Below are 144,179 nucleotides of genomic sequence, written 5' to 3' on the forward strand. Positions count from 1 at the left end.
AGAGAAATGCAAAGTAAAATCCACAATGGGATACCACTACACACCCACCAGAATGACTAAAATGAAAAACACTGACAGCACTAGGTATGCATGTCGGTGTGTGGAGTATGTGGACACTGTGAGGCACTGCCTGGATCTCCTTTCCTTTTTTTTTTTTCTTTTATTTTTTGTTTATTTATTTATTTTCTTATTAGTCATCCATTTTATACACCTCAGTGTATACATGTCAATCCCAATCTCCCAATTCATCACACTACAACCCCAAACCCCTGCCGCTTTCCCCCCCTTGGTGTTCATACGTTTGTTCTCTACTTCTGTGTCTCAATTTCTGCTCTGCAAACTGGTTCATCTGTACCATTTTCTAGATTCTACATATATGCATTAATATACGATATTTGTTTTTCTCTTTCTGACATACTTCACTCTTTATGACAGTCTCTAGATCCATCCACACCTCTACAAATGACCAAATTTCATTCCTTTTTATGGCTGAGTAATATTCCATTGAATATATGTACCACATCTTCTGTATCCATTCGTCTGTCAATGGACATTTAGGTTGCTTCCATGACCTGGCTATTGTAAATGGTGCTGCAATGAACATTGGGGTGCATGTGTCTTTTTGAATTATGGTTTTCTCTGGGTATATGCCAGTGGGATTGCTGGGTCATATGGTAATTCTATTTTTAGTTATTTAAGGAACCTCTATACTGTTCTCCATAGTGGCTGTATCAATTTACATTCCCACCAACAGTGCAAGAGGGTTCCCTTTTCTCCACACCCTCTCCAGCATTTGTTGTTTGTAGATTTTCTGATGATACCCATTCTAACTGGTGTGAGATGGTACCTCATTGTAGTTTTGATTTGTATTTCTCTAGTAATTAGTGATGTTGAGCAGCTTTTAATGTGCATCTTGGCCATCTGTATGTCTTCTATGGAGAAATGTCTATTTAGGTCTTCCGACCATTTTTGGATTGGGTTGTTTGTTTTTTTAATATTGAGCTGCATGAGCTGTTTATATATTTTGGAGATTAATCCTTTGTCCAATGATTCATTTGCAAATATTTTCTCCCATTCTGAGAGTTGTCTTTTCATCTTGTTTATGGTTTCCTGTGCTGTACAAAAGCTTTTAAGTTTCATTAGGTCCCATTTGTTTAGTTTTGTTTTTATTTCCATTACTCTAGGAGGTGGATCAAAAAATATCTTGCTGTGATTTATGACAAAGAGTGTTCTTCCTATGTTTTCCTCTATGAGTTTTATAGTGCCCAGTCTTACATTTAGGCCTCTAATCCATTTTGAGTTTATTTTTGTGTATGGTGTTAGGGAGTGTTCTATTTTCATTCTTTTACATATAGCTGTCCAGTTTTCCCAGCACCACTTATTTAAGAGACTGTCTTTTCTCCATTGTATATCCTTGCCTCCCTTGTCATAGATTAGTTGGTCATAGGTGTGTGGGTTTATCTCTGGGCTTTCTACCCTGTTCCATTGATCTATATTTCTGTTTTTGTGCCAGTACCATATTGTCTTGGTTACTGTAGCTTTGTAGTATAGTCTGAAGTCAGGGAGTCTGATTCCTCCAGCTCCATTTTTTTCCCTCAAGACTGCATTGGCTATTTGGGGTCTTTTGTGTCTCCATACAAATGTTAAGATTTTTTGTTCTAGTTCTATAAAAAATGCCACTGGTAATTTGATAGGGATTGCATTGAATCTGTAGATTGCTTTGGGTAGTATAGTCATTTTCACAATATTGATTCTTCCAATGCAAGAACATGGACTATCTCTCCATCTGTTTGCGTCATCTTTGATTTCTTTCATCAGTGTCTTATAGTTTTCTGAGCATAGGTCTTTTATATCCTTAGGTAGGTTTATTCCTAGGTATTTTATTCTTTTTTTGCAATGATAAATGGGATTGTTTCCTTAATTTCTCTTTCTGATCATTCGTTGTTAATATATAGGAATGCAAGAGATTTCTGTGCATTAATTTTGTATCCTGCAACTTTACCAAATTCATTGGTTAGCTCTAGTAGTTTTCTGGTGGCATCTTTAGGGTTCTCTATATATAGTATTATGTCATCTGCAAACAGTGACAGTTTTACTTCTTCTTTTCCAATTTGTATTCCTTTTATTTCTTTTTCTTCTCTGATTGCTGTGGCAACGACTTCCAAAGCTATGTTGAATAATAGTGGTGAGAGTGGACATCCTTGTTTTGTCCAGATCTTAGAGGAAATACTTTCAGTTTTTCACCATTGAGACTGATGTTTGCTGTCAGTTTGTCATATATGGCCTTTATTATGTTGAGGTAGGTTCCCTCTATGCCCACTTTCTGGAGAGTTTTTAACATAAAGTTGTTGAATTTGTCAAAAGCCTTTTCTGCATCTATTGAGATGATTGTATGGTTTTTATTCTACAATTTGTTAATATGGTGTATTACATTGATTGATTTGCCTGTATTGAAGAATCCTTGCAACTCTGGGATAAATCCCACTTGATCATGGTGTATGATCCTTTTAATGTGTTGTTGGATTCTGTTTGCTAGTATTTTTTGAGGATTTTTGCCTCTATATTCATCAGTGATATTGGTCTGTAATTTTCTTTTTTTGTAGTATCTTTGTCTGGTTTTTGTATCAGGGTGAGGGTGGTCTCATACAATGAGTTTGGGAGTGTTCGTTCCTCTGCAATTTTTGGGAAGAGTTTGAGAAGGATGGGTGTTAGCTCTTCTCTAAATGTTTGGTAGAATTCACCTTTGAAGATATGTGGTACTAGACTTTTGTTTGTTGGAAGATTTTTAATCACAGTTTCAATTTCATTACTGGTGATTGGTCTGTTCATATTTTCTATTTCTTCCTGGTTCAGTCTTCAAAGGTTATACCTTTCTAAGACTTTGTCCATTTCTTCCAGGTTGTCCATTTTATTGGCATAGAGTTGCTTGTAGTCGTCTCTTAGGATGCTTTGTATTTCTGTGGTGTCTGTTGTAACTTCTCCTTTTTCATTTCTAATTTTATTGATTTGAGTCCTCTCCCTCTTTTTCTTGATGAGTCTGGCTAAAGGTTTATCAATTTTGTTTATCTTCTCAAAGAACCAGCTTTTAGTTTTATTGCTCTTTGCTACTGTTTTCTTTGTTTCTATTTCATTTATTTCTTCTCTGATTTTTATGATTTCTTTCCTTCTACTAACTTTAGGTTTTGTTTGCTCTTCTTTCCTTTAGGTGTAAGGTTAGATTGTTTATTTGAGATTTTTCTAGTTTCTTGAGGTAAGATCATATTGCTCTAAACTTCCCTCTTAGAACTGCTTTTGCTGCATCCCATAGGTTTTGGATCATTGTGTTTTCATTGTCATTTTTCTCTAGGTATTTTTTGATTTCCTCTTTGATTTCTTTAGTGTTCTCTTGGTTATTTAGTAACATATTGTTTAGCCTCCATGTGTTTGTGTTTTTTACGTTTTTTTTCCTGTAATTGATTTCTAATCTCATAGCATTGTTGTCAGAAAAGATGCTTGATATGATTTCAATTTTTTTAAATTTACTGAGGCTTGATTTGTGGCCCAAGATGTGATCTATCCTGGAGAATATTCCATGCGCACTTGAGAAGAAAGTGTAATCTGCTGTTTTTGGATGGAATGTCCTATAAATATCAATTAAATCTATCTGGTCTATTGTGTCATTTAAAGCTTCTGTTTCCTTATTTATTTTCTGTTTGGATGATCTGTCCATTGACGTAACTGAGGTGTTAAAGTCCCCCACTATTTTTGTGTTACTGTTGATTTCCTCTTTTAGAGCTGTTAGCAGTTGCCTTATGTATTGAAGTGTTCCTATATTGGGTGCATATATATTTATAATTGTTATATCTTCTTCTTGGGCTGATCCATTATCATTACATAGTGTCCTTCATTGTCTCTTGTAACATTCTTCATTTTAAAGTCTATTTTATCTGATATGAATATTGCTACTCCAGCTTTCTTTTGATTTCCATTTGCATGGAATATCTTTTTCCATCCTCTCACTTTCAGTCTGTATGTGTCCCTAGGTCTGAAGTGCATCTCTTGTAAACAGCATATATATGGGTCTTGTTTTTGTATACATTCAGCAAGCCTGTGTCTTTTGGTTGGAGCATTTAATCCATTCATATTTAAGGTAATTATCAATATGTGTGTTCCATTACCAGTTTCTTAATTTTGGGGGGTTTGTTTTTGTAGGTCCTTTTCTTCTCCTGTGTTTCCCACTTCAAGAAGTTCATTTAGCATTTGTTGTAGAGCTGGTTTGGTGGTGCTGAATTCTCTTAGCTTTTGCTTGTCTGTAAAGCTTTTGATTTCTCCATCGAATCTGAATGAGATCCTTGCTGGGAAGGATAATCTTGGTTGTAGGTTCTGCCCTTTCATCACTTTAAGTATATCATGCCACTCCCTTCTGGCTTGTAGAATTTCTGCTGAGAAATCAGCTGTTAACCTTATGGGAGTTCCCTTGTATGTTATTTGTTGTTTTTCCCTTGCTGCTTTCAATAATTTTTCTTTGTCTTTAATTTTTGCCAGTTTGATTACTATGTGTCTCGGCGTGTTTCTCCTTGGTTTTATCCTGTATGGGACTCTCTGTGCTTCCTGGACTTGGGTGGCTATTTCCTTTCTCATGTTAGGGAAGTTTTCGACTATAATCTCTTCAAATATTTTCTCAGATACTTTCTCTCTCTCTTCTCCTTCTGGGACCCCTATAATGTGAATGTTGTTGGGTTTAATGTTGTCCCAGAGGTCTCTTAGGCTGTCTTCATTTCCTTTCATTCTTTTTTCTTTATTCTGTTCTGCAGCAGTGAATTCCACCATTCTTTCTTCCAGGTCACTTAACTGTTCTTCTGCCTCAGTTATTCTGCTATTGATTCCTTCTAGTGTATTTTTTCATTCCAGTTATTGTATTGTTCATTGCTGTTTGTTTGTTCTTTAATTCTTCCAGGTCTTTGTTAAACATTTCTTGCATCTTCTTGATCTTTGCCTCCATTCTTTTGCTGAGGTCCTGGATCATCTTCACTATCATTATTCTGAATTCCTTTTCTGGAAGATTGCCTATCTCCATTTCATTTAGTTTTTTTTCTGGGGGGTTTTATTTTGTTCCTTCATCTGGTACCTAGCCCTCTGCCTTTTCATATTGTCTATCTTTCTGTGAATGTGGTTTTCGTTCCACAGGCTGCAGGATTGTAGTTCTTCTTGCTTCTGCTGTCTGCCCTCTCTCTCTTCTACTTCTTATAAGGCAACCAATTCTATTAGGCAAGGACTTCCATCCTTATGACCTCATTTAATCTTAGTTACCTCCTAAAAGCCCCATCTCTAAACACAGTCACATTAGGAGTTGGGGCTTCAACATAGGAACTTGCAGAGGACACAGTTCAGTCCAAAGCAAAAAGTAAGCAGCCCTTCCCTCTTCTCTGCATGGAACTTTCAATTTAGCCACCAGAGAACCTGCAATGCATGAAACAATAACAGTGAGTAAGGAAGGTAGAATCCAAAGCTCAGAAAGAGGAAGGTTGGAGTACTCAAAGAAGACTTTCTAAACCTAAGACTCTCTTGGGACCTTCAAGCCTGCTTGCAGATTTTCTAAACCTTGAATTCAATCAGGATTCCCTTGCTCAATGGCTTCCATTGCTCTAAAGAAAACGTCCAGACTCTTTTATCACTGCCTTCCAACCCCCCAGTTCTACCTCCTAGCCTCTTCTCTTGCTGCCCTCTGATGCAATCCCACTGAGCTGCTTTCAGTCCCAAGTAACCCTCCTTCACCTTTAGGACTGTACCCATGCAGTTCTCTCTACCTGGAAGACATCCACCCAACATCTCACATCTCATCCTCTTACCTCAGTTTGTACCTGCCAGCTCCCCTCATCCTTGAGGTCTCAATTTAGAGGACGCTTCCTCAGAAAACCTCAGAGAGAATGGCATCATGAACCTCAAACACCTGTCATCATCTGCATTTGGTAATGGAATACCATCAAATATTCTGCCAGTGTTCAAATTCCCCTAATCATCTCATAAATAATTTTAATAGTTTATTTGTATGAATCAAGATTCAAAGTTCACACTTTGCAAATAATAAAGTTATTCCACTGAATTATTACATATATAATATTTATCTATTGCCCATCCCTTACCACATTGGTTGAACCACAAATTATTATCTGCCCCTGAACACACCCCCCCAGGCCACCTACCTGGGATGCAAAATTCCAGTTCACATTCATATCTACAGAGCTAACCCCTAACCACAAACTACTACTGACATTGTCCCCACAAAGCTAACTCACCCAAATTAAGAGACAGTCCAGATATATCTCCAATATGTCATTTTCAGCACAACCTGACCTCACTGTAGGGTTCTTCAAGAACTAGAAAATTGACAATATGCTCTAAAGGAAAAGAAAGGAAAGGATGTGTGATGCTCCAGTTGGCAGCTCTAGGTTCTACCAGCACAGGCTTTGAGGACATTTACATATCAGAAATTTTATAATAAGCCAGAGGAAATGTTTGTGCAATGCACCCCATGAGACTTACTGTGCCAAAAGCTGAATCTAAGTTTAGGTGGATTCCAAGATTTTTCCCCTCCCAAAATCCTCTAAAAATAGCTTCTCCATTACTTAGGAAATCTGTCTTGCTCCTGAACACAAATATGCTTTGATTTGATTCCAACATAAAAAGGCATTACTGACCAAAAGAAAAACAGAGCTCTTATTGAGGGACATGGATGGGTAAGGAACTATCTAAACTATTTACTATTTATTGTCCTTGTGTTTTAGAATGTACAGAATGCTCCCCTCCCCCCATTTCTGTGTTCTACATTGAAAACACAGTGGAGAGGGGGCTTTGCCAATGAAATTTGGTGAGCGTAGGAGGAGGGAGGTACAGGCAGTGTACCAAGTCCAGCTTGGTACACAGAACGTGCTAGAGAGAGAAATGCTGAAAAACAGAGAGAATAGGGGAGGATTTATATTTCCATGTTGGCAGTTGATCACATTCAGTCTTATTCAGTGAAGCTGCTTCAGTGGCTGTTGCTATGGGAACCAGACATGATTAAGTAGTTTATTGGATGCAGCTTCCATGGACTGATGTTCTAAAGCTGGGTCAGGGTTTCACCCTCACTTTAGGTGTTCCAAAGGTACCAAACTATTTTCTTCCAACAGGTGTGTTTATTTCACTATCAATGTACACCCAAAACGTCTGAGATAAAATGGCTAAAATTCATGAACCTAACATTTGTAGGATTTTGGTTATTTTGTCAGGAATAAAATAATTTAGTGTATTTGCCAGAAGGAGGCTGTAATTGTAAATTTTATGTGTGTGCACGCTGAATTTTGCATCACAATGTAAAAGGGATCATCTCACTTTGTAAGATCACTAACGCCATCACTGATTTGCAGTATTTCTCTTTCCGGACTGTGCTGGTTCAGAAAAACATACATCACTGTAGTGACATTGTAGTTACCTTTCCAAGATCTTCACATCCCTCATTTGTTTAAACCGGCCAGTTCTCTGGTGGAGTCTGGCCAGACATCTCGTCTCCCCAACCACCTAATGAGGTGTAGCAACATTGCTTTCCTCCTCATATTCAGCCCCCTTAGTTACTCACATGACACACATGGATAGGCAGCTGACAGATACTGTGTATCCGGGATTCTTTCCAGAAACACTCTACAGCAGTCAGTGTGTGGAAATCAGCACAGACCGAACAGTAGCAAATAGCTGGGAGCTGGGGCAGTGCTTTCTAAAAGGCTGCGTGCAGACCTGGGCTTTGCTGCTTAGAAGCTGGGTGACTTGCTTCCTTTGCCACAACTGCTTCAGGATTACTGGGAGGCACTGCCCAGATTCCTCTTCAGACCAAAAGGACTCCCAGCTGCTGGAAGTGTTGTCAGCTAACAGCCGGGGCCCTCTCCAGAAATTGCTGTCTCCTAAAAAGAGCCAACTCCTCAGGGCCATGCTTCCTTCCTGGGTATCTCACAAACAATATCTGGTTCACGGGAGGGCAAGGGGGAGAAAGGGTGGCATGAAAGCCCGGGCCCCTCACTCCCACTCACCTTGCTCCAACTCCAGATCCCTCTGAAGGTTCACCCATCTAGCACTGATGATACTAGAACCTTTCTCATAAAGATGTTTTGGAGAATACATTATCAGTGTATCCAGCACATCAGAAGTACACCATGGATATTAGCGATTCACATGGCTTTCAAAATCCTTGGCTGATTTACATAATGGAAGGCATTGCATTTCCCTTAAGCATGGGTTCCTCAGAGGTACAAAGTCTTTATTGGACAATATCTGGGACTGTCCTTCAACCTGTAGTTTGAAGTTTGATCCAGAGCTGAGATTTTCGATTTGTAAGCAGTGTTATTTTTAAAAACTGAAATCTCATGTGGAAACCATAGATATGTATACACATAATAATAATAATAAATAAAAAGTATAGGGCACTTGCTACGTGCCAGGTACCATGATTAGCACTTTACTTTTAGGATATATGTGCATGCTTGTGCAATAATGAATTCACTGAAACTTCCCGACAGCCCTGTGATGTATACACTACTGTCATCTCTTGTACTTCTTGCAAAACCTCTCCAGTGCATTCACAATAGTGCAAACGATGGTGGAATTTGATGACTATGACTATTTTCTCTGAATAATGGATACTTTGAATGCAGCTTTGGGTCACAAGATTTTTTTTAAAAAGCAGTAAATAGAATATATGTAGCACAAATAATCTAAAGTAATAACTACACACACACACACACAAACATATTCATTCAAAGCTTTAGCTGTGTAGCTGAGAACAGTTGTTGAGAAATGCAACCGTTCTTTCATATTCCAAATAGTCCTGAGAAAGCAATTTGAAAGGCGAAGGGGCAGGAAGATTAAGGAAAGGAATGTATACTACTTTATACAAAAACATGAAATTTTATGTTCATCGGAGAGGGAATTACAGGGTGTGTTAGGAAAATGGTTTACTTCCTCCTTTTGGGTTTAGACTGTAGGGAAAATTAATGTCTGTCATTGGGAGACTGTGTATTTGTGTTTGTGTGTGTATGAGCTTTCAGGTCCCTGATGGGCAGCTAGGAAATTAAGAGACTTTATCTGCAACTACACTGGTAAGGAGATTGGAGTTCAAGGTTAGGACTTAGGGATCCATGGCCATTCTGGACTCTTCAAAGAGACCTAGAATACCAAAACCTCCAAGAACTGAGCTGACACTCATGCCCCAAAGATGTTGACCCAGGCCAAATAAATCATCCGCTGGACCATGTACCACTCAGGGAAGAACACTGACGATGACCCAAAAATAAGTCCTAGGGGCAGGGCCTGGGGTTTTGAACAAGCAGAAGAGCTATGCATGGCAGCAAAAGAGAATTTTTTACAAAAAGTAGAATATGAGTTGGTGGGGCGGATTTAAGAACTTGGGTGTGCCAACAAGAAATCCCAGTGAAGAATTAAACTTTTCGGAAAGTTTTCCCTTGAGCTAGAGGAAAATTCTTAGCCTCATTATAAATGGCTTCCTTCTTAGGTGGTCTAAATTTTCCTCAACAGTGTAATAAAATCTGATATACCTACAAACCTTGAGAGTTGTAGTGATATGGGGGCACAAGATGTGGGGGAGAGATGGAAAAAGCCTGTGGTGGTCAAAGGCAGAGAAAAGAAGAGCAGGCCTCTCAGACCTAGCGGGCTGCCGGGCTCCAATGATCTGGATGCCAGGAACTTCTTGAGGATCCTAAAACAAAAGTGGTTGCACTTAAGGGTCCAAAACACTGACCTTGAGTTATAAGTGGGTTTGGTTAAACTTTTTTTTTAGCAGAGAGTAATTAAGAGTCCATTCTAAACACTGCTCTACAGAACTGAAAATATTTGTTCAATATTTCCTGTGGTGGAAATGCGAAATGATTTTAGCAGTTGATCATAGAAGTTGTGGGAACTGTGTATTTCTTAAAGAGAGAAATTTACTACACATGGGCCCAACATCACTATCTGGAAGTGTTCTTTATGTACCAGTTCCATGAAATCCAAGTGTATTTTTTGATAGATGTTGCTGCGTGGCTGGACGTTTAGGTAGCAAGAAAGGGAAGTGATGTGGGATAGGAAGCCAAGAGCTACAACTTCAGCCCACCACCAGCCAGCAGGGTACTCTCAGGCACATCTCCTTGGCCTCTTGGAGCCTCAGATTTCTCTTTAAAATGAGTTTTGCAAATTCCACCATTAGAGATTCATTATTTTGGCCTAAAGTGTTTCTTCCTGCTAAAATACACATACTCCTATGAGTGTTGCCAGAAACCACAATCAGGTATTTACGTAAAGTGAATTTATTCAAGAACAGGTTTTGGAAAGGGTTACTGACGTGGAGAAAGAGCCCAGAAAGGGGAGAACGGTCAAGCCAACATACATTTTTCATTAGAACTAATCAGCTAAGAGGGAAAAAAAAATGAAGAGTTTTGACAGTGTTGCCTTGTCAAGGTAAGAGGGAATACATGTCACCACAGTAAGAGCTGAGTTTTACTAAATATTTGTCCCACTGAAAAGCAATTGCTAGCTGTGCTGGTTAAAACCCCGGAATACAAAATTATCATCCTTGGGTTTCTTCCTGGGTTGTGGTGTGATTGCCAGTTATGCTTCAGAGTAGGAAAATTAATTCCTTTCTTTCAGATTTCCCCTCTAAATTGTATGTCTGATGATCATTTTCTAATTAAGTCATTTATTGAGAATGTAAGAAAGTTCTACAGTGTTTTATCAACTCCAAAGTAAAAGATTGGTCAATAATTTTTTTTTTTTTAAATGAGAGGACTTCCCTGGTGGTGCAGTGGTTAAGAATTCGCCCTCCAATGCAGGGGACATGGGGTCAATCCCTGGTCCAGGAAGATCCCATATGCCACGGAACAACTAGGCCCTTGTGCCACAGCTACTGAGCCTGCATTCTAGAGCCTGTGAGCCACAACTACTGAGCCTGTGCACCACAACTGCTGAAGCCCGTGCACTTTAGAGCCCACGTGCCACAACTACTGAGCCCGCATGCTGCAACTACTGAAGCCTGTGCCCCAGACACCGTGCTCTGCAACAAGAGAAGCCACCGCAGTGAGAAGCCCGCACACTGCAACAAAGAGTAGCCCCTGCTCGCCGCAGCTAGAGAAAAGCCCATGCACAGCAATGAAGACTCAGTGCAGCCAAAAAAAAAAAAAAAAAAAAGAGCATTGAGGATGTAATCCCTTAGGTCTCTTCCAGCTCTGAAATATTTTGGTTGTGTGTCGTGCCTTACTTCCTGAAAGTGGAGGTGTTTGAAGGAGGCCATGCCCACAGGACCCAGTTAAAGGAAAAGGCACCAAGCTCAGGGCTGGTCAATTTGGCTGACTTATCGAGAGCAGAAATGCACCCTCTCTGCATTTTTTGAGCAATAAAAGGAGAGCTATGTCTTATAGTTAGTAGCATCTCATAATTTCTTCCAGAAGTTCAGCAGACACTGTGAATTAGAGATGGAACTGATGTAATTTTCTACATAGAAGTTAAGCTGGGCAACTCAATGCAGGGCTCAGTACAAACAACTCCCTTTAGAAGCAGCCAAGAATATGGTCTTAACAGATAAAGCACGCTTGGATTGTTTAGGACAATCTCTTAGATCCTTATAGTTAAAAAACCAAACAAAACTGCTTCTCTTGATATCATATAAATTTTTTAATTGAGTCTTGAATAGAGACTCTATTAAACTGTCAGGAGAAAATATAAAAGTATTTTAGCTCTAAAATAAGCTTTATCCCTCATAGAAACAAATGTGAACAACTGAGCATATTTCCTCCTCATAGTTTCCTCAGGAACAGATGAACCTGGGATCTTTGACCCTGTGGTATCTGGTGACTCACTCTTTATATTCAAAAAACATTTTAGTTGTCTGAAGAAGATTTTCCAATACAGGTCTATTCCCTGCAAAGTAGATTTCTTCCCAGAGAATTTTATCTATCCACTCACTGTTTTATGGTTTATTTTGAAGGACTTGAAACAGTTTTGGTTCCTTGGGGGATGATTTGAATTCACTTAACAGAATACAGGCCCCTTTGTGAGCTAAAATTTCAGGATCTGTAATTCAGTAAAAGTGATTTATGGCTTTTATGAATGTTGGAAAGTAGGAGCTTCAGTGGATTAAATTCCATTGAAAACTTGCTGGTGATTTGTGATTTATTAACAAAATAAAAGAGAAGCTGTTTAAGGTATTAGAACAGAATTCAAATTCCTGGGTAAGTTTTAGCCAAGTAAATGACAACTTCAATTGCACAATTATTAGGAGATCTATTTTCAGCTCAGTGTATATGATGACACAAAGTTTTGCCATAGACATAAAAGTGAGAAGTTTTACTCTAAAGGCTATAGTTTCTTAATGTTGATATTTTCTATGAATGTAAGGATTTTAAAGTGCCAAGATCTAATCTGGAGTTTTGTTCATGTGCTCATACAGAAGAATTTGAGTTCAAACCTTCTTTTCCTACTCCATCAAGACAATGTCCATCTCATGGGATTCTGGTCTTAGAGGAGGAAAAAAGAGAACAATAATAAACTCCAATGAGAAACACAGGAAATGAGATGTCGTGAGAAAATCCTTCCAGTCCCTGCATGTTAGGTTGGCTGCAGCTGTGTCACAGAGGGCCACGACCACAGCAAAACAGGAACTGTTTTGCTAAACACTTTCCACTGAAGAGGTCCCAAGAATGTCCTTACTTTTGGTTTCAGATGTGGAGTCACTTTATCCATTTTCAGATATGGGTGCTATTGTGTGGGCTTGGTCACATCCAGCAGGATCCCCAGTTAGGAGAGAAGTAGTTCATTGTTTATGTGGCCTCTGATTTGTTTCAAATCTAGCAAGTTGCATAAAAGTCTTCCAATGTCCTCCTTTTGGAAAAATTGGGCTGGCATTATAACTATGGGAATAACTGTGATGGTGGAAAGGAAAAAGCTGCTAAAAAGAGAATAAAGGGAACAAAGAGGCAGACTTCAGGTAGGATAGTCAGGGGAAGCCTCTCTGAGTGGACAATATTCAGTTAACACCTAAAGGAAGAGAAAGCCAGAATAAGAAAAGTATGGGAAGAGCTTCTAGGAAGAAAAGACAGCATATGCAAAGGTCCTGAGGCTGGACAGGCTGGTGTAATGAGCCAAAGAGAGAGTGGTTTGAAATAAGCTTGGGAAGGTGGGTGGGAGCCAGGTCCTGTAGCAGATTGGAGGGCACTGCAAGTTTATATTTAATTCTGGGTGTAGTAGGAATCCATTGAGGGAGGTTAAATAGACCATGACATGAACAAATTTTTATTTCAAGATGCACCTATTGTCTATGTAGAGAATGGGTTGGATAGGGCAAGGAGATTGGGTGGTAATGAAGGACAGGTTGATAAAATCAACAGCACTTCCGGTGAACCGAATATAGAGAGCGAGGAGAAGGATGAATCAAGATACACTGAAGTTTCTCACCAGGGTGTCTAAATGAGAGATGATGCCATTTACAAGACAGGTAAGGCTTAGGTTGGGGCAACAAGTTGGGAGGTGAGGAACCAAAAGCACCAGGAGATACATTGTGATGTCTCTGAAATTCTCTAGTGGAAATACCAAGAAGGCAGTTGGATATAGGAATCTTGAGTCCCAGGAAGAGATCATGGCTGGAGATATTAATGTTGGCATCTAGATGGTATTGGAGCCATGGTACTGGATAAGATTATGCACAAAGAGCTCAGAAAAACAAGAGAAATGATCAGGAATTCCAAAATTTAGAGACTGGATATTGGAAAAAGAACTTACATAGATGGCAATGAGATGGGAAACAAGGAGAAAATAATATCCTAGAAACCAGGAGGAGAGTATTTCCAGAAACAGTAGGGGGTCAACTGGGTTACGCTGATTAGAGATCAGGAAGTACAAAAACAGAAAAATGTTCACCAAATTGGGCAACAAGTGGGTCGTTGTTAACCACAACGAAAGCAGGTTCGATGAAATGGTGGGGGCAAAAGCCAGGCCAGAGGGAATGGGGGAGGTGAAGAAGTAGAAACAGCATGTAGAGGGCATTTTTCCAAGAAATTTGGCTCTGTTGAAAGTAGTTTAAAAACTCTGCTTCCCTACATATTATGAAAGAACAAAGCTCTAAGGTTCTTGCCACATTACAATCTGCTTTTCCCTTCCTGTTTTGATTGCACAGTTCTCTTTGCTTCAATTTTCAATTAGCACTAACTGGAAAATCACCTCCTTTCACCACAGCATGAAACCTGGACATTATTGTCCTGTAAAGTAACTACTAATTACACTGGCAAAAGTAAACTTCCTGAAAGACTGTGTCCTTGCTGAATAAAGATGTCATTTAGGCAACCCTGATTTCTTGTTAGAAACTTAAAATATCTTTCTGTCTCAGAAAACCAATTAATTATTCAGAAGAAATATTCCCCTTACAGTGCAGCCAAGAAATTGAAAATGACCTTTTAAGGGCATGGAGCAGTTTGTCTCCTGTTGTTGGTGCAGGAATAACTTTGGAAGAGAAGAAATTGGTCATTCTTCTAGCTTCTGTTCAACAAGATGTGTCAGGGACTATAAGCGCTCAAGACTCCCTACCCCATTCCCAGCTCCAGGACCCAATTATTACTTGACTTTTCCGTAAAATGCTCTTGGTTCCAATATTACATACCTCCTTTGTCTCTTCTTTTCTCCTTTGAACCTTATCTTTTCCTTTGCTTAACTGAGCTCAGTTTCTAAGATGACCCCAAATGATACCCCACCTCCTAGTATTCATACTTGTGTGTAGTCTCCTCCCTCACTAATAAGGCTGACCTCTGTGACCAATAGTATATTATGGGAACAACAGAGGATGACTTCCAAGGTTAGGTCACAAAAAACATTGTGGCCTCCACCTTCCTCTCTCTTGGACTGCTTACTCGGGGAGAAGGCAGCCACCACGTAATGAGAACAGTAAAGCAATTCATGGAGAGGTCCCCATTGGGAGGATCTAAAAGTTCCTGCCTATAAGCAGAGCTATTCGAATGTGTCATCTTGGAAATGGATCTTTCAGCCCCAGCCAAGCCTTCAGAAGACTACAGCCCCATACAACATCTTGCTGCAGCCTCCTATGAGACCTGGAGTCAGAACCACTTAGCTAAGCTGCTTCTAAGTTATCCACCCACAAAACTGTGGTATAAAATTGTTTCACAACACTAAGTTTTGAGTTTACATAGGAATAGATAACAAACGCATCACTGAAACTGAATGACTGACAAGAGTTCCACAACCTTCCAGAAAAGTTTACATATTCTAAAGAGGATAGTTTAAAACCCAAATCTACAATTGATAATTTTCAGACAACAGAAAAAGTGCAATGAAAGATTCAAGGCAAGGAAAAAGGAGAGAAGATAATTTTCTGGGCATATGTATGTTTTGGTAAGTAGGAGAGGGCAGAAGATACTAATATATAGTTAAGTAGGTCCTGATAACCTGCTTTTAGATCAAACCTCTTCTAAACCTGTACTTCTTGTCAGAGCTTCTTTCCTTCCTTCCTTTTAAAAAAATATTTCATTGAAGTAGATTATCATGGTATATTAAACATAGTCTTTTCTAGGGAAGCCAGCCACCATGTAAGGTGTCTGACTACCCTTAGACCACCATGCTGGGAGGAAGCTCAAGCTATCTATCTGGAGAAGTATTTGAAAAGAGAGAGGTGCCTGAGCTGTTCAGTCATCCCAGCTAAGGTGCCAGACACGTGAGTACAGAAGCCATCTTGGATATCTGGTCCACTCAGCCTTTCAGCCAACTCCAGCCCCAGCTGCCAACTAACTGCAACTGCATGAGAAAGTCTGAGCAAGAACCTCCCAGCTGAGCCCAGTCAGCTGACAGAACTAGAGAGATAACAAAATGGTTGTTTTAAGCCACCAAATTTTGGAATGGTTTGTTCTGCAGCAAAAATAATTAGAACACTGAAAGAGGAAATTGATCAGAGAACACTAGGAATGCCTGTTTATGCTGGTGATCATTAGTTTATAATGATGCCATTTGTCTGGCTGTGTTACTTTCTCTAGCTCAGCTTCTTAGTTTCAGGAAGAGGGAATGGATAGTAGCACTTATGCAAGATGATGATGATAATGATGGTAAAGATGATGATGATTTAGTGGCTAAAACAACAATTTATTATTATCTTCTAGAATTTTGGGCCTGATGTGCTTAGCAGGGCAGTTCTTACTTGGAGTGTCTCAGATGGTGGCAGTCAGAGGGCTTCTTTTTCTACCCAGTCTCTCCACATGGCTAGCTTGGGCTTCCTCACAGCATAGTGTTTCAGGGTACTCAGATTTCTTACATAGCAGCTAGCATCCCTCAGAGCAAACATTCTATGAGACACAGGCAGAAGCTGCAAGGCTTTGCAAGATTATTATTTTGCCAATGGCATGAAGAGACATTAAACACTGAAGGAGTGATAAATAGGCATATAACAAGACTCGGTTGATTTTAAAAGGAGAAAAGGAATCCAGAAAATGGAGCTGTGGTGCCCAAAGACTTGTCGTCTAGAGCCAGTGTTGCCCAAAGAATTAAGTTATTAAAAAAAAAAAGTACAAACTGCTATATTTTAAAAAATAAATAAAACTGTGCTGAAAGTAAAAAAAAAAAAAATTTAATAAATAAAATAAAATCTTACAAGATTTACAGGAAAAAAAAAGCGCTAGTCACAGACCATTAGCATTTCTCTTCTGAACTCTTGGTCACCTTGTTTCATCCACACTTCTGTCTCTTCTATTATAGTTACTTGGGCACTTGAGTTATCCCAGCTATGAAATGGTGACATCCAATAGGACAAGGGCCGTCTTATTCTTTTGAACATCATAGTAGCTTCATGCCCTATGCTTTAAACAGGTCTTCAACAAAAGTTTGTAGTGCTGCTAGGTATTTGGTCTTTAAGAAGAAACATCAACATCCTCTTATTAATATTTATCTTGATCATGAAGCAGAGTGCTGGAAGCTTTCAAAACAACTAAAGATATGCTTTCCATCACTGTCGTTGGTCACTATGATGACTTTTCTTGGTCAGGTTAACCTCCTCAGTCTTGAGGTGGCTCTTGACTTTGGTGCAGGCTTTTAATGGAAAATACTTCAGACTCGGATGTTAAGTATACCATTTAATAATGAAAATGCTTATTCTTCAGGGAGGTAGGGAAAGGCAGGATGATTTTTATCAATATGAGCCTTTGGCAGAGCCTCTGGCTGGCAAAAGGATGGCACCTGAGAGGTTAGAGAAGGAGTTTTGGAGCTAAGTGTCCCTAGGCTTATCAATGGATGGTTTCTACTGGATAGTCAAGAATAAGGGGGTTTATTATCAGAACATGCAGGGACATGCTATTGAGAGAGTCCATAGGACCGAAGTTTATTTTCTTGACTTGTACTACCCACTATTTTGAGGGTGTTCCACTTGGAGAACAAAGTGTGAGACTTATTGTCTGGCGTTTCTGTAGAAGCGGTCTCAGTGTTGGCAAATAAGTTACAAACTCCACAACAGCCACTCCCAAATGATTAAAACAGGCCTAAACCCATCCTATCTGTCAAGTAGCTACAATTTCACAAAACAAAAGTGAGAAAAGTAAATGCAGACCAACCCCAAGATTTCATCCCATGACTGTGTTGACTGGGCATAAAATAAGTACTACAGATGCCTACAGAGCTGGGTTTTTAATCTCACTAAATACCCAGAAACTCAGAAAAGATTTGGAGCAGAAACAATCAAATGTAAATACGCTACCACATCCACCAAGAGCTTAGGGGTAGGGAAAACTGGCTTTCATTTCACTAAAAAGGTAAAAGACAAAAGTTATTTTCTACATACCTTGAAAAAAGTTTTTATAGATAACTTATCTTGAAAACCAAATCAACCATAATTCTATAATCTCAGATAAAATAAATGTGTAGGATATTTTGTGAATCTCTCATTCAACTCGGAAAACTTTGTTTTTTGTCATTTAAAGAACACTTTAAAGAGGTACCAATGTGTCTCTTCCATATGTAGTTTTTAGTAGCTTTTAATCCTTTTGTTATTGAAAAAAGTGGCATTGTGAAATTAAAACAGGTAGATTTTTATAGTGTGGGGAAGGAAAAATAGTTTTCCCTCTACCCTTCTACATTCTTGGCTGAGACATCCCCTATAATAAAAGAGAGATTAAGGGGAGAAAAACAGATTTAATTTAACTTTGTATATAGGGGGAGCCCAAAGATTAGAGACCTTCCGACAGTCAGGCTATTGAGGTTTACATGTCATCCTGAGCTACGGAGAAGGAAGTAGGGGTCTGGGACTTCAAAAGGGAAGAAAACAATTCACAGAAATATGGGAAGAGCAAATGTTTGGTAAACCACCATGCCATGCATTTAAGTCTATTTTTAAATTTTTTCTTCCAGTTTTATTGAGATATATTTGACATGCAGCACTGTATAAGTTTAAGGTGGACAGCATAATGATTTGCCACACATACATCATGAATTGATTATCACAATAAGTTTAGTGAACACCCATTATCTCATATAGATAAAAAATTAATGAAATAAAATTTTCCTGTGATGAGAACTCTTAGAATTCACTCTCTTAACTTTCATATATAACGTAAAGCAGTGTTAATTATATTTTCATGATGTACATTATATCCCTAGTACTTATTTATCTTCTAACTGGAAGTTTGTATCTTTGACTGCCTTCATCCAATTCCCTCTCCCCCCAACCCCACCTCTGGTAACCACAAAGCTGATCTCTTTTTCTATGAGTTTGTTTGTTTTTGAAGTATAATTGACCTAAAACATTATGTTACACAACATAGTGATTTGGTATTTCTATACATTTCAAACTGATGACCACTGTAAGTCTAGTTACATCTGTTACTATACAAAGATCTTACACAATTATTGATGATATTCCCCATACTGTACATTTCATACTTGTGACTTACTTATTTTGCAACTTGAATTTTGTACCCTTAATCTCCCTCACCTATTTCTTTCTTCTCCTCTCACCCCTTTCGTCTGGCAACCTCCTGTTTGAATTCTGTATCTATAACTATGTTTCTATTTTGTTTTATTTTTTATATTCCACATGTAAGTGACACTCATACATTATTTGTCTTTCCCTGTCTGACTTATTTCACTTAGCATAATACCTTCTAGGTCCATCCATATTGTCACAAATGGCAAGACTTCATTCTTTTTTTTTTTTTTTTTTTTTTTTAAACGAAAAATTGTTGGGTTTTATTATTTTCTTGTTTCTTCTTTTTTTAATTTTTATTTATTTATTTATGGCTGTGTTGGGTCTTCGTTTCTGTGCGAGGGCTTTCTCTAGTTGCGGCAAGTGGGGGCCACTCTTCATCGCGGTGCACGGGCCTCTCACTATCGCGGCCTCTCTTGTTGCAGAGCAGAGGCTTCAGACGTGCAGGCTCAGTAATTGTGGCTCACGGGCTTAGTTGCTCCGCGGCATGTGGGATCTTCCCAGACCAGGGCTCGAACCCGTGTCCCCTGCATTGGCAGGCAGACTCTCAACCACTGCGCCACCAGGGAAGCCCAAGACTTCATTCTTTTTCATGTCTGAGTAATATTCCTCTGTCTGTGTGTGTGTGTGTGTGTGTATCACATCTTCTTTATCCATTCATCTGTTGATAGGCACTTAGGTTGCTTCCATATCTTGCCTATTATGAATAATGCTGCAATGAGCTATCTTTTCTAATTTTCATTTTCTTCAGATAAATACCCAGGAGTGGAATTGATGGATCATTATGGTAGTTCTAGTTTTAATTTTTTGAAGAATCTCCATACTGTTTCCCATAGTGGCTGCACTAATTTATATTCCCACCAACAGTGCATGAGGGTACCCTTTTCTCCATATCCTTGCAAACACTTGTTATCTCTTGTCTTTTTGATAATAGCCATTCTGACAGGTGTGAGATGATATCCCATAGTGACTTTGATTTTCATTTCCTTGAATACAAGGAAAATAAGTGATGTTGAGCATCTTTCCATATGCCTGTAAGTTTTCTTTGGAAAAAATGTCTATTCAGATCCTCTGCTCATTTTTTAATCAGGTTGGTTGTTTTTTCAATTAATTTTTTTGTTTTTTAATTTGTATGAGTTCTTACATATTTTGAATATTAACCACTAATCAAACATAAAGTTTGCAAATATCTTCTCCCATTCAGTAGGCACCCTCTCCATCTTGTTTAGTTTCCTTAGCTGTGCAAAGGCTTTCCAGTTTGATGTAGTCCCATTTGTTTATCTTTGCTTTGTTTCTCTTGCCTGAGGAGACATATCCAAAAACTATTACTAAGACCAATGTCAAAGAGTGTTCTTCCTGTGTCTTCTTCTAGAAGTTTTATTGTTTCAGGTCTTATATTTAAGTATTTAATCCATTTCAAATTTATTTTTGTGCATGGTGTGAGAGATTAGCCCAGTTTGATTCTTTTTCATGTAGCTGTCCAGTTTTCCCAACAACATTTACTGAACAAGATGTCTTTTCCCCATTGTATATTCTTGCCTCCTTTGTCATAGATTAATTGCCCAAATAAGTGTGAGTCCATTTCTGGGCTCTCTATTCTGTTCCATTCATCTATGTATCTGTTTTTGTGCCAGTACCATACTCTTTTAGTTGCTGTAGCTTTGTAGTATGGTTCCAAGTTGGGGAGCATGATATCTCCAGCTTTCTTCTTTTTTCTCAAGATTGTTTGGCTATTCTGGATCTTTTGTATTTCCATACAAATTTTAAATTATTTGTTCTAGTTCTGTGAAAAATGCCATTTGTATTTTGATAGGAATTGCATTGAATCTGTAGATTGCCTTGGGTAGTGTGTTCATTTTGACAATATTAATTCTTTCATTCCATGAGCACAGTATATCTTTCCAACTGTTTGTGTCATCTTCAATTTCTTTCATCAGTGTCTTAGAGTTTTCTGAGTAGAGGTCTTTTACCTCCTTAGTTAGATTTATTCCTAGGTATTTTATTCTTTTTGATGTGATTGTAAATGGAATTATTTTCTTTATTTCTCTTTCTGATAGTTCATTGTTAGTGTACAGAAATGAAACAGTCAGGATCTAATAAAAGAAAAAATGCAACAGATTTCTGTGTATTAATTTTGTGTCTTGCAACTTTACCAAATTTAATGATGAGTTCTAGTAGTTATTTGGTGGCATTTTTAGGGTTTTTTATGTGTAGTATAATGTCATCTGCAAATAGTCACAGTTTTACTTCTTCCTTTCCAATTTTGATTCCTTTTGTTTATTTTTCTTGTCTGCAGTGGCTAGAACTTCCAATACTATGTTGAATAAAAGTGGTGAGAATGGGCATCCTTGTGTTTTTCCTGATCTTAGAGGAAATGCTTTTAGCTTTTCAACATTGAGTATGATGTTGGCTCTGGGCTTATCATATATGGCCTTTATTGTGTTGAGGCATGTTTCCTCTATATCCACTTTCTTGAGGGTTTTTATCATAAATGGATGTTGAATTTTGTCAAAAGTTTTTGTGCATCTATTGAGATGATCATATGGTTTTTATTCTTCAATTTGTTAATGTGGCATATCACATTGATTGGCAGTTATTAAACTATCTTTGCATTGGGTAGCATATATCTTTCCAAATTAGTGTTTTGATTATACATATTTAATGCAAATAGCTATCCTTTTTAGCAACTGAGATTGTAAATAGGAGGACATTTTCCCCAAATAACCAAGATGTATGGGATCTGCAAGCTCATATCAAAGATTTGTGTAGGTAAAAATGACATGGTATAATTTAGTTCACCTTAATTTCTACTTGACTTGGGAAATTTATAGAATTTATCTCTGAATTTGTGACTTCTGCATCCAGTTTTTACAATCTTTTTTTTTTTTGGTTGGGGAGGGAGAGCACACAACCCACTTGCTTCCAACATCTTTGATGGGTTGTAAATATTATTTTCTCTGCTTACTAGCTATAGAAATAACATAAGAAGTTAGGTGATTTATCTAAGTTCTCCACAAATGTAATGTGGGAAAAAGTAAATGAAATTGGAAGCAAAGATATTGAATACAGTCCTGATATTTGTTATTTACCTCCTGTGCAAATATTTTCCCACATTTTGTTTGCTTTCATGAGTCATTATGCTAAGGTGACTGCATAACAGTGGGGTGTGAATTATCAGTTAGCCTCTGCCTGCAGGGAGGCAATTTAAACCCAGTATTGCAGCACCAGGTCATGTGCAGTGACTAATTGTTTTGTTTAAGAAATGACCCTATGATTTTAGGTGCATGTAATTTTTGATGACTTGTCTTGGTTTCGCCTTCAAGTTCGGTTAGTGTTCTACCATCTATTGATAGAACTCCTGAAAATATATGAACTAACCCAAGAACATCAGATGAGAGATGGATCACAGATGCCAAAGGCCTACAGAATGATGTATTCTTTGAGCATTGATCCACTGTGTCTAGACTGTGGTGAGCCTTGCTGATCAAAGAGTACTTGCTACTCAAAGAGACTGGTAACATCAGCATCCCGTGGGAGCTTGTTAGAAATTCAGAATCTCAGACCCCAGACCTGCTGAATTAGAATCTGCACTTTAACAAGATCCCCAGTGATTCAAGGGTAAGTTAAAGTTTGAGAGGCACTGCTCTAGGTCCTAGATTCTAGGGCATTCCATAATTATATTTCATTTCTGCAAATTATCCAAGTGACCCATGACAACCCTCTCTCTCTCCCTTCTACCCACTTCTCTTTTTTTCTCTCCATCTCTTCCTCTTCTACCTCTTTCTCTTCCATCTTCTTTTCCTTCTCTTCCTTCTTCTCTTCCTCCTCCCTCTTCTCCTCCTCCCTCTCTTTCTCTCTCTTTCCCTTGCCATCCCCATCCTCTTTCTCCTCTTTCTCTCATCTATAGAATATATGCTAGGAAAATAGAGACTTTTAACTCACGCATACATATGCATATTCACAAAACCAAATAACTCAGCTTACATGGAATATGAATCTGTAAAGGAGCTGAGACTGGGTCTTGGAACAGTGGTGAAGAATGTGGGGTTATAGTTCTTACCACTGAGTTTGAGATGCTCTCTCTTCAGGGCAACAGAGTGAGGAAGGAGAATGACAGGTGGAAGCCAGAAGGTGTGGGGTTTGCCTCCCTTCTTTCCCAGCCCTGAGGTAGAAAAAAAGTGGGCTTCAGGCTGGACTCTTACAACTAGCCTCCTGTTTGCATTTCCTGAGACAGGAGATAGGTGGGCTCCAGGTAAGGCATTTACAATCAGCCTCCTGTTTGCTCTCTGAAATGCAAGTAACAACAGAAATAGGGTAAATAGCCAGCCTTTGTCTCCTATGGACACCTTAAGATAGCAGTCATGGCAAGAACAAAGAGGGGCAAAACCTTGTTTGAATAAAGGATCAAGGGATCTCTACTTCCCCCCTCCTTGAGGCAAGGGAGACACTACACATGCACAGAAAGGCTCCTTGGGGGTCAAAAGTCAGGGAACAATGCCAGGCCGTAGTGAGTCTTGCTTCCTCCAGAAGCCTTCATGTCAAGATCCATCTTGGCTGAGAGGTGCGTGTGCACCTAAGGGGAGGGTCCTGAGACAAATTAGCGGGGGGGTGGGTGGGGTGGGGGGGCAACAAAATGATTGGCCAGAAGGAAGACAAAGACCCAGAAAAGTGCCTCTTTATAAAGGATTTAAACTTCCTAAAGACACAACTCTCTCTCTCTCTCTCAGGGTTAGCCCGTGCGTCTTTCCGCATGTACACTGCTTTTCCAATAAACTTTTTACTTTTCTCATTACCTTCTGCCTCTTCGCCTGAATTCTTTCCCGACAAGCCAGGCAAGAACTGGGGGTTTAGGCCCTGGCCGGTGGCCTCCGTTGTCTAGCAGTTAGGACTCCCTGTCCAGGAACTAAGATCTTGCTTCCAGCTACTGCTCACTGCTGCTTTCTGCAAGCTGCCGCTTATTGCTGCGTGAGTCCAAAATCAGCCTGAGGTCGGTCACTGAGGTCTCATCACTTACTCAGGCTTTTGAAGAGGAGGCTAGACATTGTGACTCTGCCCCCCTTGCTTTCTTTTGTTACCATTTTATTTTGAAATAATTTCAAACTTAAGGAAAATTGCAAAAATGATGCAAAGGACTCCTATACATCCTTTATTCAGATTCACTATTTTTAACATTTTGCCATATTTGCACGCTCTCTCTCTTTCCACACACATACACATATATGCAAATTATTATTATCTGAACCATTTGTTAGCAGGCTGAATCCATCATGCCGCTTACCCTTTTATTTATTTATTTATTTATTTTTGGCTGTATTGGGTCTTCGTTTCTGTGCGAGGGCTTTCTCCAGTTGCGGCGAGTGGGGGCCACTCTTCATCGCGGCGCGCGGGCCTCTCACTGTCGCGGCTTCTCCGTTGCCGAGCACAGGCTCCAGACGCGCAAGCTCAGCAGTTGTGGCTCAGGGCTTAGTTGCCCCGCGGCATGTGGGATCCTCCCAGACCAGGGCTCGAACCCATGTCCCCTGCATTGGCAGGCAGATTCTCAACCCCTGCGCCACCAGGGAAGCCCCTCTTACCCTTTTATACTTCAGTGTATATTTCCTAAGAACAAGGAGACTCTCTTCAATTTGGCTTAAATAGAATTTTTCATTTCTTTCCTACATGGACTGATTAATTTTTTTGTCAACATTACATATGGGAGCCCCACAAAGATATGAGACTCAAAGAAGTGACCAGAGCAGGACTACCTTTTAGACAAAGAAACAACAAATTTGTGAAGAATTGACAAGACAAAGGGGTTTGGGCTTGGATAGTAAATCGGTGAAGAAGTAACAATTTTTTTAATATAGGCTTTCAGCCCTAAATTCCCTATCTCTGCTGATAAGGGTGCCATCTACCCTCCTGATAGAGGGAAGGTGCCTTTCACAGGGGAGATTCATCTCTTGCTTTCAGGGGGACAAAGAAGGGTCAGAGTGTCCTCCTTGTACCACCGTTTCTCAAGTACCTTTAATTCAAAATAAAGTGGCATATTTTGGGGTGCATATACTATTATATTTGCATGATGGAAATACTGTATAATGTCCTCAGTTATGCATCTCATCCCAACTCAACATTCAGTCATGTTGCACAGGTAGCTGAAAAATGGCCATGGTGAGAGTATTTGTACCATGGAAACTGGCAAACACTACAAATCGGAATTTTTTTTGGAGAGCCAACTGTTAAAGCACTGACTTATATATTCTTTATTGGCTTTTCTCCCTCCCCTGTCCCCTTCCCCCTCCCTCACAATACTTTCTGAGATCACCTTGCAAATAAGCCATTCGCACACAATTCTTTGTCTCAGAGTAATGCAAACTAAAACAATAGGAAAGAAAAATCAGGTGATTCCAAGCTGACATTGCTGTTGGAACAATGAGCTATAGTCAGGGAGGCTGGCCTCTTAGCACAGAGCTGGCCACTGAATATCCACCCTTATAGATGAGTGCAGTTTCTAAGCAACAAAGAATTGTCGTGAGTCCCATAGTTACTGCAAGGGAACCTGAAGTAACTCTCAGCCCGGTGAAAATTTATATGAAATGAGACATTTTGGGGGAAAGAAGCTGATGTGGAATTCATCAGAGAAAGGAATTGAATCTCCTACTCAGCAAAGCTTGTGGATGTTGTGTGTGTGCACCTCACAGGCTTCAGTGTGCTTTAGGTCAGTGCTTATCAGACTTCTAGAAATTTTGATCTAACAAAGTAAATTTTATTTTATTTATTTATTCTTTTAAAGCCCTATCCTGGAAATTCAACTGTGGAGACTCCCATCCTCTTTTCACTATTATTTAGGTGTTTTTCTTTTTAATTAATTAATTTATTTATTTTTGGCTGTGTTGGGTCTTCGTTTCTGTGCGAGGGCTTTCTCTAGTTGCGGCGAGCGGGGGCCACTCTTCATCGCGGTGCGCGGGCCTCTCACTATCGCGGCCTCTTGTTGCGGAGCACAGGCTCCAGACGCGCAGGCTCAGTAGTTGTGGCTCACGGGCCCAGTTGCTCCGCGGCATGTGGGATCTTCCCAGATCAGGGCTCGAACCCGTGTCCCCTGCATTGGCAGACAGATTCTCAACCACTGCGCCACCAGGGAAGCCCCCAAAGTAAATTTTAAAAAATTCTGGATCTAGACATAGGATTGCCAGTTTTACACTTTGCCCCAAAGAGAACTTTATAAAATGAAACAAACGCCTGTTTTTTCAAAGGATGTTTTAACCTTTAAAAAGTAGAAATAAATGTCATTCATCATAGGATATGTTTTTATGAGATAAACTTGGCTTCATGAAGAACTAATGACATTTCCTTTGCATTTCTCACTTTTCTTGTGGCTGGTAAACATGTCTTTAGGAATCATTACCCATTCCACATGGACTTTGGAGCAATCTCTCTTCTCATCAAGGTTCTGATGGTTTACAGTATAGAAAAAGAAAGTCTCTCAAGTGAACAAAAACAAAGGAGGGGGGACTTCCCTGGTGGCGCAGTGGTTAAGAATCCGCCTGCCAATGCAGGAGACACACGTTCAAGCCCTGGTCCGGGAAGATCCCACATGCCACGGAGCAACTAAGCCCGTGAGCCACAACTACTGACCCCGCGTTCCACAACTACTGAAGCCCACATGCCTAGAGCCTGTGCTCTACAACAAGAGAAGCCACTGCAATGGGAAGCACGTGCACTGCAATGAACAGTAGCCCCCGCTCCCTGCAACTAGAGAAAGCCAGCGTGCAGCAACGAAGACCCAACACAGCCAAAAATAAATAAGTAAATTTAAAAAGAACAAAACCAAAACCAAAGGAGGGAATTAATGAGTTAATGGAAGGGATGCAGTGGAGGCCATACTGTCCATCTTTCAGAGATTGTTCCCTTTGTTTCCCTCTTTATATCTGTTCTGCCTGTGTCTTCCTCTTCCCATTGCCTTCCCCTGTTGACTCATCTCGACTTGGCCTGGTTATTTACAAACTCCTGGCCTATAGAGCATTCACTGAGGAATTCCTTCTTTTTTTTAAATAAATTTATTTATTTATTTATTTATTTATTTATTTATTTTTGGCTGTTTTGGGTCTTTGTCTCTGTGTGGGGGCTCTCCCCAGCCACGGCGAGCGGGGGCCACTCTTCATCACCGTGTGTGGGCCTCTCATTATCGCGGCCTCTCCCATTGTGGAGCACAGGCTCCAGACGAGCAGGCTCAGTAGTTGTGGCTCACAGGCCCAGTCGCTCCGCTGCATGTGGGATCCTCCCAGACCAGGGCTCGAACCCATGTCCCCTGCATTGGCAGGCAGATTCCCAACCACTGCGCCACCAGGGAAGCCCAGGACTTCCTTCTTAGTATCTGTTATTGGATAAACTGTGTCCCACAGAAAGATATGTTCCAGTCCAATCCCTGTATCTCTGAACATGACCTTATTTGGAAATAGGGGCTTTGCAGATACAACCAAGCTAAGATGAGGTCATTAGGGTGGGAAATCCAATATGACTGATGTCCTTAGAAGAGGAGAAGAAACACAGAGATAGATGCACACAGAGGGAAGACAATGTAAAGACAGACACACAGGGTTAGGATGATGGCAGCAGAGATTGGAGTAATGCATCTACAAGTTAAAGAATGCCAAGGATTGGGACTTCCCTGGTGGTCCAGTGGCTAAGACTCCATGCTCCCACTGCAGGGGGCCTGGGTTTGATCCCTGGTCAGGGAAGTAAATCCCACATGCCACAACTAAAGATCCCATATGCCGCAACTGAAAAAAAAAAGATCCCGCATGCCGCATCTAAAGATCCTGCATGCCTCAATGAAGATCCAGCACGTGGCAATGAAGATCTCACGTGCTACAACTAAGACCCGACACAGCCAAAAAAAAAAAAAGAAAAGAAAAGAATGACAAGGATTGCTGGCAACACCAGAAGCTAAGAGAAAGTCATGGAACAGATTCTCTCCTAGTGCCTTTAGAGGGAGCATGGCTTTGCTGGCACCTTGATTTTGCCCTTCTGACCTCCAGAACTGTGACAGAATAAATGGTTTTTTTTCCCAATAATTATTTATTTATTTATTTATTTTTGGCTGTGTTGGGTCTTCGTTTCTGTGCGAGGGCTTTCTCCAGTTGCGGCAAGCGGGGGCCACTCTTCATCGCGGTGCGCAGGCCTCTCACTATCGTGGCCTCTCTTGTTGTGGAGCACAGGCTCCAGACGCGCAGGCTCAGTAATTGCGGCTCACGGGCCTAGTTGCTCCGCGGCATGTGGGATCTTCCCAGACCAGGGCTCGAACCCGTGTCCCCTGCATTGGCAGGCAGATTCTCAACCACTGCGCCACCAGGCAAGCCCCATTTCTGTTGTTTTAAGTCACTAAGTTTGTGGTACTTTGTTACAGTAGACCTAGGAAACATGTGGCATCCTAACTGAAGTTGCTGAGAGAAGCTTCCCTCTGATTGGGTGCCTAACACTAGTCCAGTCAGAGGCCAGCCTAGCTTTGCCTCCCAGTCTAAGTAACTATGAGTGGGACACTTTGACCTACATGTCTAGTACAGGAAAGCTGGCAGGACCCATGGGAGAAAGGCCAGTGAAGGTGGCCATTGCTGGATGACATAGAGGGGGAAGCAGGACTTACCTTCATTAACCCCTTGGGTTGAAGTGTGAGTTTCAGGAGGGCACAGTGAACTCCAACAGAAAGTTTCCCATTTCTTCAGCCATAATAAAGTAGTCTCATTATTTTATTCTGGAGGAAAGGGAAGCTTTCTGGGGTCGAACACCAACCACTGAAATAATGTTGACCAATACTGCCTTATTTTGACAAAATATCTCAGTTTCTCCATGCCAGCCATTCTTGCAAGATATGGTTCTACAGAGGAAGAAACACTGGTTAATGAGCTAACTACTAACTACTCCAAGACACAAGTATGCCAAACAAAATGGGCTATTCATAAAATTATTAATCTGGGCCCTTTATGGTAGTAATAAACAGGATAGAGATTTAAAAAAAAACCAAAAAACCCACATCAACACCCAAAGATGTGTCTGGCATATTGTGTTTTCCTAATCAGATTGAAACAGCTGAAATGGGAAAAATCACTTTCTGGGGATTTTTTGCCGTTCTTGGAATTCCTTCACACTGAAGCTGGGAAAATAGGCCTCATGACTTGCAGATCCAAGTTATGAATCATTCCCCCTACATAAATAAATAAAACCTGAATTTGAGCCAGACCAGTAACTCCATTTTCTTTCAATTTGGGAGCTGTGGTGTGCTGGCAAATGCCCCAAAACCAGTTCTCCTGGGAGAAAGGCCCTGATTTGCAGCATTTGCTGGTTTCAGACTCCCACCACGACTGATTTCAAGTCACTAACCTGAAGACAGTGAACTTGAAGTTGGGAGATATGTACCACCTACACACAGCTAGCTCCTGCACAGGATTCCTTAGGGGTTTGTTTAATAGTTGTACCTGACATCTTTAGAGAACTTAAAATAATTTGTTTTCTTTCTTTTTTAAAAAAATTTATTTATTTATTTTGGCTGCGCCAGGTCTTAGTTGCGGCACACGGGATCTTTTAGTTGTGGCATGTGGACTCTTAGTTGTGGCATGCATGCAGGATCTAGTTCCCTGACCAGGGATTGAACCCAGGACCCCTGCATTGGGAGCGTGGAGTCTTACCCACTGGACCACCAGGGAACTCCTAGAATTTGTTTTCTTTATACCAGGTATCTCACATAAGAACTCCTTCACAGTTGTCATTCTTTTTAAATTCTTATACTTGATGAGGTAGATACTATCTTAGTTTTATAGGCTATAAAATTGAAAGCCTAAGAGAATGAGTGGTTTGTATAAAGTCAGGTAGTGGAGCTGAACTAGGCAAGTTATTTAACCTCAGTGGCTTTTGTTTCCTTTTCTGCAATGTGGGTTAATAATAGTACCTCAGACACGGTTGGGAGGATTTTCTAAGATGATGCATGTAAAATTCTTAGCACATTGCCTGCTGTGCAGTCATTCTCTATTTCAAATGCAATAAATATTCAGTGTGGAACGTTAAAAAGTACCAATATGCAAAAAAGAAGAAAATTTAAAATACTTCTCACTGTTAACAATCTTGGTGCAGAATTTTGGTTCTGGCTTATGAAGGGCAATCCAAGCATACAAAATACTTTTTCAATGATGAAACATTTGAGCAATTATTAAGTGCAATTCTGTTTGGATCATGATGGAAGCTTAAGTTGCATATGAATGTGTGCAAATTACTTCTAAAAATAAATTAGAGCAAGAACAATAATGTCATTGTCACTCTGAGTATGATATGATGTTCTCTCTGGAGTTGGAGTCCTAAGAAAGAACATGAAGCCAAGGTCCAGGGCATGTAATAACCATGGATGGGACATCCATGCGTGCACATGGTGGCTGTAAATTATATCCCTGGTGAATGCTGCAAGAAAGATGGGGAGAGAACTGAGTCAAACAGATTCACAGTTAAGGAGAGCTAATGTGTTTCTTCCAAACCGAGTCATTTGTAAGAGCTCCCTGGAGCACTGTGTTGGAAAGGATAGTGGAGCCTCTCCTCTGGGGGTGGGGGCGGAGGGGGTGCAGGGGGGCTGTGGGCTATTTTCAAATCACAGTTCTCTTCCTGATTTGACTGAGGATTTTCAGTGGATTTCAGGGGAAACAAGAAGTGATTTCTTTTTTGGCTGCACCGCAGCATCATGAGGAACTTCCTAACCAGGGATCTAACCCATGCCCACTGCAGTGGAAGTGTGGAGTCTTAACAACTGGACTGCCAGGGAAGTCCAGAAAGTGATACTTTTTTTTGTTCTGAAAATTTCACAATTTTTTTGTGTTCAAAACAAATTTCTTGGGACTTGCCTGGCGGTCCAGTGGTTAGGACTCTGTGCTCTCATTGCTGAGGGCATGGGTTCAATCCCTGTTTGGGGAACTAAGATCCCACAAGCCATGTGGTGTGGCCAAAAAACAAAACAAAACAAATTTCTTGTTTTATCTGTGTTACCATAATTTGTTTCTGTAATTCAGTAGAAGATGAGCTTGTAGTTTAGTTTGCTTGTTTATGTCTTTTCTATTGTTCTCAGGCATGGTTAAAAAATTAACACATATTCACATAGAATATTTGAAAAACTGAGAAACACACAAAAAAGCAACAACCTCACATATTTCCACTACCTTTTTGTGCATTCACTCAGCCTTTTAAAAGTAGTATACCAAAAATATATTTCTATAAACACATATATACATATATCAACAAATACTTTTATTAAAAAGTGGGCTCATACTATATAACCTACCACTTGCTTTTTTAACAACAATAGACTATGAGGGACTCCCCTGGTGGTGCAGTGGTTAAGAATCCACCTGCCAATGCACGGGACACTGTTTCGATCCCTGGTCCAGGAAGACCCCACATGCCGTGGAGCAACTAAGCCCGTGTGCCACAACTACTGAGCCTGTGCTCTAGAGCCTGCAAGCCACAATTACTGAAGCCCGCACACCTAGAGCCTGTGCTCCACAACAAGAGAAGCCACCGCAATGAGAAGCCCGCGCACCACAACAAAGAGTAGCCCCTGCTCGCCGCAACTAGAGAAAGCCCTCACGCAGCAACAAAGACCCAAATGCAGCCAAATAAATAAATAAATAAATAAACAAGAAAACCACAATAGACTGCAGACATCTTTTTAAGTGGGTACATAAGGAATAATCAAATTCTTTTCGTGGCTGTTTATTTCTCATGTAAATAAATGAGCATTGTTTATGTAACCATTGCCAAACATCCCATTGAGAGATGTTTACTTTGTTTCTACTTTTTAAATTTTTGTTTGTTTGTTTGTTTGTTTGTTTTTGTGGATTTGTGTGTGTGTGTGTGGCAATTTCAAGCTACGTTACATGAATACTCTTGGTATATCTTTATGTGCCTGTAAATATATATTTCTAGAAATATAAATTCTGGGTTGGTAGCTATGCACACAAATTTTTCACAGCTATGATTCAAATACTCTCCAAGAGTGTTATCAATGAACACCCTTAGCATTAATGTGCCAGATTATTCATTTTCTCACATCCTTCCAAAACTTGGTGTTATAAATTCTTACTTCTATTATTGATAAGTTCCTGTGGTTTCTCCTTGTTAAGGATTCTTGGAAACCCAGGAGGTTGAAGGCCACAGAACTAGATGTGGTGGAATGGATTGCTCTGTTGCCTGCTAGGAGAGTTTTGGCTTTAGAGTCAAAGAGGGCCATTCTGGGGTCTGGGCAGGAAGAGACTCATGCTTGCCCTTAGACCAAAGGATTACACAGAGTGTAAGCCTGTGGTGGCATAGTAAGATGGCAGACCCCTTCATTTTGGCTCAGGGCAGCATCCTTTCTACTAGAAACAAGATGAGGAGGGGTTGCATCTCTAAGAATAATTTAGTGCCAAATTTAAAAAGTCATGTGAGATTAAAGATGTGTGATTCTGCAATCCCTTCAAACTCTACTAAGGATTAGATGGCCCTTCAGGTGGCTGAGTCTAATTACAAGAAAGAGTGGGCTTTAGAAGTCAATTATTTATTTACTCAGGCAACAGAAGTTACCAAATCCATTTGATAGGCATCGTTCTAGACACTGGGCTTCCAAATAGAATAAGGTAAGATTCAGTAAATTCAAGGAGTTTACAAATTAGTTGGGTAGGGTGGGGGAGACTGAAAACCAAAAGCCATACCAATCAAGGTGTGGTTGACATTTGCCTATGCAAATTTACCCACATGAATTTTTGTCACACCCAAAAAAAAATAACTAAGATGAAAGCAGGAGGAAAGAAAAGGCTTGTAAGGAAAGGCTTCCAAGATAAGGTGCAGATAACTTGATGGCTTCTTGGAGCTAATTTTACAGTGGTTCAAGTTGGGGGTGATGGGCAGAGAAGAAGGCTTCTCTGGAGCAGATCTTCTCAAACTTTGTGTTCAGTGAACCCCTAGTAATCTTGTTAAAATGCAGATTCTGGTTCAGCAGGTCTGGGGTGGGGCCTCGAGACTCAGCAGTTCTAACATGCTCCCAGGAAACATCAGTGTTGCTGGTTCAAGGACCACACTTAGAATGGCAAATTTCTAGGCTGAGGTGACCCTAAATCCTTTGGTATAAGTGGGAGAGAAGGGGGTGGCTTGGATCAGAGATAAAGCTTTAGGGTTAGGTAGGATCCAGCTAATTGTGGAGAGCCATTGGGATACTAAAAAAGGAGTGCTTAATTGGGGGTGGTGGTGAAATCTAATCCAGAGAGGCAGAGTATAAGAATACATCTCCTACCCTTTCCCTTTCTTTGTCTTCTCCTCCCCCTCTTCCTCCTCATCTTGCATTTAAGTCATAAAAGTGGAGAATTACATGAAGCAAGCAAAGAGGAAGGCTTCTCTGTTTTGAAGACAGAAATTTCTGGCTATTACAGAATTCTTAGGTCTCTGAATTCCTTAACATTTCCAAGATGAGTTTTGGTCTCCTACAAAAGGAATTTTGGCTGTTTGCCTTATACAGTGGGTGCCTGCTTTGGCATTAATGTTACTGAACTCATATTTGGCTGTTCACTGCTTGAAAGCCAGTATGCAAGAGACAACTTGTCAAGAGACAAGTTTTGGTTGGAAAGGAAATTTTGCTTTATAGGGGGCTAGCAACCTGGGGAGAAGGCAGACTCATGTCCAAGAACCAACTCTGAAGATTCTGGTTGACCATGAAAGTTTCTTAAAGGGAGAAATGGGAAGTTAATCATTTGGGGAAGGTGTCAAGAGTCTTTGTTATCTTCCACTGTGTGCAGACTTTCTTCTGATTGGTTAGTGGTGAGGTAACAGGGTGATGTTCCAGGAATCTTGTGCTCAGCCTGAAGTTACCATCCTCCACCTGGGTGGGGCCCTTAGTTCCTACAGAAGGACTCAAAGATATATTGTTATGTATATTCCTTAAGGAGGAACCAGGACTCTGCCCCATCCCTGCACTATTGTTTCTTGATTGCCCTTCCTTTGTTCCTGCACTCCCTCCTTTAAATGGACACCAGACTTCCCTGGTGGTGCAGTGGTTAAGAATCTACCCGCCAATGCAGGGGACACAGGTTCAAGCCCTGGTCCAGGAAGATCCCACATGCCACTGAGCAACTAAGCCCGTGCACCACAACTACTGAGTCCATGTGCCACAACTACTGAAGCCCATGTGCCTAGAGCCCATGCTCTGCAACAAGAGAAGCCACCCCAATGACAAGCCCACACACCACAACAAAGAGTAGTCCCCGCTCACCGCAACTAGAGAAAGCCCGCATACAGCAATGAAGACCCAATGCAGCCATAAATAAATAAATAAATAAATAAGTAAATAAATAAATAAATAAAAGAAAGGGACATGGAAAGGATTTGTACCTGGGAGTGCCCCACAGGGTCCTGCTCAATTTCAATTATTCTATGATTTGAAACATGAATTGGTGACTTGACAGTAGATTCTCTGGACAGGGATCTGGGATCTAAAAAAAATAATCACTGATTTTAATAAGTTTTATGAGACCACGATGCCATTTTCTTAAAGAAACTTTCTGTAATAATCTCCCAACTGGGAACTTCTCTCCCCAAATCTAGTAAAATAAACATCTCTAAAACCAACTAATTAGTTGTATTTACTAATGCTCATTTCTGTAGTTGGCTGGGTAATAAAATAACTTGGGTGATGATTTCCATTTCTGATGGACTTTGGTTGACTCCACGCACCATAACTGAGTCCTCTAACCATGAATCATAGATATAATATTTGTGTTAAAGGTCATTTATTCAGGGCTTCCCTGGTGGCGCAGTGGTTGAGAATCTGCCTGCTAATGCAGGGGACACGGGTTCGAGCCCTGGTCTGGGAAGATCCCACATGCCACGGAGCAGCTGGGCCCGTGAGCCACAACTGCTGAGCCTGCGCGTCTGGAGCCTGTGCCCCGCAACAGGAGGGGCCGCGATAGTGAAAGGCCGGCGCACCGCGATGAAGAGCGGTCCCCGCACCGCGATGAAGAGTGGCCCCCACTTGCCGCAACTAGAGAAAGCCCTCACACGAACCGAAGACCCAACACAGCCAAAAAATAAATAAATAAATAAAGTAGCTATAAAAAATGATCTCTCTTTAAAAAAAAAAAAAAAAAAAGGTCATTTATTCAGATTTTTTAAAAAATGCCTGGTAGTTAACTAAATCTGGTGAAAAAAAAATGGCCTCAGAATTCTACCATCATTTTCATAGGTCCTTGGGGTTTTCTTCTTTTCCTTAAGGAAAATATTTTGATTATTTTTATTTTTCTTCTTATTTTTTGATTTATTTTTGATGTCTTAGCATTTTTATGTATAATCACATTAATTGATTGCATGGCCATGTTGATGAATTCCAAGAGGATGATCTCCACCCTCTCTCCATGCCCCGTGGGTTGGGATTTACATTTGTTCTTTTAGCAGGAAAATGCAGTAAGGAGCATATAGCTATGGCATCCGCCTATTTTCATAAAAGGAAAATAAGGATCTCTTTAACCCAGCAGGACTAGGATAATCAGTAGTTTGTTTTGTTGTCCTGGAACCCAGACTCCAGGCCTATCTGGGCCAGGCAGGACATATGACATGTCTGATTAGTACAGTGGGTTAGTAACAGGGAGTTGGCTCTGTGTTGGGTTAGGGTGCGCATTCAAAATTAAATTTTTAAAAATCACTATATATCTACAGTTGTGGGTCAAATATATCATATGACTAAATGTCATTAATGGTAACTGGACACGGTGATATGGGTGCAAGGGGAGGCCATGCTATGGAACATGTAGCAGTGAGTCCCTACTTCTCCAATGGGTACACGTGACATTGTTTATTATTAAACATTGACATCTGCATTGACAAACTACTTAATATTTTTTCCTGAACTTTTCAGTTATTCCTACAAGCATGTTTATACCTGCTATGTGCCAGGCACTATGCTGGGATCAATAATTCCTGCTCTTGAAGGCCTGATTACAGGAGGGCAAAACAGAAATGTAACAGATAAAAGCAATGAAGTGTTAGTTCTCAGGATTGTTTTCATTTTATAGGTAAAATAACAAAGGTATGGTGCGAGACAGCATAACAGAGAGTAGAATCACCACCTCTAAATCATTCACATAATAAAGGCACCACCAATGCCAAGAACCTCTGCCTTCCTGACTCCAGTTCCAGCATTCTTTGGCCTGTTGCCAGCCTGAAGTGAGCAGCTGGGCTTGTGAGCCTGGTGTGTGGTAGCAGTGCTGTTACTGTTATTTTGTTCAGAGTAAGAATATGCCCTGTGGGGCTTCCCTGGTGGCGCAGGGGTTGAGAATCTGCCTGCCAATGCAGGGGACACGGGTTCGAACCCTGGTCTGGGAAGATCCCACATGCCGCGGAGCAACTAGGCCTGTGAGCCACAACTACTGAGCCTGCGCATCTGGAGCCTGTGCTCTGCAACAAGAGAGGCCGCGATAGTGAGAGGCCCACGCACCGCGATGAAGAGTGGCCCCCGCTTGCCGCAACTAGAGAAAGCCCTCGCACAGAAACGAAGACCCAACACAGCCAAAAATAAATAAATAAATAGATAGATAAAAAAGTGAAATTCTTAAAAATAAATAAATAAATAAATAAATAAACTCAGTTGTATTAATTAAAAGAAAAAAAAAAAAAAAGAATATGCCCTGAAAACAGCAGCTCATTCTGTGGAGAGTCATCAATATTTTCACTAAAATGGTAAAATGATGATAGCCAGTCAAATGTGGAACAATTTGAGCAGTAAAGGGAACTCCTTTCGGGGATTCATTTTAGTGCCAAATGCACAAGACTGAGAGGCATTTGGAAAGACAAAAAATAGTAGTAAGTTGAACAGGCTGAAGACAAAATGTTCAGCGTTTTCTGATATAACTTTTTTTGTGTGTATTAAAAAAATTGAGGGACTTCCCTGGTGGCACAGTGGTTAGGAGTCTGCCTGCCAATGCAGGGGACGTGGGTTCAAGCCTTGGTCCACGAAGATCCCACATGCCGCGGAGGAATTAGGCCCGTGTGCCACAACTACTGAGTCCCACACGCCTAGAGCCCGTGCTCCGCAATGGGAGAGGCCACTGCAATGAGAAGCCCGCACACCGCAACAAAGACCCAACGCAGCCAGAAAATTAATAAATAATTTAAAAAAAAATTGAAATACAGTGTTAGTTCAGATGTAATACATAGTGACTTGACATTTGCATACATTATGAAATGATCACCATGATAAATCTAGTAACCATCATCCCCATACAAAGTTATTACAATATTATTGACCATATTCCTTATACTATACATTAATATCCCCATGGCATATTTATTTTATAACTTGAAGTTTGTACTTCTTAATTCCCTTCACCTATTTCATCCCCACCCTCCCCCCTTCTGAATCTATGAGTCTGTTTTTGTTTTTGTTTCCTTAGTTTTTTAGATTCCACATATAAGTGAAATCATACGGTATTTGTCTTTCTCTGTCTGACTTATTTCACTTAGCATAATACCCTCCAGGTCCATCCATGTTGCCGCAAATGGCAAGATTTCTTTTTTCTTTTTTTAAATGGCTGAGTAATATTCTGTTGTATGTATATATAGCACATCATCTTTATCTGTTCCTCTTTTTTAAAAATTTTATTTATTTACTTTTATTTTTGGCTGTGTTGGGTCTTCTTTGCTGTGCATGGGCTTCCTCTAGTTGTGGCGAGTGGGGGCTACTCTTCATTGCGGTGCACAAGCTTCTCATTGCAGTGGCTTCTCTTGTGAAGCATGGGCTCTACGTGTGCGGGCTTCAGTAGTTGTGGCATGTGGGCTCCATAGTTGTGGCTCACAGGCTCTAGAGCGCAGGCTCACTAGTTGTGGCACATGGGCTTAGTTGCTCCACGGCATGTGGGATCTTCCCGGGCCAGGGCTTGAACGTGTGTCTCCTGCATTGGCAGGCGGATTCTTAACCACTGTGTCACCAGGGAAGCCCCTATCTGTTCCTCTCTTGAAGAATGCTTAGGTTGCTTCCATATCTTGGCTATTGTAAATAATGCTGCTATGGACATAGGAGTGCATGTATCTTTTTGTTTTTTTTTGTTTGTTTGTTTGTTTTAATAAAGATTGTGGTGTGGGATGGAGTTTTTTTTTTTTTTTGGCTGTGTTGGGTCTTCATTTCTGTGTGAGGGCTTTCTCTAGTTGTGGCAAGTGGGGGCCACTCTTCTTCGCAGTGCGCGGGCCTCTCACTATCGTGGCCTCTCTTGTTGTGGAGCACAGGCTCCAGATGCGCAGGCTCAGTAGTTGTGGCTCACGGGCCTAGTTGCTCCGAGGCATGTGGGATCCTACCAGACCAGGGCTTGAACCCGTGTCCCCTGCACTAGCAGGCAGATTCCCAACCACTGCGCCACCAGGGAAGCCCACACGTATCTTTTTGAATTAGTATTTTTTGTTTTCTTCAGGTAAATACCTAGAAGTGGAATTGCTGGATCATACGGTAGTTCTATTTTTAATTTTTGAGGAACCTCCATACTGTTTTCCATCAATTTACATTCCCACCAATAGTGCACAATGGTTTCCCTTTTTCCATATCCTAGCCAAGACTTATCTCTTGTCTTTTTGATAATAGCCATTCTGACAGGTGTGATGCACTATCTCACTGTGGTTTTGCATTTCCCTGATGATTAGTGATGTTGAACATCTTTTCTTGTGTCTGTTGGCCATCTGTATGTGTTCTTTGGAAAAATGTCTAGTCATGTCCTCTTCCCGCTATTTAATCGGGTTGTTTGCTTGTTTTATTTTGATGTTGAGTAGTATGACTTCTTTAGGTATTTCAGATATTAACCCCTTATCAGATATATCATTTGCAAATATCTTCTCCCAGTCAGTAGGTGGCCTTTTTGTTTTGTTGGTAGTTTCCTTCACTGTGCAAAAACTCTTTAGTTTGATGTAGTCCTGTTTGTTTATTCTTGCTTTTGTTTCCCTTGCCTGAGGAGATAGATCAAAAAAATATTGCTAAGACATATGCCAGAGGTACTGCCTATTTTCTTCTAGGAGTTTTGTGGTTTCAATCTGATATAACTTTTGCTACTTAGTTTTACAAGGTATTAACTCCTAAAGAGTCCATAGGACAGAGGACTTCCAGAATTACAATTATGTTACACATGGCAATTTTTCTTTAGAGATTGCTTCATTATATCCAGTTTTATCAATATGCTAGTCATTTACAAACAGTATTCACTACTCTGGATGTTTCTGTAGCATGCTACAGTAGCTAAACATGAAAATTTGAACTAATCCTTGAATGGGGCTGCTGGTCCACAGATGACTTATTTATAGATGAAAAGTTAATTTAGTCAAAATTGAATGAAAGACTTTCCCAGTCATTCATGAAAAAATGGTTATTCTACTGCCCCTTTTTGTGGAGGATACTCTATATAGTAATTGACAAATCTTTCTAGATTATTCTTCCATTAAATTAAAAAAAAATTTTTGAAACTCTCCCTTTTTGATTACATACATTTAAAATATGGATAAGGGGCTTCCCTGGTGGCGCAGTGGTTGAGAATCTGCCTGCCAATGCAGGAGACACGGGTTCGAGCCCTGGTCTGGGAAGATCCCACATGCCGCGGAGCGGCTGGGCCCGTGCGCCACAACTACTGAGCCTGCGCGTCTGGAGCCTGTGCTCCGCAACAAGAGAGGCCGTGATAGTGAGAGGCCCGCGCACCGCGATGAAGAGTGGCCCCCGCTTGCCACAACTAGAGAAAGCCCTCGCACAGAAACGAAGACCCAACACAGCCAAAAATAAATAAGTAAATAAATAAAAAATAAAAATAAAGGAATTCCTTTAAAAAAAAAAAGTAAAACAAATATCCTTCTTTAAAAAAAAATAATAAAATAAAATAAAATATGGATAAGGAAAGCTAATGGGTAAATAACTGTATCTATCTAAACAATTAGCTTAATTGCCACAATTCTGTGAGTTAGGGTGGACATTACCTTATTTCATCCATTCTGCCGTCCCCTTTTTAAAATATAACCTCTGAAATCACTGATGGCCAGGCAGCAGCCCTGACATAGTTGTCATGCCTTAGACACACTTGAATGCGGTTGTTTTCCCTGAAGACCATTTGTAGATGGAGTAGGTGTCCAGGCTATTATCTGTAGACTTTTGTTGATAACTTCTCTTAGGATCAAAAATAACAATGGCATCAAAACTTGCCCAATGGCTATCAGTGGTTTATGTCCTAGAGATAATATCTGAGCACTTAGAAAAATGTTGTGTCACTAATGCTATTGGATAATATTGTTTAGAAAACAAGGGCATTACAATATTTTTTATGGTTGAACTATAAATGTGAAGAAGTTTGAAAAATACCTAAACCATTTATTTCACTTATATTTTCCTTCTCGTATATATGCACAAGAATAATATATAATAAAATTTATGTCTAAATAGGTATAAAAGAGCCAGGTAGTGGTTGTGGGCCAAGGTCTTTGTTGACAGTACCCAACTATCTTGTTGCAATGTGAAAGAAGCCACAGGCAAAAAAAAAAAAAAAAAAAAAAAGGTATAAAAGAACACTTTCAGTAAGTAAAATGAAACATTATAAAGTATAAGTATTTTGGCATAGTTTAAAGGGCAGCACTTTTTGATTCTTAGTATTGTCTTACAATCAACTTTTTAGGTTTGATGAAATTGGTAGTTCTTTCATAGAATAGAGGCACAGGGAAAGTCTAGGAGGGACACAGGCATTAGGTAGCAGCAGGTACTGTGTGCTGTGTGCTGGGTGCCTTCTCAAACTTCATTTGAAATAACCTATGGTACTTAAATTTCCACTTCATTGATGAAAAAACAGGTCAAAGAAGGCATTTTGAGCTTCCCATTTGAATCTTTCCCGCTACAGACATTTTGATCTAATGGTACAGTTGAGAGCTTGGAAAGTATACACCAGAAAAGCTGCAGCCAATTTGAAATTGGTTTAAAGGTTCACATTTGCAGCACTTAAATTTCTTTGGAAATCTTCAATTTCCTTGGTTTCCTCCATGTAGGGTTGATCTCATATGAAAGAAAAATTAACAGCAAAAACGAACTATAACAATTGTGTCACTTATATGATGAATAAGTGGCGCCTCCTATAACTTGGGAATTGCTCATGGACTCATGTAGAGGGAATGAAAGGCATGGACCTTACCTTCGAGGAACAGGGCCACCGGTGAGGTGAATGAACACAAAATTGATAGCCTTTTGAGTCTGTAAAAAGATTCTGACAGTACAGCAATTGTGAAGTATCTATCTCAGGAGAATTCTCATAGTATTTTCATGGGTTGATCAAGAGATAAGTACAAATGATCAGTCTTTTATCCAAGTCATAATGAGTATTTCTGGGAGAAGACTCAGCACAAAACAAAGATGTTTAAAATCGCCAAAGTAAAATGTGCTTTAAATGTTGTTGGAGGAACCAATACTTTGTGGCAAAAATATAGGCTTGCAAAACTAGACTTGGTAAAATCAGGGCCACAAAAGTAAACTCACAATGGTAGAAGCTATAGCTGGTTTAAAAAAAAGAAAATGATACCAACATAAAGCATTTTTTTTAGCAGTAAAATTTATATGAAAAAAACTGAACCCAATAAAAATAATTTCAATAAAATAAAAATGGAACAAACTAGCAACAACTTAACTCTACCTTCTAGAAAATTTAAGTAAGAAAGTAAATGGGCTTAAGAGAGTTTTCTCCAGAATAAAGCCTCAAAATTCATCAATAGTAGTAAAAGTTTTTCCAAAGACTTATATTTAATCACAGATAGTGAGGGGTAAGATTTACATTCAAGTCTGGGACCTAAGTCTAGAGGTTTTTCCACCAATGCCACTACCACCTTTAAAAAAATGAAGGTATAAAGTGAGATCATGCAGCTGATTTTAGACAAACGAGATAACATGTTTCATTATTTAATCAAATAAGATAATGTTAAATATTTTTAAATGAGGTAAGATCCAATTTAATCTCATTAAACATTTCTCGGAATAGTTATAACATTCCGCAGAGGTAGGAGGAAGGAATTTATTGTTTATATTTTACTCCACTATCTCAATCAGAACAGGGTATACATGATATAATCTAAAATATATTGCATTATTAAAGAGTTTTTAAGCAAGGCTGTGTAAAGTGGTAGCTCCAGGAGTCCCTTCTTCCCCTGCATGGGTCCAGGTTTCTCTGTTCTCATTTTTTCAATTATCCAGTGCTGCTGGCTTGTTTTATATCTTCTAGATATTCCTCAGTTTCTGGCCCACTGATAGCAACTTTCAAATATGTGTAATTCTTCTGCTATTTCAATAGGATTTTGGGAAGGAGCATGGATTAGATCATCAACTTGGACTATAAACATTAGGCAAATAATAGCTTGATTAAATGGTGATTATAGGAAAATAAAGATCTACTATAAACATTTAAAAGAAGCAAACTCATGTGAAAGAAATTCATCACTGAAGTGTGACTAACAGCAGAGGAATGAAATCAACTCCAAGCTCTTATGAAATGTACAACAGCAGACTTTATAGTAGTACATAATTGGGAGGAATTTTTAATTCCTTAAGAAATTTGGGATTAAAACGAGTGCCATCAAGAAACCATTGCATTCTGTGCCTCGCACAAAGCAGGCACTTAGTAATTATTTATTAACTGAATGGATAACAGACATGCTCTGGGATCTAATCCAAGCTCAAATATCAAATTCCGTCATGAACGATCCGATTTATAAAACTAGAAGCTGTCTAAAAGCTAGAGCTTATCTAACTCAAACGCCTTTTCAATAGGACCACAACTTGCTGCTCGAGCTATCTCTTAGAGTCCTTCAACATCTCTTTTTAAATTTTCAGTATCTCACTCGATTTAAATGAAATCTGATAACAATTTTCTATTACGGGTGAACCAGTGGTTAACCTTGATGCTGGAAAGTAACAGTTTAATTTGGGTGAGTAGCAAATGCTGATTAATTTTTTTGGAACCGTCAAAGGAGAGAACAACTCTTGCCTTTTTTTTTTTTTCTTGGTAGGGCCAATTTTTTTTTACCGGAAAATAAATGACTACAACTTTTGCAGAGAGGTTCTTTCTAGCTTCCAGAAAGCTTCCTTCAAACTTTACGTACAAATAACCTGGGGATGTTGTTAAACGCAATTCCACCAGACAGGTCTGAGAGGGTCGCGAGAGAGCAATTCTGATAGCCTTCAGGTGATACTGCCGGTCCGAACACCATGCTTTGCTTAGCAGAGGTATAAACTCTCAACCATCTTAGGTCACCTAATTCTCCTTAACGCTAAAGATTTGATCCAGGTGTGCTTGTTATTTTGTAACGAAAGAAAGTTTCCACAGAACATCAGGCCTGTTAATTTCCCTCGTTTTCCAATGGGAAAAAAACGCAGTTCAGGATCGCAGCTCCACCTTCCATCCTAGGTTGTCCTAAGACGGCTTAGGGGACCAAGGTAGGCGTCTATGAACCCAGGCCAGGTCTCTGCGGCGGCTCCCGGCCAGCAGAAAAACCCAGCGCCGGGTACCGCAGAGAGGCCCCACCACCCTCGGCCACGGACGCAGGCCCTTTCCAGGAACGCGCGGGCCCGCCCCCCGCACGCGGCCGCCCATTGGCCCGACGGCGCCGGGCGTGACGTCAGGCCCCGCCCCGCCACTTCTCCGGCCCCGCCCCGCGGAGTGGCCTGGCGGTTTGGTCTGGAGCAGCTGAAACCGGTTTGAGCGGAGCCGCTTCCTGCCGCTCGGCGCCGCGGTTGGCCGCCTGGGGGAGCGCTGGCGAGGCGCGGACGGCGGGCGCCCGGCACCTCGGCCCGCGGCACTGGCTCTCGGGTGCGGCGTCGGTGGCGGCGCGGACCGCGGACCCGGCAGGTGAGGCGGGAGGCCGGGGGGCCGGGCGCGCGGTGCGGGGGCTGTGGCGGCCGCTCACGTGGCGGCCGAGTTGTCAGGGCGACCCGGCTGGGGGACGCGGGCGGGGCGGGAGGCGAGGCATGGGCAGGGTCCCCCAGCCCGGGCGGGATCTGCCCGTCGGGGAAACAGCGGCCTGGACGTTCGCCCCGGTAAGTCGGTGGGTGACACATGTTTATTGTATTTATCCTTTGCTGCCGCGATTCCGCTGGGCTGCTGGTGCTTCGTTCCCCTCCGAAAATTTTGCAGCGTTTTCGATATACGAGAATGCATAAACCGTAGGACCACCATGAGTATTCAAAGAAACGAGTCTTACTCACCACCAGTCTCTGGCTTTATCCATAAGTAATTCATAGTGTTTTGACAACTGCTTATTTTCTGAAATTGCCTAACCAAGTAGTCTAGGGTGTGCTTGTATAATTCAGTTATTCCAAGAAACCGAAGCGCCTAAGTCTCTTAGGAAAAGGTTCCAGGAACAGTCATCAGTGCCCTTGATACAATTTTAAGACAGTTTCCCCTTCTTATAAAGCTCTACTTTTTCCAAAGCTCTTCAAATTGCCTTGATGACTTCTGGGAGAAAGCCTTCATCAGTTAGGTGCTTCATCGGCCCCCTCTTATCCCACTGCCCGGTTATAAAGGAAATTAGGCGTGAATTCAGCCACGAATTGTAGAGAAATCTTTCACCATTGAGGCAGCTGCCTAGTGTGTAACACATAGAGGAACTGATAGAACGAAGCAGGATGTTTGGACTTGATGTTTTCTTCATATTCTTCTTTAGCCCTTCCTATTTCTGCCCAGTTCCTATCCACTACTCCCCCCCCCCTTATGTATCTTGCTACGTTTCTGACAGTTGTGACTTAGCTAAGAAATAAATACAAACTATCAGTCCTTTTTCCAACTCCTAACATTCTGGGTACAAATAACACAAGATAAAACAAACAGGTAAAACTACACGGTGGTTCAGTGGTTCTCAACTTCACTAGGGAGAACCAATATTCTAGACAAAATAAGATTAGGAAAGTTCGACTCCAATAATGACCACAAAGGAAATCTCAGTGGCAGAGTGAGTAAAATTTGATATGTACAAAAAGTAAGTTGATGAATCAAATCTTTTTGTATAACTTAACCAGGAAAAATAAATGAAATGCATATGAAAATAATATCAAGATGAAATGGAAAAAATTTGGAATAGTTTTATGGCATTGTTTAGAAGGTGATTAAAGAATTAACCGGCCTAATGAAATCTCCAGAACTGCTTTCTTAATAAAAATCCATTAATGTCTGTGTACATTTGATTAAAATACTGGCTCAAAATATACTGGGGTCTGAATAGTGGGGTCATAATGATCCTCCAACAGGATGAGCAGGAATTAACTCAGGAAAATACAGGCATTTCATATAGTCAGTTAGGCTGTTGGAGCCTAGGAAAGAGCAAGGAGAATTGGAAACAGCTTTTTTCTTTGAAAAAGTATTTGAAGGAAAACAGTGAAATTTTTTTGGCTAGAAAAAAAACACATTTTAGCTGAAAATATCTGTGACTTCAGTTTAGCTCTAAAGTAAATGTTCCTGTACCTTTGTTTGCTTAAATCTCCCTTTTGTTCCCCAAGCTGGCAAACCAGTAAAGGAATGTGTTGGGATAGTTTATTTGACAAAAAGAATAGAGTAAAACTTATTTCAGGTAGTGTGAACTCTGAAATATTTTTTAAATGTAAATTACAATGTCATTTTGCAAATTACGTTGAGTCCTTAAAAAAGTTAAAGTAGTGTAAAATGCTACTCAAAGTCCCAGATGAGAATGCTGTTCAATGCTTATCTTCAAAAAGCACAAAGTGGAGGTTATGTTTAAAAACCAGACCAAACCAAAAACCTGTCTCAGAAAGTCTGTATGTGAGGTTATAGGTAAATTGGTTAAATTACATATGCAGTCAGCTCATGTATGTAAAAATGACTAGCATTTTTCATCTTATTCTTGTTGTATGTATATCTAGAAGACCTCCCCCATCCAAGTTGAGATTTTCTTTGCTTGTTTGGAAGAAGAGGAAGTGTTGGTTGTATAAATTTTTCATTCCACAACAGAACAGTATTTTACTTTGGTGGTAGCAGGGTGCCAAAATTGTACGCTTCAATTCTGCACCAGAATTTTGGCCCCTGTCCACGATCAAGTAAACTATTGTAGGAGCAGCTCTGCAGGCTCTTATTTGGTACGGTATTAAATTTGGGCAATGCGGGGAATGGAAATTAACCAGATTATATGATTTAAGGCAATCCAAGTTGGAGATGATGCTTTGTTGACACCTGGGGAGGTTGGGGGGGGGGTAATTTTGTGCTTGTGTATGTAGCTTTGGTGTAGTAAATACTGGATACTGCAGCTGGTTCCAGTCAAGTTACTATAGCCACTTTTACAAGCAACCTTAAGAATGAGAAGCTCAATTTTAATCAGTTGATTTCCTTTTCATTAAATTTACATGTTTCACATTTAACGCAGTAGAACTTTAGAGATAATTTTGTACTAGGTGTTGATTTTAATACATAGGAATAATTACATCTGATTTCCCTAAAATTGGTTAAAATAGTTACTTAAAATTGATCAACAAATAACTGAACACCAACTTTTAATTATGTAGATGAGATTGTTCTTAGTAACTGTGGCAGTAAACACTGGGTGAAAGTACAGGTTATATGTTGAGATGGTGGTGGGTTATTCAGCAATTTGCTGGATGATGGGGCTTTTTGCTATGTCTCAAAATTAATTCAGTAACTTAAAAAGCCAAGCTTTTTTGCTAGCCTTAAGGTTTCTTCTTGATATGATTGATATAGATAAATTAAATGTAAGATTGCAGTGCTTCAATGAATCATTTTATTTATTAGGAAAGGAAATAGTCTTATTATCTTAGGGTTATACTCAGATTCATATCAGATGTCATATTAAAAGAACTATTAAGATATTTGGGTTATATAGGTAAAAGGTGAGGTAACAATCTAGAACTAATTTTAGATTTGGAACATTCTTTGGCCATGCTACAACTGGATGTATATGCTTTAAATAGATCATGTTCACTCTTAGACACAGAAAGTAGATTAAGGTATCAAAGACAGGTGTTTTTTCCTCCAGTGTGGAATCTTGGGTTTTCTCACTGAAATGGTAGAGTCGCCAGATATGGAATTCTTTAGCCAAGTGACATGAAACCACATTGACTGGTGGTCTTGCTTAGTATATATACTGTATTTACATTTTGTAATTGATGTAGATGGGATGATGCATAGTTTATAGCTAACATTAGCTATAAACTATGATCTTCATTGCAGCCCCCCTGTGGTTAGATATTAGAGATTCCTCATCCTCAGCCCTCTTGATATTTGGAGCTGGACAATTATTTGTGGAGAGCTGTTCTGTGCATTGTATGGTGTTGAGCAGCACTCCTGGCTTCTACCCACTAGATGCCAGGAGCATCAGCCACAGTTGTGGCAACCAAAAATGTCTCCTGACATTGCCAAATATCCTTTAGAGGACAAAATTGCCTCCAGTGGCAACTGCTGCTATCGATCTATCTGCCTTGACTTGGAAGCGTGGTTAACTGTGGGTTTTAGTGTTCATTAAATGACCATTGCAGAGTTGTACATGTGTTCACAGGGAGGGGAACATAGCGAAAATGGAAGAAAGAATAGCAAGGAAAGGTACTTGAGGATTTTTTTTGAATAAAATAATGTGTAAATGAAGATAAGCAATTTCAGCTGGTAAATTAAAGGAAATGATGTAAAGACATCATTGGAATTATTTTAGGAACATTGATGGATTGGGGGTACAAAAGTTTTTTTGGAGGTGTTGGAGAAGTTATGTACAATATGATGTGGCCTTGTGTGGAGTACGTGTTCTTTCTATATTTAAATTCTACAAACTGCATGAGAATTGATGTACATTAAAATTTTTTAAAAATTTCCTATCTTGGGACTTCCCTGGTGGTCCAGTGGTTAGGACTCTGTGCTTCCACTGTAGGGGGCATGGGGTTCCATCCCTGGTTGGAGAACTAAGTTCCTGCGTGCCGCGGCCAAAAATAAATAAATAAATAAAATTAAAAAAAAATTTAAAATTTCCTATCTTTTCTTAAGTACTTAAATTAAGGGACAGTAAGGTGAATAGGTTGGTTAGGCTGGGAAAAACAGTGAAGAAATGAAAAGTAAGCTGGAGAGAAAATGTGGATAAGGAATAAAGGACATCAAAGACTTAGGGATTTAGATTTCTATAAGTAATGGAAGTGATTCCAAGCCAGGAATGTGAGGGATATTCTAATTGACATAAAATGTATTGTTGAGAAGCCAAAATATAAGTAGGAGACAGGGTTTTTAATGAAGTTTAAACTTAGAAAGAAAAGCATGTGTGTAAGAGCAATTAAAATCTACAGGGTTTGATAATGTTGGCTTGGCCAAAAAGTTCGTTCGGTTAAGGAATATGTTGTTCAATAAAGTTCTTGGTGAAAATGAAAAATGGCAGACTTCCTGCTGGCACAGTGGTTAAGAATCCGCCTGCCAATGCGGGGGACATGGGTTCGAGCCCTGGTCCAGGAAGATCCCACATGCCGCAGAGCAACTAAGCCTGTGTGCCACAACTACTGAAGCCCGCACGCCTAGAGCCTGTGCTCCGCAACAAGAGAAGCCACCGCAGTGAGAAGCCTGCACACCGCAGTGAAGAGTAGCCCCCGCTCCCAGCAACTAGAGAAAGCTCGCGCGCAGCAATGAAGACCCAATGCAGCCAAAAATGAATATATTAAAAAAAAAAAAGAAAAATGGCTACTTAAAACCGAACGAACTTTTTGGCCAACCCAAAAGATTGCAGAGTTGAGACTCTAAATTCAAGTCTGCAGAACTACAGTAATGATGGGCCTGTGGTTAATAAAGAGAAACTTGAAAAGAGTGATTTGTGAGGGGGAAGGGGTTTTTGTTATTGTTTTTTTTAAGCCATTGGTTAGGTCACTTAGAAGCAGGTTCTCAAACTTGTTTCAGAACGTAACTAGTTTGTTTCAGTGGGTGGTACTGAAGTTCTTTGGTTGTTTTCTTGTTATTAAAATTGGAACCTTCTTAATTAAAGTAGAAATGCTCTCTACAGCCAAGTTTTTTTCTGTCTCTAGTTGTTGGTGTGTGTGTTTCCCTCCACTGTAAACATGAGCCTGGTCAGGAAAGATAGGTTGAGTTCAGAACAGCCGCTTATTAGAGGAGAAGGTATATGACAAGATAATCTTGAATTCTTAAAAAAAGTTTGGGCACACTTGTTTTGCAGATTTTTCTGGTCCATACATTCTTACAGAATAGGTTTGTAACACTAGGTCCTAAAACTTGCTAGGTACTTCCTAAATAATTCAGTCTCTTTATATAAGATCTCTGAAATCTTTTGCTCACAGTTGAGATTCATTTTTGTTTTTGTGTTTTTTAACTTGTTTCTTGGTGGTAGCTATCTAGAGCTGATATTCATGTACTATAAATGACATCTTTTTCTTTCTAGCACGACATCCTAAAATAAATCCATCAGAATGACACCTTCTCAAGTTACCTTTGAAATAAGAGGAGCTCTTTTACCAGGTATTGTAAAACTTTACTTTTAAACATTTAAAAAAAATAAATAAATGAGCGTTTTTCTTATCTGGATTATCTTAAATATAGAGTTGTTACTAGAGTGAGCCTAATTATTAGATGAAAGTATCTTTAGGACATGCCTGATAACAGGAATGTGCTTGGAGCATAACAAATTCAAGAAAACAAAGTTTCCCAAACAGTAAATGTCTTAGTCTCATGTTTTCCAGGAAAGCTGTGAATTTTGCACAGGACAGATAATTGAACTGTGATTTTTTTTTTTTTTTTTTTTGGCTGTACTGTGCAGCTTGTGGTATCTTAGTTCCCTGACTAGGGACTGAACCTGGGCCCTCGTCAGTAAGAGCGTGCAGTCCTAACCACTGGACCGCCAGGGAATTCTCTGAGCTATGATTTTTAAGTCATGAAAATGAAGGAAATTTTTCTAGTGTTGAGAAGTTGGTGAAATATTTGGCGAAGGTAAATTTGTTCCTTACTTGTACATCTTTTTTTTTAAGCTTTATTGTATTTTCTGCTGTCTACTGAAGCAGTGTGAAATAATTTTAGTGTAAGGTAGCATGTCAAAACAGTATCACACCTTGCTACTTCCCTGGTGGTCCAGTGGTTAAGACTCCTCCCTTCTGCTGCAGGGGACACGGGTTCGATCCCTGGTTGGGGAACGAAGATCCCACATGCCGCACAGTGCGGCCCAAAAAACAAAAAAACCCCAAAAAACAGTATCACACCTGGGTTAAAAAATTCCTTGTTTAATACACTCTGGCTATGCTGGCCAGTTCCTCAAATCTTTTGCATTCCTTTCCTCCTTTAGGGGTTTCTCAAATTGTTTCCTTTGTTTAGATCTGTGCCCCCACCCGCCACCCCCCTAACTCTCCTTATCCCAACTTCCCGTATTCAACTAGGTTAAGGTCCCTGTGAAATTCAGGGTTCTTTTTTGTAGTACCTCTTATGAATTTTATGGAGTTATTTGAGTAATTTTTCTTGTGGACAGATTGTAAGCTCTATGAAAAAAAATGTGACTTTGTCTTATTCGTGCTGAATTCCTGTACCTAGCACAGTGCCTGGCTCAGAGCAGGGGTAAGTATGTGTTCGAACAATGAATGAATGATTCATTCTGTATGTCAAGCATCTTTGATACAGCATCCATCACAGCACCTGACGGTGTGTGTTTGTCCAAGTTCAGATTCTTAGCCAAGATGATTTTGTACAGCTCCACCTCTGGGCAAGATCCTGCAGATTGAAGATTGCTAGTCGATGGGGTTGCTCCCTTGGGTCTAGTACTCACCTCTTGTCCTGTGTGTAACCTCTTCTGTGGAGAGAAGACTGCAGACCTATATCATACTTTTGTGCATAGGCAGTTTAAGCTAGAAGGAGCTGGCCACATCAGGCAAATGTGGTGACCACAGAATTAGCCACAGAAGGGTCAGCTTGACAAGGTGGAACTCCTTCTCAAGGACTAGTGGCAGATGTGAATGTAGGTGAATCTGTAGGTGGGAAGGAAAGGAGGTAGGGGGACAGGGAGGGGTTGTTGGGGTGGATTCTCACCTCCCCTCCAGATCTCATGTCACCTTGATTTCCTCCCCAAAGCAAGGAGGAAGTGTTCTCTGCTGAAAGTGGAGAGACTGCAGAGAGAAGTGAAGTAAGAGGGAACAAGTAAAAAGAATATGTGGGGGTGCTATTTGCAGATTCCTTTAGTTAGCATTCAGGTCTTTATAATCTTCTATAAATGAAATCCAATTAAAGAAAGAGGTCTGTTCTGGTAAAAAGTTTCCCTTTTTTTCTCATAGAAGCCATATTCAAAGGCAATCAGCAGAAAGAGACATTGCAGGAGGGAATTGGTAAAATGCAGGAGCACTTATATAGAAGGAAAGTAACCACAGATTGTCCAAGTTTCACTTTTTCCATGTGGGATACATGTTCTTTGCAGAGCAGAGAATAGCTGCTATTTTGAATGGGGATAAGAAATAACTGACTCCATGAGAAAGGTTAATGAGAATCTCCTTTACAAAGGAAGTGTAACCGGCCTGAATCAGTGATTTGATGGTAATCTGTACTTTGAGCTGCATATGCTGTGCATATGCAGAGCAACATATATGATCTTGAGAATAAATATTTGTGCTTTGTATTTAGCAATAGTGTTTATCTTTTTTTTTTTTTTTTTAATCCGAAGAGGTAGTGATAACCTAAGTTAATTGCAAAAAAAAAATCTGGTTACTTTAAAGGATTGGTGAATATTTTAACATGAAATCTTTATACGTAACCACCGTATGCTTTTACAGACATGTGTTTAGAACCCTGAAAACTCCTGAATGACTACCACACTTGGGATTTTAGTTAAGTTTTAGACAGTCCAAACATATAAAATGCCATGCAGGTGGCTAAAGCCAATTAGAACTCTAGTCTTACTATAGTAGTGCCCAGAGCTTGGAAACCAAGCTACTCTCAGAGTGTGGAGGAGTTTGTCCTGAAGTTTGTTCATTTGGGCTCAGTTCCTTGTTTTTTCTTTATGGATTTTAGTTATAGTAATTCAGAATGTGTTGATATGTAAGTTAAAGATATCTGCATACTTATATTCAAGAAGATGTAGACTTTTGCTAAATATATGGAAATTAGCAAACATAGGTGATGGCTATATGTTGGTTTGTATGTTGATTGCAAGTGTTCAGATGAAGTGTGATAGTCTTTATTTTAGTAAGGAATACGAGATTTTTGGCTAGTTTTTCACTAGTCTTTGTTCTGGGGACTTTTTTTTCTTTGGTTGTTGTTACATTGCTCATGTCCCATTGATAATTTTCTTGATCTTTAGCTTCTTGGTAGCTACTGTTTGAGTTCCTGGAATATATCAGGTACTGGTTCTGTAGGATACTTATATGCTCCTTTAAATTGGAAGCTGCCTTGAAGGCAAGGACTGCCATTTGATCACCTTGTCTTCTTGGTGCTCATTATTGGCTCAGTAAGTAGTTGAAAAATGAAGAAAAGTCTGTCCCTATACATCCTTCCTTTTCTCTGCTTTTGGTTCTGTAGAGGTGGGTCAGGTTAATAACGCAGGTGCTAGTGTGAGTGGCACCTGGGTCCAAACCCGTTTCTCCGCTGAAGCTCTTCCATCTCCACAGAAAGGGACTCTGCATCCCATTAAATTAGTGCAGTTTCCTAAAACTAAAATGAGATGTTCCTACTTAACCCACTATAACTCGTTACGTTTCTTTAGGAGAGGTTTTTGCAATATGTGGAAGCTCTGATGCTTTGGGAAACTGGAATCCTCAAAATGCTGTGGCTCTTCTTACAGAGAACGAGACAGGTGAAAGGTAAGCATGGACATGTCATAATACTGAATAATTGTGACATTCAGATTATAAACTTGGGGGTTTCTAAGATACCTTGGTATATTTTTCTTTTAATTTTTATCAAACTTATCACATATGTATAAAGAATGAAATCATTTTACAAAGTTTGCTGTGAATAAACAAGTTCCTCTGTTTCTCAGTTTCCACCTCGCAAAAAGTCATTTTCAACTCTTGTCTGTTGGCTGGTTCTTTTGATGCTTAATACCGTATTTCTAAACAGGCTTATATTGTTATTTCTTATTTTAAAAAACTTTTTAAGGCATTTTTTGGCTTCTCAGTACTATTCTTGATAAAAGATCTAATTTTTGCTTTAGCCTATGAAATAATTTTCTTGAGACATATATTCTTTTAAAAGTAGCAGAGAGTGGAACACATCCTTAGAAATTTTAGCTAATGTAATGAAATGAGTTTACTACTGACATTAAATGCAGCACTAAACTTAGCATGGGTGTGTTGGTGCATTGGAGTGGGGAAAGGAGGATCTGGGTGCCAGTTTCAGTTCCGCAGTTAGCTGTGATCTTGGGCAGATCTTATATCTCTAAACCTTGGTTCCTTTATCTGCATGGTAAAGGCATTAGGATAGAATCAGTGTTGTCAACAAAGGTGGTCCTTCTCTGTGTGGATATTTTGAGGTGTTATGGATTGTCAAGATGTATGTGTGGGGGTAAAGGAAAGATGAGGAGATTCTAAATAGTATACAAGTACATGCAGTGCCCCCAGGGAGAAACATCAGATTAGATGATTATTAAGCAGTGCTACTAAAAATGTGGCCTGGGGACTCAGTGCTAGACAAAAAACATTTTTTTATCAGTGCACGATGTGAGAAATACAAAAATTGAGAGCAAGCATTTAGAAATGTTTATGGCAGTTTGACATTGCTGGGATACCCATGCATGTCATGGACTTACCTCATTGAACTGGGTACATCATAGACCAGAAGTATTGGTCACGGGACAAGTAGGGTAACACAAAGAAGTAAACAGAAACTGGTCCTTCACAGCAGACAGTTTGAGGAGCACTGATGGCAAAGCAGAGGGAAATAACAAGGAAAGTAAAACAATACCATAATGTAAACTCAGGAAAAGAAAACAAAAAACATACATAGAACACCTGTTTCTCTATTTGTCATTAGTGTGACACATTTTCTCAGCCAATTCTCTTCTGTTTTTATAAGTTAAGTTCTGTTGACAAATGATAATTGGGATCACAGGAAAACGAGATGTTTATTCTCTTCTAGTGGCTATTTTTTCCTTGATTTGTGGATTAGTCACTCCCGTCTGAAGTGAAACCTCATGTCTTTCTAAACTTGTTTACCTCTGCTCTGAACTCTTGAGCTGCCCTGTTACCTGTCTTAAGTCCATTCTAGCCAACCTGGTCAAAGTGATGTGAACAGAATGAGAACAGTTAACTTCTTAATTTTAAGGAAGCAGCCATTTTGACATTGCTGTACAATGAAGTATAATTGATTCATATATGGCAGATAAACAGTGCTTCACAAAGAGAAAGGAAGTAGATGACACAGGTGATATAAGTAGTTGATACAAGATGATACAAAAGGTAAACAAATCTGTTTGCCTGTAAACAACAGTCTTGTGGGTGTTTTTGGTTGGTTGGTTTGTTTTTGGCAGCGTGCTGGATCTTAGTTCCCGGACCAGGGATTGAACCCTTCCCCCTGCAGTGGAAGCTCAGAGTCCTAACCACTGGACCACCAGGGAATTACCCAGTTTTGTGTTTTAGAACTGTGTTTCTTTGGGATTTCAGTGTACTCTGCATTTAAGTCCTCTGTTCCTCCTTTTCAGAGTCTCTTAAGTCTCTCTGTACCTACAGGTTTGTGGTGACAAGAGCTCTGTTGGAATTTTTTTCTTACAAACAATTTGAAGGTTGTGGTGTTATTTCCTAATAATGCAGAAAATGTGGGTCACTTATGATTTTATTTGCCCTTCTTGAAGATTTTATGGTATTTTTGTGGGGAGGATATGAGGGCAATTCAAAATCAGACAGGTGCACTAAACCTTCTCACTGCCCCTCTTTCCTGGTTTTTCTTGAGTTTCATCAGGTTACGTTCATTCTTGACGTCACTGAACAGTTCTGGTTCATTTTTTTTTTAAGTAATTTTATTTATTTATTCATTCATTCATTCATGGCTGCATTGGGTATTTGTTGCTGCACTCGGGCTTTCTCTCTAGTTGCGCTGAGCCGGGGCTACTCTTTGTTGTGGTGCGGTGGCTTCTCTTGTTGTGGAGCGTGGGCTCTAGGCCCGTGGGCTCAGCACTTGTGGCTCGTGGGCTCTAGAGCGCAGGCTCAGTAATTGTGGCGCACAGGCTTAGTTGCTCCGCGGCACGTGGGATCTTCCCGGACCAGGGATCGAACCCGCGTCCCCTGCATTGGCAGGCGGATTCTTAACCACTGTTCCACCAGGGAAGTCCCTCTGGTTCATTTATAACTTTGCTATGTTTGCTTAGGGAAGTAAAGTAAAAAGACTCATTTTATTGCTCTCACCATCTTATCTTTTCGTTTGGTGGTTCTGAACCAGGGGAGCACATTGGAATCACTTTAAAAAATGATTTAAAAAGCACTTTAACTGGTTTAAAGCACTTTAAAAAAGGGGGCTTTTAAAAAAATGCCTAGACCCTGCTCCTGTAAGATTGATAAATAGTGCACGAGAGAGGGGCCTCAGCACATTTTTAAAGCTTCCCACTAATTCTTCTGTGCACATCTGGGGCTAGTTTCACATACTCTGGCTGGTTTTATTGGTGAAATAATACTGGAAATTTGCCTTTTTTTTTTTTTTTGGTAGCAGAGATGGGAAATAAATTTCATCTCAGAGTTGGTAGAATCTGCCTGGAGCCCTGTGTTGAAAAGGATTCTGAGGCTTATCAGGGAGAAGTAGTCAGGGCACATGTTCCGAGCATTTAGGCTGTCCTTGTTGTGCAGCAGTGTTTCTCAACCAATCACATATGTCCAATTTATCAAACTCCACGAGACCAAGCTGCACCCCAGATCTATGAAACCAGAGTTTCCCAGGGTGGAGCCAGGGCATATGTATTTTATTATTACCAGGTTAATCTGATTGTTGAAGCTAGGACCAGGGGTGACAGCTGGTTGTGGATATTTTGTTAGAAATCAGAATTGAGTCAGAGTGAGGATAACGCCCTGAGTCTGTCTTGGCAGAGCCAGGTGGGGAGCAGTGCTAGCCATCTGGTATCATGGAAGAATATTTGGAGCTGCCGTTTAGTCACTGAACTATTCATGCTGAATTAATGTTTGGGTAATGGTCTATGACATGGGCTCTTAAACTTGTGTTCATCATCAGAGTCACCTGGACGCTTGTTAAATTACAGAGTGCTTGGGCCCTCCCCCAGAGTTTCTAATTCAGTAGGTCTAGATGTGGCCTGAGATTTTTTTTTTTAATTTATTTTGGGCTGTATTAGGTTTTCGTTGCTGCATGCAGGCTTTCTTTAGTTGCGTTGAGCGGGAGCTACTCTTTGTTGCGGTGCGCAGGCTTCTTATTGCGGTGGCTTCTCTTGTTGTGGAGCACGGGCTCTAGGCGCGTGGGTTTCAGTAGTTGTGGCATGTGGGCTCTAGAGCGCAGGCTCAGTAGTTGTGGCACATGGACTTAGTTGTTTCGCGGCATGTGGGATCTTCCCGGACCAGGGCTCGAACCCATGTCCCCTGCATTGGTAGGCAGATTCTTAACCCCTGCGCAACCAGGGAAGCCCTGGCCTGAGATTTTGCATTTCTAACAAGCTCCCAGTTGATACTGATGGTCCTGGGACCACACTTTGAATATCATTGGCCTATGATTTGAAGCTAAAAATCAGTTATAATCATGAATTGTAGTGAATTCTTTCACTGTTGAGTCCAAGCTTTAGAATTAGCATTAGAATATGTAGAATGACATAGTTCAGAGGAAGACGTTGAGTAAGATACAAGTACAAGTAAGATGCAGACACTGATTGCTTGGCTAGGGAAATAGCCAGAGGCTGGGCAGGACAGAATAAGGGACGGTTGGGAACAGGCATTTAAGTTAGTGGCCTTGGCCTGAAAGCCTCTTAGCAGCCATGTAACATCCCTAGCTAAGTGGAAAGTTAGAGAAGATTCAGAGGTCTGCACTGCTTGCCTTTTCTGTTTGGAATACTACTTCTCCTGGTTCTTTGTATGGCTCATCATTTAGGTCTCAACTCAGACAGTTCTTTCTTGTTGAGGTCTCCCTCCAAAACTTGTTACCTCAGAAAGGTCAGCTAGCCCTTCCTATGTATGCTGTTTGCTTATATATTTGTCTATCCACATAAGCAAGCAATCTCCTTGAAGATGGAGCTCTTTCTGCCTTATTCATCACTGTGTTCCCAGTACCTGGTTCAGATAGGCCTGGAGTAAAATTTTGTGTAGGAATAAATAAATGGTATTGATCACAGACCTTACTTGAGGGGTTTTATGAATTAATGAAGACCTTATGCATTTTAGTTTGATACTGATGCTGCTGCTTTAATTCTTTTTTCTCACAGCATGTTATGGAAAGCAACCATTGTACTTAGTAGAGGAGTATCAGTTCAGTACCGCTACTTCAAAGGGTGCTTTTTAGAACCAAAGGTATGTTTTCTTTATCTAGTTTCCAGTTTCTTTAGAAGACTTCTTTCAAAAGCAACTAACTTAAGTTTGGAAACATTAAAAATAAAATGAGTTTGTTTAGATCAAATAAGGAAAAAAGAACTCTAGATTAATAATATTTTAGTACCAAAAAGAAAGGAAGTAGCCTCTTCAGAGGCAAATAGTGTGTGCAATGGAATTTTTAAAAGACTAATAGTAAGTATGTTCTGCAATATTCTTATCATGAAATTGGTTTTAATGATAAGTGTTCTTGATAGGTGTGCATTTTCTGTAACTTTTGTAAACTAGTTAGTAACCAGTAGTAAGGGTTTTTCTTTTTGTTTCATTTTTTTAATTCGTCTGTGGTATAGATATATTTAGAGGTGTATATAGCCAGCTTTAAGTAACTTTGAAAAAATTATTTCAACGCAGCCATCTCTTAGTGGCTGCATTAACTCCTATCAAAACTGAAGTCATTCCTTTTAGATTTTTTTCAGTGATAGTGTTGACAGACCAGGATCTTTTCTGAAGGCCTTTGGAATATCAGTTAGATCTAAATCTGCTTGCTCACAATGATTTATTTATTATTTTGGGAACGTTTTCATATTTAGAAAAAGAAAGTTGATTCTTTATTTTAAAGATACTTATTTGCTGAAAGGATTCTTTTCCTTCAGATTTTTACCTTTGAGCACACTTTGGGCTGCATGTGAACAAGGGCTTAGGGAGGAGTCTAGGAAGCAAACATGGATTAGATCTTTTTAAAAATTTATTTCCCTTTGGGGTCCTTGAATACTTGTTACATGTTAAAAAAAAAAATGCAAGCAGCCACTGTTATCTCAGTCTCTTAGCCACCATTATAAAAGAGAGAAAAACTGACAAACCCACTTCAGCTGTCTTTTGCACCTATTACGTTTCTTATTCCAAGAATATATTGTGAATATACTCAGTAATTAAAATTAAATTACATTACAGTTGATCATTATGTTGGCTTATCTTGACAATAGTCTCACTTTAATGACTAAGGAAAAGATCATTTATTTGGCATAGGGGTTGTGCATTGTGGCAAAGTTCTTTAGTATAAAGTGAACATTTGTGCATAGTTATGTAGATCATAGCACTCATGACTTTGAAAGCTTATTTGAGGATCCTGGTATGTGAAATTAACTAAATTTTACTTAAGGGGGCATCTGGACAAGAAAAATCATAATGAGTCTTTTGGGCCTAGTTTCCTAAAGTAAGACTGTTGTCAACACAGGTCAAATTAAGCCAACCTACAGTATTTTCTCTTTTCATTGAAAATGTAACCAAAAGCAGCAAATCCGTCCAAAATGCCTTTTCCAAAAAATTGGCACGAAGTCTGCTTACCGTAAGAAACAAGTTTTTCCCCTTGTAATACTTGCAAAAGTTTACAGTATGTGTTGGTGAGTGTGTTTCTTTAAGTAGGTGCTCTGTATCGTGTACACATGTACCGTGTGATGCAGGGGCTGCCATGGTAAGTATGTTTTTCATGGAATAGAGTAAATAGCCACATAAAATCCCATGCATATGGCTAGAGGTTTTTTTTTTTTCCCCACACGCCAGCTTAAAGTGACACTTCTTTTCTTTTTGAAGTTGGTGGCGCTTTTTAAATGAATCATAATTTTTAATAGAAGTAATTAGAAACTTTGTCTCAATTGTGCATTGTCAAATGAGAACTAATGTGCAAGGAATCTTAAATCGTGAAATGATGTAAATTATTGGAGTATATATCTTATGAATATAAAGAATGATTGGAAAGCAAAATAATTATGAAAGCATTGAAAAACTGAAATGGGTAATAAGGTTAATTTTACTGGGTCAAAAGTTTTAGGTTATCCAAGCAGTTGTAGAACCTAAGCTAAAAATCTTGTGATCTTGTCACTTGACCTTCAGAATTCAGCTTCCTCATCTATAAAATGAAGGGTTTGAACTATAGATTTCTTACATCCCTTCCATTGCTAAAATTTTTCTATAAATAAAATTTTACCATTCATAGTTTCTCTTCCGTAATTTGCTCTTTCTGTCATATTCCTTTTAGTTTAGAAGTTAAAGAGTCTTGAAGTCCTTTTTCTCTTAATTTCTCACAGCTGTATGTTCTTATACTTTGTAGAATTAGAATAAGGTGTTAATATATTAAATTCTAAAATAATTTTTTACAGGTGACAAATATTATCTTATTTAAACATAACAAACAAAGGTAGTAGATATTCCTGGAATGGAAACATTGCTGTGAGTCTGCAGATAACCCATTAATTTCACATCTTCACCAAAGATAATTTTTGAATTAATGTGTAATTTAAACATTTTTTAATCCATGTTCACCCCTTTTTATTTGTGGCTGGAATTAGGGATTGTTGTCTCATACTGAGATGTTAGCCACTTTTTAATTATATTGTCTTTGAAATTTTCATTCATTTCAGTGAAATAGCTCTTTATTTTTCAGTAACATCTGCTTTTAATTTTTACAGGTGTTCACATTCACTCATAATTAGATTCATTACAAATTCTTTTACCTTGTTCTTAATGTCCCTTGATTTTTATTTAAATCCTTTAACAAAAGAATCAACCATCTGGTAGGCAGACAATTGTTTATTATCAGAATAGCCCAGGTTGTCATTTTGTACAATGGTTTCTTAATAAAATTCTTCTGGATGCTAAATACCCTCAGCTGTTAACTTTGAATTTGAACCATCTCAGAGATGTATGTCGGCCTAGCCTTCTTTGCTTTACTCACTCCTAAGTGACCGTTTTTCTTCCTAGTCTTGTTAAAAATAGTGATTTTTAACTAACTGGCTCTGGCCTCTGACATAGATTAAAAATTCAGAGCCCCTTTCACATGGGCATTTTTTTTCCATTTTTTTCAAAATCGTAGAAAGGAAACAGTGAAATTTTTAAAGTTTACGCTTAACAGTTTTTATGATATTTGAAAGCAGTGATATTCCACGATAGTGATAGTTTTGCTTGGTGGTCTGTTAAAAACAAAAACCCCAGTCTACCTCTTATATAATCTTGTTTCTTTTTCTCAGTGCTTGATATAGCTGAGTGATGTCAATCAATAACTGTTTAAGAAAGCAGTCATTATGACTTTTTTGTGGAAACAGGTTTTTTGTATTTTTGTTAATATGCATGTTTGAGAAACATTCCAGCAATCATCTGATTTAACACATGCTAAAATGTGAAATAACTCTACCAGTCCTGTTAGTGGAGTACTGTCTTGGACTGATATTGTTACTTTTGTCTCCAAAGAGCCATTTTCCGCTTGACTCCAAAGTGCTTAAAATTGTGGCAGTCTTTTACAGAATGGAACTCTTGTTTTTTTCCTAAGATCTTGAAGAATGACTTACTGCATTTAGCATATTAAAAAGGATTGCATGTTTTGGAATCGTTACTAAGATCTTTAATTTCCCAATGCTCAGGTGTTAAGGTTTTTTTTGTTTTAAAGAACATTGGTAAGCTAAAATTTAAGATTACCTACTAAAGTTTAATAAAGTAGTCATAACAATTTTGGAAATTCAGTGTGTTTTAAAACTTGGTTCATTTGTCAATATTATAACATTTTATGTACCAACCATGAATTTGTAGTGTGAACGCCAGTAGACACAATTATAAGCCATCTGTTGAATTGGCCCTTTGGACTGCTCCTCAAGACTCCATTCTGTTCAAGCCTAGTTTGCTTTATGCTTTGATTAGTGGGTTTGTTACTAAAACAGTTAGGGGTGGAGTTTTAAAAATTACTACTAAAATATGTTCCCTCTCAAGTGTTTAATCCACAGGGCTATTCTTACATGATTAAGTATAGATACTGTAATCAACACTTTTTGTGGAATTCCCCTGACACCTGAATTCAAACAAAAAGTTAAAAAGTCTCTCCTTTCTTCTACCCACTTTTAATCTCTGCTGATATTTACTATTATGTTCATTGAATTAAAACAAAAAGTTAAAACAAAAACAAAGTCTCTCCTTTCTTCTACCCACTTTTAATCCCTGCTGATATTTACTATTATGTTCATGGCACCCTTTCAAGTCACATTTGATTAGTAACTTTTATAAGAATATGGATCTACACCACTTTTGTAGCGAAGAGGATTTTTTTTTTTTGAGGGGAGTGCAGGGGACATGGGAGGGGTGGAAGAAGGGAATAGATTAGTTATTTCTGGTTGCCCATTATTGCTAAGAAACATTCCTATTTTAATGTATACATTTGCATCTTTTGAGGGTTAGAAAGTTTGATGTGTGAAAACAAATTCAAAAAAGTGACAGCAAAAAGTTGTAAAAAACATCTAGCAGATGCAGGATCAGATGTTTCTTGTTTTTTTAGCGTAATTCACCATATTTTAAGATTAGCACTTTCACATTTACATTTTTAAAAACGTCTACACAGTTTATTATCAATTCACAAGTGAACCCTTATAACAAGGATGTATTCAGCTAGAGAAAATGAGTTCCTGTATTATCCCAGGATTAAGGAATTGAATGTATATCTAATGCAATTTTAGTTTTCAAACTTCAAAAGTTTGCAAGTTTTAAAAATGATTTTAACCTCTGGTTATTTTAAGTGACAGAATTATTTCTTGCCTGATTTGTTACATACTTATTTGTTATCATTTGGCACATTTATTATTAAATAAAATCAATATTGAAATCCTATAAAATGTTATAGAAGAGTATTTAATGCCATCTACAGATGTAATAAAGAGAGAAGCTTATATGTTCCAGACTTAAGAGTATATATATGCCTAGACAAGGGTTTAAAGATATGTGAAAATATTGATAGTGATTATCCCTAAGTAGTGTGATAATGGGTGATTTTTGTTTCTTTTTGCTTCTCTGTATTTTACTAAATTTCTTCAGAAGAAGAAAGAAAAATACCTTGTAAGGATATAGTTTGAAATTTTGCTTTTAAAATATGTATTTAAGGATTGTATTTTGGCACATAAGTTTAATTAGACAAGTTTAGGGTTTTTTGTTTTGTTTTAAATACTTCAAGGAAAATTAGGAAACACTTCATACTTCAGTACTTTAGGAACACACAAGGGAATCCTTGTGGTAGTTCATTCTTGCTTTTAAATTGCTGTAGACATTATCAACAATACATAAAGCTTTATTTTCTTTTTTAGTAAGAGAATTTGATAACAAGACAGTATTAAAATTTTTCACACTGTATGAATTTATAAACTTTAAGGCATTAAGAGTAAAACTGGATGTTCATTCCCCTTTAATCAAACTTGTTCTTCAGATTTACCCATGCATGTGTCCTTTCCTAAAGGAAAGGGCTTCCTGTGTTCCTTAGAAACACTGGTTACTATGATACGAGAATCTGATATTCTTCCTGTTACCTACTTACTAGTTAAATATATGTAATAAAGAACTTTATTATGCCCTCTAGTTCCTTGAGTAACTTGTGATAATTGATCTTGAAGTATTCGTTCTCAGTATTTCTACTATCAGAGAGTTTAGGCTTTTTCCAAACACTTGAGGAGTTACTTCAATCTTCCAGTAATACTTCATTGACTTCCGACATACCAAACATAAAGTATATTTGCTGTTAACTTTAACTTATGACAGAATATCAGTTAAAGATTAAAACTGAGTATTGTAGGCAGATTTAAGAATGGGTTTAAAATGGTTTTATGTGCCAGTTCATCTTATTTTTGTTTACTGCCTCACCCTCCTTTTCTTCCAGCATTTATCATGTTTTTTGACCTGGTACATTCCTGATTTTTCGCATATAATATTGATATTAACAAGGTGAATCTCTTGGTTTCATAATTAGTATAAGACTTAGGCCACAAACATCTAATGGCGTCATGGGTAGAAAATAAGATACAAGAAATTATTGCAGACGTTTAACTTTTAAATTGCAGACTATCGGTGGTCCATGTCAAGTCATAGTTCACAAGTGGGAGACTCATCTACAACCACGATCAATAACCCCTTTAGGTATGGGCATTAACTGCATCTGTTTGAGGCATATGCATAAAGTTACTAATATGCTGCACAATGGCTTAGTGGGATTTAATAAATATTTATTTTAAAGTTTAAGGTCAATGCATTGTCAGTACTACAAGTTTCACTTAGCATATCATGGGTCTTACTTTCAAAACTAAACAGTTCTTAATTGCCTTTCTTCATAAACTTTAGAAATGCTTGCCTAGTTATTTTTAATTTCTTGAATTAGATGGGTTTATTGTGGAATATATATTTACATTTGGAGTATTTACAAAAGTTTATAAAATAGCATTTATTTAACTGAGCATCCATCCGTGGCTTTGATATTACTTGCTCAGAGAACTTAGAACATTTGAGGAAAGAATTAATCCAAAACAATGATTCTTACATTTTTAACTTTGAATAGTAATAGAATAAGTTATTCTATTTGTGTGTGTTTTTTAAACTAGTAAATACTTGAATAAACTTGTATGAATGAATTCAGATTTCTTGGTTGTAGCAGACATTTTCCCCCAATACCCTGCTGGCTGTGTTAAAGTTGCTATTCAGATAATTTTTGTTTGTTTGTTTGTTTAAACGTTATTTAGTTTTCTTGTGCCTAAAAATGGCATTTCTCTTCATACAAGTATTTTTGAATTTCCTTTTCCATACTGAGATTAAAATTTGAAGTTCTTTTCACATACATTAAATTACCTACTTGGTTTCATCTATAAATTGACTTAGTGTGCTGAAAACTCTATTTTAGTTTCCAGAGAAAATTAGAATTTAAAGAATAAATGGCTTGTTAGTTACTAGCTTAGATTAGAAAGTAGTGAGAGATTCTGCTTTACCCTATATGTAGCAAGGACACATCTCGTTTAAACAGCTATCTCATTCCATCCTCTTTATTGGATTTTCTTTTTGTATATACATTTTTGTAATATATTTTTGATAGTATATTTAGAATTTTTATGTAGTGTACTTTAGAATTAAAATAGTGCCATACTGAGGTTGGAAATTATTAGGAATTGGATATTTTAAAAATTGCATTTTGAAGCATCTTGCCGTTAAATATATTTTCTTATTTTGAGAAAGGATGATTTTGTTTCTTGTCTTTTTAATAAATGTATTTTATACTTTTGGAAAATATAACTTCTGAACTTAACAGCTGCGTGAAATATACCAGAGAATCTTTATTGGGAACTGTCACACTTATTTTGACAAATTCAGATTTATGTTTAAAGTAAACTGGGAAAGGAAATAGCAGGGAAGATAATTAGTATTTTACTCAGAGGGTGGGGCATAACAGCTTTTCTCATTTAGTTGAAATTTCTGTTAGGAGGCAATGTGCAAACACTTACTTTTTGGTAATTCCTCATAGCTCTATATATACAGGTAAGTTTATGCTGTTTAAAAAGCTTTTAGCTGGCTATAGAGAATAGTTGGGGTTTGAGGAGCATTATATTTTAGGTAAGTTCAGAATACGCACTACGTAAGAATAAGCATTTTAATTGTGCCAAGACCTTTGGTTTGAAAAATCAACCAGGAGATATTGTTGTCCAGCAACTTGTCAGTCTCATACATTGGTTGGTATAAACATTTGTACCAGTGCCTCTAGAGCACCTCTCTGAGGAGTTTTCTTTCTCTTCCTTGCAACATTGTGAATAATCACCATGAATATAAGAACCATTACTGTTTGATAGCCTCCTTAAAAGGGATTTCTTTATTGAGGGCTACAATAAATATGCTTATTCACTTTGGGCTGCTTTTAAATTCTAAATTAATTTTTTAAAAAATCCTTAAGGTGGGTAATTTCTCAATTGTTCATTCTGTATATACATCATGAATTTTAACTAGATTTTCTATTTTCCTTCAATTTTAGAAAGTGAAATTATTATTGACGATGGACAATTTGGAATCCACAGTAAGTGAGACTGAGTTTTGAAAATTTTTATTCACATGGTTGAGATGTTACCTTACATTTCATTAGAAACAGTACAGGGAAATATGACAGTATGATATTGAAAATAGAGACTAGAAGACTAGATCCAAAAAACAAATGCATTGTGTTAAATAATAGTTTCCAGTATAATAATTATTATTATTATTATTTTGGGCCATGCCACATGGCTTGTGGGATCTTAGTTCCCGAACCAGGGGGATTGAACCCGCACCCCCTGCAGTGGAAGTGCAGAGTCCTAACTGCTGGACCGCCAGGGAATTCCCTCCAGTATAATTCTTATGCTTTAAAATTTTATTTATTTTTTAGTTTTTATTTGGCTGGTGACTTTAGGTATATGAATTAATATAATTAATTTAAAAGTATTATACTTAACTGTTACTATATCATCACTTAACACTACTATGTTTGAAAATGATGTTAATTGTTCTCAACATTTAAAGTGTGACGTGTTACTCATAAGCTACGTTTGTGCATTTTGTGTTTGTATGTGCATTTATAGTAAAATCAAGACTAAGTAGCAGAATGTTCTAGTAATTATGGCTGAGTATTTAAACAATTAATTTACAGTGGAATATGCATTCATATACTTTCTGCATCAGTAAATACTTTATCCAAAGGATTCAAGTTGTTTCTTCAATGACTGGAATTCTCACAGTGTATCAGCATTATCATGCTAAACTGCATTTTCATTTTAGATACTATACTGTAGGAGTCAAAAGGTGTAAAGGGGGTGGACAGAATGTGTGCTTGCATTGACTGTGAACCAGAGATAATTGCTCATAACCAGTTTGCATTCCTGTTGAGTACAGGAAGGAATAGGGCCTGAATGTTTTGGTTGTGGTTTTACTAAGTACATATGTTTATCCACTTTAGAAATGTACATGCTTTTGCAGTATTTGGGCAGGAATTTAACTTATTTTTCTTGATTTTGTTGGGATTATTTATATCACATCATAAGGTAGTCTAACATACTCAAATAGTTTTATTTAGTGTTTTAGAGACTACACAAAATTTATGCTACATGTTTTGGAGAGCTTTTGTAATGGAGAAGTTGTTTTCTCATTTCTTCAACTCTGATGATGACATTATATCCTTCTATTATATGTTAGTTACTATGCATGGTTATAAATGCATGGCATTTCTTTTGTCATCTGTTGTTGTTGTCATCTTCCTAAATTCAGCTTTAGTTGGCCTTCAGGATAGAAAGCCATTTCTCCAACTCTGTCCATTTCTGAAAACAGTTTAAAATTAAGAGATGGTAATGGTTTCTCTTCATGTATGAAATTTGATAGTTATGAAATCATACCTAAGGAGAAAAGTTTCTTGATTTTTTTTTTTTTTTGGAAGTCCTCTTGATGAAGAACTTAGGCCCAAAACAGTTGTCAGCTCCCTGGTATTTATGAAAATGTTGTTACCTTTGTTAGTAAGAAATTTCAAGTTAAACAGTGCTAACAGTGTTATCACAATCATGCAGTTTATCTATGGCAGAATATGTAAATGGAGAATACATTTGTTTTGTTATTACCACCTCGTATCTCCACTGCCAGCACTAGTGGAATAACTAGTTTCAGCTGAATATTTCATGTGAAGCTTTGGAAGTGTAGTAGTGATCCACTGCCAGTGGAACAAATGCTAGGTTAGAAGCTGTCTTGGAATATGTATTCTTTCTGAGATAGATTTGTATTACTTCAATAATATATTCAACAGAAGTATTTTAATTTACTTTAGTGCTAAAGTTTGGCTAGTTGTTAATGTTCATTTAACTTTTCCCCCCTACTTGATATAAAAGTTCTTTTTCAATGACAAGACTACTTATATATTTGCTTTGGAGAGAAATACCAGTGATAGATAACCTGAGTATATTAAACTGTGAATGTGAACTAGAATTGTCAATATATATTGTACTTATTGGATTGGCTTTAAAAATGTGTATATTAATTACTGTTCTTCATATTTACTTTGTCAGATGGTGTTGAGACTCTGGATTCTGGATGGCTGACATGTCAGACTGAAATCAGATTACGTTTGCATTATTCTGAGAAACCTCCTGTCTCAATAACCAAGAAAAAATTAAAAAAATCTAGATTTAGGTATGACCATGTGTATTTGTTACTTAGGCTATTTATTTTCACTAATGCTGTAGATTTCTGATCCATCTGGTTATAGCCTTTATGTGTATAAACTAAGAAAATAACACACTTACAGATAATGTCACATTTTCTAATAAATACGGTGTCTTGTGAGAGTGAACTGCTTCCCTGCCTGAAGATTGCTACAGTTAAATGTACTTACGTTAGTCTTAATCTCCAAATTGGAAACCAGAAAATTTTGTTTTTACTTAGATAAATGATTTCTAGGCTTATGTATCTTTGTAGTTTCTACCATTTAAAATTTCTTAGTGTAGCAATAAATATTTTGTTTTAAAATTGACGTAACGAAGTGATTTTGTGCTAAATGAGGGGAGAATGGCATGAACAGAGAAAAATGATTGTTGGAAATATACTTCAGTGTCCTAAATTTTCCGGTGGCTTGAAAACGAGAAACTTTTTCGTTAAGGAGAGGTCACAGTTACCATAGCAGTTCCAGATTAGTTTAATTTTAATCTTAAGAAGATTTAGATGTCAAGCTTTGTATAAATAACAAAATAGTAAGTAACTTAATTTTTCTGTAATGTCACCATGTATATCTTTGAGTGAACTGATTTCTCAATGACCGAGGCAGCCCTATCATTTGAATTTTTGTAACTTTGGGACTGAGAGTTCTAAGTCTTGATACGTTATGCAGCTTTTTCTGACAAAATGTCAGGGCTGGGTTGAAAGGGCCATTTTCAGTAACTGAAGTAATTAATAGTAATACTTATTATCTTCAGAATAAAATTGATAATGATGTTGCAGTTTGTAAATCCATAAATGTTTTACAATAACTGCTGAAAATATTATAGTACTTACCTATACCAGTCATAAAATACCTAAGGGAAAGGGTGGGTAACACTTCACAGTCCTTTCCATTGGCTATTCTGTGAGTAAAGAGTTTTGGGTGTACCTTGCCTCTGTTCATTAGCTTTTCTAGGCCTCTGCTTTGCTTCTGAAAAACCTAGGTAATTGGACCACGTGGCTGAGCTGCAAGATCCATTTGATCACAAAGATTCTCTAACCAGTTAGTCATAAATAACTGAATATTTTATTTACATGTTAAAGGAAGCAAAAAATTGTATTAACCGCTGTAAAGTGTTTTATTAGCATAAGACCTTGAAATAAAGGTAGCAGTAGAAGATAAAGCCTTGGTTGGTTGGGCTTATTAGGATTTTTTTTTTCTTTGACTGTAATTAAGAAATTAATAGAGGGAATTCCCTGGCAGTCCAGTGGTTAGGACTCTGCTTCCACTGCAGGGAGAACAGGTTCGATCCTTGGTTGGGGAACTAAGATCCTGCATGCCACGGTATGGCCAAAAAAAAAAAAAATTAATAGATAATTAATGGGGTTCTGATTGGATTGCACATGCATACTGAGTCCTGTACTGTTCTTGTTTGTATAGTAATTGAGTATTTGTATGTATTATTGTATTGCTTAGGCTTAAACTGGAAGATTTTTATAACCATACTTAGTTGGGCTCTACAAATTAAGTGACTGATTCCTACTGAAATAATTGTGCATAGCTAGAAACCAATGTTTGTTTTGACCATCTTTTTTCCCCCAAATTCATATTGATAGGTTAAGCCTTCCTTGGCTAGAAAATAAATTTATCTGCAAGTTTATCAGGACTTTTAAAAACTTAGCAACAGCATTTACATTTTAAATAAAACACTAGACATGATGTTTTATCTCATTACCACCACGTTTTCAACAACACAAGTTTCTCTTTCGCTTGATTCCACCAGAACTTGGAAAGCAATGTTACTTACGATAGACTATAACATTTATATAGCTATTTGAGTAAAACCTTTAATATTTAGTTCATTTAGAACTAAATTCTTTCATAGATCCCTTTAAACTTGATTTTTTTGTGGGGGGGATAGATGCACATTGCTATTTGTAGATTAGCCTTTTTTTTTTTTTTGGCTATGGCATGTGGGATTCTAGTTCCCTGACCAGGGATCGAACCCCTGCCCCCTGTATTGGGAGCGTGGAATCTTAACCACTGGACCACCAGGGAAGTCCCTAGAATAGCCATTTTTAATCTTCCATTCCTTCCTTGCTTGTTCATTACTATCCACTTGTGGTCGCTTTTCATATGTCCTGGTAGAGAATGTTTGTTCCTTCAGGCTCACCAACAAAATCAGTAAATCAGTTGTTCAGAACTGTTCCTAAGAGTTTGGAGAGAAGAGATGATCATTTTTGTTTGGATTATTAAAGTGGTGCTACTTTTGGTTTTACAGTATGATTACAGAACATTATTACTAATTGAATAACCTGTGTTCATATCCCCTCTGGAAGGTCTCAGAGTGTGTGCCTGTGAGGCAAGTCTGCATGGTGGTTGAAGGCAGCAACGTCATTCGGAGAGAGCAGGCCTCACTAATACAGTTCTGTTACTTGTATTATTAAGTGGATCTCATTTAAATCTAGAATGAAAAGTTTTCCTAGCGCAGCTGTATTCTGTACAATAACGTTGCTTCTACATCACTGGTATTAGAGTTGCTTAATCTATGTACATTCCAGTTGGTGCAAGAAATATTCTAGAATTGAGTTGACTGTTTGGCATTACAAGCGCTCTGTGCAACTAATCACTTCTCATTGGGAGTAAACTAGTCTTTGTGACCCAATAGCCTGGGTAACTTGTCTTTTGTTTTCATTGCTGTGGAGTCTATAAGAGTTTTAGACTCTTGGTTTATTTTTTTATTCATTTGTTTCATTAAAAAGGTACATACGTACACATAAAACCATGAATACATACAAATATATATATTTAATACAATAATTTTCTTTAATGATGTACTGTTCACAAAGTACCTGGACTCACTGTGGTGAGGAGAAGAAAGAGGAAATGTAAAAATTTACAACTGCCAACTCTAACAGTCTTTTAATGCACACTAACAGAATATGGTTCAAATTTGTACTTGTTTTATATATATATTTGTGAAACTTCTCATAAGAAATTGAGATAGCCAATTATAAATGGATAATAGTAAATGTCCTTTTAGATTCATTTTAAAAAACCTAAAGAATTAATGAAAACAGCCTTAGGCATAATGAGCCTTTATCTCATTTTAATACTTTGCAGAAATGTGTGGAGATAAAACATCACTATTTTATAAAGTATAACTAATGCCTTAACCTGTAGTATGTGTAGTCTGTGTAATATTTTTATTTGAGGGTTTAGCATATACAAGGAGCATTTTTAAATTTAATGTTTTGGTAACATTTATATGGATTTTCCCTCTTTTTCACTTTTTGCATTTCATTATTTTTTCCTTTTATGTAGGGTAAAGCTGACACTAGAGGGTCTGGAGGAAGATGACGATGATAGGGTATCTCCCACTCTTCTTCACAAAATGTCCAATACTCTGGAGATATCCTTAATAAGCGACAATGAGTTCAAGTGCAGGCATTCACAGCCAGAGTGTGGGTATGGCTTACAGCCTGATCGTTGGACAGAGTATAGTATACAGACAATGGAACCAGATAACCTGGAACTAATATTTGATTTTTTTGAGGTGAGTATATTTCACTGAGGGGGGTGAGAGACAATGCAGACAAGAGCTTATTTTTACATATGTTTTGATTTTTATCATAGTTTAATTTGTGTAAATGCATCATTCATACAACTTTTTAGATGCTTACTCCTCTATACATGTTAGCAGATTTTAAAAACGCAAGAGTTGACAGATTCAGGTACTATTAAAAATATAATTGAGAACTTCAGAATTGATGTTTTCAATAATTTTCGACTATAATCTCTTCAGATATTTTCTCGGGTCCCTTCTTTCTCTCTTCCCTTTCTGGGACCCCTATAATGCGAATGGTGGTGCATTTAATGTTGTCCCAGAGGACTCTTAGGCTGTCTTCATTTCTTTTCATTCTTTTTTCTTTATTTTGTTCTGTGGCAGTGAATTCCACCATTCTGTCTTCCAGGTCACTTATCCGTTCTTCTGCCTCAGTTATTCTGCTATTGATTCCTTCTCGTGTATTTTTCATTTCAGTTATTGTATTGTTCATCTCAGTTTGTTTGTTCTTTAATCTTCTAGGTGTTTGCTCTTTAATTCTTCTAGGTCTTTATTAAACATTTCTTGCATCTTCTCGATCTTTGCCTCCGTTCTTTTTCCGAGGTCCTGGATCATCTTCACTATCATTATTCTGAATTCTTTTTCTGGAAGGTTGCCTGTCTCCACTTCATTTAGTTGTTTTTCTGGGGTTTTTATCTTGTTCCTTCATCTGGTACGTAGTCCTCTGCCTTTTCATTTTGTCTATCTTTCTGTGAATGGGGTTTTCATTCCACAGGCTGCAGAATTCAGAATTGATGTTTTAAATCAAGACCAGATGTCTTGATGTCTGTGTCTATTCTAAATATAAATGAATTGTATCCAGAGGAGCTTCCAAGGATAGAAGTAAGGGCAGGCTGTGTAACTCTTGGTGGCAAACTGATGTAACTAGCATGACTGAGTCCTTTATGACTGAAGTCTGTGGTTTATTGAAGCATTTTATAAGAATTCATTTTAACAGTGGACCCATTTTTGCAACTTTACTTGATATTATAAATATGTAGGAAAAAATAGTTGCTATGAAAATTGTGCCAGGTTATTCAGAATCTGTGCTGCCAACTTTCCAGAGCTGCTTGTGCCACTTTACACTAGAGCTCTCTGCTTATGGGCTGTTCAGCTGCTCCTCACGAATAACACTGGGTCCTCCCCTAAGGTCCTGGCTCTTTGGTGTTTCCACTCTCATTTCCACTAGATTAGAGTTTAGCTTTTTGAGAGTAGGGAATATTCCTTGCCCAACAGTAGCACCTAGCCACTGTTTCTTAAAATAGCAAAATTCAGGATTGATTAGAATCCAGTATGTAACACTTATAATAAAGTTATAACCTTTTAATTAGATCTTGCCTAATTAATAAGATCTGTGAGACTTTTATTCTAAAAATATGAGGTTTTGGTTGAACATTTCCTTGTTCTTTTAGTACCTACCTCTTAATAATCTCTCGAGCAGCCTAACTTCCCTTTCATTTGGTTAGCAGTTTTGGAAATACAAATTTATTCATAGACTAGGCAGATAAAATATGCTGTATAATCTCAAAGTTGAGTATTCGGTGTCCTATCCCTCTGTGTCATCTGTGTAGATGCATTTTTAACGAATAAAGTATACATTAAAAGTCACTACAGGTGTATCTTAGTATTGGAATGTAAAAGTACTTAAAAACTTTCAGTCTGAGCTTTATATTCACCTAATACATGTTAGAGGATCAGAAGTGCAAATCAACAGTTTTGATCAATAAAGTAACACATAAAATCTTAAATATAGTATATACTAAATATCTTTATATGCTAAAAGAAAATGTGTTACTCATTACAACAAAGCTATCTAAATTACCTGAATATAAATTTGGTTGTATTTCTTACTGATCTTCCTCCATAGATTGAGTTGATTTTAAAGGGTGTCTTTTGATCTTTAAATGGAAAATATTGAAGTAAAAGAATTTGCGTTATTCTTAACCTCATTTTTCAGGAAGATCTCAGTGAACACATAGTTCAGGGCGATGCTCTTCCTGGACATGTGGGTGCAGCATGCCTCTTATCGTCCACCATTGCAGAGAGTGGGAAGAGTGCTGGAATCCTTACTCTTCCCATCATGAGCAGAAATTCCAGAAAAACAATAGGCAAAGTGAGAGGTAAGCCTGGAGAAACAGGGTGACCCTTTACAAATAAGCAGATTAAGTTAGGATTTTAATTAGTTTCAAATTGAGCTTTTGAGAATGGTAAAGAATTAAATTAATAAGTTGTTTTAGAATATTGACAAATAAAATAACAATAAGGACATATCTGATTTTCTGGAAGCTTTAATTTGAATGCGTTTTGACTTGATTTCTTTCTATTTGATCGATTGATAAAGCTGTTTTGAGTGGGTTTTAAGTGTAATTGAGCTCGTCATAGCCTTTTTTTAATTGTCTTTATTTCCCTTCCCCCCTTTTTTTCATATGAAAGTTGACTATATAATTATTAAGCCGTTACCAGGATACAATTGTGACATGAAATCTTCATTTTCCAAGTATTGGAAGCCAAGAATACCATTGGATGTTGGACATCGAGGTGCAGGGAATTCTACAACAACGGCTCAGTACGTTGAATATTTGAGTAGTACTAGCATTTGGTAGCTCATGCTTGATAAAGTTAAATAGGTTTGACCAACTAAAAGGTCAAATGATCCTTTTAATTCTTACCCTGGGATTTAAATGTAATTTGGTAATTGGGGTTTCCAGTTCAAATTAATTAGAGACTAACTCTTTTGTAAGATTCTGGTCAGTCTTTTTAGTATTCTGCTGAATTGATGAGAGAGACATTAAAACTAGAAAGCCAGGAGGGGAGAGCTTGATGCAGTCAGCCTGATGACATCAGTGTGTCTGTGTTGTGGTCCTGACTTTCAGCATGTTGTCCTCTCAGGGTCTTAGTTTCCTCACCTGTTCTCAGTACAGTTTCCATACTTTCACCCTGTTGGTGTGTCTGCCCTTTTCCACCCTTCCCTGGTCTGCCAGTATCAAGTCACCTGAGGCTTCAATGCAGGGAGCAAGTTTCTCCACTACTTCATGCCCATTGCAAAGGATTGTTTTCCTTAACTGGTCACCTCACTTGGGGAGGTATAGGGTGGTATAGGATATGTCTGTATTCAGCTTGTAAATACCTAAAATTGTTAGAGCTTGATTTATGGAATGAATGCACACACCAACCAAGTGATGGTCACAGTCTTATTTTGGGGATGGCAAAGTTAGCCTCAAAATAGAGAATAGGTACTATGTCCATTGTTGAAAATGTAGTTGACTTCTTTACTAAATTTATCTTTTCTATAGTAATGATAACTATATTTCTATATATTTCTTTTCTTTCAGGCTTGCTAAAGTTCAAGAAAATACTATCGCTTCTTTAAGAAATGCTGCTAGTCATGTAAGTGAATCTCTCTTTCTTTAAACTTTGGACTGGTGGTCCAAAGGTAGAAAAGTAGAGAAATGTAGGTCTGGAGAGCCTCCTTCAGTCTGCATTAATAGGTTAAAAGGGAGAATATTTATGCTTTTTCTGAATATATTCCTAAGTGAAGATAAAGTATTTCTAGGCATTTTTATTTAGACTCACGGTGAAGATTGGAGTTAAAACAATGGAATCCTAAGCATCCTCTTAAAAATTAATTAATTAATTAATTTGAAGTATAGTTGATGTATATTATATAAATTACAGCTCTACAATATAGTAATTCACAATTTTTAAAGATTATTCTCCATTTATAGTTATTATAAAATATTAGCTGTATTCCCTGTGTTGTACAATATATCCTTGTAGCTTATTTTAAGCCTAATAGTTTGTACCACTTAACCCCCTACCCCTTTATTGCCCCTCCTCCCACCTTCCCTCTCCCCACTGGTAACCACTAATTTGTTCTCTGTATCTGTGAGTCTGTTTCTTTTTTGTTATATTCACTAGTTGTTATGTTCTTTAGATTCCACCTAAGTGATGTCATACAGTATTTGTCTTTCTCTGACTTATTTCACTTAGCATAATACCCTCCAAGTCCATCCATGTTATCACAAATGGCAAAATGTCATCCTTTTTTTATGGTTGAGCAGTATTCCATTGTGTGTGTGTGTGTGTGTGTGTGTGTGTGTGTGTGTGTGTGTGTGTGTGTGTGTGTGTGTATGTGTATACACACGCACACACATACCTTCTTTATCCATTCACTTAGGTTGCTCCCATATCTTGGCAGTTGTAACTAATGTGCTGTGAACATTGGAGTGCATATGCCTTTTCGAATTAGTGTTTTTGTTTTCTTTGTACACTCCGGAGCGGAATTGCTTGATCATATAGTAGTTCTCTTTTTAATTTTTTGAAAAACCTCCATACTGTTTGCCACAGTGGCTATACCAGTTTACATTCCCATCAACAGTGTAGGAGGGCTCCCTTTTCTTTACATCCTTTCCAACATTTGTATTTGTGTTCTTTTTGATGATAGCCATTCTGACAGTTGTGAGGTGATAACTCATTGTAGTTTTGATTTGCATTTCCCTAATGATTAGCGATGCTGAGCATCTTTTTTTTTAAAAAAAATATTTATTTATTTATTTGGTTGCACCAGGTCTTAGTTGCAGTAGGCAGGCTCCTTAGTTGTGGCATGCATGTGGGATCTAGTTCTCTGACCAGGGATCGAACCTGGGCCCCCTGCATTGGGAGCGTGGAGTCTCATCCACTGCATCACCAGGGAAGTCCCTGAGCATCTTTTCATCTGCCTGTTGACCATCTGCATTTCCTCTTTGGAAAAATGTCAATTCATTTCTTCTGCCAGTTTTTTACTTGGGTAGTTTGTTTTTTTGATGTTGAGTTGCATGAGTTTTTTATATATGTTGGATATTAGCTCCTCATGAGTCATAATCACATGCAAATATTTTCTCCCATTCAGTAGGTTGTCTTTTCATTTTGTTGATGGTTTGCTTTGCTGTACAAAAGCTTTTAAGTTTAATTTTGTCCCATTTGTTTTTTAAGCATCCTTTTTTTTTGAGATATCATTTTAAGTGTTTGAGGCATGAAAAACATTCCCCATTAAGCACTGCATTTCATCAATTGAATTACTATGCTCATTTAGATACTCACTTTGGAAATAATGTTTACAGAAGGATTTGATAGTGATTTTATGTAACACTTTTTAAAGTCTGTCAGTTTGCATCCTGTATACCAACTTGATTATGTTGAATTTCTTAACTCCTTTTATATAATTATTCAGAGTGAGTCCTTTTTTTTTTTAGCTTTTAGTTTTTTCAGCACCTGAAACTTGACATTTTTAATCAAGAACCTGCGTATTTCCCCCTGCATTCCACTATACCTCAAGTTAAGCCTCATGTTCTCAAGTTAAACTAAGGGGAAAATGGAGGAACATCTCATTTTATTTTGGTTTTTTTCCAGTGTCCTCCACATGCCTTAAACTTAGCCTTTTTTAAAATAGTTCACCAAATAAATTTGATTTGTCAGATGTTTAACTTTATCACTTATATGAGCAAACATCTATTCTAAGACATACTTTTTTCATATTTTAATCTCTCTAAAATTGGGATAGTTTTACAGCTGTTTTAGCTTGTCATGGTTTGATTGGTGTTGTTTTTTCTCCCTCTTAGTGGTATATAAAATAATGATGCATTTTGTATTTCATGACATATTAGATTGATTATCATAATTATTTATTTTAATGTTTAAAAATGTTAATAGTGGATAGTTCTGTCTTTGTATTGAAAGGATATTAAATCTGTGAGTATGTTGTGCTGTAGGTCATTATTTAGAACCAGTTTTAGTTCATTGTAGCTAAGTAATCTAAACGTGGTTTTATTAGCTGTCAGCACATGAAGATCCCTAATAAAGAATTTTTAGGGTCTCTGCTTTTTGAGAGAGGATTTCATTAAGCCCTTTTCTTCTGTTGAAACCCTTTGTACTCTTATGGATCTTATGTTAGTTATGAAAGGCTGGTTTGATTTAATGTTAAAGACATCTTTGAAGAGATTTTGGTTATTATTGGCTTATTTCTTAAAGCTTGCTCACACATAAATTTTTTCTTTTTTTTAAATTTTTGGCTGCACTGCACAGCATGCGGGATTAGTTCCCTGACCAGGGATCGAACCTGCACCCCTGCAGTGGAAGCGCGGAGTCTTAACCACTGGACTGCCAGGGAAGTCCCTTACACATGAATTTTGAGATCAGGTTTTATCTCTTAGTAAATTTATCTTTCTAAAGGATGGTGGTCATGGAAAATTAAACTTTTAGGGCTTCCCTGGTGGCGCAGTGGTTGAGAGTCTGCCTGCTAATGCAGGGGACATGGGTTCGAGCCCTGGTCTGGGAAGATCCCACATGCCGCGGAGCAACTGGGCCCGTGGCCCACAACTACTGAGCCTGCGCATCTGGAGCCTGTGCTCCGCAACAAGAGAGGCCGCGATAGTGAGAGGCCCACGCACCACGATGAAGAGTGGCCCCCGCTTGCCTCAACTAGAGAAAGCTCTAGCACAGAAACGAAGACCCAACATAGCAATCAATCAATCAATAAAATAAATAAATCTTTAAAAAAAAAAAACTTTTAAACTGGGAAGCTATAATTTCTTTTAATTGTTGTAACTATTTAGGGGACATAGGGTTTGTTCTCTTTGGTAAAAATGATTTGTGTCATCGTCTTGTTGACAACAGAAGGAGCTAAGCTTATTTCCTGCTTCAGAAGTCATTGAGGAAGTAGGCTCCTTTGGTTCTAGTCTCTGATCCATATGTACTGAAAAGTTGAGCATCTTCCTTGACCTAAAGCTAGGGTAAGGGATGGAAACGTGTCCATCCATTCTTACACAGCACTTCTCTGGGCCATAGACACATTACAGAATCCTCAAACCTTGTATTCTTTGATCCCAGCTGGCTTCCTTTTAGTGAATGCACAAATTTGTATGTCAGTTTATGTTCTCAGCCTTTATTTGGATTAATTCATATGTCATGATGGATCTGACTTAAGTCTAATTTGTGTCCACCTTTCTTCTGTTTAGGCTTCTATTAGGAAATTTGGCATATGCATCATTCTTGTTGCCCATTTCTGCTTTCTCTTTCTTTTCAGCAGAAGTTATAGTTTCCTCTTCAATATGATTATTGAGGTTTTATTAAGAAAGGTTGTAAAGTATACTGCTCAAGTGCACCAAGGAGCAGAGCTAAGAGACTGAAGCTTATTCTTGTTCCCACCTCACCGTTGAGGTTCCCCTGTCCATCTGAGGTGTGTAGGGGCAACGAGGTGCGAGGTGGCCATGCTCCAGGTGCCATTTCTGCTAATAGCAGTAGCAGAGGTGACACTGGTGGAGGCTATCCACTGCTACAGAAGGGCCCCAGGGTGTGTTCGAGTAGGATCAGAACCCATTATTTTGCCAGGAAAAAATTGCTGTGCTATTGCAAAAATGAAATTATAATTGTTTTAAAAGAAGAAATTACCTTTTAGGAAAAGCTTGAAGTATAGCATTAAATAATTCATGAAGAAGTTTTGTGTGTACAAGTCTGTAATTTTATGGTGAACAATAAATTTCTCATGTTCTTATAGTTTTAGATGTATCGTGGGCCAGATAATATTTTTCAAATACTTGTTTCTTTTATTTCTGTCAGGGTGCAGCCTTTGTAGAATTTGATGTACATCTTTCAAAAGATTTTGTGCCTGTAGTGTATCATGATCTGACCTGTTGTTTGACTATGAAAAAGGTATGTAGAAATTCCTTTATTTTAAACTCTTACAGTTAGACAATAGGTTTTAAAACTAGGAAGTTTTGTATACACATACTATGCCATTTTATATAAGGGACATGAGCGTCTGTAGATTTTGGTATCTGTGAGGAGTCCTGGAACCAATCCCCTGCAGATACTGATGGATGACTATATATTTAATTATTTATTTAATAGAGTTGGTTAGTTCATTTTCTTGGGGAATTACTGCCAATTCTTTCCTCTCTCAAGCTCCTTCCTACAACATCGAGAGAGAGGGAAGAGTCAGGAATTAATTTTCTAGAGTATTTTCTCTGTATTGCTGAACTTTCCTTTTTTTATGTTATTAAATAAAAAGGATAGTACACGTGGTTTCTGTATCATTCTGCCACTGTCCCTCTGTTGAGGTAGGAAAGGAAGCTATCGGAGTGTTTGTTTTCAGGCTCCTTTCTCTTTTTGCTTCAAGCTTTTTCTCAAGTTAATAGGCTTATATGATTTGACTAGTGGGAAGAGCCACAGTGAAAAATAAAATTGGAGAAGTGCTTCGGAGCCAGATAGTGGAGAGCCTCACGGGTTTAGACTTAGGAGCTAGGGACTTTTTTTGAAAGACTTTTGAACCAAGTAGGGAAATGTTTAGAAGTAAACTTCCAGATGAATATTTTGGTACCTGATGTAAGGACAACTTAAGAGCACAGAGACTAGAGACAAGGGGAGTGGAAATGTGGGCCAAAACTTAAGACAAGCCTGAACTGGAGTAGAGACGGTGAGAATGGAAAAGAGGACATGATAGAGGAGAAAGTCCAGAAGGAGATTTGAAAAGCACATAATTTCTTTAAAATTATAATTACTGTTGTACAGAAATAATTGTAATAATTATATAGTATCTGGACTTCAGTATACAAGTTAACCAAGTGATTTCTGAGGGACTTAAACTAGGAGGGTTCTTTAAAACCCTTTTCTTTGGCATTTTCTTTAAAACTGTGTTGGGTATCATTTTCCATTGTGTTGATCTAAAGTTAAGGCTGGGAAAACTCTACAGCTACATGTAGAAGAATGAATTAGAACATTCTCTAACACCATATATAAGAATAAACTCAAATTGGATTAAACACCTAAATGTAAGACCAGATACTATAAAACTCTTAGAGGAAAACATAGGCAGAATGTTTGACATAAATTGCAGCAATATTTTTTTGGATCTATATCCTAGAGTAATGGAAATAAAAACAAAAATAAACAAATGGGACCTAATTAAACTTTAAAGCTCTTGCACAGTAAAGGAAACCATAAACAAAACAAAAAGACAACCTACTGACTGGGAGAAAATATTTGCAAATGATGCTACTGACAAGGGATTAATTTCCAAAATATACAAAGAGCTCATACAGCTTAATATCAAAAAAAAAAATCCCGATCAAAAAGTGGACAGGGGCTTCCCTGGTGGCGCAGTGGTTGGGGGTCTGCCTGCCGGTGTGGGGGACGCGGGTTTGGGCCCTGGTCTGGGGGGATCCCACATACCGCGGAGCGGCTGGGCCCGTGGGCTGCAACTGCTGAGCCTGCGCGTCTGGAGCCTGTGCTCCACAACAAGAGAGGCCGCGATAGTGAGGGGCCCGTGCATTGCGATAGGGGGTGGCCCCTGCTTGCCACAGCTGGAGGAAGCCCTTGCACAGAGATGAGGACCCAACACAGCCAAAAATAAGTGATAAATAAATAAAAAAAAAAAGATGAGACCCTTTAAAAAAAAAAAAAAAGTGGGCAGAAGAACTAAATAGACGTTTCTCCAAAGAAGACATACAGATGGCCAACAGGCACATGAAAAGATGCTCAGTATCTCTAATTGTTAGAGAAACGCAAATCAAAACTACAATGAGGTATCACCTCACACCAATCAGAATGGCCATCATCAAAAAGTCTAAAAATAATAAATGCTGGAGAGGGTATGGAGAAAAGGGAACCTTCCTACACTGTTTGTGGGAAGTAAATTGGTGCAGCCAGTATGGAGGTTCCTCAAAAAACTAAAAAATTGAGTTACTGTATGATCCTGAAATCCCACTCCTGGGATTTCTGGAGAAAACTATAATTTGAAAAAATACATGCACCCCAGTGTTCATTGCAGCACTCTTCACAATAGCCAAGACATGGCTAAATGTCCATTGACAGATGAATGGATACAGATGAATGTGTAAAGATATGCACACATACAATGGAATACTACTCAGCCATAAAAAAGAATAAAATAATGCCATTTATAGTGACATGAATGGACCTAGAGATTATCATACTAATTGAAGTAAGTTAGAAAAAGGAAGACAAACACCATATGATATCACTTACATGTGGAATCTAAAATATGACACAAATGAACTTATTTACAAAACAGAAACAGACTTAGAAAACAAAGTTATGGTTACCAAAGGGGAAAAGGGGTGGTTGAGGTATAAATCAAGAGTTTGGAATTAGCAGATACAAACTACTATATATAAAATAGATAAACAACAAGGTCCTATTGTACAGCATAGGGAACAATATTCAATATCTTATAACCTGTATGGAAAAGAATCTGAAAAAGAATAGATATATAATTACTTATATATATATACACACATATATAAAAGTATAACTGAATCACTTTGCTGTACACCTGAAAGTAACACAATATTGTAAATTAAGTATACTTCAAGATAAATAAAGTTTGATTTGCTAACATGTACCAGACACTGCATGGTGTAGTATGCAAGGCACCTAGGACAAGGCACCTAACTCTGCCTGCTAGTGGATTCTAAACAGTCATATCAGTTTAGATTATCATTTATAGAAAAGGACCCTTCCCTTTCTGTGAAATGGTATTAGGAGAAGGAAGGAAGGTGATGCATCTATTTGTTTGTTTAAATTTATTTATTTATTTGTTTAAATTTATTTATTTTTTGGGGGCCACGCTGTGTGGCTTGTGGGATCTTAGTTTCCCGACCAGGGATTCAACCTGGGCCCTTGGCAGTGGAGAGCACTGAGTCCTAACCACTGGACCTCCCGGGAATTCCCAAGATGCACCTATTTAGATGACAGAAGTACAATTACTTAATAGAATTGGGGCAGGTTTTTGCTGTGGGGAAGTGTTAATGCAAAGCGAAATGAGAAGGAATGGAGTGGTGAAGGAACTCACTAACCAAGATTGAGATTAATGACTCTAGCTGTAATTTCTAAAAATCCATGAGGGCTAATTGAAGAGTAGTATAACTGATCCCCAGTTTTCGCCAGACTTTGTCCTGCTCTTAAGTTGAACCTGGTTCAGTTAATTGCGGAATGAAAGCAATGAATTATATATTTTTTAGTATTAATTTTTAAGTTGGTATTTTCCTTAAAAAACCAATTTATGTTCATTTATAAAATTATAAGTAGTTCAGAAGATTATGAAATGAAAAGTAAATCTTCCTTTACTTTTTCTCCTTGGCCGTAATCCCTTCTCTTAGTAGTTTCTTGCGTGTCCTTCCAGAAGAAATTTATACGTATATAGCCTCATACTATATATACATGAATGAATATAAATGTAACGGATTTTAATATATTTGTTAGATCGATGATTTATTGGTGGTACATTAACTCATTTTCTTAAGATAGAAGTGCCTAAACAGTGTGACAATTGATATGATATTAAAATCTAATAAAACAGATTTGCTCCTTGGGAAAGCATTTATAATAGATTAGGGTTCCTATTAAATATTACTACTTACAGCTAACCAGATGATTTTTTCATGACAGTTGATTTCTGTGGCTATTTTTAACCAAACTTCAGTTTAAAAGGTTTAGAAAAGTATAGAAACTTACTGATAGAAACTAATCCTTACTTAGATCCTGCATGCCTGTTGATTTCCTAGTCATGTAGCATGGATATATGTCAAATAAAATATATACAGCATGACAGGAAGTAGGGGAAATGACTGACTTGTGGCTTGGTTCTCAGTGTGTCTTTAGTGCTACAGCTTCTTCCCAGCTGTTTTCTTCCAGGCACTCCCACCTACATTAAAAACAAAAGCCAGAATTTAAGAGCTGGGAGGTGGTGTTCAGTAGCAAGGGCTCCCCTGCGTGGGCTCACTGTGGCCACCAAACTGTTATTCTCATCAGTAAATTGAGATATTAGGTCAGTTTAGAGTAAACATTCAGTAATAACGTGGGGCCCAATTTTCTCTCTCTCTTTTAGAAATTTGATGCTGATCCAGTTGAATTATTTGAAATTCCAGTAAAAGAATTAACCTTTGACCAACTCCAGTTGTTAAAGGTAGTAATAATAGTGTAAAATGTAAATTATCTTTCAGTTTTAGGACTATTTGTACTTGTTTGTATATAGTAATGTTCTCTTTGTGCATGGGGATGACTAGATATATACAGCATGTATTGAGTCTGTGCTTTGGTTTTCTGTTCTGTTAGGAAGAATGGGTTTGTGCTCATCTATCTGTCTTCTTTAACAGTTTCTGTGGACCCCATCTTTTTTTTGCTTTTTTGAAGGAGATGGGCTATAAGTCTTTATAGGCCATAGGGGCTAGCCATAATCTTAGGTTGTCTCTGGTCTGCTTTAGCTCTGTTTTATTTTATACTTGGCCTTCTATGCTATTGTTGATTTTTATAACTATGCTACTATCTAAGATCCTCCTGTATTTTACTATGTAATTTTACATGATCCCTCTTCTTATTCTCATTAGATACCTAAATAATTGGTTGATTGAGTATAAACAGTTTCCTAACCTAATAATTTTTATATTCTCCCCTACTTGGGTATTTGATCATGATCTTATGCATATGTATGTAAATATAGAATATGTACAGTGGTAAGTGCTTATTCTTATTAAACTGATGATTCTACATTTTATAATTTCTCCTAACTTGCTAGCTTTTCAAGTTATAGTTCTATTCTGATTACGTTTTGTGTGTGTGTGTTTTCTAGCTCACTCATGTGACTGCACTAAAATCTAAAGAACTGAAAGGTATGTACCAATGTGAAAATACTGTTTTCATTTCATAATTAGCATTATGAATTTCCTTATCATTTTAACTTACTCTTGATGACCTTAATGAATATAATACTGGGTTATATAAATGTAATTTTATATACATGAAGGCTTTATATGTATTAATTGTCAAATGCATACACATCATGTGTATAGTAAGCATGATTTTTCACTTCTATGAATTTTCTTAGCTTGATGATCAAAAATTCTTTATAATTTTGTACGTATTCATTCTTTTTTTTAAAAATTAATTAATTTGGGTCTTAGTTGCGGCAGGTGGGCTCCTTAGTTGTGGCATGTGGGCTCCTAAGTTGTGGCAGGTGGGCTCCTTAGTTGTGGCACGCAGGCTCCTTAGTGTGGCATGCAAACTCTTAGTTGCAGCGTGCATGTGGGATCTAGTTCCCTGACCAGGGATCGAACCTGGACCCCCTGCATTGGGAGCACGGAGTCTTAACCACTGTGCCACCAGGGAGATCCGTCTTTCCAGACACTCTTAAGCATTACAAAGTACAGAATGTATCAAGTATAGAATCTGGCTCCAGAGCCAGGAGTTTGAAACCAGCTCTAGCATTTACCAACTGTGACCTCGGTTACTTTATTTAACCACTCTGTGCCTCAGTTTCCTCAAAGCTTGTCCTACCCACAAAATCCCTTTGTAATTCCACTTTACTTTCTACTTCCACAGAATTTAATAGTCTGTGACATTCATTTTAGCCTGGTGTGTCCTTTTTTTAACGCTTTATTTTTCTATATGTCCTGCCTCTTCCGCCAGGATGTAAACCTCTCAAGGGTGGGGGAAATGTTTTTATATTCCCTGAAACATTTACAGTACTCTGGTTATAGTAGGTACTAATTAGATGTTAATCTGCATTTAGGGTAACAGGATAGTTGGAATGCCTTTATGAAGAAATTAGTGAGGTGCCAAAGACTCCAAAGATTATTTTCAGAGCATAAATATGACTTTACAAGTTTGTAAATAGTTCATAACTATTAATAGTAAAATCAATTTTACCTTTAATTTATTTGACTGGAAAATTTTACATGATTTAGTTTTTGAATTTGTAATGCACTAGGGTTGGTTATTTTTGTTGTCTTTTTTGTTTTGCTTTTTGTTTGTTCCTGGGTGATTTTTTTTTTTTTTAATCTTGATATAAAAATTTTTCTCTTTTGGAAAAAAATTCTTGTGTGCCTTGAGACATAATCAATTTTGGATTAAATGGTAATGGTACCAAAGACACAATGGTACCTATAGATTCTCTTAATTTCTAACTTGGTATCTCAAGTAGAAGTATTAGCAAGATTACACAGCCCTTATTAATTCCATTGAGAAATAACAAATCACTGCTTGTGACTTCTTTCTTAAAATTATATTACAGTTTTTATATGAAAATAATCACTGTTGAGGTCATAAACTGTGATGTTCCTACTAAATGTTGTAAACCAGTCTTCATAAAGGATGCTTATTTTGAAAATGGGGGTTTTAATGGTTAAAATTAATAAATACAGGAGCCTTCAAAAATACTATATATGAAAGGATCTCATAACTACTTCATCCTTTTTTTTGCCTTCAGAATTTAGGAAAAGGTCTTAGTGATAAAATGGCATTTATCTACTGAGTTTTTGTAATTTAAATTTTCAGAATCTGTGGTTGAGGAGGAAAATTCCTTTTCTGAAAATCAGCCATTTCCTTCTCTTAAGATGGTAAGTTCCTTAGGAAAACTAGGGCAGGCTATCATTATTCTGTTATATCTGAATAATTTATTTTGATCTTTTAAATGGGCACTAAAAAGGCTGTGTAAAAGACAACATTAATGTAAACTTATGTTTGATGCTTTTTAGAGAAGATACATTCTTGTGAAGTGTGCCTATGGTGCCTTTTTTTTTTCTGAGAAACTTATTTGCTCAAATGAATAAAATTCCTACCTCATTGGGTTAATTTGGTAAGAATAGGAAATTCACATATTTCTGTATATAAACAGGAAGGAAAGGGCACAGAAAAGGGGTTGGGGAGTGTGATGATGGGAGAGGCATTTTTACAATATGTAAGGCTGGTCCTTAGCTTTTAGAGAGAAATTCCCCAACCAAAGAAAATAAGTACCCTGGTTACTTAAAATGAAATACAGATTTCAAGTATTCACTCTGAAAATGTGTAACAAAAACTGGCGTGAAAATTTAAAAACTAGACCCAGTTCATAGAGGAATTCCTTTGACAGCGTCAGGCAAGCCTGCGTGGGTACCAGATACCTTCTTTGGCCATGCTGAGTCTCCTTTTCTTGCTGGCTCCATTTCCTAATTTTTTCTCTTCTCCACTGTCTTTTTCTGGTGATGTGTCAGGTACAATAGACTTCTTAGGCAAAAATAGGTAATTTCAGTTTATCATGATTATCCACCCTCCAAAAAAGGATGCTACAAGAGAGCCCCTAAAATAGACATTGTCTTAGTGCATTTAGAGCATGATTTGTATAAATTTTCAGATATTTATGAAGCCCAGCTAAGTCATTCCTTCTAGTCCAAAATTCTGAAATCGTTTGGTTCTTAGAAATTCCATGATTTCTAGACTTGTGATTTCATAGAACAGAAAAACAGGTTTTTAAAAAATTGTTTATCAAAGGTTTGACAACTTTCGTTTAGCCAAATAAGTTAAGCACACATTTATTCATTCACTTTGCCATCACTATAATTTTATCAGAAAGTTTAAATCCAAAGAAAGGCCAAACGCAATCTTAGTATAAAGGGGAATCCTTCTGCAAATTTGATGTATACCAATCTCAAAACTAATATACACTATTGTCCTATTTTTCTGATTTTGCATTAGTCCAGTAAAATTGTGGCAGGTACGTTAACTAAATAAGGCTAAACATATCAGAGAACAAAGTCAAAAAGCCCCACAGGAGATTGAGTACAACCTGTTTTAGGTACTGTACTTTTCATGCAGCAGGGGCTAGATCCCAGGTCACCAGAGTCCCAGGCTGTGTTCTTACTCTGTTAGCATTCTTTTATTTGCTATTATAGAATTAAGTACCATATATATTATACATGTTAAGTGATTTCTACACTTTGAAATACTGACTAAACAAACCAGCTGCTTGTAAGTTAATAACCAAGCTTCATATTTTAGATTGAATTTTCTAGTTACGCTGCCCAAGTGGTGTTATTGCAAAGTGTGTAGATAATTTAGTTTTTAATTTTTTAATAAATTTATTTTATTTATTTTTGGCTGCATTGGGTCTTTGTTGCTGCACGTGGGCTTTCTCTAGTTGCAGCGAGCGGGGGCTACTCTTCACTGCGATGCATGGGCTTCTCATTGCGGTGGCTTCTCTTGTTGCAGACCACGGGCTCTAGGCGCATGGACCTCAGTAGTTGTGGCTCACGGGCTCTAGAGCGCAGGCTCAGTAGTTGTGGTGCAGAGGCTTAGTTGCTCCGTGGCATGTGAGATCTTCCTGGACCAGGATTTGAACCCGTGTCCCCAGCATTGGCAGGCGGATTCTTAACCACTGTGCCACCAGGGAAGTCCAAAGTGTCTAGATAATTTAGATATATTGACACTATATTATTTGTTAATTTATATAGATATAGACTTATTTATTTATGAGCCTCTTTAATTTGGAGTTAACATCTTTCCAGGAGGTTATCACTGTGGTGTTAGTTAAGCTTCACCACCTTCACAACAAGCTAGAAATCATGGTTTTTCATATAACCATATCTTAGTAAAGTAGACTGACATACCTGAATGCAATTCAGAGAACATGACAAATGTCTTTAAATTCATGAGGCTGCCTATCTTATTACTGCTCACTTTAGCTGTTCAGTAGTGATGGTGAAAAGGATTTTAGGTTAGGATCATCTTTGCGGTTAGTAGTGATCGATTATCACAGATATTGCTAAAGACTACTGCCTTTGCTATTTAATTTCTTTTGACTTTCTTATTCAACTTAATCATCAACCAGGTTGTCAGTTTGAGTATAAGAAAAGATAGTGGTTTTTGCTGAAGGCACAAAACACTTTATCCTTACTAGTGATATGTTTTCTTATAGTTTGCTTTTTGTAATTAATCCGTTTTTCTTTTTTCCTTCTTATTCTACCATTCATCTCACCAAAAATGAAACAAAATTTACCACCAACAAACACAACTCTAGGTTTTAGAGTCTTTGCCAGAAGATGTAGGGTTTAACATAGAAATAAAATGGATCTGCCAACAAAGGGTAAGTCATTTTCCATGTGGCACATTCTTCGTTCCTCCTTCCCCGTTTCTTGAAATGCATTCATTCCTATCTCTTTGTTTTAATGGAATAAATGAAACTGAAATCGTGGCTTCTTCCAGCAAGCACAGTGCTTGTTGGAACTTTTAAGTAAAGCATATCTTACACTTACACTAATATTTGAGTTCTTAAAAGTAGTGATGAATGTATTATAGCAGAAATTCTAATTTACATGTGTCTCATGTGCACATTTATATGGATGGTTTCTGGGCACACTTATAAAGTGAACAGTGAGAACTCTGGCCAGTCAGAACCTTATAACTCTGATTAGTTTTTGGTTTTTTTAACCCCCTGTCTCAATATATACCTTAAATAATTGCCTAAGCAGTTTTCTGTTAAGTGGCAGTAGCTAGAAATAATTAATCAGGAAAAGAAATTTCTGCAGACATGTTTTAAATCACTCTGAAATTTAGTCATTCTTTTGTTCAATTATTATTGAAAAGCTGCTATGGGCCAGGCATTTTCTGAGTTCTGTGCTTAAGTAGTGAAGAAAACAGAATAAAGCCTTGCCTTCCTGAAACTTAACAGTCTTCTAGTCGAGGAAAACAACTAACTCTTGGATGTATCAGATGGGGATATGTGTAAATGGATAAGGCTGCATGGTAAGAGGGCTGATTGGGGTGGGGGGACATTGGAAGTAATTAATCCAGGCATCATGATTGGGCAATCCTGGTATTTGTTCTGGTCAGAATAATCTATAACTGCCCTTAAAGCATGTCTTCTCTGTAGCTATGATAAGCTGGTCCTGGCTAACATGTAACATGTAAGTGCACAACCATGGTTTTTCTAGTAGGTGATTTTTAGTTTTCAGAACTTTTAGAATTATTGTAATGACTAATACTTAAAATTTTTAATATTTGAATATCAACAGGGCTCTTGGTATCTTAGCTATAATTAGAAAATTATTTTTATTATTTATTGAGGGCACTTGATATGCCTAAGACTCAAAGAATGAGATTTTTAACTGGTAATTCTTAATTACCAGGGTTTTTTGGGTAGTGAGTTAGCAAACGAAGTGGAGTCTTTTTGTCCACTTACAGTTTATGAAGATTGTATAAAAATATTTTAAAGTCATGGTAGATTTCAAATTTCCAGAGTTTTAGTTTTTATTTTGTTAACCTTATTAAAGCAAAAGTCTTTTGATGTTATAATTGCTTTGTATATAAGTGTCTCTATACCTAATTATGATAATAATTCACACAGGCCTTTGCTTTCCTCATCTGTAAAATAAGAGTTGGACTAGATGTTCTCGAGAATTTTTCCTAGCACTGTGATTCTAAGGTATTTAATGACTTTTGTTTTCCTATTCTTCCATATAGGATGGAATATGGGATGGTAACTTATCAACATATTTTGACATGAATCTGTTTTTGGATATAATTTTAAAAACTGTCTTAGAAAATTCTGGGAAGAGGAGAATAGTATTTTCTTCATTTGATGCAGATATTTGCACAATGTGAGTAATTCAGTTTTTTTCTCCTATACGCTTAGACTGTAGCTAGGACTAAGGGTACAGAGATTGTAGTTGGAGGTGGGGAAGTTCCCAGACTTCACCCCTGATTTTTCTCAATCCCATTATATATATTCTCTACTGGGATGCCCTCCATACCCGCTGGGTTGTAGCACCTCATGCCTTGTATTTCATTTTACAGATGTATAATATCCTCCTTAACAAATTGTAAGCCCTCAAGGGATTTCTTTTTGCCCATTTCTGAGAATATTTTAACTCTTGTATAGAATAATCTAAATTTTTCTTTTTTTGACTAAAAGGCAATACACGTTAATGGTGGTTATATCTCAGTAATGAGTATGCTTTTAAAATTTTGTTTCTTTATATTTTTAGTATTTTCTAAAATTTCAAAACAATATATTATGGTTATGTCCCCAATGAAAAGTATTTTTTAAACTGTCTTTTTTAGGGTTCGGCAAAAGCAGAACAAATATCCCATATTATTTTTGACTCAGGGGAAATCTGATATTTACCCTGAACTCATGGACCTCAGATCTCGGACAACCCCCATTGCAATGAGCTTTGCACAGTTTGAAAATCTACTGGTAAGCTATGGTTGAATATTTTAATATTTATTTTTTTAAAATGTTTTAGAGCACTAGTAAATAAAGTTATATATTAATTTAACATCTAATTGGTTAGTTTTGACCTATGTATAATGAGCAGGTAGCTCTACTTAAAATGAGGATATTAAATCTCAGACTCTGAAAAACAGTTAAATGACCACCACCAACAAAAATTTTCTTGCAGGCCTAGGTTAAGTAAGTTTTGTAGTTTAGTTTTCTGAGTGGGTTTTATGAATCATCTAAAACGGTTAGATTGTAAACTTGTTTGATCGCATAAATTGTAAGAAAAAATTCTAACATTTTCTTTCCCTGTCCATTCTGCTTTGCAGCAGGTTCTTATTAGTTATCTATTTTATACATATAATAAGTTTCTTTTTCATGAGTAACTTATCTTTCTTCTTTTAGGGGATAAATGCACATACTGAAGACCTTCTCAGAAACCCGTCCTATATTCATGAGGCAAAAGCTAAGGGACTGGTCATATTCTGCTGGGGTGATGATACCAATGATCCTGAAAACAGAAAGAAATTAAAGGAATTTGGAGTTAATGGTCTAATTTATGATAGGTATTTGTTTTTCATGAAAAATTTTCGTGGATTGTTAGAAAAAAAGTAGTAGAATTATCTTAACATTTGTCAGTGGAACTTTTCAAATTTTGAAGTTATACCACAGTCACTTGGGAAGCTTATTTAAAAATTCAGATGACTGGGCCCTAACCCAGATGTATTGAGTCATCTTACGGGTGAAGGTGGCTGCCTTAGACCTCTTCTCTGTCTACACCAGCTTTCTTGGTGATCTCATCCAGTTCTGTGCCTTTTCATGCCTTTGTATATCCCCAACTCAAGCCTTTCCCCTGACCTCTAAACTTTTATATCCATCTATCAACGCCTATTCTTCCTATAGACTTCCTGATTTCGGTATAAATGACAACTTTCTTTCCAGTTTCTGAGGCCAAATCCCTGGAGTCTTTCATGATTCTGTTCTTTATCTCATACCCAAATCCAGTCAGACAAAATCAAAATCATGTTGATTCTATCTTCGAAATATATCCTGAATCCTTTACTGTTGTCACTCTCCACTAAGCCACATCGTTTCTCAGGCAGATTATGGAAGTAACCTGCTCACTGGGACTGCGTCCACCCATGCACCCTGCTGTCCATTATGGGGGCGGGCAGGACTGAAAACTGAAGTCAGATCATGTTACTGCTTAACCTTCCCCCCCTATTCTGTGTCTCCTAGTGTAAAATCCCACACCCTTACAAGGCGCTATGTGAGGTGATCCCTGCCCCCGCCCCCAATTGGCCTCCTGCTGTTTCTCTTCTGATAAAGATTTCAGGAAAGACTAAAATGTCACCTTCTTAGTAGGGCCTTCCCCGAACATCCTAATTCAAATCAAAACCTCTACTCACAGTGCACTTCCTGACTTTTCTCCATACATTTACCACCACCTGATATATCCATATACATACTATATTTTACTTATTTTCTCCCCAACCTCCTTTCCCACCCCACCCTCAACACACCCACACAAGCAGAATCTCCATGAGGGCAAGACTTTGCCTGTTTTGTTCACTGCTGTATCACCAGAGGTTAGATGTAGAAGCTCAGATATTTGTTGAACTAATCTTTTCTTTTTAAATAAACTCCCTGGGTGTTTAGGATGTAAGTCTGAGATCTCTGAGAGATGAAAAGGTTGCTCAGTGTAAAGAAATTTTGGGTTAGAGGGAATGTCATTTGTTCTGCTGAGGGGATTAGTGGGCTTGCTAATGCTTGAGCAGCGTCATAGAAAGAGTAAGTGATGAAATTGTTACCAGGCCTGCTTTAAAAATACAGTCGTTGGATTTAGTTTATATTACTGTTTGTTCTATAAAGTTATATCACTTTCTTAATAAAGCTTTTCCCCACCCCAACTATTTTGTCTGAATTAGTCTGGTTTTAAAACTGCCACCAGGATAATGCCTGCCTTTTAAAGTGTTTGGTTAATACTGCTTTAAGTGGCATGATTCATAGCTCTTTTTAATAGACATTTCCAACTTATTAAAGGAAAATTAAAATTTTTAAATTACAATTTGATGGAAGTGCTTTATTTAGCAAATTTTGGGGGAATATTTCTTTGAGGAGGAGGAAGGGATGATTGCAAATATTTTCAGGCAAGAAAAGTATATTGTGAGATTATACTAGGTACGGCGGTTGTAGGGTATACAAATTTTAGTTAGATCCTTCACTTAAAGGGCCTTACTTGGTTGTAGCCAAACACTGACCTTGCAAGGAGAACAGGAAGATACTATGTGATACAAAAGGCCCTAAAGAAAGTGAGTTCTTCCTGGCTCAGGGTCAACAAGAATAATTTTAAAGAGGAAGGATTGAGATGGATTTGGGCGGAGGTGGTGGTTAAATTAGCTTTGACAGGATTTGCATTTTAGGCAGAGGTGCAAGCAGCCACCAGGGCAGGACTGTGTTGAGGGTGTGGAGGATGTTGAGGAGGCAGCCCAGCACTGGCCTCCTGTTCAGACCTGATGAAAGGAGAGGTGGACCGTGTTAGAGTCAAGTCAGTCTTTATTATCCTTGGAAGTTTTTTCTTCTTTTTTCAATTTTAGTCAAAGAACTACATATGTATATATAATCAACCACACTTATATATATGAACTACATATATGTGTGTTGTGTGTGTGTGTATATTCTTCAAATAGTTCTACAAGACTAACAATAAGAACCAACAGTCCTGGGAATTCCCTGGCGGTCTGTGGTTAGGACTCGGTGCTTTCACTGCCGAGGGCCCGGGTTCAGTCCCTGGTCGGGAAGCTAAGATCCCACAAGCCACGAGGTGCAGCCAAAATAAAAATTAAAACAAAATAGCAGTCCTTACACCTATCCCTTTCATTGTCTCTAGCTGAATTCCTGTGCCCTAATTTTTTTTGGAACTATTTCTTGGTACTTAAGGTGCTTATGCTGTTATTTTTTCATTATCAAATTTAGACCTATAGAAGGTTTGAATGATAGTGATTCAGAGCCTTTGCTTCATTTTACATGTAGGAGCATTGTGATGTGTTTTAGTTTATCAAAAACCAATTTGTTCTCTTTTACAAAGGCATTAACACAGATTTTACATTTAATCATGGTTTTGTGATATATTATAAGCTGCTATGCTTGATTTGCTGATATTTGGAATTTCTGCATTTGTAGTAATGAGTAAGGTGGCCTTTAACTTACCTTTATCAAATGGTTGTTGTCTAATTTTGGCATGAGGATAATACTTGGCTCGTAGAGTAAATTGAGCAATGTTTCCTCTTTTTATACTGTTTGCTCAAATTATTTTTAAAAATTCAGTAACAGACACCCACATTTAAAGAACATTATTATTAGATTTGAACTCCCCTGTGTTCTCCTCTCTAATTTTATGCCCCTACCTCCTCCCTCAGATAATAACTGATAAGCAAGCAATTACTCTTTTTTAAAAGCTTTTAAATTCTTATATCTATTGCTAAACAATGTAACATTTAGTTTTTCATGGCTTTAAGCTTTATTTGTACTCTTTTCCTACTTGTTATATCCTTAAAATCAATCCATTTGTTATGTTTAGCTGTAATTTATTCATCTTCATGGCTGTATGATTCTACCACAATTTATTCTACTATTGGAGAACACTGAGGTGGTTGCCAGGTTTTTGCTATTACAGTGTTTGCTGTAAACATCGTTGACCAGGTCTCCTATGGTATGTGTATAAGTTTCTTTAGGGCAATGACTTAAACCTTTTGACCCCAAAACCAGTTAGAAATGCATTTCACATTGTAGCCCAGTGCACACATAGGTATGTATATCTACAAGTGTGTACCTGAAACTAAATTAAAAAGATAATGCCCCTTGAATATTTTATTTATATGTGTGTGCTTTTTAAATGATTGTGCCACTGGCTCACACCTATTTCAATGCTTTTCTTAACTTTCTGAACTGATTTTGTGACCCACTAGGTCTCTAGTTCAGCATGACAAGGCATCCATCCGTGGGTCAGGCATTGGAAGTACAGCAGGACTATGGGTACATGGAGTGGGCTGTTCTGTGCTCACTGGAGCCTCCTACCAGTTCTCAGGAGTAGGCCACCCATAGTAAACCTGTCAGGTAGAGTGGACACTGAATCAACACATGGTAAATGGCTCAGGGCACTCTGTCCGTAGGTTTCATAGCTGGTAGGATGGGCAGGGGCCCTCCTGGAGTGATAGCCCTGAGCATATGTGCCCACCCATGCAGGCTCCTCCAGTACATATTGTTTGACTTCTTTGGGCACAGCTGCCATGCTGAGCTACAGTTCTTGTGTCAGACCTTCTGTTTCCTTTAGTCCAAATCTTTTTCTCTCTTGCTTTACTGTCATTTTTATGGAACACATCCTTCAGTATCTTCTTGAGAAAGGATGGAGAGTAAATGTTTTTGAGGTCTTGCATGTGTGGAAGTATTGTGGCCAGGCATAAAATTCCATGTTAGAAATCATTTCCTTTAGACTTTTAAAAGCATTTCTCCATCGTCTTCACAATTCCATTGTTCTGTTAAGGAATGTGAAACCATGTTGATTCTTACTCCCTCACATGTGATTTCTTTGTTTCTTCTCTGGAAGTTTGGAGAGTTTTCTCTTTTGTCCCCAGTGTTCTAAACTTTCATAGACATGGTCTTGTGGGTCTGGTTTTACCCATCGTGCTGGACACTTGGCAGCCCTTTTAGTCTATTGATACATGTCCTTGAAGATGTGAAATAGTTAGTGAATTATTTCTTTGATTTTTATTTCTTCCATTTTTCTCAGTTTGTTTTTTTTTTCTTTATAGAATCCTTTTGTTGTATATTATACACTCTTGGACAAGACTTAAAATTCTTATCTTTTCTCATATTTTCTATCTTTGTCTTTTCCACTTTCAAAGACTTCCTCAACCTTATCTTTCACTCATCCTATTGAGTTTTTCATATCTGCTATTGTGTTTTTAATTTTCAAGAACTGTCTTTTTTTCTCTGGATTCTCTTTTTTTCTATATATAGTTAAAAAATCCTGTTCTCATTTGATGAAAGTACTATTTGTCTGAAGGCATTAAGGAACTTTTTAAAAAAAAATTTATTTTGCTTACTATTTTACCTGTTAGAAGCTTTCCTCAGATATTTAGAAATTCTTGGCTGCTTCTTACGATAAGGAATTAAGATCTAAAAAGCTTGTTGGAAGCTCTGAGCGTGTGAATAGGGCTTATGGGATTTTACTATGGGGTGATCTGGGTGACCTGTTTGGTCATACATCTGTCAGTAGATTAAAAAACTTTGCTTTTTGACTGGTCAGATTCCTTGTAGAAGATGCTTTAATAAATTCTGCTTAGAGGATACAGGTCTGGTTTCTTGGAGTCAAGTGTGAGAAGAGAGATGGGGGAAGGAGGGCATGTCTCTGTATTTAACATGTGTTGTATTTGTACCATCTCTAATATCCCTGATGCTGATGGCCATTTTATAAAATGCCCCAAACTCTCTAACCTGGTCTTGTCCTCCATTCCAGATTTCCTGTTTAATTCTGGAAATAAACCTCGACCAAGTGGGGTAAGAGCAGCCTCCGCAGCAGGGAGTAAGAGGAAGGGAACCACTTGCTGCTGCTCAAGCCTTCATCCTGTCCTCCCTCTTTGAGCCCCTTCCTTCCCCCCCAGGTTCTACAGAAGTTTGGGGCTACTTTTAACTCACCCTTTTCATTTTGTCAACTACTGGCTTGTGGTTTGGCCTATCCATTTTGCTAACTGAAACACTTTGTTATTACTTAATTCATCTGTTTTCTAGCTTCCAAAATTCTGTTGTACTGTCTCTTTGGTTCTTCTCATGTTCAGTGAATTTTCTTTTAATACCTTCATTTTATTTTTAACAGAATATAGGGGGTGAACGTAGATGCTTTTGTTCTGTCTGATACCTTGACCCAGAGGTCACTTTTCATTCTCTTATGTATGTCTTTAACAGAAAGTCTTTATGTTAGAATAGTCAAATACTTAATAGAATCAATACTTTAAAACTCTTGTTTAAGAAATTCTTCCCTACTGTGAGGTCATAAAGAGTTAGTGCCTCACATAAATTGTCTGGCTTTCACATTTAAAGCATGAAAGACCTTCCTTTCTCTGCTGATAGGCAATGCTAGCGCTGCCATTGTCACTTGGGGCTTTTTCTGGACTCTCAACTCTAGGTACATCTGCCAGTACTGCATAGCTTTAGGATAATTTTCACACTGGTGAGCAGTCCTTTATTTTATTTTACTTTATTTTATTATTATTTTTTTGGTGGCGCCGCATGGCATGCAGGGTCTTAGTTGCCTGACCAAGGATGAAACCTGTGCCCACTGCTGTGGAAGCTTGGAGTCTTTTGGGGGGGGGGGTAGGTATTTTATTTATTTATTTCCTTATTAGTTATCTATTTTTTACATATTAGTGAATATATGTAAATCCCAATCTACCAATTCACCCCCCTCCACCCCGCTTTCCCCCCTTGGTGTCCATACGTTTGTCCTCTACATCTGTGTCTCTATTTCTGCCCTGCAAACAGGTTCATCTGTACCATTTTTCTAGATTTCACATATATGCATTAATATACGATATTTGTTTTTCTCTTTCTGACTTAACTTCACCCTGTATGACAGTCTCAAGGTCCATCCACGTCTCTACAAATGACCCAATTTCGTTCCTTTTTATGTCTGATTAATATTCCATTGTATATATGTGCCACATCTTCTTTACCCATTTATCTGTTGATGGACACTTAGGTTGCTTCCATGTCCTGGCTATTGTACATAGAGCTGCAATGAACATTGGGGTGCATGTTTCTTTTTGAATTATGGTTTTCTCTGGGTATATGCCCAGTAGTAGGATTGCTGGGTCATATGGTAATTCTATTTTTAGTTTTTTTAAGGAACCTCCATACTGTTCTCCATAGTGGCTGTATCAATTTACATTCCCACCAACAGTGCAAGAGGGTTCCCTTTTCTCCACACCGTCTCCAGCATTTACTGTTTGTAGATTTTTTGATGATGACCATTCTGACTGGTGTGAGGTGATACCTCATTGTAGTTTTGATTTTCATTTCTCTAATTATTAGTCACGTTGCGCATCCTTTCGTGTGTTTGTTGGCAATCTGTATATCTTCTTTGGAGAAATGTCTAGGTCTTCTGCCCATTTGTGGATTGGGTTGTTTGTTTTTTTGATATTGAGCTGCATGAGCTGCTTGTAAATTTTGGAGATTAATCCTTTGTCAGTTGCTTCATTTGCAAATATTTTCTCCCATTCTGAGGGTTGTTTCTTTGTCTTGTTTCTGGTTTCCTTTGTGCAAAAGCTTTGCAGTTTCATTAAGTCCCATTTGTTTATTTTGTTTTTCCATTTCTCTAGGAGGTGGGTCAAAAAGGGTCTTGCTGTGATTTATGTCATAGAGTGTTCTGCCTATGTTTTCCTTTAAGAGTTTGATAGTGTCTGGCCTTACATTTAGGTCTTTATTCCATTTTCAGTTTATTTTTGTGTATGGTGTTAGGGACTGTTCTAATTTCATTCTTTTACATGCAGCTGTCCAGTTTTCCCAGCACCACTTATTGAAGGGACTGTCTTTTCTCCATTGTATATCCTTGCCTCCTTTGTCATAGATTAGTTGACCATAGGTGTGTGGGTTTATCTCTGGGCTTTCTATCCTGTTCCATTGATCTATATTTCTGTTTTTGTGCCAGTACCATTTTGTCTTGATTACTGTAGCTTTGTAGTATAGTCTGAAGTCAGGGTGTCTGATTCCTCCAGCTCCATTTTTTTCCCTCAAGGTTGCTTTGGCTATTCGGGGTCTTTTGTGTCTCCATACAGATTTTAAGATTTTTTGTTCTAGTTCTGTAGAAAATGCCATTGGTAATTTTGTAGGGATTGTACTGAATCTGTGGATTTCTTTGGGTAGTATACTCATTCTCACAATATTGATTCTTCCAATCCAAGAACATTGTATATCTCTCCATCTGTTTGTGTTGTCTTTGATTTCTTTCATCAGTGTCATATAGTTCTCTGAGTATAGGTCTTTTGCCTCCTTAGGTAGATTTATTCCTAGGTATTTTATTCTTTTTGTTGCAGTGGTGAATGGGATTGTTTCCTTAATTTCTCTTTCTGATATTTCATCATTGGTGTATAGGAATGCAACAGATTTCTATACATTAATTTTGGATCCTGCTACTTTAACAAATTCATTGATTAGCCCCGATAGTTTTCTGGTGACATCTTTAGGATTTTCTGTGTATAGTATCATGTCACCTGCAAACAGTGACAGTTTTACTTCTTTTCCAATTTGTATTCCTTTTATTTTGTTTTCTTCTCTGATTTCCATGGCTAGGAATTCTTAGAGGAGATGCTTTCAGTTTTTCACCATTGAGAATGTGATGTTTGCTGTGGGTTTGTCATATATGGCCTTTGTTATGTTGAGGTAGGTTCCCTCTATGCCCACTTTCTGGAGAGTTTTTATCATAAATGGGTGTTGAATTTTGTCAAAAGCTTTTTCTGCATCTATTGAGATGATCATATGGTTTTTCTCCTTTAATTTGTTAATATGGTGTATCACATTGATTGATTTGCATATATTGAAGAATCCTTGCATCCCTGGGATAAATCCCATTTGGTCATGGTGTATGATCCTTTTAATGTGTTGTTGGATTCTGTTTGCTAGTATTTTGTTGAGGATTTTTGCCTCTATATTCATCAGTGATATTGGTCTGTAATTTTCTTTTTTTGTAGTACCTTTGTCTGGTTTTGGTATCAGGGTGATGGTGGCCTCGTAGAATGAGTTTGGGAGTGTTCCTTCCTCTGCAGTTTTTTGGAAGAGTTTGAGAAGGATGGGTGTTAGCTCTTCTCTAAATGTTTGATAGAATTCACTGGTGAAGCTGTGTGGTCCTCGACTTGTGTTTCTTGGAAGATTTTAAATCACAGTTTCAATTTCATTACTTGTGATTGGTCTGTTCATATTTTCTATTTCTTCCTGGTTCAGTCTTAGAAGGTTATACCTTTCTAAGAATTTGTCCATTTCTTCCAGGTTGTCAGTTTTATTGGCATATAGTTGTTTGTAGTAAGTAGTCTCATGGTGCTTTGTGTTTCTGTGGTGTCCGTTGTAACTTCTCCTTTTTCATTTCTAATTTTATTGATTTGAGTCCTCTCCCCCTTAATGAATCTGGCTAAAGGTTTATCAAGTTTGTTTATCTTCTCAAAGAACCAGCTTTTAGTTTTATTAATCTTTGCTATTGTTTTGTTTCTATGTCATTTATTTCTGCTCTGATCTTAATGATTTCTTTCCTTCTGCTAACTCTGGGTTTTGTTTATTCTTTCTCTAGTTCCTTTAGGTGTAAGGTTAGATTGTTTATTTGAGATTTTTCTTGTTTCTTGAGGTAAGATGTATTGCTATAAACTTCCCTCTTAGAACTGCTTTTGCTGCATCCCATAGGTTTTGGATCGTCGTGTTTTCGTTTTCATTTGTCTCTAAGTATTTTTTGATTTCCTCTTTGATTTCTTCAGTGATCTCTTGGTTATTTACTAGTATTTAGCCTCTGTGTGTTTATGGTTTTTACATATTTTTCCCTCTAATTGTTTTCTAATCTCAGCGTTGTGGTCAGAAAAGATGCTTGATATGATTTCAATTTTCTTAAATTTACTATGGCGTGATTTGTGACCGAAGATGTGATCTATCCTTTAGAATGTTCCATGTGCACTTGAAGTGAAAGTGTAATCTGCTGTCTTCAGATGGAATGTCCTATAAATATCAGTTAAATCTGTCTGGTCTGTTGTGTTTCTTTATTAATTTTCTGTCTGGATGATCTATCCATTGGTGTAAGTGAGGTGTTAAAGTGCCCCACTATTACTGTGTTACTGTCGATTTCCTCTTTTATAGCTGTTAGCAGTTGCCTTATGTATTGAGGTGCTCCTATGTTGGGTGCATATATATTTATAATTGTTATATCTTCTTCTTGGATTGATCCCTGGATCATTATGTAGTGTCCTTCCTTGTCTCTTGTAACATTCTTTATTTTAAAGTCTATTTTATCTGATATGAGTATTGCTACTCCAGCTTTCTTTTGATTTCCATTTGCATGGAATATCTTTTTCCATCCCCTCACTTTCAGTCTGTATGTGTCCCTAGGTCTGAAGTGCGTCTCTTGTAGGCAGCATATATATGGGTCTTGTTTTTGTATCCATCCAGCAAGCCTGTGTCTTTTGCTTGGAGCATTTAATCCATTTACATTTAAGGTAATTATCGATATGTATGTTCCTATTACCATTTTCTTAATTGTTATGGGTTTGTTTTTGTAGGTCCTTTTCTTCTCTTGTGTTTCCCACTTAGAGAAGTTCCTTTAGCCTTTTTTGTAGATCTGGTTTGGTGGTGCTGAATTCTCTTAGCTTTTGCTTGTCTGTAATAGCTTTTGATTTCTCTGTTGAATCTGAATTAGATCCTTGCTGGGTAATCTTGCTTGTAGGTTCTTCCCTTTTATCACTTGAAACATATCGTGGTGCTCCCTTCTGGCTTCCAGAGTTTCTGCTGAGAAATCAGCTGTTAACCTTATGGGAGTTCCCCTGTATGTTATTTGTCAGTTTTCCCTTGTTGCTTTTAATAATTTTTCTTTGTCTTTAATTTTTGTCAATTTGATTACTATGTGTCTTGGCATGTTTCTCCTTGGGTTTATCCTGCCTGGGACTCTCTTTGCTTCCTGGACTTGGGAGGCTATTTCCTTTCCCATGTTAGGGAAGTTTTCGACTCTAATCTCTTCAAGTATTTTCTTGGGTCCTTTCTCTCTCTCTTCTCCTTCTGGGACCCCTATAATAAGAATGTTGGTGTGTTTAGTGTTGTCCCAGAGATCTCTTAGGCTGTCTTCATTTCTTCTCATTCTTTTTTCTTTATTCTGTTCCGCGGCAGTGAATTCCACCCTTCTGTCTTCTAGGTCACTTATCCGTTCTTCTGCCTCAGTTATTCTGCTATTGATTCCTTCTAGTGTATTTTTCATTTCAGTTACTGTATTAATCTCTGTTTGTTTTTTCTTTAATTCTTCTAGGTCTTTGTTAAACATTTCTTGCATCTTCTCAATCTTTGCTTCCATTCTTTTTCTGAGGTCCTGGATCATCTTCACTATCATTATTCTGAATTCTTTTTCTGGACAGTTGCCTATCTCCACTTCAATTAATTGTTTTTCGGGGGTTTTATCTTGTTCCTTCAACTGGGACATAGTCCTCTGCCTTTTCATTTTGTCTGTCTTTCTTTGACAGTGGTTTTCCTTCCGCAGGCTGCAGGATTGTAGTTCTTGCTTCTGCTGTCTGCCCTCTTGTGGGTGAGGCTGTCTAAGAGGCTTGTGCAAGCTTTCTGATGGGAGGGACTGGTGAGCTGGGTTTTGCTCTGGTGGGCAGAGCTCAGTAAAACTTTAATCCACTTGTTTGCTGATGGGTGGGGCTGAGTTCCCTCTCTGTTGGTTGTTCGGCCTGAGTCAACCCAGCACTGGAGCCTACAGGCTCTTTGGTGCAGCTAATTATGGGCTCCGTGAGGGCTCACACCAATGAGTACTTCCCAGAACTTCTGCTCCCAGTATCCTGTCCCCGTGGTGAGCCACAGCCGCCCCCCCGCCTCTGCAGGAGACCCTTCAACTCTAGCAGGTGGGTCTGATTCAGTCTCCTGTGGGGTCACTGCTAGTTTCCCCTGGGTCCTTGTGCGCACACTACTTTGTGTGTGCCCTCCGAGAGTGGAGTCTCTGTTTCCCCCAGTCATGTTGAAGTCCTGCAGTCAAATCCCGCTGGCCTTCAAATTCTGATTCTCAGAGGATTCCTTCTCCTGTTGCCAGACCCCCAGGTTGGGAAGCCTGACGTGGGGCTCAGAACCTTCACTCCAGTGGGTGGACTTCTGTGGTGTAACTGTTCAGTTTGTGAGTCGCCCACCCAGCGATTATGGGATTTGATTTCATTGTGATTGAGCCCTTCCTACCATCTCATTGCAGCTTCTCCTTTGCTTTGGGGTGTCTTTTTTGGTGAGTTCCAGTGTCTTCCTGTTGAGAATTGTTCAGCAGTTAGTTGTGCTTCTGGTGCTGTCGCAAGAGAGAGTGAGCGCATGTCCTTCTACTCCACCATGTTGAACCAATCCGGAAGCTTGGAATGTTAACCACTGGGACTTCCGGGGAAGTCCCGAGCAGTCCTTTTCATCTTGATCTTTAGTGCTTTGAAGTCAGAACTGGGTATGAATTCCAGCTCTACCGTGTAGTAACTTTCCATCTGTCAAATGAGGCATTGCTGATTGATTAACTTGGAGAGAAGATACTTGAAGAATCACTGATAAGCTACAGATTTCATATTCTATCAATTTATAATCAGCTCTTTTGCTTCAGGGGTACAAAAGGCAGTGCTGCTATTCAGGATTATTGGAAAGACTGGGAGAAGAGAAATATTTTTGAATAGAACTGATGCTTATATCTTTTAAAGAAAAAAATAAAAGGACTCTGTAGTATAGGTGTTCTAGGCATTCGGTAAGCAAATTCTCCTGAAAAGGCTAAGTCAGACATGTCCTAAGTAAACCATAAAATTACCCTATTTTATGTTTTGTGTTTTTTTCATCACAGGATATATGATTGGATGCCTGAACAGCCAAATATATTCCAAGTGGAGCAGTTGGAACGTCTGAAGCAAGAATTGCCAGAGCTTAAGAGCTGTTTGTGTCCCACTGTTAGCCGCTTTGTCCCCTCGTCTTTTTGTGGGGAGCCTGACATCCATGTGGATGCCAACGGCATAGATAATGTGGAGAATGCTTAGTGTTTATTGGACGGAGACCATTCGGGGCATGCATCGCTGTTCTGGGTATTCACTTTTCATCACTGAGCATTGTTTATCTATGCCTTTTAGGTTTTCAGTCCAGTGAAGCAATAATGAAGTATTTTAATATTTCACTACAGTTCTTGCTAGAATTTCAAGTATTCTGTTTAAATCACTTGGCCAGGTATAATTACCAGTCAGTCTCTTTACAATGAAAAAATTTATTGGTTGGTAAATATTTTAAACTAAATATGTAAGTTATAATGTTAAACAGATATTCATTAAAAACATAACACTTTGAAATTAACTATACAAATATCTCATATTTACACTTATTACAGCTTTTCGTTTGATCAGGTCTGAAATATTTAGCACTCAAGGAATATGACTATGCATAATTATACCTGACCATGGGAAAAATAAGTACCTCAAATGCATGCATTTGCACTGGTGATTCCAACTGCACAAACCTTTGTGCCATCTGTGTATTTTTCACATGAATTGACATTCACACCATTTTCATTCAGTATGAACCTTGAGGCTGCTGCCATTTCCCCACTTAACCAAACCAATGCCTGTGTAAATAGCCTAGAGGTGATCCTTGAAAACTTGTTTCATAAATCTTTCAAAAGTTGTTTTGCATAAATATTAAAATTTCAAAAAGCTGCAGGGTAACTTAATGTATAAAATATTAGAAGTATGGATTGAGGACTTAGTACAGTAGATGGTAATGTATAAATTCTGTTGAATGCATGCTTTTTGTTTTAAGCATGAGATAGTACACGTTTACTGTAAGTCCTTGCATCTGTGGTGCTAGGTGAGTGTGAGAAGGTGTCAAGGACTGAAAAATAATTTGTTGCCTAAAAAAAAAAGAAAAAAAAAGCCTATTTATAGGCATTTTAAATATGCTTAAGTGTCTCTCACTACCTATTACACACCGTTGCTTTGTGGGTTTGTTTTGTGTGTGTGTTGTACAGTAGTTAAATCTCTGTGCAGAGAAATAAATGTCCTGAATTCTTATATTGGTATTCTTTATTGGTTTATGAATATCATGCATGTAATTTATTTAGAAATGCAGAACATTCTATTAAATGTATATGCATGTTGTTAGGATTATACCAAGATTTCTTTCATTAGAAGCAGATTGTTTTGGCATAACTGTAACTTATGAATGAATGTTGAATAAAATACACAGATTTATTTTCTTCATTATAAAATGAAATTTCAAGAAGGTGTTAACTTTTGTAGCATTGGTTCTATATTATTATGAGAAATTGGAATTTAGTGTCTACAATGAAAGGATGGCTTATTTGCATTTACCTTTTATTGCATGTTCCTCACTAGGCAGTTTATTCATGTATTGACATGATTTGGTAGTAGCTGAGAACCTGAAACTTGGATTATATATTTGTATCTTTTTATTTTTTTAAGCCAAGCAATGCAGCTTTGGTCAGATCTTAATTGTGTGAAGATAGGCTTTAAAAGCCTATGGTATTGTGTTTGTAACACTGATATTTAATGGAAAATAGTTTAGGAAATGGAGTCTTCTGCAGGGGTTTTATATACTTTTCTCATGTTGCACGAGATTTTCCAACACTTGGTGTGAATTAGGCACTTTTAGAAAACTCCTGAAAAAGAATTACTTTTCTTGATTTGCAGACCTGGTACAGTACAGTTACCCTTACCTTGCCGTAACTTGATTAGCCATATGTGTATTTCAAGTCGTGTTTGTTTGCTCCTCTCCTGTGCCTTTCCAGTTCCAGCTCCATTTTGAAGACCTGCAGATCATGAAAGAACAGGAAAGGAAGTGATGTGGGGGTCAGTTTCCTGAACTGTGTAATTTGCTGAGAAGAGCTTACAACCATTGCTTATGACAAGGACAAAACCTCACTGCTCAGTTTCTTTCCTGTCTCTTCCTGACCTTATAAACACCAGGGTTAGTGGATGATTAACTCATAGCAAGCAGTGGCTCTCGTTTTTATAGGACTAGGTCCTGGCTTCCATATCACTAGCTATTGCCCCGTATACTCTGCTCCAGCTACACTGTACCTGTGCTAGGCCCTAGCCACACCATATTCCTACACTACTTCCTGTCTGTAGCCATGTAACCTCTGCCTGGAAGCCTTCTTTTTCCTTGCTACTTTCTCCCTGCCAAACTCATTTCTCCTTAAGCCATTCATTGACCTCTCTCCGCTGCACCCTTGCCAAAACTTAAGAAGGGATGAATCCACCTTTTCTACTCCATGGCCCAATGTTCATTCCTTGATCATGCCATGTACCATAGTACATTTTAGGTAGACATAGTTGAGGTTTGTCTCACCAGGCTGCAGGCTCTTCAGGGGCAGGGACTTTGTCTTACAAATTTTTATTTCCACAGTGCATGGAACATAGTAGAAACTAAACTTTGGAATTTGGGGGATAATTTGTATCAAATGTCTTTTTGAATTAAGAGATTTAGTTATGTTTACCAAGAATGTAAAGTTTGAATTGGTTTACATTTGGCAGTTGGAACAGTTTATTGATGTCAGTTTTAAATGTAGAGGTATAATGTTAAATTATTTTATATTTTCTGGAAACTGAGTGAAATGTTTGATAAAATGCTGCCATTGTTCTCTGATATTTTCCACTGTCCGGAATTACGTACTGTAACCGACTGGATGTAAATGTGAGGAATACAGCTCATTGCTGTGTCAGTGGTGCCTGAGGGCAGCCACAGCCACCCGTGACCTCACTCCCATTGCTCCTTGTGACACTCGTCTTTCTTCCCTCTGAAGCCCATGCTTAGGCCTACCTCAGCACCGCTTTCCTTGTCTTCCTTCTGCATTCAGCTCAGGTGCCACCTCTTCCAAAAAACATTCCTCAGCTCATGATGCAAACAAGTACAGACAGCCTCTAAATCTTACCACTTTTTTTTTTCAGCCTGGGTTATAAACCCAGACAAGTTAACTGACTTACCGGGTTGGGACTAGAACTGGGCTTTGTGACTCCTAAACCCGTGTTCTTATACGATGCTGCCTTCTGAATTTTTGTGGCATTCTTTAGCATATGCTTTCTTGTAGTCCCACTTTTTATGTGCCTGTTATATTTCCCTAATAAGATTGTAAGCCCCTTAAGGGCAAGGACTTCTTTGCATTTCTATACTTAGTTATGAACTAGATAAATAAATGGTGGTGAATACAATCCTAGTTTCCTAACTCAGATTGTTTCACAACATACATACGTTTTTGTACGGTGTACGTGGCCGTGTTGTCTGGAGTGTGTGTGCTTGCATGTGCATGTATGTTGGCATGTTTACACATGGAGTTCTCACTCCACCCGTTTCTTGGGGTCACATAGTTAAGGGGTTACCACAACCAATTTTCTACTCCATGCTGAATGGGGACAGTCATGGGAATAGGTGGCAGATAAGGTACAGTTTTCCCCCAGGCCTTGTCCCTTTCTAGGGCAATACACCTAAATCCTGCAGCTGGTGGCCCTTAAGTGAAGCAGGTACTGCCTCGGATAGAACTTGTGTGACCTGTGGGGGGTGCTGTTTCATGAGTCCTGAGGGAATATCATTGTCTTTTGTGCCTTGACACTCTCTTCACATCTTGACTGCATTTTGTTTTTCACATTATTCCTGGTTTGGTACGCTAGGTTGACAGTGGCGTCCTGTTAATTGAGATTTGGATACAAGTGATTTACTCCTTTATGTTTTAGGTTTGGATCATGTGCTTTTGGGGTAGAAAGCAAAGTATGCATATTAGAAATACTGTATTATTTGGTGTTCATGAGTGAAAATTTGTTGAAATATCTCTTAGTGGGTTTATATAGTTTGAGAAATGGATGTGAAATGTTTAAAAAGTAAGAGAGCATATGATTAAGATCACACAAGTATGTGTTGGAGGTAAGAAAGAGAGCTCATGGATTGGAACAAAGACTTCATTAGGCTCTCAAGCCCTTGCAGAATGGGGTGGAGGTCAGGAGTTGTGAAGCCAGTTTGGGCACAGCCTTTGTAAATTCAGAGGCCAGAGTATTATTGTGTTCAGAGAGGGTCAAGGGGCCATCCCAACAGTGGAAAGGATTTTGGGATGTCAGAGGCTTTGCATCCTTGCAGGAGATAAAATTTTATTGGTGATTTTAAAGGAAAATGACATTAAGATGAAATGTGTTTTCAAATAATGAAGAAAGTAATATTAGTACAGGAATAATAATAAAAGAAGTACAGAGATTAATTTGTCTAGTCCTCTACTAAATTGATCCAAACATACGTCTACCTGTTTCCTCAGATAGAAAACAGAAACACAGGTGGGATGGGTGAACTTCTGAAACTTACTTGCAAAAGCCAAATTATATAATTTCACAGAAAGAAAACTAAAACCTAGTAAAAGTTCTGTGGCCTCCCATGATTTCAAATGTGTTTCTCTGCAGCCCAGACCTCTCCTAAGCTCCAGATTCGTATATCCAGCTGTCACCGCTTCTCCACTTGGAGGTCTAATGGGCATCTCACATTTAATGTACATCAACAAAGCTCTTTTTCCCTCCTTTCACCAAACCTGCTCCCATCCCACCTCCTCTAGTGTTCTGTATCTCAGTAAGTGGCACCTAGGAGTCTTCCATGATTTTCCTATTTCCTTGTGATTAGTATAACTTTTAACTATGATATGTGATAGGTCAGTGGTCCATTTATCCTTTTTCAATTTTTAAAAAATTCACATATTTTGTTTAATAACACAAGAATCACCTTTTCAAGCCAACAAAGTCCCCTTGAGATCTTGATCAGTGTTGGATTGATTTTCTGGATTAGTGTGTGGGAAGGATTAGCATTTAAAAATATGACATCTAAATATTTACAGCACAGGTGTGTTTCCATTCAGAATTTTTATGTTCTGTAAAATGAGTTTTTTCATTTAGGTGTTGTATACTTTTTAAAGTTTATTTTAAACACTACTTTCCTTAAATACGTTCTTCACCAATAATTAGCAGTTAATTTTTGTTTTTCTTATCTAGCTACTTTGCTGAATTCAATTAGTCAAAATAGGTATTGGGTCTCTGGGATTTTTTAAATAGATAAATAAATTTTTTCTGCAAATGTGTTTTTCTGATTTTAAGTAACAGCTCTTTATCTTGCCTTGTTTCATTAGCTAATAACAGTTGTAGGCATCCTTGTTTTTTTCCTGCCTATCATAGGAAGTAAGTATGTTGGCTGCTGAAGTTTCTAGTAGGTGACCTTTATCAAGTTAAGAAATTTTCCTTTTCTTCTTAGTTTGCTAAAAGATCTCTTCCCCCCCGCCTTGCCCCCCAAGGGATACGTTTTGAATTTATCCAGTAAGTTTTTTTTTCCTTTTTTTTTTAAACATCTTTATTGAAGTATAATTGCCTTACAATGGTGTGTTAGCTTCTGCTTTATAACAAAGTGAATCAGTTATATATATACAGTATGTTCCCATTTCTCTTCCCTCTTGCATCTCCCTCCCTCCCACCCTCCCCATCCCACCCCTCTAGGTGGTCACAAAGCACCAAGCTGATCTCCCTGTGCTATGCGGCTGCTTCCCACTAGCTATCTATTTTACATTTGGTAGTGTATATATGTCCATGACACTCTCTTACCCTGTCACATCTCACCCCACCCCCTCCCCATATCCTCAAGTCCATTCTCTAGTAGGTCTGTGTCTTTATTCCCGTCTTGCCACTAGGTTCTTCATGGCCTTTTTTTTTTTCCCCTTAGATTCCGTATATATGTGTTAGCATACTGTATTTGTTTTTCTCTTTCTGACTTACTTCACTCTGTATGACAGACTCTAACTCCATCCACCTCATTACAAATACCTCCATTTCATTTCTTTTTATGGCTGAGTAATATTCCATTCTGTATATGTGCCACATCTTCTTTATCCATTCATCTGTTGATGGACATTTAGGTTGCTTCCATGTCCTGGCTATTGTAAATAGAGCTGCAATGAACATTTTGGTACATGACTCTTTTTGACCTATGGTTTTCTCAGGGTATATGCCCAGTAGTGGGATTGCTGGGTCGTATGGTAGTTCTATTTGTAGTTTCTTAAGGAACCTCCATACTGTTCTCCATAGTGGCTGTATCAATTTACATGCCCACCAACAGTGCAAGAGTGTTCCTTTTCCTCCACACCCTCTCCAGCATTTATTGTTTCTAGATTTTTTGATGATGGCCATTGTGACCGGTGTGAGATGATATCTCATTGTAGTTTTCATTTGCATTTCTCTAATGATTAATGATGTTGAGCATTCTTTCATGTGTCTGTAGGCCATCTGTATATCTTCTTTGGAGAAATGTCTATTTAGGTCTTCTGCCCATTTTTGGATTGGGTTGTTCGTTTTTTTGTTATTGAGCTGCATGAGCTGCTTGTAAATCTTGGAGATTAATCCTTTGTCAGTTGCTTCATTTGCAAATATTTTCTCCCATTCTGATGGTTGTCTTTTGGTCTTGTTTATGGTTTCCTTTGCTGTGCAAAAGCTGTTAAGTTTCATTAGGTCCCATTTGTTTATTTGTGTTCTTATTTCCATTTCTCTGGGAGCTGGGTCAAAAAGAATCTTGCTGTGATGTATGTCATAGAGTGTTCTGCCTATGTTTAACTCTAAGAGTTTGATAGTGTCTGCCCTTACACTTAGGTCTTTAATCCATTTTGAGTTTATTTTTGTGCATGGTGTCAGGGAGTGTTCTAATTTCATACTTTTACATGTACCTGTCCAATTTTCCCAGCACCACTTATTGAAGAGGCTGTCTTTTCTCCACTGTATATGCTTGCCTCCTTTATCAAAGATAAGGTGACCATATGTGTGTGGGTTTATCTCTGGGCTTTCTATCCTGTTCCATTGATCTATATTTCTGTTTTTGTGCCAGTACCAAACTGTCTTGATTACTGAAGCTTTGTAAAATAGTCTGAAGTCAGGGAGCCTGATTCCCCCAGCTCCATTTTTTGTTCTCAAGATTGCTTTGGCTATTCGGGGTCTTTTGTGTTTCCATACAAATTGTGAAATTTTTTGTTCTAGTTCTGTGAAAAATGCCAGTGGTAGTTTGATAGGGATTGCATTGAATCTGTAGATTGCTTTGGGTAGTAGAGTCATTTTCACAATGTTGATTCTTCCAATCCAGGAACATGGTATATCTCTCCATCTATTTGTATCATCTTTAATTTCTTTCATCAGTGTCTTATAATTTTCTGCATACAGGTCTTTTGTCTCCTTAGGTAGGTTTATTCCTAGATATTTTATTCTTTTTGTTGCAATGGTAAACGGGAGTGTTTTCTTAATTTCACTTTCAGATTTTTTGTCATTAGTGTATAGAAATGCAAGAGATTTCTGTGCATTAATTTTGTATCCTGCTACTTTACCAAATTCATTGATTAGCTCTAGGAGTTTTCTGGTAGCATCTTTAGGATTCTCTATGTATAGTATCATGTCATCTGCAAATAGTGACAGCTTTACTTCTTCTTTTCCGATTTGGATTCCTTTAATTTCTTTGTCTTCTCTGATTGCTGTGGCTAACACTTCCAAAACTATGTTGAATAATAGTGGTGAGAGTGGGCAACCTTGTCTTGTTCCTGATCTTAGTGGAAATGGTTTCAGTTTTTCACCATTGAGGACAATGTTGGCTGTGGGTTTGTCATATATGGCCTTTATTATGTTGAGGAAAGTTCCCTCTATGCCTACTTTCTGCAGGGCTTTTATCGTAAATAGGTGTTGAATTTTGTCGAAAGCTTTCTCTTCATCTATTGAGATGATCATATGGTTTTTCTCCTTCAATTTGTTAATATGGTGTATTACATTGATTGATTTGCGTATGTTGAAGAATCCTTGCATTCCTGGGATAAACCCCACTTGATCATGGTGTATGATCCTTTTAATGTGCTGTTGGATTCTGTTTGCTAGTATTTTGTTGAGGATTTTTGCATCTATGTTCATCAGTGATATTGGCCTGTAGTTTTCTTTGTGACATCTTTGGTTTTGGTATCAGGGTGATGGTGGCCTCGTACAATGAGTTTGGGAGTGTTCCTCCCTCTGCAGTATTTTGGAAGAGTTGGAGAAGGATAGGTGTTAGCTCTTCTCTAAATGTTTGATAGAATTTGCCTGTGAAGCCATCTGGTCCTGGGCTTTTGTTTGTTGGAAGGTTTTTAATCACAGTTTCAATTTCAGTGCTTGTGATTTGTCTGTTCATATTTTCTATTTCTTCCTGGTTCAGTCTCGGCAGTTTGTGCATTTCTAAGAATCTGTCCATTTCTTCCAGGTTGTCCATTTTATTGGCATAGAGTTGCTTGTAGTAATCTCTCATGATCGTTTGTATTTCTGCAGTGTCAGTGGTTACTTCTCCTTTTTCATTTCTAATTCTATTGATTTGAGTCTTCTCCCTTTTCCTCTTGATGAGTCTGGCTAATGGTTTATCAATTTTGTTTATCTTCTCAAAGAACCAGCTTTTAGTTTCATTGATTTTTGCTATTGTTTCCTTCACTTCTTTTTCATTTATTTCTGATCTGATCTTTATGATTTCTTTCCTTCTGCTAACTTTGGGGGTTTTTTGTTCTTCTTTCTCTAATTGCTTTAGGTGCAAGGTTAGCTTGTTTATTCGAGATGTTTCCTGTTTCTTGAGGTAGGCTTCTATTGCTATAAACTTCCCTCTTAGCACTGCTTTTGCTGCATCCCATAGGTTTTGGGTCGTTGTATCTCCATTGTCTTTTGTTTCTAGGTATTTTTTGATTTCCCCTTTGATTTCTTCAGTGATCACTTCGTTACTAAGTAGTGTATTGTGTAGCCTCCATGTGTTTGTATTTTTTACAGATCTTTTCCTGTAATTGATATCTAGTCTCATAGCGTTGTGGTCGGAAAAGATACTTGATACGATTTCAATTTTCTTAAATTTAACAAGGCTTGATTTGTGACCCAAGATATGATCTATCCTGGAGAATGTTCCATGAGCACTTGAGAAAAATGTGTATTCTGTTGTTTTTGGGTGGAATGTCCTATAAATATCAATTAATTCCATCTTGTTTAATGTATCATTTAAACCTTGTGTTTCCTTATTTATTTTCATTTTGGATGATCTGTCCATTGGTGAAAGTGGGGTGTTAAAGTCCCCTACTATGATCGTGTTGCTGTCGATTTCCCCTTTTATGGCTGTTAGTATTTGCCTTATGTATTGAGGTGCTCCTATGTTGGGTGCATAAATATTTACAATTGTTATACCTTCCTCTTGGATCGATCCCTTGATCATTATGTAGTGTCGTTCTTTGTCTCTTGTAATAGTCTTTATTTTAAAGTCTATTTTGTCTGATATGAGAATTGCTACTCCAGCTTTCTTTTGATTTCCATTTGCATGGAATATCTTTTTCCATCCCCTCACTTTCAGTCTGTATGTGTCTCTAGGTCTGAAGTGGGTCTCTTGTAGACAGCATATATATGGGTCTTGTTCTTGTATCCATTCAGCCAGCCTGTGTCTTTTGGTGGGAGCATTTAATCCATTTACATTCAAGGTAATTATCGATATGTATGTTCCTATTCCCATTTTCTTAAATGTTTTGGGTTTGTTATTGTAGGTGTTTTCCTTCTCTTGTGTTTCTTGCCTAGAGAAGTTCCTTTAGCATTTGTTGTAAAGCTGGTTTGGTGGTGCTGAATTCTCTCAGCTTTTGCTTGTCTGTAATGGTTTTAATTTCTCCATCACATCTGAATGAGATCCTTGCTGGGTAGAGTAATCTTGGTTGTAGGTTTTTCTCCTTCATCACTTTAAGTATATCCTGCCACTCCCTTCTGGCTTGCAGAGTTTCTGCTGAAAGATCAGCTGTTAACCTTATGGGGATTCCCTTGTGTGTTATTTGTTGTTTTTCCCTTGCTGCTTTTAATATGTTTTCCTTATATTTAATTTTTGACAGTTTGATTAATATGTGTCTTGGCGTGTTTCTCCTTGGATTTATCCTGTATGGGACTCTCTGTGCTTCCAGAACTTGATTAACTATTTCCTTTCCCATATTAAGGAAGTTTTCAACTATAATCTCTTCAAATATTTTCTCAGTCCCTTTCTTTTTCTCTTCTTCTTCTGGGACGCCTATAATTTGAATGTTGGTGCGTTTAATGTTGTCCCAGAGGTCTCTGAGACTGTCCTCAGTTCTTTTCATTCTTTTTTCTTTATCCTGCTCTGCAGTAGTTATTTCCACCATTTTATCTTCCAGGTCACTTATCCGTTCTTCTGCCTCAGTTATTCTGCTATTGATCCCATCTAGAATATTTTTAATTTCATTTATTGTGTTTTTCATCGTTGCTTGGTTCCTCTTTAGTTCTTCTACATCCTTGTTAAATGTTTCTTGCATTTTGTCTATTCTATTTCCCAGATTTTGGATCATCCCTACTATCATTATTCTGAATTCTTTTTCAGGTAGACTACCTATTTCCTCTTTATTTGTTAGGTCTGGTGTGTTTTGACCCTGCTCCTTCATCTGCTGTGTGTTTTTCTGTCATCTCATTTTGCTTATCTTACTGTGTTTGGGGTCTCCTTTTCACAGGCTGCAGGTTCGTAGTTCCTGTTGTTTTTGGTATCTGTCCCCAGTGGCTAAGGTTGGTTCAGTGGGTTGTGTAGGCTTCCTGGTGGAGGGAACTAGTGCCTGAGTTCTGGTGGATGAGGCTGGATCTTTTCTTTCTGATGGGCACGTCCACGTCTGGTGGTGTATTTTGTGGTGTCTGTGGCCTTATTATGATTTTAGGTAGCCTGTCTGCTAATGGATGGGGCTGTGTTCCTGTCTTGCTAGTTGTTTGGCATAGGGGGTCCAGCACTGTAGCTTGCTGGTCATTGAGTGATGCTGGGTCTTGATGTTGAGATGGAGATCTCTGAGAGATTTTCACCATTTGGTATTACGTGGAGCTGGGAGGTCTCTTGTGGACCAGTGTCGTGAAGTTGGCTCTCCCACCTCAGAGGTACGGCCCTGATGCCTGGCTGGAGCACCAAGAGCCTTTCGTCCACACGGCTCAGAGTAAAAGGGAGAAAAAATAGAAAGAAAGAAAGAGGCTATAATATAGTGAAGTAACATAAAGCTATTATAAAGCAAAGCTATACAGACAAAATCTCACCCAGAAGCATATACATATACACTCACAAAAAAAAGGAAAAGGGGAAAAATTAATATATCCTGCTCCCAAAGTCCACCTCCTGAATTTGGGATGATTCATTGTCTATTCAGGTATTCAACAGATGCATCACATCAAGTTGTTTGTGGAGTTTTAATCTGCTGCTTCTACGGCTGCTGGGAGAGATTTCCCCTTCTCTTCTCTGTTCGCACAGCTCCTGGGGATCAGCTTTGGATTTGGACCCACCTCTGCGTGTAGGTCGCCTGAGGGCATCTGTTCCCCGCCCAGACAGGACGGGGTTAAAGGAGCAGCTGCTTCGGGGGCTCTGGCTCACTCAGGCCGCGGGGAGGGAGGGGTACAGAGGAGGCGGGGCGAGCCTGCGGCGGCAGAGGCCAGCGTGACGTTGCACCAGCCTGAGGCGCGCAGTTCGTTCTCCCAGGGAAGTTGTCCCTGGATCACGGGACCCTGGCAGTGGCGGGCTGCACAGGCTCCCGGGAGGGGCGGTGTGGAGAGTGACCTGTGCTCGCACACAGGCTTTTTGGTGGCGGCAGCAGCAGTCTTAGCGTCTCATGCCCATCTCTGGGGTCTGCGCTGATAACCACGGCTCGCGCCAGTCTCTGGAGTTCGTTTAGGCGGCGCTCTGAATCCCCTCTCCTTGCGCGCCGCGAAACAAAGAGGCAAGAAAAAGTCTCTTGCCTCTTCGGCAGCTGCAGATATTTTCCCGGACTCCCTCCCGGCTAGGCGTGGTGCACTAACCCCTTCAGGCTGTGTTCACGCCGCCAACCCCAGTCCTCTCCCTGCGATCCAACCGAAGCCCGAGCCTCAGCTCCCAGCCCTGCCCGCCCCGGCGGGGGAGCAGACAAGCCTCTCGGGCTGGTGAGTGCTGCTCGGCGCTGAGCCTCTGTGCGAGAATCTCTCCGCTTTGCCCTCCTCACCCCTGTGGCTGCGCTGTCCTCCGTGGCTCCGAAGCTTCCCCCTCCGCCACCTGCAGTCTCTGCCCGCGAAGGGGCTTCCTAGTGTATGGAAACCTTTCCTCCTTCACAGCTCCCTCCCACTGGTGCAGGTCCCGTCCCTATTCTTTTGTCTCTGTTATTTCTTTTGCCCTCCCCAGGTACATGGGGAGTTTCTTGCCTTTTGGGAGGTCTGACGTCTTCTGCCAGCATTCAGTGGGTGTTCTGTAGGAGCAGTTCCACGTGTAGATGTATTTCTACTGTATCTGTGGGAAGGAAGGTGATCTCCGCGTCTTACTCTTCCGCCATCTTCTCAAGTTAATTCTCCAGTAAGTTTTTGAAGATTTAGAATATAATTCTACTTATTTGTGAATTTTAATGTAGTGAATGATGCTAATACATTTTCTGAATTTGGATTACCCTCAGCAACTGGTATAAATGTATTTATGAAGTTCTGATTTGCTAGTTTGTTTAGGATTTATTATCTACACTCATAAATGAGATTGACTTAGTTTTCTTATGCTATTATGTCTAGTTTAAGAGACCTTTGGGATAGCCTTATAAAATGAGTAAGCTCTTCAGGTTTTTCTATTTCACTGAACAGTTTATATGTTGTGAGAGTCATTTATTCATTGAAAGTTTAGATGAACTCTCCTATAAAACTATGTGCATATTTTCAAGTGTTTTTCTACTGCCCTTACAGTTTCTTCTTTAGTTATTGCCTGTTCATTACTGCTCTTAAATTTAGTTTTAAAAATTCTACCTAATTTTTATTTATTTGTACCTTCTCGAGTTGAATCTACTTCAATATGAAATACAATGGAATAATAGAACTGATCTTAGACAAATATTGTTTTAATGGAAATGGAACAAGAACTTTATTTTTTAATTTTATTTATTTATTTATTTACTTATGGCTGCGTTGTGTCTTTGTTGCTGTGTGTGGGCTTCTCATTGTGGTGGCTTCTCTTGTTGCAGAGCACGGGTTCTAGGCACGCAGGCTTCAGTAGTTGTGGCTCACGGGCTCTAGAGCACAGGTTCAGTAGTTGTGCACGGGCTTTGTTGCTCCACGGCATGTGGGATCTTCCCAGACCAGGGCTCAAACCCGTGTCCCCTGCATTGGCAGGTGGATTCTTAACCACTGCACCACCAGGGAAGTCCCAAGAACTTCAATTTTTAAAAAAAGAAGGAAAAATATGTACTCCTAAGACCTGATGTTTCTATAATAATGAAACTATGCACTATATATCGTATACACTATATAAAGTGCAAATCTTGTTTTTTAGTTTCTAACTAGTCTGCTTGCATTGAATTTCCTTATATTCATTAAAACATAACCAAAATCAAATATTTGTTGAGGGCTTGGGTAGTAGAATAAAGTTAACTTCTGTTTTCAGTATGCTAATTATTTAGTTGAGGTAATATATATTTTTAAAAATGCAAAATTGTAGTAGTTGTCCAAGAGAGCAATAGAAGGAAAGTCTCCAAGCTATATCCTAATGATCATTTAGCGACATAAATCAGTCCTACCACCTGTACTTTAACTGGAATGGCTCTGCTTTGACAAATTTTATTTCTTCTAGTAGAGATGTGATTTGAAGATGTGATTTGGCTAAAAATATTTAAGACGCCTATTATACATGTAATCTGAGAGGTGTGTATATTGCATTTTGGGTGATTTCCTCAGTGTTGTCTTCCAATTCACTCATTCATCCTTTCACTATATCCAGCTTACTCAGTTAATTGCATTTTAAATATTAAAACATATTTTTCATTTGCAAGATTTCTAATTGATTCTTTATGTCCATCTGATTTTATTTCATTCCCTTCCATTTTTATTAAATAATTTATAGTTCTTTTTTAAATGGAAGTGTAACTTCCATTTAGCTCTTTGAACATTTTCAATCTATTTGATTATTTTATCCTTTTCTGGCTGTTCTGGAATGAACTCTTGTTCTGATTTTGATTTTATCGGCTTTTTCTTTTCCTTTCTTTATCTCTTTTTCTCTTCTTTTTCTTTTTCGGCTTTGAGTTTCCTTGTGCCTCATGTGTTTTGGAGTTTTGGTATGCAAGATCATGTTTCTGTGTCTTTCCTTCCTTCTTCCAGTCTCTCTGCTGGTCTTGTGGCTGCCTCCCTTAGGGGCTCCAAGACCTCAGTCTAGATCCAGGTATATCATGGCACCTGACAATTAATGCCTGGAAGGACACTGGGGACATTGTACCCCACCCTAGAGTCACCCAGCAGCATCGTTTTGATTTCTGGTCCAAGGAGATTTATATATATATATTTTTTAATTTTCTCTTTTCTAGTTGCTTGCCTTGTATACTTATGTGTCTATGAGTCCAGGATATAAAGAACAAGACGTTGCTTTGATGGCTTGTCGGAGAAGCTTGTCCCAGTGCTTTATACACATATACTTGCCTTCTGTCTTTTGAGTGCCCATCAGGGAATTATATCTGTGCTGCTCGATCCATTAAGTAAGCAGATCCCACACGCACACAGGAAATTTATTACCTAGTGCCAAAGATAGAAACCAGCTGCCCCCAAAAGGATTTGACTCCACTCTCACCTCAGAAACCTGCTTATTGAAACTTCTAGCATGTAACTTCCTTCCCAGCATCTCTAACCCATTCCTCCCTTATGGCCCCTCCCTTTCTATGCTAATTTTTCCTGTCTTCCCACCTCTCCCTGGTACTGAGAATCTTTGTTGCCCCTCTAGCAGCTGATGATTAGAGAGGGGACAGCATCATCTAACTTGGGTTAGCCAATGAGTAACAACCAATGGGTGATTTTTTCTATGGCTGATTCTAGTTCTTGAGCTGTCAGAAACTTTCTTGAGAGTTTCAGTTGGAGAGACTGAGGTCCTGCATGTCCTCAACTCCTGGAACCTGGACCTCTGATCATAGAGCCACACCCTATGGGTGGCTCCTAGAAATGCTTTGTTTACATGTATATAGAGAACTTTTTAAATCCAACTTCTTGCTTTGGTAGTCAGGAAATTCAGATACTCTAATTTCTGAGAACTAATAAAAGCCAAAATCAGCCTACATCAATTAGAGGTGGTAACAGTCTCTCTTTTTTAAATTAACTAAATTAGTTGTTAAATTTGCATTGAAATATAGTTGATTTACAATGTTGTGTTAGTTTCAGGTGTACAGCAAAGTGATTCAGTTATATATATGGTACTTTTTAAGATTTTTTTCCATTATAAGTTATTAAAAGATACTGAGTATAGTTCCCTGTGCTATACAGTAGGTACTTGTTGGTTATCTATTTTAGATATAGTAGTATGTATATTTTAATCCAAAATTCTTCATTTATCCCTCCCCCCTCCCCCATAATAGTCTCCTGAAAATAGAAAATAGAATTCTCAAATGGTCAGGGGCCCACCAATATGTCCATATTTACATATTTAATACTTTTTATAACAGGTGAAATAGTTTCATAATAATCTCACCTAGTTAATATCCATAGGAAATGAGCTGAATGTATGAAGTCTCTGGGAAGAGTTACTAATCTGAAGGTGACAATGGTAAATGGCTGCTTCTACTAAAGACTAAGAAGAAAAGTTGTAAAGATTTGGAGGTAGGGTTTATATTGGCAGTTAGGAAGGTTTCCTGTTGTAAGTTATTGGATCTGAACAGGTAGCAGTTTTTTGTTTTTTGTTTTTTGTTTTTTTAATTAGTGTGCTACTCTGGGCTGAAATGGAAAAAAATCTCTTATGACCTGTAAGAGAATGAACAATGGCTTTATTTTGACCTTATGTGTGAGCCGCTTTCAGTTTTTAATTTAAATATACACCTACCGTACAACCAGCCATTCTGCTCCTAATTGTTTACGCACAAGAAATGAAAGCCAATGTCTGTATAAAGACTTGCACGTGAATGTTCATAGCAGCACATTGGTAAGAGCCCCAAACTGGAAACAACCTATATGTCCATTAACAATTGAATGGTTACAAAAAAAGGAACAAACTATCAATACAACAGTGCAGAAGAATCTCAACAATAATTTTACTTAGTATAAAAGGCAAGACAAAAAAGGATTTAATGCCATATGAGTTCATTTATAAAAAATTGTAGAAAATGAAAACTAATCTACAGTAATAGCAGATCAGTGCTTGCCGAGGAATGGGGGTGAAGTGGGGAGGGAGGAATTAATTATAAAAGCATGAGGAAATTTGGGGGAGTGATGGATATGTTTAGTATCTTGATTGAAAATGCTTATTTGAAAAATTTTTTACTCTTTGTACTGCAGCTCCATCTGAATAAAACAAACCAGATGTGGTGTTTGGAAGATAAGCCAGATCTCACAAGAAAGGCTGTTAGAACTGATCCCCAGACTGGAACATGTTGCTGTAGGGTGGGAAATATATGTATATGGATATCTCTCTCTCTCTCTCTCTCAACACTCTGACTCTTAAGGGTATCCATCGTGTCCATACAGGGAGATGGGGGTTACTCATGTTTGTCGGGCTGACTAGCCCACTTACAAGTGTCATTTGTCGGTGGTGGCAATCACAGAGGGCCTACACCTTTGTCCAAGATACCAACTTTTCTCCCCTCTGGTGCCATTGATTCCCTTGGGCAGAAAGAGCCCAGGGGATCCATACCTGGAAAGTAGGGGCCAGGGCACAAATCTGTAAAGTATCAGCTTATTGGGAGTTTTAAAAAGCACACTAAAATAAGGATTCAAATGCTATTCGGTGTTAGTTGAATGGAACCCATACTCCCGTTGCAAAAGTGAACATAACCTGGGGTGCGTCATATGAAGGGAAGACAGTAGTAGAAATCAACTTGTAGGTACATGACTTTTTATTATTTCCAAAGTGACACATGTTCATTATTTTAAACATGGAAAATAGAGATAAGCAAAAGGAACATAAATATTATCCAGAAGTCTACTACCCACATATTACCATTATTATAATTTGGTATTTTTTCTAGGCAGATATGTTTTATTTTTAACAAAATTGTGGATCTTACTGTTTTTTCATTTTTTGACGAAAATGTATATGATGAAAAATTGAACTTCTTCAGGAAAGATGGAATATACATACTTCCCATATTCCTCCTGTCAATACAGCTAAAACCCCTGAACATTATATGAACAATTATATGCAAAACAAGCATAAGAAGATTCAAAGATGAAGAGAAGACAGACTAACTAGGGACCTCAGGACTCAAGGAACAACATGTGAGTTCCCTGGGTTTTCTTATCTGCCTCATCTATCCCAGACAATACTGGTGAAGTTGGCAACCAGGAAACACCAGTAGATGTAGGCAAAAACCAAACCAAACCAAAACAAAAAGACAGCAAAAGCCTGCTCTCTCCAGCTAAAGGACCAGGAAAAAGGCAGCCTAAGAAGGCAGAAATCCATTAGACAGTAACTGCTCTATTCCAATCAAATACCTCAGGAAAGACTGCAACCCTATCCTCACCCCCACCAGTTAAGGCTAAGGGGAGAGCCTAGATTCCACTCCAGCAGGCTTAAACTTAGCACCTCAACCCTCTACAAGGATGATGTCAGAGAAGGTCTAGTGAGGAGCCTGGACTCCATCCTCCTTGCTTTCTGGGATGGAAGCAGAGGAGACCCCATGGAGAATCAGGGTTTTCACCACTGCACAGAGGTAACAAAGCTGCCTGCACTGCACAGTGTCAGTGGAGACTGCACAGGGAGGCTAGACTTCATCCCCATCCTGCAGTAACAAGGTGCCTCTCCCCCTGCCCACTGGGTGGCGTCAGAGGAGGTCCAGGGTGAAGCCTGAACTCCCAGCCCTTCCTGTCCCCAGGTGTCAACAGGAACCTTCTCCTACCTGGCAGTAATGAGGCAGTGCTGTGGTAGAGGGAGCCTGTTAAAAATACAAGACTTAAATAAGATTCAGAGTCTTATAATACCAAAAATGTCCAGGTTTCAATTAATAATCACTTGTCATACCAAGAACCAGGAAGATGTCAAACCATGTGAGAAAAGACAGCACAGATGACATAGATGTTAGAATTATCTGACAAGGATTTTAAAGCAGCTGTCAGAAAATGCTTTGACAAGCAATTAGAAACATACTTGAAACAAATGAAAAATGGTCTCAGTGAAGAAATAGAAGATATAAGGAAGAACCACACAAAAATTTTCAAATGAAAATGAACAAATTTTAAAAGTCAGTGAATGGGCTCAACAGAATGAAGAGGACAGAGGAAAATAAGAGAACTTGTAGATAGAAAAAAAAATTACCTAATCTAAACAGAGAGAAAGTAGACTGGGGGAAAAAATGAGCATGACCTCAGGAACATGTGGGACTAAAACAAAAATCTTGACATGTCATCAGAGTCCCAGAAGAAGAGGAAAAATAAGGTGGGGCTGAAAAATTGAAGAAAAAATGGCTGTAAATTTCCCAAATTTGGGGGGGAAACTAACTTGTAAACCTAGAGATTTAAGAAGCTGAGCAAACCACAAATGAAATAAACCCAATGAAATCCACACCAAGACACACGGTAGGTCAACTTCCGAAAATTAAAGACAAAATCTTGAAAGCAGCTAGAGAGAAATGGCCCATTACCTATAGGGGAAAAACAATTCAAACAGCACATTTCTCTTCAGAAATTATGGAGACTAGAAGTATATGACATTTTTCAAGTGTTGAAAGTACTGCCAACCCAGAATTTGATATCCAGCAGAAATAATATCCCCTGGAAATGAAGGGGAAATCAAGGTATCAGATAAAGGAGAACTAAGAGAATTTCTTGCCATCAGACCTACCCTGAAAGAAGAGCTGAGGGGGAGGTCTCTAAAAAGAAAATGGTAAGATGAAATGCAAAAAGACAGGCCAATGCAATAGAATTTCCTTATCCTATTGAGTCTTCTAAATTATGTTTGATGCTTGAGGCAAAAATTATAACACTGCCTAATGTGGTTCTCAGTGTATATAGGGAAAGTATTTGGGAGAGGGAAAAGCATGTAAAGGAGATGTTTCTACACTCAAATTGGTAAAATCATGGCACCAGTACACTTTGATAAGTTGTATATATAAAAGGTAATAAATTGAGTAACCACTAAAAAAACTATACAAGGAAATACACTCAAAATACTATAAGCAAATAAAAAAGCAATTGTAAAAAATGATCAAGTAACCCATAGGATGTTGGGGAAAAGAAAGCAAAGAAAAAAATCAGAACAAGTAAGAAACAAAAAATAAAATAGCACATTTAAGCCTTAACATCAGTAATTACATTAAATGTAACTAAACATACCAGTTAAAAGACAGATTGGTAGAGTGAATATGCTGTTGACAAGAAACTCAAGTATAATGATAAAGGCAGGTTGAAAGTAAAAGGACGGAAAAAGATATGCCATGCAAAAAATCAAAGACAAGTACAACAACTATTAATATCAAATAAGGTAGGCATCAGAGCAAAAGTTACCAGAGACAAAAAGAGACATCACATAATGATAAAAGGGTCAATACACCAAGAAAACAGCATTCTTAATGGTGTATATGCAAAAAAAAAAAAAAAACCCACAAAAAACAAAAAAACAACAGAGTTGCAAAATATGTGAAGCAAAAACTGCTAGAACTGAAACAGATACACAATCATAGTTGGAGACTGCAATATCCTCTCAAAAACTGATAGAACTAAACAGAAAACAGCAAGCATATGAAGAACTCAACAACGTCAACCAACAGGATCTAGCTGATGTTCCAAAATTTGTGGGATACAACAAAAGCAGGGCTGAGAAGGAAATTTATAGCACCTAAATGTGTATGTTAGAAAAGAGGAAACATCTCAAATCAATAACCTAAGCTTGCATCTCAAGAAACTAGAAAGAAAAGATCAAAATACACCCAAAGCAAGCAGAAAAAAGGAAATAATAAGAGTATAAATGAGTAAATTTGGAAACAGAAAAAGAATAGAGAAAAATCAATGATATAGAACACTAATTATTTTAAAAGATCAATAACACTGACAGACCTCTAGCAAGACTGGCAAAAAAAAAAGAAGAGATAAGACAAATTATTAATATCAGGAATAAAACAGGTCCTGTTAACAGACATCAGAAGGATAATCAGGTAATACTATGAAAAACTCTACACATAAAATTGACAACTTCGATGAAATGGGCCAATTTCTTGAAAGACGCAAACTACCACAACTCACCCAAAATGAGGTGTATATTGAATAGCCCTATAACTATTAAGGAAATTGAATTTTAAAAACCTGAAAAAGAAATCTCCAGGCTCAGAAAGAGAGTTCTACCAAATGTTTAAATAAGAATTAGGACAAACTTTACAAAATCTCTTCTAGAAAACAGAAGTTTTTCCATCTCATTCTTGGAAGCTAGTTATTAGTTATTACCCTGATACCAAAACCAAAACCAAATGAAGAGAGTACTAAAAAGACAGTAATTTTTTAAAACAGAAAGCAAGAAAAGAAGAAAAACTACAGACCAACATTCCTTATGAATGTAGATGCAAAAATCCTTTTGAAATGTTAGCAAATAGAATTCAGCAATATATAAATAGAATTATATACCATGAACAAGTGGAATTTGTTTTAAGGATGCAAAACTGATATAATATTTGAAAATCAAACAATGTAATTCACCATATTAACAGGCTAAATTAGAAAAATGACATGAGCGGGACTTCCCTGGTGGCACAGTGGTTAAGAATCCGCCTGCCAATGCAGGGGACATGGGTCTGATTCCTGGTCCAGGAAGATCCCACATTCCACAGAACAACTAAGCCCGTGCACCACAACTACTGAACGTGTGCTCTAGAGCCTGCGAGCCACAACTACTAAGCCCCTGCACTGCAATGAAGAGTAACCCCTGCTTGCCACAACTAGAGAAAGCCCGCACACAGCAACAAAGACCCAACACAGCAAAAAAAAAAAAAAAAAAAGAGAAAAGTGACATGAGCATATTAATGGATGCAGAAAAAAGCATTTGACAGAATTCAACACCATTTATGATAAAAACTCTCAAAAGAAAAGGAATAGAGAACTTCTTCAAACTGATAAAGAATATCTACAAAAACATACAACTGAAATCATACTCACGGTGAAAGATTGAATGCTTTCCCCCAAGATTGGGAACAGGACAACAATGCCCACCATCCAGTGCAATTCAACATAGTACTGGAAGTTCTAACCAGTGCAATAGATTAAAAAAGGAAAAAAGAAAGAAAAGGCATACAGATTGGAAAGGAAGAAATCAAAGTGTCCCTATTTGCAGATGACATGATAGTCTACACAGAAAAATCCCAAGGAATCTACAAACAAACAAACTACTAGAACTAGTAAATGAGTTCAGCAAGGTCAGAGGATCAACATACAAAAATCAAAAAAAAAAATTTTAAATCAACATACAAAAACCACTACTTCTGTATACTTGCAATATACATGTGGACACCAAAATTTTAAATACAGTACCATTTACAATTGCTAAAAAAAGAAAAATACTTAGGTACAAATATAACAAAAGGTAGGGCATGTATGCTGAAGGCTATTCAACACTGACACAAGAATAAAAGATCTAAATAAATGGAGGGGTATTCCAGGTTTATGGATTGGGAGACTCATTCTACTAAAGGTGTTGATTTTCCCCACACTGATATACAGTTTTAATGCAAGTCCTATGGTACTCCCAGCAAAACATTTTGTAGATATACACAAGATTATTCTAAAATTTATATGGAAAGGCAAAGGGCCTAGAGTAGCTAAAAACAATTTTGAAAAATAATGAAGTGGGAGGAATCACTCTACCTGAGTTCAAAACTTAATGTAGTTTCAGGAATCAAGACTGTGTGTTACTGTGAAAGGATAGAAACACACATCAATGAAACAGTAGAGAATCCACACAAGTACAGCTGACTGATTTTTGACAGGGGTGCAAAAGCAAATCAATGAAGGATTGTCTTCAACAAATGATGCAGGAGCAATTGGACATCCATTAGCAAAAAAAAAGGAAAACCTTGATCTAAATTTCATATCTTATACAAAAAGTAACTCAAAATGGATCATAGATTGAAATGCAAATTCTATCTTTTAAAAGATAACTTTGGAGAAAATCTTCAGATCTTAGGACGTGGTGAAGAGATCATACAGCATAACATCAAAACACAATCCATAATTTTTTTAAAAAATTGCTAAGCGGGATTTTATCAAAAATTAAAAACTACTGCTCAATGAGGGCAAGATGGCGGAAGAGTAAGACGCGGAGATCACCTTCCTTCCCACAGATACATTAGAAATACATCTACATGTGGAACTGCTCCTACAGAACACCCACTGAACGCTGGCAGAAGACGTCAGACCTCCCAAAAGGCAAGAAACTCCCCATGTACCTGGGTAGGGCAAAAGAAAAAAGAAATAACAGAGACAAAAGAATAGGGACGGGACCTGCACCAGTGGGAGGGAGCCGTGAAGGAGGAAAGGTTTCCACACACTAGGAAGCCCCTTCACGGGCGGAGACTGTGGGTGGCAGAGGGGGGAAGCTTCGGAGCTGCGGAGGAGAGCACAGCCACAGGGGTGCGGAGGGCAAAGCGGAGAGATTCCCACACGGAGGATCGGTGCCGAGCAGCACTCACCAGCCCGAGAGGCTTGTCTGCTCACCCGCTGGGGTGGGCAGGGGCTGGGAGCTGAGGCTTGGGCTTCGGTCGGATCGCAGGGAGAGGACTGGGGTTGGCGGTGTGAACACAGCCTGAAGGGGTTAGAGCACCACAGCTAGCCGGGAGGGAGTCCGAGAAAATGTCTGGAGCTGCCGAAGAGGCAAGAGACTTTTTCTTGCCTCTTTGTTTCATGGCATGCAAGGAGAGGGGATTCAGAGCGCCGCCTAAACGAGCTCCAGAGACTGGCTCGAGCCGCGGCTATCAGCGCGGACCCCAGAGACGGGCATGAGATGCTAAGACTGCTGCTGCCACCACCAAAAAGCCTGTGTGCGAGCACAGGTCACTCTCCACACCGCCCCTCCCGGGAGCCGGTGCAGCCCGCCACGGCCAGGCTCCCGTGATCCAGGGACAACTTCCCCGGAAGAACTCACGGTGTGCCTCGAGCTCGTGCAACGTCACGCCGGCCTCTGCCACCGCAGGCTCGCCCCGCATCCGTATCCTTCACTCCCCCACACCCGAGTGAGCCAGAGCCCCCGAATCAGCTGCTCCTTTAACCCCATTCTGTCTGGGTGGGGAACGGATGCCCTCAGGCGAACTACACGCACAGGTGGGTCCAAATCCAAAGCTGAACCCCGGGAGCTGTGCGAACAAAGATGAGAAAGGGAAATCTCTCCCAGCAGCCTCAGAAGCAGCAGATTAAAACTCCACAAACAACTTGATGTGCCTGCATCTGTTGAATACATGAATAGACAACGAATCATCCCAAATTCAGGAGGTGGACTTTGGGAGCAGGATATATTAATTTTTCCCCTTTTCCTTTTTTTTGTGAGTGTATATGTGTATGTTTCTGGGTGAGATTTTGTCTGTATAGCTTTGCTTTATAATAGCTTTATGTTACTTCACTATATTATAGCCTCTTTCTTTCTTTCTATTTTTTCTCCCTTTTACTCTGAGCCATGAGGATGAAAGGCTCTTGGTGCTCCAGCCAGGCATCAGGGCTGTGCCTCTGAGGTGGGAGAGCCAACTTCAGGACACTGGCCCACAAGAGACCTCCCAGCTCCACATAATACCAAATGGTGAAAATCTCTCAGAGATCTCCATCTCAACATCAAGACCCAGCTTCACTCAACGACCAGCAAGCTACAGTACTGGGCACCCTATGCCAAACAACTAGCAAGACAGGAACACAGCCCCATCCATTAGCAGAGAGGCTGCCTAAAATCATAATAAGGCCACAGACACCCCAAAACACACCACCAGACGTGGACATGCCCACCAGAAAGACAAGATCCAGCCTCATCCACCAGAACACAGGCACTAGTTCCCTCCACCAGGAAGCCTACACAACCCACTGAACCAACCTTAGCCACTGCGGACAGATACCAAAAACAACGGGAACTACGAACCTGCAGCCTGTGAAAAGGAGAACCAAACACAGTAAGATAAGCAAAATGAGAAGACAGAAAAACACACAGCAGATGAAGGAACAGGGTCAAAACACACCAGACCTAACAAATGAAGAGGAAATAGGTAGTTTACTTGAAAAAGAATTCAGAATAATGATAGTAAGGATGATCCAAAATCTGGGAAATAGAATAGACAAAATGCAAGAAACATTTAACAAGGATGTAGAAGAACTAAAGAGGAACCAAGCAACGATGAAAAACACAATAAATGAAATTAAAAACACTCTAGACGGGATCAATAGCAGAATAACTGAGGCAGAAGAAGGGATAAGTGACCTGGAAGATAAAATAGTGGAAATAACTACTGCAGAGCAGAATAAAGAAAAAAGAATGAAAAGAACTGAGGACAGTCTCAGAGACCACTGGGACAACATTAAACGCACCAACATTCGAATTATAGGGGTCCCAGAAGAAGAAGAGAAAAAGAAAGGGACTGAGAAAATATTTGAAGAGATTATAGTTGAAAACTTCCCTAATATGGGAAAGGAAATAGTTAATCAAGTCCTGGAAGCACAGAGAGTCCCATACAGGATAAACCCAAGGAGAAACATGCCAAGACACATATTAATCAAACTGCCAAAAATTAAATATAAAGAAAACATATTAAAAGCAGCAAGGGAAAAACAACAAATATCACACAAGGGAATCCCCATAAGGTTAACAGCTGATCTTTCAGCAGAAACTCTGCAAGCCAGAAGGGAGTGGCAGGATATACTTAAAGTGATGAAGGAGAAAAACCTACAACCAAGATTACTCTACCCAGCAAGGATCTCATTCAGATGTGATGGAGAAATTAAAACCTTTACAGACAAGCAAAACGTGAGAGGGTTAAGCACCACCAAACCAGCTTTACAACAAATGCTAAAGGAACTTCTCTAGGCAAGAAACACAAGAGAAGGAAAACACCTACAATAACAAACCCAAAACATTTAAGAAAATGGGAATAGGAACATACATATCGATAATTACCTTGAATGTAAATGGATTAAATGCTCCCACCAAAAGATACAGACTGGCTGAATGGATACAAAAACAAGACCCATATATATGCTGTCTGCAAGAGACCCACTTCAGACCTAGAGACACATACAGACTGAAAGTGAGGGGATGGAAAAAGATATTCCATGCAAATGGAAATCAAAAGAAAGCTGGAGTAGCAATTCTCATATCAGACAAAATAGACTTTAAAATAAAGACTATTACAAGAGACAAAGAAGGACACTACATAATGATCAAGGGATCGATCCAAGAAGAAGTTATAACAATTGTAAATATATATGCACCCAACATAGGAGCACCTCAATACATAAGGCAAATACTAACAGCCATAAAAGGGGAAATCGACAGCAACACGATCATAGTAGGGGACTTTAACACCCCACTTTCACCAATGGACAGATCATCCAAAATGAAAATAAATAAGGAAACACAAGGTTTAAATGAAACATTAAACAAGATGGACTTAATTGATATTTATAGGACATTCCACCCAAAAACAACAGAATACACATTTTTCTCAAGTGCTCATGGAACATTCTCCAGGATAGATCATATCTTGGGTCACAAATCAAGCCTTGTTAAATTTAAGAAAATTGAAATCGTATCAAGTATCTTTTCCGACCACAAGGCTATGAGACTAGATATCAATTACAGGAAAAGCTCTGTAAAAGATACAAACACATGGAGGCTACACAATACACTACTTAATAACGAAGTGATCACTGAAGAAATCAAAGGGGAAATCAAAAAATACCTAGAAACAAATGACAATGGAGACACGACGACCCAAAACCTATGGGATGCAGCAAAAGCAGTGCTAAGAGGGAAGTTTATAGCAATGCAAGCCTACATCAAGAAACAGGAAACATCTCGAATAAACAACCTAACCTTGCACCTGAAGCAATTAGAGAAAGAAGAACAAAAAACCCCCAAAGCTAGCAGAAGGAAAGAAATCATAAAGATCAGATCAGAAATAAATGAAAAAGAAGTGAAGGAGACAATAATGAAAATCAATAAAACTAAAAGCTGGTTCTTTGAGAAGATAAATAAAATTGATAAACCATTAGCCAGACTCATCAAGAGAAAAAGGGAGAAGACTCAAATCAATAGAATTAGAAATGAAAAAGGAGAAGTAACCACTGACACTGCAGAAATACAAACGATCATGAGAGATTACTACAAGCAACTCTATGCCAATAAAATGGACAACCTGGAAGAAATGGACAGATTCTTAGAAATGCACAACCTGCTGAGAATGAACCAGGAAGAAATAGAAAATATGAACAGACTAATCACAAGCACTGAAATTGAAACTGTGATTTAAAATCTTCCAACAAACTAAAGCCCAGGACCAGATGGCTTCACAGGCGAATTCTATCAAACATTTAGAGAAGAGCTAACACCTATCCTTCTCAAACTCTTCCAAAATATTGCAGGGGGAGGAACACTCCCAAACCCATTCTATGAGGCCACCATCACCCTGATACCAAAACCAGACAAAGACGTCACAAAGAAAGAAAACTACAGGCCAATATCACTGATGAACATAGATGCAAAAACCCTCAACAAAATACTAGCAAACAGAATCCAACAGCACATTAAAAGGATCATACACCATGATCAAGTGGGGTTTATTCCAGGAATGCAAGGATTCTTCAATATACGCAAATCAATCAGTGTGATACATCATATTAACAAATTGAAGGAGAAAAACCATATGATCATCTCAATAGATGCGAAGAAAGCTTTCGACAAAATTCAACACCCATTTATGATAAAAGCCCTGCAGAAAGTAGGCATAGAGGGAACTTTCCTCAACATAATAAAGGCCATATATGACAAACCCACAGCCAACATTGTCCTCAATGGTGAAAAACTGAAACCATTTCCACTAAGATCAGGAACAAGACAAGGTTGCCGACTCTCACCACTATTATTCAACATAGTTTTGGAAGTGTTAGCCACAGCAATCAGAGAAGACAAAGAAATAAAAGGAATCCAAATCGGAAAAGAAGTAGTAAAGCTGTCACTGTTTGCAGATGACATGATACTATACATAGAGAATCCCAAAGATGCTACCAGAAAACTACTAGAGGTAATCAATGAATTTGGTAAAGTAGCAGGATACAAATTAATGCACAGAAATCTCTTGCATTTCTATACACTAATGATGAAAAATCTGAAAGTGAAATTAAGAAAACACTCCCGTTTACCATTGCAACAAAAAGAATAAAATATCTAGGAATAAACCTACCTAAGGAGACAAAAGACCTGTATGCAGAAAAGTATAAGACACTGATGAAAGAAATTAAAGATGATACAAATAGACGGAGAGATATACCATGTTCCTGGATTGGAAGAATCAACATTGTGAAAATGACTCTACTACCCAAAGCAATCTACAGATTCAATGCAATCCCTATCAAACTACCACTGGCATTTTTCACAGAACTAGAACAAAAAATTTCACAATTTGTATAGAAACACAAAAGACCCCGAATAGCCAAAGCAATCTTGAGAACGAAAAATGGAGCTGGAGGAATCAGGCTCCCTGACTTCAGACTATTTTACAAAGCTTCAGTAATCAAGACAGTTTGGTACTGGCACAAAAACAGAAATATAGGTCAATGGAGCAGGATAGAAAGCCCAGAGATAAACCCACACACATATGGTCACCTTATCTTTGATAAAGGAGGCAAGCATATACAGTGGAGAAAAGACAGCCTCTTCAATAAGTGGTGCTGGGAAAATTGGACAGGTACATGTAAAAGTATGAAATTAGAACACTCCCTGACACCATGCACAAAAATAAACTCAAAATGGATTAAAGACCTAAGTGTAAGGCCAGATACTATCAAACTCTTAGAGGAAAACATAGGCAGAACACTTTATGACATAAATACAGCAAGATCCTTTTTGACCCAGCTCCCAGAGAAATGGAAATAAGAACACAAATAAACAAATGGGACCTAATGAAACTTAACAGCTTTTGCACAGCAAAGGAAACCATAAACAAGACCAAAAGACAACCATCAGAATGGGAGAAAATATTTGCAAATGAAGCAACTGACAAAGGATTAATCTCCAAGACTTAAAAGCAGCTCATGCAGCTCAATAACAAAAAAACAAACAACCCATTCCAAAAATGGGCAGAAGACCTAAATAGACATTTCTCCAAAGAAGATATACAGATTGCCAACAGACACATGAAAGAATGCTCAACATCATTAATCATTAAAGAAATGCAAATCAAGACTACAGTGAGATATCATCTCACACCGGTCAGAATGGCCATCATCGAAAAATCTACAAACAATAAATGCTGGAGAGGGTGTTGAGAAAAGGGAACCCTCTTGCACTGTTGGTGGGAATGTAAATTGATACAGCCACTATGGAGAACAGTATGGAGGTTCCTTAAAAAACTACAAATAGAACTACCATACGACCCAGCAATCCCACTACTGGGCATATACCCTGAGAAAACCATAATTCAAAAAGAGTCATGTACCAAAATGTTCATTGCAGCTCTATTTACAATAGCCAGGACATGGAAGCAACCTAAGTGTCCATCATCGGATGAATGGATGAAGAAGATGTGGCACATATATACAATGGAATATTACTCAGCCATAAAAAGAAATGAAATGGAGGTATTTGTAGTGAGGTGGATGGAGTTAGAGTCTGTCATACAGAGTGAAGTAAGTTAGAAAGAGAAAAACAAATACAGTATGCTAACACATATATATGGAATCTAAGGGAAAATAAAAGTCATGAAGAACCTAGTGGTAAGACAGGAATAAAGACACAGACCTACTAGAGAATGGACTTGAGGATATGGGGAGGGGGAAAGGTAAGGTGTGACAAAGTGAGAGAGTGGCATAGACATATATACACTACCAAATGTAAAATAGATAGCTAGTGGGAAGCAACTGCAAAGCACAGGGAGATCAGCTGGGTGCTTTGTGTCCACCTAGAGGGGTGGGATAGGGAGGGTGGGAGGGAGGGAGATGCAAGAGGGAAGAGATATGGGAACATATGTATATGTATAACTGATTCACTTTGTTATAAAGCAGAAACTAACACACCATTTTAAAGCAATTATACTCCAATAAAGATGTTTTAAAAAACAAACAAACAAACAAAAAACACTACTGCTCTGCAAAGACCCTGTTAAGAGGATCAAAAGAGAGATGATAGACTGGGAGAAAGTATATGCAAACCACATATCTGGCAAAGGACTCGCAAAACTCAATATTAAATACAATTCAATTAGAAAACAGACAAAAGAAATGAAAAGACATTACATTGAAGAGGATATACGGGTATTAAATAAACACATGCAAAGATATTCAACATCACTAGCCCTTAAGGAAATGCAAAGTAAAATGAGATATCACTACATACCTACTAGAATAGATACAATACAAAATAGTGCAATACCACGTGCTGGTGAGGACATGGAGAAAATGGATTTCTCATACTGGTGGGAATGTAAAATGGTACATCCATTCTAGAAAATAGTTTGACAGTGTCTTTAAAACTAAACATATACTTAACATATGACCCAGCAATACACTTCTAGGTTTTTATCCTAGAGAACTGAAAACTTTTGTTCACACAGAAACCTATACACAATTGTTTATAGCAGCTTTATTTGTAATAGCCCCAAACTGGAAACAACCAAAATGTTCCTCAATAGGTGAATGGTTAAACAATCTGTGATACAATCATATCATGGAAAACTATTCAGTGGTAAAAAAGAACCAACTATCGGCATAAGCAATAGTTTGGATGGATCATAGGGGCATTATGCTGAGTGAAAAAAGGCCAGTATCAAAAGGTCATATACTGTATGATTCCATTTGTACAACATTCTCGAGATGATAAAATTAGAAAGGTAGAAAACAGATTAGTGGTTGCCAAGTAGTAGGGATAGGGGGAGATCTTCATAGTGATGGAGTGGTTCTTTATCTTTACTGCAGTGGTGGTTACATGAATCTAAATATGTGATGCACTGAACTATACATACACACTGTACCAATGTCAATTTCCTGGTTTTGATATTTATACAATAATGATAATTACATAAGACATAATCATTGGGGGAAACTAGGTGAAAGGTATGAGGGACTTTTCTTTGCAAAGTCCTGTGAAACTATAATTATTTCAAAATAAAAAGTTTAAAACTGTACATATATAAAATGAAAAATTCCCATGCCACTCTATATTTTACAGCTTCATTTTTGATGGTTTCCTGGGGACCCTGCCACTTCTGATCATTATTTAAAACATTTTGAATGTTCTAGTACCTTTTATTTATTTATTTATTTTTTATTTAAATTTATTTATTTATTTATTTATTTTTGGCTACGTTGGGTCTTTGTTACTGTGTGCAGGTTTTCTCTATTTGCGGCGAGCGGGGGCTACTCTTTGTTGCTGTGCATGGGCTTCTCATTGCGGTGGCTTCTCTTGTTGCGGAGCACGGGCTCTAGGTGCACAGGCTTCAGTAGTTGTGGCACGTGGGCTCAGTAGTTGTGGCTCGCGGGCTCTAGAGCATGGGCTTAGTTGCTCCACAGCATGTGGGATCTTCCTGGACCAGGGATTGAACCCATGGCCCCTGCATTGGCAGGCGGATTCTTAACCACTGCGCCACCAGGGAAGTCCTGTCTTTGTCTCTCTCTTGTCTCTTAGTACTTTACCTCCTCCTTATTCTTTGAATTAATGTCAGATGTCATGGCTGCTGACCAGCTGTCACTGAGTCAAACCTGCTTCTCTCGAAGGGACCCAGATCTCTGAGTCGAGGTGGTTTCTGCTGCTTTTGCTGCTAGAGAGAGTGGCCTCTCAGCACTGCTCATCAGGGCTGTCTCTGTCCCCAGTGGCTCCAAGTGAACTAGCTGGAGGCCGCTGTCTCTCTTCCTGGAAGCCAGTTCCAGGAAAGGGGGATTCTGTGCAGCTTAGCAGGTACCATTGTCTTTTGTAGAGCAGAAAAGAGCTGGCTGCATTTCACCAGCATTCCACAAACATCTTCCCAGCTCTGTTCCACATCAGATCCCATGTCATGCTGAGGACTAATGGTGGACATGAGCCAGCCTCTGCTCAGCACATTTCGGGTCACCTGTGGTAAGGACTGCTACTAGCCCAGTGCACTGCTTTGGAATGAAGCAGTCTGGTAGATATCAGAGATGCCCGATGCCATGAAAAATAATTGTTCTTGTTTGTTTGACTGATTTAAGGCAAACTGGGTTCACATACACAAAATAATAATAAAAACAATAAATAACTGGATCAAAAAGAAGTAAGCATGCATTAATTTGCTAGCATCAAATAAGTAGGCTTAAGATACAGAATTTTCCTATAGAAGACTACACACATCACAACATCACAATGAATACAGAAGCTTGAGTTTTACCTGAATTTTCTTTTTTCTTCTGAGGTTTTTTCTTTTTTTAAACAATATTCACATGCAACAGAAAATTCAAACATACAAAAGTTTGTAATAGGATAACAGTTTGGAATTATACTTCCAGATATTTTTCTTTGCCTCAAATGATCTTCCCTGGCAACTGTTCTGCCATGTGGCCTTATGCAAGGTGTGTCAAGGACACTGGGAAAGAAGAAGCAGGGGACATCCTTTCCCAACAAGAAAGGAAAGTAAGAGAAAGCATTTGTAAGCCAGCCATGTGTGGGGAAAAAAGAGAGAGGGAGAGTGAGCAGGTGAGATTCCAGGGTCCTTGCATCTCACTTCCTCCCCTTGAGGCAGAGTAGGGAGGGCTGCCGAACCAGCCCCCAGATAAGTAGGGAGGATTGCGGAATACTAGTGGCTCCATCGCTGCACACACATGGGATTGGGGTAGGTTGCACAGCTCCAGTGCAGGAGACTTGGTGAAAGAAGGGGCTTCAGTAGACAGCCTGAGCTACGCTGCTGGCTGCTGAGGGCATAACGAGCTCCTGGGAGCAGCAGAAGCCTGGCCTGTTAGAAGGTGGTCAGTGACAGAGGGAATCTTGTGAACAAGTCACAACACGAACGCTATTCCCTCCCAAAGGCCAAGTGGAGCACGCATGCAACTGTACCTAGGATAAATTCCTGGAACTGGAATTCTTAGTCAAAAGCCATGTGGATACTGTGGCTATGTTTAAAAATTCTTGCCTGTTGGAAACACTGATGCAATTAAAGGTAAAATAATACTATGGCATAGATTTGCTTTAAAGTAATAATCCGGTCAAAAATTAAGTGAAAGTTGGGGAGGTGGTGATATGAAACAAGAATGGTAGAATGTTAATAATTGTTGAAGTTGACTGATGGCTACTATATTCATTTGCTAGGGGTGTCATAACGAAATACCATAGACTCGGTAGTCTAAACAATGGAAATTTATTTTCTCACAGTTCTGGAGGCTAGAAGTCCAAGATCAAGGTGTGGTTTGGTTTATCTATCTATTATCTATCAGTCATCTATCTATCTATCATTCATCTATCTATCTATTTATGTATCTATCTATCTATCTATCTATCTATCTATTATCAGAGGGAAACTTCCATGTCCAGCAATATGGCAGATTAGATACATTGAACAGCTTCTCACCACAAAACATAAACTTATTTAAAATAATAAATGCTCCAGAAAGCAAGAAAACCCCACAAAAGACAAAACCAAAATTGAAACTATGGCTACCCTGAAGAGTCTGCTGTTCCAGAAAGCTAGAGAGTGGATTTCAAAGACCCCGGGGAGGGACAGGTCATAATGTTTTTGGCCCATGCAAAATGGAGGACAGAACTGAGACTCTCCAAATGCCAGGGATGCCAAAAGGCTACAGTTTGGGTGAAAGGGTGATCTAGAAAATTAATGACTCCCAGCAAATCACTGTCAGTGTTTCTCAGGACTCTGCTCAGGGTTAAGTGGGAGAAAAGTCTTCCCTAAAATTTCAAATCATAGGTCTGTTAGGGGAAACACTGACTGAAACTGCCTGCTCTGGCCAGGCAAGATAGTAGCCACTTACATGAGTTATCTTAGAACAGGAGGTCCTGGTAAGGAACACAGAACTAACAAACTACCACCAACCTGAAGAATTAGGGAAAGGGCAAAAGGAGAGAGGGGACGTCAGTCCATATGTCCTAACAACCCCCCAGAATCCTCCTCGTTGGAATCCATCTTGGCTGAGCGATGTGCACACCACCAGAAGGACCCTGAGTCAGAGTGATTGGCCAGAGACAACCCAGAAACTAACCCCACCACCATAAAACCTGAGACTGCGAACCACATGGCAGAGCAGTCCTCCTGGGTTCCCTTCCCCTGCTGCTCTCCTCCCGGGCACCCCTTCCCAATAAAGTCTCTTGCTTTGTCAGAATGTGTGTATCCCTGGACAATTCATTTCAGAGTGTTAGACAAGAGTCCACTCTCGGGCCCTGGAAGGGGTCCCCCTTCCTAGAACAGGTCTATCCTCACACTGTTTCCAGGTTTGAATTTACACTACCACATGATCAGAAGAAAACCCAGACTGAGAAATGATTTTCAAATACTTCCTGGTTGGTCGTACCCTGGGATACCTTGCAGAAGTAAATGCAAATTTCACTTGGAAGAAGTCACTCTCATCCTTCAAATTAAGGCAAGCCAAATATTGGTACACGAAAAAGTTGCCAAACATGCAAGCAAGCCATCATGAGTGAGTCAGTAGAAATGTCAAATAGCATATTTGGACCCCCAAGGACCCCAGACTCTCCTGGTTGGAACTGGAGAAGGTCTAGATGAGGAGGTAGAGATGGCAGAAGCCAGAAACTAGTTGGGGCTGACAGGTCAGTGTCTGACTCGCTTGCTTCGTTGAAGGAGTTATGTGCCACGTCAAGTGAATTTTATGCACAAGACCATGACATTGATTGCTTAACGACTCTGACCCATTAGGTCCCCATCTGTCCTCCGTGGACTCTTTCCCAATTCCCTGGGATTGAATTGGCCACTTGCTTCCTCCTTTGTGTCTTCATCACCTGGGACACTTTACCTCAGTTACTTTTCGTGTGTTTCTTCTCTTAGATCTTTGAGTGAACAGAAAATATCTACTCTGTAACATTAGCACAAAGCACTGATCCAGAAGTAATGCACACATGTAATATTTACTGAATGGGTGGGTGTTTAGCCGAGGAGTGAAAAGATTGTTGCTTTATGTTTATTAAGTGTTTTATTCTTTACAGCCACCCAGTGAGGCCGATACCATTATTACGCCAATTGTCCAGAGAAGAGACTGCTGGTCAATCAGGAGAGAAGTAATGAGGTCCTCAGCATGAGCACAAGCAGGAGTGATGGGGGAGGAGGGGAGGTTCAGATCTGGAAGATACTGAGGAACAGAACCTGCAGACCTTGGTGTGGCTGCATGGTGTGAGGGAAAGGGAGGTGTCGATCATGACTCCTAGGTTTCTGTCTTGAGCAGTTGGGTGGATAATCCTGCCATGTGCTGACGTGAGGGCATGTAGTGATTTCCCCTTTGGGCCTCTCTGGTCTAAAGTGTCTGGGCACACCCAAGAGGAAAGTCCCAAGAGCGTCTGGATATATTGGTCTGGAACTGAGCAGGATGTCAGGTAGACAATTCAGAGTCATCATCATGTAGATCTGACTGCTACACACACACACAAGCCAGGAAAGTTCCTTTACTCTTTGTTACACAGTCAGAAATTCCAACAGCAGTTTATTAGAGTCATAGACTTATTTTAAAAATGCAAAAACTTTGGGACAAAGTTTTTATAGTGCCTACTATGGAATTCTGGAGACAAAGGTAAGATGTAAGAAGTGTTATACAAAAAAAGCGTTCTCTAGGTAAAAGGTTAGGGAGACAGTCCCACTCCACACCTTTGGAAATTCTGACCGACAGCATATCAGAAGCTCTGGGGAATTAGTAATAAAGAAGACTGTCCAACTTCAAAAAATCGCTTGTCTACATACTCTTTCTGGGAAACACTCTAGTAAGATTTTGATCCAATCAGTCATTTGCATCTCAGTGTGGATTAATTTCTGATGCAGGTGCTGAGGGAGTGGATGTTCTGATTGGCTAGGAGGACAGGCAGATAATTTTGGAGCACAAGTGGGTCTTATCCTGCCCTCTATACAGCAAGACAATATGGGGGACAAGAGCCCAGGGAAACAGTTACAGGATTTAGAGGAGGGTTGAGAGGATGCCAAAGAGAAGAGAAACTAATAAACAGCACTTTTCCTAGCTTGGCCCCGTACCAGGAAAGGACAAGTCTTTTGTCTTCCTCTGCTCTCTCGTCCCCTTGACAAGAAAATCAGACTAAGAGTATGTGTTCCGCAGTTCAGCAGCATGCACGCATGCTGGGCTAGCCTGGGACCCTGCACAAAAAGCTCCCTTCCTTTCCACCTGCATCTGCATCCAGTCTCTGGGCAGCCTTCCCTGTACCATATGGCCAGCCATGTCCCTGCTCCAGGGCACTGAGCAGTTTGCAAAAGAGCAGGGGTTTATCTAGAACTTTCTGGCATCATCACCCCACCTACAGCACTTAGCACATTGCTTTGTACTTCTGATTTATGTGCCCTTTGTCTTAGTCTGCTTAGGCTGACATGACAAAACACCACAGACAGAGGTGGCATAAATAACAGAAATTGATTTCTCACAGTTCTGGAGGCTGGAATTCCAAGATCAGGGTGCCAGCACGATTAGTTCCTGGTGAAGACTCTCTTCCTGGCTTGCAGATGGCCACCTTCTCTTTGGGTCCTCAAATGGCCTTTCTTTCCTTGGTGTGTGCTCTTGGAGAGAGAATGAGCTTCTCTTCCTCTTCTTATAAGGGCACTGATCCCATAGCGGACATCTCACCCTCATGACCTCATCTAAATTTAAGTACTTCCCAAAGGTCCCATCTCTAAATACCATCACATTGAGGGCTAGGGCTTCAATGTGATTTGGAGGGACACAATTCAATACCTAGCACCCTTCTCTTCCCCAGGACAGAATTTAACCCCAACACTTGGTTCAGAGCCTGGCACTCACTAGGCCCCAGGTGATACATGGACAAATAAATAAAAATGACCAAAGTATAACACGTCAGGTCTGTCCCCTGTAGGTGGGCTCAGGCCAGGGCCCCCATGCTCCTGAATGCCTGGAGTGGGCCCCAGAGAACCTGGCAAGGCTGAGTGATGGGGTCGGCTCTTTTCCAGGCTTCTCAGAAAAACACCTCCGAGCGCTGGTGAATGAATGAATGAATTCATTGAATGAATGAATGAATGGTACATGGTGAGATACAATCTCATTTTCTTCTTCCTCTTAAAAATGTCTTTTTGATTTGAAACTTTAAGGAAATTTAGAATATAAATAAGCAAAAATCTACAAAATAAAAGTAAAGGCCACACATTATCCCTGAGAAATGACACTGATTTGGTTAGGCTATTTCAGACCTTTCTCTGAACAGAAGAGTGTGTATGCTCACACAGTATATTATTGCTTGTAATTTGCCTATTTCCATTGAATTGTACATCTTGGGAATAATAATAACTGAACTGCTTTAGTAGTCTTTTCAGCATCATTTAAAAAGGCCACTTGGCACTTGGTCTTTGTTGCTGCTTCTCACGAGGGCCTGCTGAGGACCTGGGCTAAAATCAGGGGCAAAGGCTTTGCTGCCCTTGGGGAGCTGACCATGTGGCCATGGCCCTGGGAGACCACACTGGGAGATGCGAAGAGCAGGAAGGGGTGATGTGCTGCCCCAGCTGCCTTCTGCTCCAAGACAGCTGCAGAGTCAGCCTGGGACCCGCTAAGTCACTCCATGACTCTGTAACCCAGAATGAAGGACCTCCCTTCTTGGGAGCAGGGAGGATGGTGCTCTGCAGCTGTGAGAGATCTCCATTCAGAGCGGGGATGTTGCCCCAGTGTATGAAGGTCACGGCTCTTTCTTCATCCCCCTCCCAGCACTGGGCTTGTGATGCTCCGTGAGAAACAAGCAAGCTCTGGGAAGGTGGCCTCAGGGGAGGGACTGACAGACTGCTTCTCTTCATCTACTTTGTCTGAAACCCCTGAGAGCCTGTGTCTAGGCTGCAGGCAGTTAGAGGCCACGTAGGTGGGGGAAACAGTTCTGCTTGGATTCTCCTAAAACACGGAGGAGGTGATGGGGAGGTGAGATCCTTAGGATAAACTTAAAGGTCCAGGGACACTTTCGTGCTGCTTGTACCTGGAGGGCTGTCTCTAGCTCCTGATTCTACCAAGAAGACTTTTTTTAAATAAATTTATTTATTTTATTTATTTATTTTTGGCTGCGTTGGGTCTTCATTGCTGCACGCGGGCTTTCTCTAGTTGCGGCGAGTGGGGACTACCCTTTGTTGTGGTGCGCGGGCTTGTCATTACGGTGGCTTCTCTTGTTGTGAAGCATGGGCTCTAGGCACGCAGGCTTCAGTATTTGCAGCACGTAGGCTCAGTAGTTGTGGCTCACGGGCTCTAGAGCGCAGGCTTAGTAGTTGTGGCTCGGGGGCTTAATTGCTCCGCAGCATGTGGATTCTTCCCGGACCAGGGCTCAAACCTGTGTCGCCTGCATTGGCAGGCGGATTCTTAACAACTGCACCACCAGGGAAGCCCTTAGAAGACATTGTTTATCCATTCATCCATTTATTCCACAAACCTTTACCGAGTTCTTAATATGTGCCAGGTGCCACAGACTAAACACATTTCATCTATAGTTTGAGGGTCCTTGACCATTGGAACAGTGTAAAGTTGAGGTGCCTTAGGGGTAGTGAGGGCCCTTTCCCTTTCATGAGGTGGGATGCTTCACCAACTGTCTTTTTAGATGAGATGACCTTCAAAGCTAACATTGAAATTTAATGAGTGTTTGTTGTAAACACCCATTGGCTTTGTTCTGGCCTCAGAGTCTAGGCAACTTCTTCCATGGTGTCATGACAAGTTCTGGGCTTCCCTCCAAAGTTGAGTGAGCAGTAGGAGGGAGTGAGGAAGGAACTTAGTCTGGGTCAGTGACTTCCTAGATGGTCTGGTGGCATCACCCATGTCCCTACTTCAGGCCTCACTAATGACCCAGCCCTGAGGTGAGTCACCACTGGGTTGTCCCAGTCCTGGCTGCTGGCCTCTCATGGGCCACAGCCCCACAGCCTCTGCCTAACTCCAAGTACTACCCATCTTTTCAAGCTGAGCCTGCCATCCCTCCATCAGTGGGCATGTCGTGGCTCCCTCAGTTATACTGAACTGGTAGTGTGATGGTCTGGTGCCATTTGGAGATGTGGATATTTTGATATGCAAATGACAACGGATGTAATCTGAGTCCTGAGCAATCTCAGACCAAAATGGTTTCACAACCACTTCATCATGCTAAATAAACAAAGCATTGAACTTCCCATTTGTTCAATTGAACTTTCAGCTGGTATATGGACAGTAGGTAAGTTCACTCCACCCTTGAGTCTCACTCTGCTCCACTCTGCCTCCCCTCCTCTTCCCCAGCCTTCCTGATGCCCCACATCCCTGAGCCGCACCCAACAGTGAGACCACTCCTGCCCTGGGCCTCCACTCCCACCTGGAGCTTCAGCCCGTCCCTGCTCCTCCGGCTCCTCCCACTGCTTCCTGTCCCCGAGTCCCACTTTATCTCTGACTCTCAGAGAGAGGAAGAGTCAGAAGTGGGTAATGGCAAGTGGGAATTTGTTCTTTGGATGTTGGATGTCAAAATGCTCATTCCAGAACCTGCCTCAGCTAAGCCATCCACTCTGGTCAAGGGAAGCAGTGTTTGGAGAGGAAAGGGGGAAGACAGTGCCTGAATCAAAACTGGATTCTTCCAAGGGCTAACCTGAACCTCCAGAATGTTCTGCTTTCTTCCCCTTTACCTCTGTGTCTGCCTAAGTGACTATGACGCAGCCATGTTAAGAGGAAAAACAAAACAAAAAGCAAAGCATGAGATCCGGACATACAAAGAGCTTCAGAGGCCTTAAAAGAAAGGGGCTATATAAACTCACAGAGTAAAATTTCCAAGGTTTATTGCCAAGTGAAGAGGTGATGAATACCAGATTCTAATGACCACAACTGCTAGCTAAAGGAAAGGCCCAGATATGCCCTAAGGAACAGCCAGTATCAGGAAAGGCTGTGGAATGTCACATGAGTCACACTGGACCAGCAGAAAATAGATTTTAACAGGTGTAGAGCAGGGCTTGAAGGAGAAGTCATGGGATACCTTATTATGCCCAAAGAAAGGAAGGTATCAAAGAATGGAATGAAGTCAAAGAACACACGAGCCAATCTGAAGGGACTTTCACTCACCTAAGTTTGAACAGTTTTAGCACCAAAATAGATAATAGACTGAAATGTATCATAATGATACAAGAACAAAATGAAAAAACAAAAACCCTGCATTTGTCACCACTAGAAGTTTCCAGGGCTCAACTCAGTTCTCTGACAATTGATAAATAAAGGGACAGAATTAAGCATTTATCCTTGACCAGATCAGCTGTATTTCAGGAAAACAAAGTACTTAATAAGGAAAAATTTTCCTTTATAGAAGAATTCCAGCTAATAGAAGCAAAAGGAATTACAGAATTAGAAAAATCGTCATCTTGCAAGCATTAATGAAACAGTGAGTGTAGGCAGTGATCTTCAAGAGATGCTAGAACCACAATGTGAAAATTCATAGGAAGCTTTATAATGGAAGGATCAGGCCAATACCACCTGGACCTGGTGAGCAGCTTTAGCATCACCAGAAATAGCCAGGAGCTATGATATTCCCCTGATGAATAGCCATAACAAATGCACAATACCTCCTGTCTTCTTGCCTAAAAAGTTGAATCTGAATCTGAGTAAGGCTCTAGTCCTGACTTCTGGTGTTCGGGAAATACAGGTAACAAGAGAGAACCATGGGACACAGATGACACCACAGGAAGCAAAAAGTCAAACTCAGAGCAAGGAACATTCTGGGAGCCATTTGATCCACCCTCTTGAAGAAATCAGTGGTATTAAATCAAAAAGAGAGATAAGATTGCCATAGACTACAAGGGACTTAAGAGACATACAACCAAATGCAATGCATAAATTTTTTAATCCCGATTCCAACAACCCAACTACAAAGACACCTTTGATAATCAGGAAAATGAATATCGACAGATATTAGATGATACTAAAGGAGTTGTTATTAACTTTATTGAATGTTTAATGGCATGTGTTTTTCTTTTTATAAATATTTTTATCAGTTAGAGAAGCATGCCAGAGTAGAAGAGAAATGACATAGTATCTTGGATTTTATTTAAAACAATTCAGTGCAAATAGAAGGGGGAATGGATAAAACAATACTGGCAAAATGTTGATAATGGTGATAATTTTTGTAGCTGAATGATGGGTATATACGGAATCATTATAGTATTCTGTCTACTTTTGTATGTGTTTGTAATTTTCTGCAACAAGAAGCTAAAAAAGGAGGCAGAAAAGGGGTAAGGGTTCTAGTTCTGATTCTGTCACCACCAGTTTTAAGCTTCAGTCTCCTTATCAGCAAATCGATTAATCAAAATGACAATCTTGCAGTCTGACCTCTGTGGTTCTTTATCCTCTCTTCGACTTGGAAGGCACTTTTAAAATGCCTTCCCATTTATGTCCATGATGGGAGGCATCCATAGTACAGGTTGTTTGGGAAGGGGAGGGAGGTTCCAGAGGAAAGAGGAATGCAGAACCAACCCACGGTTAAGTGGTGAAAATCAAGTTTGTGTTTTGGTTCAACTAACCAAGGAGCCACAAAAGAGAAGACAGATTCATCTGATGCAATGTCCCTCTTTTTTGCTTTTCTTTCCCTCCCTCCCTTCCTCCCTCCCCCCTCCCTCTTTCCCTCCCTCTCTCCCTCCCTCACTCTCTTTCTCTCTCTCTCTTTCTTTCTCTTGTGTATGCTCTTGGTTAATTACTGTGCAGAAAGCTCTGTGCTAAGGGTCTGGACAGGAGAACTGCTTATTCACCAGTTGGCCTAATGCAGAGGGAATGGCTTTCTTCAGCTGGGGTGACATGGCTGGTTGAATTCAAAAGGCTCTTACCCAACATTTTATTTTTTGTAACAAAATTTTATGTATGCAGGGAAATACTTGCAACGAGGCAGGAACAACTTGTGAGCAGGGTGAGCAGTGGTTAGAAAGTTCTCGATGAGTTGATGATGATAGGTTCTCTATGTTATGAAATTTAGAAACACCAGTCTGGCTTCTAGACCCTTGTACTCTCTATTAGCTGGTAGGTGTTCAGGGTAATATAAGATAAGCTAAATGTCAACAGGAAGATACATCAGGGGGAAAAATCGCCCTAAAAAATGAATTGGTTATTATTTATACCATAGTTATTCAGCAAACTATTGGGAAATAACTGGATTGAGCTAGAATTT

At 38.7% G+C, this 144,179-nt stretch overlaps 1 protein-coding gene and 1 long non-coding RNA gene across 5 annotated transcripts; both read left to right on the forward strand.

Annotated features, from left to right (window-relative positions):
* Positions 1–43,645: 43,645 nt before the first annotated feature.
* On the forward strand, positions 43,646–104,004 carry GPCPD1 (glycerophosphocholine phosphodiesterase 1). 3 transcript variants are annotated; one of them, XM_057529145.1, is made up of 20 exons: positions 43,646–43,818; positions 49,349–49,425; positions 52,640–52,736; positions 57,281–57,365; positions 63,245–63,320; positions 65,191–65,232; positions 67,238–67,361; positions 70,690–70,921; positions 72,927–73,089; positions 73,403–73,535; positions 74,302–74,356; positions 78,563–78,655; positions 82,851–82,928; positions 83,592–83,631; positions 85,295–85,356; positions 87,792–87,857; positions 89,234–89,370; positions 89,834–89,969; positions 90,396–90,556; positions 102,580–104,004. In XM_057529145.1, exons 2-20 carry the CDS (start codon positions 49,377–49,379, stop codon positions 102,767–102,769), a joined length of 2,019 nt encoding a protein of 672 aa, XP_057385128.1. In that variant the 5' UTR covers positions 43,646–43,818; positions 49,349–49,376; the 3' UTR covers positions 102,770–104,004. The 3 variants fall into 3 exon arrangements, with proteins under 3 accessions (XP_057385128.1, XP_057385129.1, XP_028024711.1); XM_057529146.1 differs by lacking the exon at positions 43,646–43,818 and adding an exon at positions 43,986–44,006; XM_028168910.2 differs by lacking the exons at positions 43,646–43,818; positions 49,349–49,425; positions 57,281–57,365; positions 63,245–63,320.
* Positions 104,005–112,744: 8,740 nt separating this feature from the next.
* On the forward strand, positions 112,745–119,174 carry LOC103000503 (uncharacterized). 2 transcript variants are annotated; one of them, XR_009005301.1, is made up of 4 exons: positions 112,745–114,087; positions 114,945–115,112; positions 117,094–118,369; positions 119,042–119,174. It is a non-coding gene; the product is annotated as an uncharacterized LOC103000503 (long non-coding RNA). The 2 variants fall into 2 exon arrangements; XR_009005300.1 differs by having other exon boundaries at positions 112,750–114,087; positions 117,094–119,174.
* The last annotated feature ends 25,005 nt before the right edge of the window (positions 119,175–144,179 follow it).

Source organism: Balaenoptera acutorostrata, chromosome 15, assembly GCF_949987535.1.
Source record: "Balaenoptera acutorostrata chromosome 15, mBalAcu1.1, whole genome shotgun sequence".
Taxonomy (NCBI): Eukaryota; Metazoa; Chordata; class Mammalia; order Artiodactyla; family Balaenopteridae; genus Balaenoptera; species Balaenoptera acutorostrata.

Excerpts from the sequence above, each read along its gene's own strand:
- GPCPD1 (XM_057529145.1), top strand. The coding sequence starts at position 49,377 with ATGACACCTTCTCAAGTTACCTTTGAAATAAGAGGAGCTCTTTTACCA. Across the intron at positions 73,536-74,301 it reads AATTCTACAACAACGGCTCA|GCTTGCTAAAGTTCAAGAAA; the intron begins GTACGTTGAATA and ends CTTTTCTTTCAG. Across the intron at positions 89,371-89,833 it reads GATGCAGATATTTGCACAAT|GGTTCGGCAAAAGCAGAACA; the intron begins GTGAGTAATTCA and ends TGTCTTTTTTAG.